This window comes from Cryptomeria japonica, chromosome 9 (genome assembly GCF_030272615.1).
Source record: "Cryptomeria japonica chromosome 9, Sugi_1.0, whole genome shotgun sequence".
Lineage (NCBI taxonomy): Eukaryota > Viridiplantae > Streptophyta > Pinopsida > Cupressales > Cupressaceae > Cryptomeria > Cryptomeria japonica.
This window is the reverse complement of record NC_081413.1, coordinates 157,483,604-157,627,782: the sequence shown is the minus strand read 5'-3', so window position 1 is coordinate 157,627,782 and position 144,179 is coordinate 157,483,604. Positions and strand designations below refer to the sequence as shown.

The 144,179-nt window shown below is 34.5% G+C and overlaps 2 protein-coding genes and 1 pseudogene across 2 annotated transcripts; 2 read left to right on the top strand and 1 right to left on the bottom strand.

Moving 5' to 3' along the window:
• Nucleotides 1-48,208: 48,208 nt before the first annotated feature.
• On the top strand, nt 48,209-48,595 carry LOC131858316 (uncharacterized). The gene has a single exon (XM_059211515.1). The coding sequence runs from the start codon at nt 48,209-48,211 to the stop codon at nt 48,593-48,595; it is 387 nt and encodes a 128-aa protein (XP_059067498.1).
• Nucleotides 48,596-85,068: 36,473 nt separating this feature from the next.
• LOC131059643 (taxane 10-beta-hydroxylase-like) lies at nt 85,069-92,580 on the top strand (annotated as a pseudogene).
• A 23,256-nt stretch (nt 92,581-115,836) lies between these two features.
• Nucleotides 115,837-122,353, bottom strand: LOC131059644 (taxane 10-beta-hydroxylase-like). The gene is made up of 6 exons (XM_057992660.2): nt 122,128-122,353; nt 117,386-117,636; nt 117,227-117,285; nt 116,556-116,953; nt 116,272-116,459; nt 115,837-116,145 (listed from the first exon to the last, which is right to left on the bottom strand). Exons 1-6 carry the CDS (start codon nt 122,351-122,353, stop codon nt 115,837-115,839), a joined length of 1,431 nt encoding a protein of 476 aa, XP_057848643.2.
• Nucleotides 122,354-144,179: the final 21,826 nt, after the last annotated feature.

Genomic DNA, 144,179 nt, shown 5'->3' with positions numbered 1-144,179 from the left:
AGGATAAGGTCTAATTCTAGAGAGATTAAAAATAAACTTGGTCCTAAGTTGGAAAATCTTATTTCTTAGAGAATAGAAATATCAAAGGCATTACTTCAAGGAGAATGATCACCGGAAGATCACATGCATCATCTCACCAACACAAGCCAACAGACCGAGGCAACTTTGAAGGACAACAAAAGGTTTATGTAGAGTTTGAATTTGGTTTTGGCAGATATCTTTTAGATAGTAACCAACTGGTTACAGACTTTGAGGTGAAATTTTTGCACTCATTTGACTATTTTTGACAACCTTTGTCATTTATGTCAAAGGGGGAGTAGTGGAGAGAAAAATAATTCTTCAGAGATCACTTTCTCAGGGGGAGATTTTGGAATAGTTTTTGGATTTTTCTCATGAGTGTTGCCATCAATGCCAAAGGGGGAGATTGTTGTCATTCTACACTCTTATGAGAATAGTTGATGTTGTCATTGATGGCAACCAACTAGAAACCAACCAAAAAATATCTATCAACCCATTGATAGTTACCGACACCGGCAATAGACTTCTACATACATCGGTTGACACTTCATCGGCAATGGCAATAATGCATACTAACACTCAAGCTGACATGGAATAAACTTTGTTTATTGTTTTATATTGTAAAAATATTTTGTACAAGCCGACATGGCATATTGTAAAAGACTCATATATATGTATGAGATCTTATAGGTCATTTTGTAGAGATAGGAGGAGATGATAAAAGGATAGATGATATTGTGATATAGTTGATAGAAAAGGTTTTGGTAATACACTAAGCTTAAACCAATACTATACTTGGCATAGTTGATGTTGATCTAAAGAAGTACATTGTATTGGATTTTGATAATCCATTTTGTAATTCAGCGAGACATTTTTTTTTATGATTGAGCAGTGAGGTCTAGGATGCTAGCCTTCCTGCATGTGCAAGCCCCTCATTGTAAGTAATATTTATTCATTGGCTAGTGAGTGAATATTGTGGGTCACAAATCCCACCAAGGTTTTTCCCACACTAGGTTTCCTTGTTAAATATCTTGTGTTATGATGTGTTCTCTATGTTGTCTCTGCTATTCTTATTTATTGCATTGATTCTTATTTACCGGTACACTATTTTGAGATACAAAGTTCTTAAAAGGTTTAAATATTCTATTAACTGGTTAGAGACTGATTCACCCCCCCTCTTAGTGTCTTTGGGACTGTTATCGATTCTAACAAAATGTCCAATAGGACATAGCCTTCTTCAGATCTTACAGTCCTTCTTGGGGAGTCATAAGAAACAACTAGCTCTCTTATTAACATTGGATCAATAAAAAATTTGGCACTACTAGCTTCCCCAATTTCAGCATCCAAGGATTTGACACTCAGATAGGTTTGTCTCTATTTCCATAAAAGGAATAAAAATGCATCTCACCCTCTCCCCATTGTAAATGAATCCCTGCATCCTGCTTCTTTATCATTGTAAGGAAATTATAATGTTATCATTTATGGATCAAGGACCCTTCAAACAATTCTAATAGGTCTTGATGAAGGCTTCTTGTTTTTCTGGTTGGCCTCTTTACAACCTCCTCTAATCTTTGTTCAATTTCATGATGCAATTCCTTTATAGTCTTTGTAGGAGAAAGAGGGGTGGTTGGCACTATTGCTGGTTGCTTTGTTTGAGTTGGTGATTCTCCCTTAGAGGTTTTTATAGGCTGCTTGGGAGCTTTTGGAGTTGGCTTTTTTGCAAGAGCAGTTTCCTTGACTTGTTCAACAAGCCTTTTTCTCTACGAGATTTCTCCTTGAGGGATTGGGGCTTCCTCAGTGGGTGAGTTTTATGTAGTAGGGGCACTTTTTGAATGAGAAGGGGTTTTAGTGGTAGGTGTTTCAATCAAGACCTATTGGGAAACCCTTCTCTTCTTTTGAGTTGGTATTTTTATGTTTAGGAGGGGGGTAGGATCATCCGAAGACTCACTATTAGAGACAACAATGACAGTATTCCTAATTGTCCTTTTCTTTCTCTTTGGGGCCTTTTCCTTAGGAGGGAAGCTTGCTTTGGCCTCTTCTAACATCTGTGGGGTAGTTTGAGGGCTTGGATCAACAATGGTGGAACTTTTAATCACTGGTACATGCATAATTACATCAAGGGGGATGACATGGGTAATCTTTGGCATTGCACAACTAGTGCCATCTTCAGGGATATTCTCAGTAGTAGGAGTAATAGAATCCTTAACAGGGAAATCCATTTTAATTCATAAAAACAAAGGAGATCTTGTAAAATTTAATGCATAGGTGAACGCTATAGACTCTAGGGCACAAACAAAGAGCTCTACGTATTCACAACTAGAATAGCCTAGCAAATGCACAAGGATGGTGGAATAATTAACTTACCAGTTTTCTTTGCTGGGCTAAATTTGTTGGAGGGTACGTTTATTTGCCAAAAATTGCTCTTCTTCTCACTCAAAGATGCTCTGAATTCTTCTTTGGATGCAAGGTATGGGAGAAAATCAATGATTTTCTCTTGTATGGTGATGCCATTAATTCATCCATTTCAGATAGAGCTAGTCATTGGTGCCAAATTTGAATTGCATCCATTGATCCGGAAATGAATGGCTAATATTGCCTTTGACAACCCTCGAATGATGAAATGATATTTTTAAGACTCCCCTGGCCACCTTAGACTTTTCAAAATTTATGTTATTCAAATTTCTTTTATCATTATATGACCTTCACCATCTTTGCAGGATAATCTTTCATTGGATTTCTTCTTACTTCCTTATCCTACATCATCTTTTGCTATATTGACTATCCCCATGGTATAAGGCTCCTATGTATTTACCTCACTCCTTATATCCCATGACTCTTAGAGGCATCCCTTTCACCTCCGCAGGATAAGGTCTTGCCACCTTTTCCCGCAATACATTTACCAACATTGTTTCTTCTCGCAGGATAAGGCTCTTTGTATGTCCTCTGAGTATCCTCTTATCTCGTGTTGCTCATAATTCCCTATGTCTCCCACTTGAAGGTGCTTTTCCTTGTATGTTTTCTTTTCACAGGATAAGCCTCTTAAGCTTATCCTCTCTTATCACATGCCCCATCTCTTATCCCCACAGGAACGCACATGATAAGAGATCCTCTCGATCTCGGCTTGTAACCCTTATCCTGCACCATCTTTTAGTCAACCTAGGAAAATTGTGAGATAACATTCCTTTTTGAATTTCTATCATTTCTTATCCCATGAGAGCATCTTGGTGCCACAAAGTATCCACGAGATAAGACTTTCTCTCTTCTTCTTATCTTTTGTTATCCCAAGTGGTCACAATGCATACTAAGAATGGTTGCCACTCTTGTGAACATTTCTTATCCTGTGCAAGCCTTTTGCTACTATGAAATGACTATGGGATAAAAGATCCTTTTATTACCTCTATCTCCTTCTTATCTGATGGGGCTTAATCATGACTTTGAATGTGTCATGGGATAAGTTTTATTATTTGAGCTTTCTAAATTCCTTATCCCACATGGTCGAGACCTCTCACTCAAAATCCTATGGGATAACATTTCTTAGTTTTTTTTTTGGCATGCTTGTCCTGTGCAATTATGGTACTCAAGCAAGCACTTGAGTGGATCATTTTAGCATGTGGAAACTTGTTAAGGGTAATATGATCGTGTGAGGAGGCCATCCTAGGAAATTTTTAAAAGGCCAAATCATGGTATTTTGCAACATTGAGGAATATAATAAAATTAAAGCAATGGATTCTAGAAATGATTCCTAGCACACAGGGTCGGTGAAAGAATGATAAAGGACCCTTATGATGATGACTTAAAATCAGGTCACTAGTGATCATAAGTCAACTGTGGAACATAACATTTCCTTGAAAAACAAAGGAAAACCTTGACAGGCATAAAACCCTTTTTCAAAAACCCTAAACCCTAAGTTCCAATACACAGACAGGGCACAAAATAAAACCAATTTTAAATACTTCCAATAGGTGGGGGAGGATTAATTGGAACTCCTTGCAATTTGACTTTTGACCGGTGAGTAATAACTGCACACTCCCGATTCCCTGGGCTAACAGTGATGGTAGTCACTATCTCATCTCCTGCACTGATTGCATTGATTGTGTAATCATAGACTACTTTGGTGTAGTTTGCACTATTATCTCGTGTCCCTAAATTGGAAGCCTTTCCTTTGTCATGTTTGATAAAATGATCATTAAAGATAGTATGATCTATATTGGTCGATCCTTTATTAGCATCCACAGTAATGTCACCTTTATCTATGAGATCTTGAATCAAGTTTTTGAGTTTATAACAACTTGATGTTTTGTGGCCTTTGGTGCGATGGTATTCATGAAAATCATTTTCATTCCACCAGGTTGGTTTGAAAGGACTTGGTTCATATGGCTTGATCTTTGGTAGAGTTATTACATTTGTTTATATCAACTTTTTAAGGGCTAAGTCAATTGGTTTTCCAAGTGGTGTATAATTTCTCCTTGGTTTATTGTTCCTTAGAGGTCTGGGGTCACTAGATTCTAGTGTATTTGTATTAATTGATGTTGTAATGTTATCTTGGGACTGGTTGCTATTATTGGCACAAAGGAATTAACTGGTCCCTATAGTGACACCAGTGGTTGAGCTTTGTTGACAACACTGGCATCTATGACTCCATCATTTGTCACATTCTTGTTTTTGGAATAGTATTTTGATTTCTCATTTCTTATGTTATTGGTTGAACCACTTTCCTTATTATTCTTTAAAATTCCTTTCTCTACAAGAACTTTTTCACACTTTAAACTATTTTCTATAGTTTCCTTGAATGTGCTGAGACATTGCATTTATAGTGAATACTTAATTTGACGAATGAGATTTTCAACAAAGATATCCACTTATTCCACCTCTAGGATGTGACTAAGGCATCTGCAGTGAAGAGATCACCATCATTTAAAAAATGAAGTGAATGTCTCGCCTTCCCTTTGTTTGTAGCACATAAATCTATTAGGGTCACTGGATTGTCTATAGTATGTGACAAGTTTGTTATAAACTTCTCAACGAGCTCTCCTGATGATGTAATTTTTGGTGGCAAGTGTGAGAATCATTCTAAAGCTATTCCTCTAAGACTCTTAGGGAATACAAGCATCGAATGTGTGTCTTTGTGCACTACCTTTGTTGGCAAATGCACACTCCAATGAGAAATTGTAGGTGATTGAAGGTATTGTCATTGATAACAACCTTACAATCCTATGGCACAGGCACCAAAAGCGGCAACGACAAAGATGTTTACCGGCACCCCAGCCGACAGGATTTTGTTTATTATATTTTGTATTTAATTGTAAAATCTTCTTGTAAAGCTGACAAGGTGAATTGTAATAGGACTCATATAAGTATGAGATCTTGTAAATCATTTGAAAAAGAAAGGAAGGAATGGAATAGGTAGATGTGAATATTAAGGCAAATTTTGGAATAAGGTTTATAGAAGTTGTATGAGCTTAAACCGGTACTGAACCTAGCATAGCAGATGTTGAACCAAAGTAGTACATAATACTGGATTTGTATAATCCATTTTTGCAAGTCAGTGAGACTTCCCTTTTTGTATTTAAGTTGTGAGCTTTAGGCAGTTGGCCTTCCTGCATGTGTAGGCCCCTATTGTAAGTAATATTCATTTATTGGCCAGTGAGTGAATATTGTGGGTCACAAATCCCATCGAGATTTTTCCCACACCAGGTTTCCTCATTAAAAATATTGTGTTATGGTGTTCTTTCTATGTTGTGTTTATTGATCTTATTTATTGTATTATTTTTGGTTTACCGGTACACTGTTTTGGAATGCAATTTGTTTAATAAGTTAAGAAAATCTGTTAACCGGCAAGATACTGATTCATCCCCCCCTCTTAGTATCTTTGGGAATCCTAACAACCTCAATCCATGTAGTGAATAATTCCCTAAAATTGTCCCTGGGGTCACCTTTCCCTCCGTATTTATCAAACTCGGGAGTCTCAAAATGTTGTGGGAATGGCAACATGTATAATGTCCTATCAAAGTGATAAGAGCGTATATATTTCATGGTATAGTTTTTCTTCTCATATCCAGATTGCATACTTTTCATCTTCTTCTAAAGGTTTTGGACTTGTTGAGCCAAGATCTCTATTTGGATCAAAGGTGTGCTTGCCACATATGTATTCCCTACAAATGGATTGGTGCTTGTGTATATTGGAGATTGTTGAAAGTGTTGGAATTATTGTCATTGATGTCAACAAGAGTTGCAGGGTGAAAAAGAGATTAGAATAATGTCTTAAGGATGCAGAGAAACAACAAGTGTTGTAGGTTGCAGAGTTATAATGCAGACACATCAGGATAGCAATACCGATCAAGTGTTGATTAAGTTATCATATCAGAATAGTAATACTGATCAAGTGTTGATCAAGTTATCTTATCATGATAGCAATATCGATCACAATGTAAGAGCCACTTATCAGGTCAACTGATAAAGGCAACATAATGATTTTGTGTTATACCGATAGTTTTAACTACTCTGACATCATTGTGTCGGAATAGCTATGCCAACCATGGAGACTAAGGATACCTATCAGAGTTTCTATTGAAGGCGGAATAAAGAATTTATACTATGCTGATAGACCAAGCCATGTCGATAAAAGAGTATGAAGCGAAGTCTTCTTGGTAAGTTCATCAGAATAATATATGTTGATATGGAGGAGGTCTTTGGAGCTCTATTTTGGAGTAGCAATGTCGAAGAAAGTTCAAGTTGAGTCATTGGAACAAGTTTGTATAGATGGTATAACATCCAAAAGCTAATCCAATTATGTTAGCTATTCTGATGGGTAAGTGCTTCAGGATAACTATGTTGATAAAGTGTAAGATGACTATGTTCCATCGAAATGACTTGTTTGGTCGTCCTAACCAATTTTTCCTATGATGATAGTAATAGTCATTCCAATAAGTGTTGTTTTGGCATGATTTTTTTCATTTCGAAATAGCTATGCCGATGAAGGTTGTCACCATAGAGTTTGATCATTGGAATAACATATGTCGATAATGAGAGATCGACTTTATGACATTGATATATCTTGTTCTATCAATATAACATGTTTTCCCTATACTGATAGTGATGACTATTTTGAGATGGTCATTTTTGCATAATGGTTTGCAATCAGGGTAACCTGTGGTGATTATGTGTGTCATCGTGGAGAGTGTATTTGGGATAGATTATGATGATAAGTAAAATCATAGGTGAGGTTTCTCATCAGAGTAACTCATGCCGACAAAAGGAACCAAAGATATCACAAGGAGATCAGGATAGGCTGTGAAGGTGGAGTAAGTGCTAGAAGTCTTCCCGATAGTGATTGTTATGCCAATGAAGGGATAGGGTGTTACATTGGGGTAAGTCACACTGATAAGAATGGAAAGTTAAGGTGAATGATTGGGGTAACTGATAAATATTGGGATAACACTTCAAGGTCTGATTGATAGTTAAAACTATGCCAATGGAGATTTGAGCAATGCAACTTTGGGATAATTATGCCGATGAACATGTGGAAAGAGAAATCTAAAAGACATAATGGATTGGCATAAGAATTTATAGTCAACCTAATAGTGCGATATGTCTGCAAAGCATGAAGGTTAACCACAACATGAAGTTCACCTGACCTATGTAGCCCGATTGTCCACATGGATCTTGACTGACCGTGACCATCTAACTTGGAGAAAGAATGTAAAGGCATGTGGTTCCTTGGTGGATAGAACAAATTAGATTTACAGAGTTAGTGCATCTGATGGAGGTAGTTGTCAATCATGTCTAAGTAAGTCAACAAAGGATGAAGAAGACATTAATGGAAAACCAAGTGGAGATTTTTGGAGGGCTTGAGGTGATAAAAAATGGCAGAATCAAATCTATGAGGTAGATTTGGATTGTTAAAAATAACAATCTAGTATAGAGAATGTTTAGGAAACTAGAGAAGAGTCATTTAATGCATATGGTCAATTCAAGAGAGAAAATCCAATCTGCTCCTGACCAAATCTTAGAGAGATAGGAAATTATTTTTAATACAAATTTGGAGGGAGAAACATTCTTTGAGCAGAGCAGTAAATACAATGAGATAGAGGTAGTTGTTTTTGAAGAGACAACGATAGACTTGAAGCACTAGAGAGAGGAAATTGATAAGTGAGTTTCCACTAAGAAGTGTGAGTGGAGTGACCACCAAGAAAAGTAGAGATTGAGAACTGTTGAGTGTTGGAGAGAGGGAGAGAATAGAGAGTGTGAGATGATTTTTTTTATAGAATCAGAGATAGAGAGTAGAAGAGATTAGAAAATAGAGTGCATAAGAAAAATACTAGAAGAGGCAACAAGAAGTTGAGTAGAGGAAGAAAGAGCAGCAAAAGGAGAGCAGAGTAGAGAAAAGTACAGAAATCAAAGAGAAGAAAGACAAAAGAGTAACCAGTAAGGTGCCACAAAAATTCATTTGTAGCAAGGTGTCTAACTTGTGTTTGTATCTATATTCATTGTAATCTCTGAGTGGGTGCTTAGAGAAGGGGTAGGTGCTCCTTTGAGTTGCATCTCATAAAACTAGGGGTTGGTTCTCCTTGAGTTGGCATCGTAAAGCATATTGTAATCAGTGATTTCTTGTGAGGCTGGATTGGCGTAGTAGACTCTAGCAACTATTCTCATCAATTTTTTTCCCACATTGGGTTTTTCTCGTATATCTGGTGTTATGTGATGTTCTCCTATGTATGTGTATCTATGTTTGCATTACATTTCTAAAATCTGCACACTGAACTTAAAGTTTTAAAATACACTGATTCACCCACCCTCTCAATGTCCATTTGTGTTCATTGGTATCAAAGCCTAAGTTTACTCTGTAGTAAAATATTTCTCCATCTCGGGTAGACTCTGGTTAGTGAACACTATGGCTAGGAATGAATCATCATCCTCTAAAGCACCTATCTTTTATGGCACCAACTATGCCTTCTAGTGTAGAAGAATGGAAACCTTCTTGTCTTCCCTAGGCTTTGATGTTTGGATGTCAGTGAAAAATGGTTATACTGTTCCTCAAGTAACCCCTACTGACCCTGATGCTAAAAGAGAATATGAAAATAATTCTAAAAAAAATAATGTCAATCTTAGTGGCTTATTTGATATAGAGTTTGTCAAAGTGATACACTGCACATCTGCAAAAGAAACATGTGATAAGTTGTAAAGAATTTATAAAGTGAATGTCAAGGTAAAGGAGGCCTAACTACAAAATCTTAGAGGACAATTTAAAGGACTTAAAATGAAGGAAGGAGAGAAAATAGTTGAATAAATTCAGAGAGTGGATGAAATTGTAAACACCATAAGTGGACTCAAAGAAGAAGTCAAAGAGGAAGTAATTGTCAAGAAGGTCCTGAGATCATTGACCTCAAAATATGACACAAAGGTTTCTAAAATAGAAGAAGCTAAAGATCTTAAAACGTTCTCCATGGATAAACTATTTGGCTCTCTTTCAACTTATGAAATGAGGACTGTAGGTGGTGAAATGTCAAAGAGAGAGGTTCCCTTTAATACTACCAAAAAGGGTAAGGAAGATGCTATTCTTAAAGAAGTTGAAGAAGAATCAAATGTTGCTATAGATAACTTTGTGAGAAAAATAAAAAATGGATCAAGTAAGTACGAAGGTAAGCTACCTTTCAAGTGCTTTAACTGTGGTAAAATATGAAATATTGCTTCTAAATGTCCATATGGTGAGAAAGATGGAGATGAGAAGAAAAATAGTAAACCTTTTGGTAAAGAAAAGATGAAGAAATGCTACAAACCAAGGAGAAAAAGTTTTAGGAAAAAGATGGTCTCTACACCTTTGAAGATGATGCCATAGATGAAGAGAGTGTCTCTGATGATAATTGTAGTGAATAAGAAAGAGAGATTATTCTCTTTATAGCATAAGGAGTACTAAATGATGTTCAAGCTGGTAGTGATGAAGAGAAATAAGTTGAAGCTGTAGTTGACCTAGAAGGTGAGCTTATAAGTGCTCTTGAAGAACTGAGAAAAGTAAGAAAAGATTTCAAAAAGTTCAAGTATGATGCTACCGAAGAACAAGAGCTATTAAAAAAATCTCTTGAGAGTCAAAGAAAATGATTTCTAATTTGAGAAACTAGTTGGAAGAATTAAAAAGAATGTGTGAAGTAACAAAATCAGATTTAGAAGCCAAGGAGAAAGAGCATCAAAAGTTGGAGGAAGAGATTGTGAGTCTTAGAAAATAACTTGAAAGGTGAAAAGTGTACTCAAAGTGAGAATCAAATATGAGGGAAATACTGATATACTAGACAAAATGTTGAGCAAGCAAAAAACACTCAAGGATAAAAAAGGCATTGGATTTGATGCTAGTCAATGCTCTTTGAGTAAAGTTTCATCAAATAAAGAAATATAGTTTGTCTCTTCAAGTAAGAATGGAAGTGAATAGACCTTCACTGTCAACAAGCTCAGTGAAAAGATAACATATGTTGTTGCTACAAGAAATCAGTTGAGGAACTTGCATGTTAATCCTAAAGGAAAAGATAAGATTGATGATGGAGGATTCACCAAGGTCAAGGACATAAGAAGAAAGAACTCAAGAAGACCGAACTATGTTGCCCCAAGGAGACAAATGAAAAACAACTTCAATAATGAGTGGTATGTACCTAGATTCCATGGCTACTATTACAAATGTAATACATCTGGTCATAAAATTGTTGATTGTAGATTAATGCATAGGTCTCCTATTTTTCAAAGTAAAAATCCATTTGCAACACTTCGGAATATGAATATCACTTGTTATCATTGTAATGAGTATGGTCATAGGAGTTATGAATGTAGGAGGAACATATATCATCCCTACAATAGTTTTTCAAATTCATAATTCAATGTGAATGTAAAATTCTATCTATGTCAAAACATGGGCCATCTTGCAAAACATTGTAAGCTTAGAGATACCAAACAAAAGAAGAAATGGTCACCTTTGGAACCAAAGACAAAATCATATCAGAATTTGATAGTAAAGAAGAAGCAAGAATCAAATCAAATATTGATAGAAAAGGAAAAGGAAAAAGCTGAGTCAAGTTTGATTGTTCAAACTACCCTATATGCTTAAAGGAAAAACTTATGGGTAGTAGATAGTGGTTGCTCCAATCACATGACTGGAGATAAGAATAAATTCATTTTATTGGAAGATTTTAATGGAGGCTTAGTTAGATTTGGAGACAACTCATCAATCCAAATCAAAGGAAAAGGTACTCTTACCATAGATGGAAAATTAAAAGCTCATGATGTACTATGTGGAAGGCCTAAAGCATAATTTGCTGAGTGCGAGTCAAATTTGTGACAAGGGATATAGATTTACATTTGACTCCAAAGGATGTGAGATTATAAAGGAAAGCAATGGAAAAATTATGTTGAAGGCAAAAGGACAAATGACAATATATATAATCTTAAGGAATGATTTGAGTCTCAATGTATGATGGGACAAGTTGATAAAAGTTGGTTGTGGCATAGAAGACTAGGCCACATAAATTTTGATAACCTTCTCGGGGTATGCAAGACACATACCTCAAATCATTAAGCCAAGACACACCTTTTGTGATGAGTGTCAAAGAGGAAAACAAACCAAGGTCAACTCAAAACAAAAGAATATTCTACCACAAGGCCTTTAGAACTTGTGCATACTAATCTATGTGAACCTATAATGACAAGAGCTCTAAATGGAGAAAGACACTTCATGTTGCTTGTAGATGATTTCTCAAGGATGACATGGGTCACCTTCCTAGAAGACAAATCACAAGCTTTTGAAAGAAAGTGGATACAAGATAAAGTGTTTAAGATCAGACTGTGGAAGTGAATTCACATCAAATGAATTTGCAGACTACTATGAAAGGCATGGAATGAGAAGACAATATTAAGCTTCTAAGGCACCATAACAAAATGTTCTTGTGGAGAGGAAAAATAGAATATTCAAAGAGATGGCAAGGACAATGCCGAATGAAGAAAATATGCCTGATGTTTATTGGAAAGAGGCAGTACACACTATTGTATATACCCTAAATAGAGTGCAATTAAGGGTGAACAATAATATGACACCTTATGAACTATGGTATGATAGGAGAACCTCTATCAAGTATTTCAAGGTCTTTAGTAGCAAATGCTTCATTAAAAGAGATGAAGATGGATTAGGAAGCTTTGGTTCAAGAACTGATGAAGGTATCTTCTTGGGGTACTTAACTCATAGCAAGGCCTACAAATGTTTGAACAAGAGGCTAAAGAAGGTGATTGATAGGGTACATGTAAAAGTGGATGAAGATATACACAAAGGAAAACAAAGCATAATAAATCAAATTGAAGAATCACTTACTAATGATGAAGACAAATTTGAAAACGAACAAGAAGAAGTACCCAACAAGACTCCAAATAGATATGTGCAAAAGAATCACTTTGAAGAGCCGATCATAAGCAACAAAAATGAGGGAGTACAAACTAGAAGAAGACTTGAAAGAAACAATGAACAAGTAAACTTTCACCTTATGACTGATATGAAACTCAAAACATATGATGAGGCCAACAAAAGTGAGAAGTGGATAAAGGCTATGGAAGAAGAGCTACTGTGATAACTCAATGATGAATGGATAGTACCAAACTGGTACTAAGAGGGGGGGTGAATCAGTACAGACAAAAACACATTCCTAAAACCGGTTTGTTAGTAGACACTGCACTTTGGCAGACAAACAGTAACACCGGTCTCAAATAGAGTACAACTGGCAAAAACCCAGAATAACTGAGACAAGCATAAACTGTTTAACACTTATCTTTTCATACAATCTAATAATTCATTTCCATTTCACCCTAGTGCATGAACATGTAATCTATCTTCATAAATATATAAACAGCTAGATCAACATGATTTACCTTCAGACACAAATCACTTAAACCATCACATGAATAACACCACACATGACACACAAATTTTTCACGTGGAAACCCAACTGGGAAAAACCACAGTGGGGATGAATACCCACAAGCTATTTTTTAACTCTTTAGAAGTCTACTCTGTTAGGAGCCTTGTCCAGTTAAAGACTAATACAATAGGTTTTGTTAGGAACCGATCTTGTTAGGGATCACCCAGTTAAGGGATGGCTAGAATACCCAGTTAAGGGTTAAACCCTGTTAAAGGTTACCTTGCTAGAGGATTTCAAGAACTCAATGGTTTTGAGTCACCCTGTTAGAGGATTTATAGTAAGCTAGTTAAAGCTACACTATTAAGGGATTTCCCAACTGTTGAAGTGGTTAGAGATCAACAGGTATTACAATTATTTGGTAACAGCATTCAATGCCAATGTAGATTTGCTTTAGCTTCTCTTCACCTTCTGCACCTACACTTTGCAGTTATCACTTCTCTCCTCTGGTCTGGCAAGAATAACGTATCTCTTCACTTGGATACACACACACAACTTTTGCCAACAACCTCAGAAAGAAACACAACATTGACCTTATAGGAAACAGATAGGTCGGTAGCATAAACCCTAAACCCTAAACCTGTAAGGTTAAGTAATTCAAATGGTTCAATCTTGACCATTGAGCACATTGCATTAGATGCAATAGTCTTGAACCAATCTCAAGACATTCTCCATCGTTCATTTTCCACCGCTTTCATGGTAGCTGATAACCCATCATGCATTTTCACCATTTACAGACTTCACACATTCCCAAGGTAGATAGGAACAATCTCCTTCATGCAAGATCCTTTACGCACACAAGGGTGATGTGGCAACATGATCTATTCTTCGTTACAATGCCAACTCATCACACAAAGTCACCGGTTGAGTCACACATGCTTGAAGCACTTCAACTGGAAACCTTGAAGTTGAGACTACCAACTGGTAGTCATACAAAGCTTCCATGTACTGGTTCCCATAGCAACATGCCGGTTCACCTTGAACAAACATACCGCTTCACTTTGGCACATATATGGGTTCACAATATTATACCAGTTCTTGGTAACATACCGGTTCTCCCTTCTTCAGCATATTGACATCAATGACAACATACAGTGTCATCATGTCCTCATACCAGTTCACATAATGCCAACAATCTCCCCCTTTAGCATTGATGGCAATATACAAAGATATCTCTCCACTTCACATCTTCTCCCCCAATTTCTGTAGATATCTTCTCTGCTTCACTTCTTATCCCCCTTTGACAACAATGCCAAAGTGGAGGCACAAGCTTCTCTATTCCATTATGTTGCTCCCCCCGAGGAGTAGCATCCTTCATCACATCAATCCTAAAAAAAAAAAATTGACTTGGCAATACCTGACTGATGTGGATAATATACCTTTAGTTCACCTCCTAAAGGGGTAGCACCCCTAATTCACCTCTTAAGTACATAAATGTAGCCTTTGGGAGAGGCTTGGTGAATATGTCTGCTAACTGCTCCTTACTGGAAACATGTTCCAGTGCAATCTCTTTGTTTTGAACCTTTTCCCTCAAGAAATGATACTTAAGCTCAAAGTGCTTGGTTCTAGAATGTAAAACTGGATTCTTAGAGATGTTAATTGCACTAGTATTGTCACAAAATATACTTACTGGTTTAGATACAAGAACTTTGAAGCCATTTAATACATGCTTCATCCAAATTGTTTGAGTGCAATTCATGAAAGCTGCAACATACTTTGCTTCCACTATAGACTGAGAGATACAACTCTGCTTCTTACTCATGCATGAGACCAGTCTACCACTGAGAAAGAAAGCACCACCAGTTGTTCTCTTTCGGTCATCCACATTACCTGCCCAATCAGCATATGTGAATACTTTCAAGTTGAAATCCTTACTATATGGATACCACAATCCATAATCAATAGTTCCCTTCAGATACCTAAGAATCCGCTTGACTGCAACCAAGTGGGATTCTCTTGGACTTTTCTGGAACCTTGCAGTAATGCCAATTGCATGTGCAATATCTAGTCTACTATGCACTACATAATGCAACTTACCAATCATTGATTGGTATTCCTTCTCATTAACCAATGTTGAGTCATCCTCTTTGGATAGTTTACAACTAGTCACCATTGGTTTACCAATTGGTTTGCTATCTTCCATGCCAAAGGTCTTCAACACCTCTTTGACATACTTGGACTGAGTGATAAAGATTCCATCTTTCATCTGCTGAATCTGTAGTCCAATGAAGAACTTAATCTCCCCTATGAGTGACATCTCAAACTCTTTCTTCATCTCATCTACAAACTCATGACTCATCTTGTCATCTCCACCAAAGATAATGTCATTAAAAAATACCTCACAGATTAGGATCTGATCTCCTTCAAATTTCAAGTAGATATTGTTATCTTCCCTTGTTCTCTTGAATCCAATCTTCACAAGATGGGAGTGTAGGCATTCATACCATACTCTAGGTGCCTGCTTTAGACCATATAAGGCTTTATGTAGCCTACACACCATGTCACTATCTTCAGATAGGGTAAACCCATTTGGTTGCTCTATATACACCTCCTCCTCAAGTACACCATTTAGGAATACAGATTTTACATCCATTTAATATATTTTGAATCCTTTAAAAGCTGCATATGCAAGAAGCATACGAACTCCTTCTAATCTGGCTATAGGAGCAAAGGTTTCTCCATAGTCTTTTCCCTCTTCTTGGGCATATCCTTTACACACCAGTCTGGCTTTGTTTCTAACTGCTATGCCATCCTCATTCAGCTTATTTCTGAAAACCCATTTGGTACCGATGACATTTTTATACTCCAGTCTAGGTACCAAAGACCATGTACCATTTCTCTCTATCTGGTCAAGTTCCTCTTCCATTTCCTTGATCTAGTCTTCATCTTTATGTGCCTCTTTGAATGATTTAGGCTCAAATTCAGAGGTCATACATGAGTTTTCTCTGACCTTTCTTCTTGTAAGGATTCCTGCATCCTTATCTCCTATGATCTGCTTAGGATCATGATTCAGCTTGACATACCAAGGAATGGTCTTAAGAGATTCCTCTTTCTTTTCATCTTCATCCTCATCTCCATCAGTATCAACATCTACATATACTAGTACAGGAGCACTGTTACTAGTACTTGGTTGACTGGCAACCAGTTCCCCAAAGGTTACAACCGGTTCATTTACTGCTTGCTCACTGTCAGTTTCCTCAGTTTTTTCAGAGGTTTCATCAACTCTCACATTGATGCTTTCCATAATTCTTTGAGTCCTATTATTGAAACACTTGAGAGATTTTCTCTTGGTGGAGTACCCTAGAAATATTCCCTCATCACATTTTGCATCAAATTTTCTCTGGTGTTCACTCCTCTTGATGTAACATTTGCTACCAAACACTCTAAAGTAGCTAACCATAGGTGTCTTACTGATCCAATACTCATAAGGAGTTTTATCCTTACCTTTATTGATGAGTACCTAGTTCATTGTGTAGACTGAAGTGCTCACCGCTTCTCTCCAAAAGGTGTGAGCAACCTTTCCTTGAATCAGCATTGTTCTTGTTGCTTCAACCATAGTCTGGTTATTCCTCTCTTCTAGGCCATTTTGCTGTGGAGTCTAGGGGGCAGACAGTTGCCTCTTGATGCCATGTTCTTCATAGTAGTTGTTGAATTCACTAGAAGTGAATTCCCCTCCTTGATCAGTTCTAAGGCACTTGATCCTTTTACCACTTTCCTTCTCCACTAATGCTCTAAAAGCTTTGAACTTTCCAAAAGCTTCAGACTTATCTTTCAAGAATGTGACCCACATCATTATTGAGTAGTCATCAGTGAGAATCATGAAGTACCTATCACCCTGCACACTCCTAGTTTTTATAGGACCACACAAATCAGTATGCACAAGATCAAGTAAATTGTCAGCAGTGAAAGGTTTACCTTTAAAGGTTGAGGAAGACATTTTCCCCACTTGACACTCTCTGCACAAGGTATTTTCTAGTTTTCTCAACACCGGTAACCCTCTGACTGCCTTGATCTCACTGGCCTTCATAATGTTATCAAATTTTACATGGTAGAGTCTCCTATGCGGCCATATCTAGCTATCATCAAACTTGGCCATAAGACATGTATTGATATTTGCATTCAACTAAAATAGGTTACCTTTGGTCTGCATGCCGATGGCCACCAATTCACCATTTTTTCCTTTGATTTTGTGCACTCCATTCTTGAATTCCAGAGTGAGACCACTATCATTTAGCTGGGCAATACTCAGAAGGTTGTGTCTGAGACCATCAACCCAATACACATTGTCAGCACTACTCTTTCCATTCAGAGAGATGGACCCTCTGCCTTTGACCATACATGGTGCATCATTACCAAAGCGAACCACACCACCATCATACTCTTCCAAGGATAAAAACTTTCTCTGGTCACCAGTCATATGGTGAGAATAGCCACTCTCAATAATCCACTCATTGGAATTATCAAAGCAGAAGACAAGAGCCTTCTTGTTTGACACATCTTCCTTGACAACAACAAACACAATATCTCCACTTTCTTCATCTTCTAATTCCTCATCTGTGACACCTTCATCAACTGCCACAAAATAGTTTCCCTGGTTTCCTCCTTTGAATTTATTGAACCTTTCTGGTTTGTCCTTGTTGTCACCATTAGGATAGTTTACAACAATATGTCCTATCTGGTTACAAGAAAAGCATTTCAAAGGGAGCTTACCTCTGTATTTACCGGTTCCTTTAGGAAGTTTCCTGGCAAGAAGAGCTTCAAATTCCATCAATATCTCCTCATCATCCATTTCTCTGCTCTATCTTGGTTCACCACTGGTGCTTGCTTCTTTTCCTTTTCTGGATGGTATAGTAGAAGCTTTAAAAGCTGATTCAGTCTTTGGAACACTGCCATCAAAACTATTTAGCTCATAGGTTGTCAACTTTGCAGTGATGGAGTCTAGGGATACCTTAGTCTTGTTTATTGATCTCAAATCCTGAATAGTAGCAACCCTTATTGCATAGACCAGTAATAAAGATCTCAGAACTTTGCTTACCATAGTGGAATCTTCCATTTTACCACCTGCACTCTTGATATCTCCAACAATAGTTTTGATTCTTATTCCATACTATTGAATGGTCTCACCTTCAACCATTTGCATGTCTTCAAACTTGCCTCTAAGGCTTTCTTCCTTAGCTTTTTTTACATGCTCATCACCGCCATAGATATTTTCAAGAGTATCCCATACTTCTTTGGGATTTACTTTATCTTGGAGATCAATAAACTCAATGTTAGATAAACTACTAATTAGGGCTTCCATGACTTGCCCATTTTCCCGCATCTCTCTTTTGGTCATTAGTGAGAGTACCAGTAGGGGCAACATAAGCATTCTCAACATAGCTCCAGTGCTGAGCACCCATTCTTCTGATGTATATCTTCATTCTATCTTTCCATATATCAAAATTATCTTTATTGAACTTTGGACCTTCCCTCTTCATCATTAGATTGGGATCTTTTCCTTAGGCAGATAAGCTAATAACATAGAGGACCTAGAGGACACTTTGATACCAATTGATAACTCAATGATGAACGGATAGTACCAAATCAGTACTGAGAGGGGGGGGGTGAATCAGTATAGACAAAAGAACATTCCTAAAACCGGTTTGTCAGCAGACACTGTGCTTTGGCAGACAAATAGTAACACCGGTCTTAAACAGAGTACAACCAGCAAAAACCTAGAATAACTAAGACAAGCATAAATCGGTTAACACTTATCTTTTCATACAATCTAATACTTCATTTCCATTTCACCCTAGTGCATGAATAGGTAATCTATCATCATAAATATATAAATAGCTAGATCAACATGATTCACCTTCAGACACAAATCATTTAAACCATCACATGAATAATACCACACATGACACACAGATTTTTCACGTGGAAACCCAACTAGGAAAAACCACGATGGGGATGAATACCCACAAGCTATTTTTGAACTCTTTAGAAGTCCGCTCTGTTAGGAGCCTTGCCCGGTTAAAGACTGATACAATAGGTTCTATTAGGAACCGATCTTGTTAGGGATCACCCAGTTAAGGGATGGCTAGAATACCCGGTTAAGGGTTAAGCCCTGTTAAAGGTTACCTTGCTAGAGGATTACAAGAACTCAATGGTTTTGAGTCACCCTATTAAAGGATTTACAGTAAGCTGGTTAAAGCTACCCTGTTAAGGGATTTCCTAACTATTGAAGTGGTTAGAGATCAATAGGTATTACAATGATCTGGTAACAGCACTCAATGCCAATGCAGATCTGCTTTAGCTCCTCTTCACCTTCTACACTTACACTTTGCAGGTATCACTTCTCTCCTCTGGTCTAGCAAGAATCATGTATCTCTTCACTTAGATACACACACACAACTTTTTCCAACAACCTCAAAAAGAAACACAACATCGACCTTATAGGAAACAGATAGGTCGGTAGCATAAACCCTAAACCCTAAACTTGTTAGGTTAAGAAATTCAAATGGTTCAATCCTAACCGTTGAGCATGTTGCATTAAATGCAACAGTCTTGAACCAATCTCAAGATGTTCTCCATCGTTCATTTTCCACCGCTTTCATGGTAACTGATAACCCATCATGCATTTTCTCCATTTACAGACTTTGCACATTCCCGAGGTAGATAGGAACAATCTCCTTCATGCAAGATCCTTCATGTGCACAAGGCTGACATGGCAACATGATCTATTCTTCGTTACAATGCTAACTCATTAGACAAAGTCACTGGCTGAGTCACACAGGCTTGAAGCACTTCAACCGAAAACTCTGAAGTTGAGACTACCAATCGGTAGTCATACAAAGCTTCCATGTACCGGTTCCCATAGCAACATGCCAGTTCACCTTGAACAAACATACCACTTCACTTTGGCATGTATACCGGTTCACAATGTTATACTAGTTCTCACATACACTGGTTCTTGGTAACATACCAGTTCTCTCTTCTTCAACATATTGACATCAATGACAACATACAGTGTGATCATGTCCTCATACCGGTTCACATAATGCCAACATACTATAGATTGAAAAGAACAAAACATGAGATTTGGTTCTTAGGTCAGTAGAAAAAAAATGTCATTGGGACTAAATGGGTCTACAGGAACAAGATGAATGAAGAAGGCAAGGTAATAAGAAATAAGGCAAGACTTGTATGCAAGCGGTATGCTTAGGTAGAGGGCATAGATTTTGAAGAAACATTTGCATCAGTTGCTAGACTTGAAGCAATCGGAATGTTCTTTGCATTCTCAGCCCATAAAGGATACAAAGTATATCAAATGGATGTCAAGTCTTCATTCTTGAATGGAAATCTTGAAAAAGAGGTCTATATTGAGCATCCTAAAGTATTTAGAACTTTGTCTACAGATTGAAGAAAGCTTTATATGATCCGAAACAGTTGCCTAGAGCATGGTATTCAAGATTGGATAAGTACCTCCATCAACAAGGTTTCAAAAAGGGAAATGTTGACAACAACCTATACATTAAGGTGGATGGATACCACATGATCATAGTTGTGGTGTATGTAGATGACATCATCTTTGGAGGCAACAAATACATCTTATACAAAGAGTTTGTTGACCAAATGCCATCCGAGTTTGAGATGTCAATGCTTGGAGAGTTGTCATATTTCCTTGGTTTGCAAATTTCTCAGTTAGATAAAGGAATTTTTATCTCACAAACCAAGTATGCAAAGGAAATGTTGAAAAAGTTTCAAAGGGAGGACAACAAACCAGTTAGTACTCCCATGGTTACATGATGCAAATTGAGAAAGGTTGATGAGTCACCTAGTGTAGATTAGACCTTGTATAGATCCATGATTGGTAGTCTATTGTATCTCACAACTTCAAGGCCTGATATTGTGCAAGCAATGTGCATGGTAGCTAGATTCCACATTTCTCCAAAGCAATCACATGTGAATTTAGTTAGAAGAATCTTCAAGTATTTGTAGGGAGCACTTACTTATGGCTTATGGTATCCAAAGAAGGGATATTTTACTTTACAAGCCTTTACTGATGCTAATATGGAAGGTTGCATCGATGATAGGAAGAGAACCAATGGTGGAGCTTTCTACCTTGGTGACAGTTTGGTTTCATGGCACACCAAGAAGAAATATTATATCTCTCTATCCATAGGTGAATCAAAGCATATAGCTACTGTCACATGTTGTTCACAAGTTCTCTGGATGAAGCAAATTGATGCAGAGCATCTTAGAAAACCAATCACAAATCTAGGATCATATTGATCCATCCATATTTTAATAATCATAACAATTCATTAGCGGCACATTTCATCATTCTTCAACAATCAATCAATCAAGAAAACATAAACTTAATCTAGGTATCAAACTTGTCAATTTGTTGTCCCTTTGGATAGACCTGTACATAGAGCTCTATAAATTTCTAACCATATTTAAACACCTCAATCCCTTTCGTCAACCCTGAATAACTAGATTAAAAACAACATATCAAAAAATTAGCCACATCCAACGTTTAGATTAAAAGTTATGGCCGCTTCATTGAGACCCATTTTTGTTGTCCCAAACAAATCATGTGCATGCCCAGTCCACATAAGGCATCAAATATCTTTCAAAAAACAAAACAAAATGATCCCAAAACAATTTCACATGAACCATTTATGGATTTAATTTTATAATATGCAATCCATTAAATTTTCTAATGGTTTAATCATTATATAAAGATAAACCATTGCCTGCAACTCCATTCAAGATGGTTAAAAACCAGTTTTCACCAAAATTTTCATAACTTCCACAAATATAAACAAAAATGACTCAGAACAAAGGGAAAAGAAAGAGTATTCACATATATTTCCAATAAATCTATTTATAGGTCTTAATAATTCCATATGAGTTCATACCATACGCTGCAACATGACTATTCTCAGGAAATATCAAATCTGCAATTAACAACTTTCACCAAAAATTCCATAACTTCTTCATTTATAAATATAATCACTCCAAACCAAAAGGAAAAGAAAGTTAATTCACATATCTAACTATCCATTATACATATACAAAGTTTTCCAAGCCATACATGGTCATACAAGGCCTGGAACCAACATAAAAACTGGAAAGCCAATCAAAATAGCCACAGTAGAATGCACCAAAATGTATCAAAATGTTCTTTCTTCCCTTTCTTCCTTTTTTATTTTTGGAATGAAAATACAATTCTTTTTTATAGACTCTTGTTCAATTTGGACCTTATAACTACCTCCAAGACCTTTCAACTTCCCATTTACAACTTTTAATGCAATTTTGCATTATTGCATTTTTGCCACTTTTCATCTTTTTGACAACTTTTTGTGACATTTTCACAAATAACCCCAAAACTTGACAAAAACCTTATAAACATATCAAATAACCCTTAAATGACATTTTACAAGCATTTATGCCCTTTCATGGCATGTTTACATCATTTTCACTCTTTGACCCCACTAGGTCCTAAATGGACAACTATGCAACTTTTACACAAATGGCTCAAGTAGCCTTACATTATGACTCCATTGGATAAAAATGAACTCAAATACATATATATATTCTTTACAAGTCATAAATGATCCAAATATAATTAGATAGTGACCTTGGACATCCTGATTGTGCTTCTACAATGAGGTGCTCCTACACCATACTACCGGCCTTCAAAAGTTTCCAAGTCTCTTGGAAATGAGGGATAGAACCTACAAGAAGAATTAGACCAAAAAAAATGTTCATCATTTTTTTTTAATTTCAATGTTGCCTCTTTGTTTCTCTTTGTCTCTTTGGATTCTCTTGATGTCTTTTTTTTTTTTGTCATCTACTTCAATCAAAACTCCCTCTTTCATGGTTTGGATGAACCCTTTTTCATTGAACCATTTATGGATTTAATTTCATAATATGCAATCCATTAAATTTTCCACTGGTTTAATCATTATATAAAGATAAACCATTGCCTGCAACTCCATTCAAGATGGTTTAAAACCAGTTTTCACCAAAATCTTCATAACTTCCACAAATATAAACAAAAATGACTCACACCAAAAGGAAAAGAAAGAGGATTCACATATCTTTCTAATAAATCTATTTAGAGGTCTTAATGATCACATATGATTTCATACCATATGCTGCAACATGACTGTTTTCAGGAAATATCAAATCTGCAATTAACAACTTTCACCAAAAATTCCATAACTTCTTCATTTCTAAATATAATCACTCCAAACCAAAAGGAAAAGAAAGGTAATTCACGTATCTAACTATCAATTATACATATACAAAGGTTTCTAGGTCATACATGGTCGTACAAGGCCTGGAACCAACATAAAAACTGGAAAGCCAATCAAAATAGCAACAGTAGAATGCACCAAAATGTATCAAAATGTTCTTTCTTCCTTTTCTTCCTTTTTTCTTTTCGAAATGACCATACAATTCCTTTTTATAGAATTTTTGTCAGTTTGGACGTTATAACTACCTCCAAGACCTTTCAACTTCCCATTTACAACTTTTAATGCAATTTTGCATTATTGCATTTTTGCCACTTTTCATCTTTTTGACAACTTTTTGTGACATTTTCACAAATAACCCCAAAACTTGACAAAAACCTTATAAACATATCAAATAACCCTTAAATGATATTTTACAAGTAGTTATGCCCTTTCATGGCATGTTTATATCATTTTGACTCTTTGACCCCACTAGGTCCTAAATGGACAACTTTTCAACTTTTACACAAATGGCTCAAGTAACCTTACATTATGACTCCATTGGATAAAAATGAACTCAAATACATACATATATTCTTTACAAGTCATAAATGATACAAATATAATCAGATAGTGACCTTGGACATCCTAATTGTGCTTCTACAATGGGGTGCTCTTGCACCACAAACACTCAAGGACATCCAGGTAGAGAATGCAAATCCAATCTCCATCAAATGTGATAATTCAAGTGCAATCAATGAAAGAAAACTTGCAGCGATCATTATGATAATTTCCACATAACCCAATTGAGATCTTATTCAAATCAACACATAGAAGCCAAATGCAAAGAAAATATACACATACCCATGAAAATGTGAAACAAGATATATCCTGGGAAAACCCTCATGAGGGAAAAACCCAGCCTTCAAAAGAATCATCCACCTTGTATTATCAATAATGAGTCCGTTATAATATGGAAATCTTTTGAAAACCAAGTCATAACAAGCCATCATCAAGCACTCCATATGACCCTTGACATGAATCCATACATCCCATGCCATGATTCCTTCACAAATACTAACCTAGCTAATTGACCGACCCAAACAACTACTCTTGTGGTTGTTTTTATAAACACAAGCTCCCACAAAACCACCAAGTGGTATTACATCAAAACCATGTGATAATAAATTATAATATTTTTCCTACCTACCCTTGACTCACATTTAATATTGGGTACTTCATCATAATTAAATTCCCCAATATTAAATAAATACAATATAATAATACCAATGTGTCAATACAACTCATCAAGTGATTACAAGAATATTACAAGGGAATCTCTACATGTTGCATGTCCATCTAGGTGCAACAATACAATATGATATTACAATATAATTCTATGCCCACCTTATACAATAATAAAATAATACAACAATAAAATATTACTATGCAAGATGTGCAACACCATTTCCCACCATTCTCCTACTTGTTGTATACATTGCATAAGGGCCAAAAAGTAATCTATCATAGGAACAAGAGATTGATCTCTCCACCCACATATACCATCATAGAATCCAAGTTCTCCATGTGCTCCATCAAGATACCTACAACAATAAATAAAGTGACCACCATCTCATACATGAATGCTCCCACCCTCCATCATGCCAATACCACTGGACATGAAAAGACCATCCAAAGCCACATAATATGTCGCAACAAACGATAAGTCCTGCACCAAGCAATATCTAAACATAGACACTAATCCAAAGGTATCCAATGCAAAATTAGTTGTTTACATAGCTGAAATAACACCCACAACAAGTGCTAACACATCAACTATACATCCCTCCAAGGCATACAAACCAAGTGAATAACATCTCATCAACATATGCAACCTATAACATGCAACCATAAGCCCCAAGTGCAATACCTACCATGTATATAGACCAAGGAACTCCCACTGCATAGGTAATGTCAATATAAAAAATGAATCCACTTAACAACATATCAAAGAAGTGTAACCATGTAGTATTAAGAACATCCACATCAATATGAACATCATGTAAACCAATAACCTACAAGTACCACTCTCACACCATGTCTCCAACATTCTCCCATGTTCTCCACACCAACAAAAGAAAGAGATAAAGTAACCACCATGTCATCTCCCATATGACATATCATGAATACAAACTAATCAGCATATAGCTCCAAACAACCTCAAATCCAATGTAATGTGGATACGAACATCTAGGAAGATAACCAAAACAAAGAGAGAGACACTGCGAATCAAAACCTATAGTATGCCCTTCTACACACACCTCTAAATGATAAACTATGTCAAGTATGATCTCCATAAAACCCCACTTGAAAAGAATATCAACACCCAAAAACTTGTTCAGTCCCTTGGACCAAACAAATACATATAACATGTAATCAACATGGATGTAAGCCTCTCATAACCAAGAAGATCAAACTAAATATCCATTCCCAATCCCAAGGGAATGTGCCCAATAAACCATCCCCCAAACTAATTTTAATTACTACCACCATCATAATAATAAATAAAATGCACAACTAGATGCCCAATGCCATACATCTATCGATAGCTCAAGATCTATATCTATGAAAGGTAAGCATAAACATAATGCACGTGAAAGGAAAAAATGCGAAATACCTATCAAGTAGTAAATTATTGAGTAGACCAAGAGTGATTATGAGAATTCTCATCAAGCTATCCAAGTAATCATGACTCATACTAAGAACAATCTCCTCTCAATCCATAAACCAGGTGAATGCTCCTCAGACTTCCACCTAAAACAACAACTCACCTCAACACATGCCTCTAATCACAAGAGACTACTAGCATCACCAACATCCTAAAAGTATCCATGAGTACCTATAACCAATCAATCCATGCCAAACTCCAAATGCAACCCAACAATATCATGAAGTATCAATAAAAAGATCACGTACCCATTACAAAGAAAAGAATCCAAGATCAATGTCAAAGCTCCAATTGCAAATTAGTAACATGAACATAACAACATGATCCAACCATCTCAACCAAAGAGATAACATACTCCATATGAACATATCAAATAATCATATAAAGCCAAAACTCTAAATGCACATCAAGAGTGTACCATGACATAATATAATCTATCCAAACAATAAGGATAACATGTCAAATGAAAGCATAAAACCACATCTATACCAAGAACTCTGTGAGTCCTCAAGGTGTAAACATCCTCAAATAACATGAAGATAACCATATCCTAACAATGCTCCCACAAATGCAATAGAACCCTTCTGCAACAACAAGATCTAAGGCATTCTCCAAAATCTGCACACAAAGAAGATCATCCACCAACCAACATGGTGAATACACATCACTGCTACAAGCTCCCACTGAACCATGATACCAAGCTCTCCATAACATCATTGTAACCATCTCCTAGATGAAGAACATCCAGGTCTACACACATCAATTGAAATGTCAATAATAATAAGTAAACCATAAACTCCATATCAAGAAGATACAACCACCACACATCAGGAATAAATCCTACACCGCCAACTCATCACTGTCAAAATCTCCCATTGAAAGTGTAATCAAATAAATAACAAAGCTATCATGACATCATGATCAAATACATTCTACAAGTCCCATACCAACTATCCAAGTACTATAACATCATCCATCCTCTCATCTCAAAACAACCATACCAATGCATAGATGACCACAAACAAGGTCAACTAGGGAGTATGCACCACAATGAATCAAACCTGGTGGATATAGATAGTCCACATCCGAGCCATCCTACTACAAGTGAATAGGTGAGCTCAAACCTACCAATCACATAACTCGTAGATCCAATCACTGAACATACAAACTCATCATCACATTAGTAAACTGTAAACTGAGATATGAAATAGAATAATCCATGTAGACAACCATGACCCAAACACCAAATCACCATCCAATCTGATTTGCCAAACATGTCCACAAACTAGTATCGTAGTTAAAGGAACTAAATAATAATCAAGGAGATAAGAACAACCTCCTATTATCAAACTAGATCGCCACAATCATGACAATATCGTGTCAATGCAAAACATGTACCTACATACCCATGACACCATAATCATCATCTACATCCAAACTGTCACCCACATAAAACTCCTAGTCTCAAACCAAGTTGAAACATGTCCTCAAATAAATAACAATATGTAAACCTCTCCATAATAATCAAATTGATACAATAGCAACACCAAACTAAAGTACACTAAAAACCCTCTCCAACGCCTATTCGAAATCAAAAAGCTGATTCTGTGCGCAAAAGATATGCCCAAAACTACATCATGGTGAATATCAGGCTTCTAGGCTCCCAAAACATATCAAAACAACAGACTCACTAAACCAAACCTCTACCAAATGGTATTTCTCAGAATAACCTCTACAACGAGTATAAGAAGTCGAAAAACAGACTCCCTAAGTGAAAGTTATGCCAATTGGAAGAAAACATCCAATTTTGCTATATGATGAATACATGGACTTAAAAATTAATCATTTTCCCAAAGTCCAAAAACATTGTCCAATTGGACAAATCAAATCTCCAAAATTTTACTAAAATTATATTCTAGGCGGGACTCTCTTGTCAGGCCCCACACACATCTTCCAACATAGAAATGTGGCAATTAGTTATTTATTTTTCACCACATTAAAAATATTTAATAATTCTCATTTTATAAAACTGTGGATTTTAATTTAATTGGGTGGAATTTTTTTAATTTTTTTTAAAACATGGCAGTTTATTTAGGCCCCAAAGAGTGGGCGGTGATAATGCCCCCCCCCGGTCCCCCCAACTGGGGTGCCGGCACCAACAGGCAAGGCCCTGCCGACCCGACATTCCCCGACGGGGCTATACTATTGTCATAGTACTAGCGACACTAGTGTTAGGATTCCTGAAGATACTGAGAGGTGGGGTGAGTCAGTATCTAACGGGTATATAAATTTACTTAATTTAAAACATGAAAAGCATATCAAAACTGTGTACCTGTAAACCAAAAATAATGCAATAACTAAGAACAATAACAACATGAGAAGCACACCATAACACAATATTTTAATGAGGAAACCCAATGTGGGAAAAACCTCGATGGGATTTGTGACCCACAATATTTTCTTACTGGCCAATAAGAGAATATTACTTTTACAATAGGGGCCTGCACATGCAGGAAGGCCAAGTGCCTAGAGCTCATTGCTCAATTACAAAAGAAGTCACACTGACTTACAAAAATGGATTATATTAATCCAATGTCTTGTATTGCTTCAGATTAGCATCTGCTATGCCAAGTTCAATACCGGTTTAAGCTCTGCTACATACATAAACCCTTAACCAATAATTCGCATATTAGATCTACATAATTTTGCCTATCTCCTTATTACACAATGATCTACAATGATCTCATATATATGAGACAAATTACAACTTGCCATGTCGGCTTACAATGATTTTACAATTAATTACAAAATACATTTTAAACAAAATTGAAGTCGGCCAAGTTGTCGGTATCCTTCCTTTCACTACCGGTGTTCTGTATGTTGGTGTAGAGTCTGTCGGTGCCAGTGCCGGTATCTTTGTCTTGCCGGTGTCATATGATTGTAAGGTTGCCATCAATGACCAAATCTTCAATCACCTACAATTTCTCGTTGGACTGTGCATTTGCCAACAAGCAATACTACTGACTACACAAGGGGGCCAGTGGGGGTGCGGGTTTTTATCTCCCCCATGGGTCAAACAAAATATATTTATTTTTTTAATAAAACTTTTGCAACATGCCCCCCAACAATTTTTTTTTTAATTTATTTTGCAAGATAATAATATATTTCGACAGGATTATTAAATTTTTTTAATTTTCTGAGACCAAATTGCAGGCAATACAACCGTACTGTCTAATAATTTTTCAAACTTGGGCCTCTGACATCGAATTAGGGCAAATTATATATCATTTTTTGTTTCCCTACCAACCTGAATCCATCCATGAGTTCATTTTTTCCTATGGGGCCATTTATGAAATCTCACCCCCAAAACCCTCATTCAAAGCATTTTTCAATAATGCCTTAGATTGACCAAAATTCTTCCAACCCCAAATCTTCAAACAATCCATCATAACAGAAAACCCAAATAACATAGATCTGTAATAACAACCTGTAAAACCATATATCTTGCCTTGCCTTGTCTTTTCATTCTTTCATGGATTTCAACTAGGGTTATAACACCATAAAACCATATAGCTCTGATACCACTTGAAAGGAAACTTGTAGTCATCATTATGACAATTTCCACATAACCCAGTTGAGATCTTAATCAAATCAACACATAGAAGACATATGCAAAGAATAGATAACATACCCATCAAAATGTGACACAAGATATATCCTGAGAAAACCCTCACAAGGGAAAAACCTAGCCTCCAAAAACATCATTGACCATGTATTATCAATAATGTGTCCACTACAATACAACTATGGAAAGATTTTGAAAACCTAGCTATAAAAAGCCATCATCAAGCACTCCATGTGACCAAGAATGAATCCACACATCCCATGCCATGCTTCCTTCACAAATACTAGCCTAGCTAATTGACTGACCCGAACAACTACCCTTTGTTAGGATAATCGATGGACAACTGAGAGGGGGGGCTGAATCAGTTGTCAATAGATTATGAAACTTTAAGCACACAAAATCATTTACCAAAATACATAAACCAGATACTAAAATAGTAGATATATCAATTAAGCATAAACATAAATCATAAAAAAAATACCATGCATCCACAACACATAACACCAAGATTTGTACATGGAAAATATGGTAAAGGTGGGAAGCCTACCCATAGTTAGATTATACTTCTGTACTAAGTATGTGATTACAATAAAGAGGCCTGCACATGCAGGAAGGCCAACAACCTAGAGCACACTTCTCATCATAAAGGAGCAATATCCAGACTACAATCCAGAAATTAGAATGAACTGCAAGAATAGCATCTCCTATGCCTGAGTATAGTTCTAGTTAAGCTCAATGCCATAGGTCTTAAACCTCTTACACAAACCCAATTTGATCACCTATGATCGACCAAAACCTTTGCATATGATTATAACTTTATTCACACACAAATAATCCCATAACCCATGACCCATGATCTACAAAGAGATCTTATATCATATATATATGAACCTAGGACCTAAACAATTAGTTCAACTACTCAAAAGATAATACAATAAATCCATTACATAAACCCGAAAACCAATGGTAATCCAAGTTGTCCTAAAACCAAAAAAACATAAACCAATCAATAAATCCAATCGGTAACGCATTAGGAGCATCCATTAACACGTTACATAAATCAATCCATAACCTAATAGTCTAAGACAAGACCTAAAATAGTTCACCATAAGCCAAATGAAACACCACCAATCAACTAGAACACGAACAAGATAACCATCAACATCCTGATAACCTTCTAGAAGCCACACCAGCACCACTTATTGAATCCACCAAAAGATCTTCAATAAAGTTCTGCCAGTAAAACCCTTACTGGTAACCAAAAGACTTATTAGAACAAATGATAGCTTCCAGATCACCAAATCCTGATCCAACTGAATGTGACACACATCAAAACCACATGAATGGCTGATCCAAACCATTACCAACAATCAGAACATTGGAGAATACTAGAGATAATCCACAGATCAACATCACAAACCACCCACTCTACCTGAACCCACTAGACAACCAAGAAGCTAGTGTTGACATCAATGACAAACATCAATGCAACACATAATTATTTCCTCCAAAATGCCAACAATCTACCCCTTTGGCATTGATGGGAATACTAGATGTGAAAAACATCCAAGTGCTAAGAAATGCTAAACAGGTCTCCCTTAATGGAAGACATCCAATCAAATGATATAACAATGAAGCTTTGAACCAATCAACCAAACTCCCCCTGTGAAAGATATCTTTGTTAAGATCTATTTTTTATATACATATCTCTTCCCCTTTGACATCAATACTAGAAATATGACATAAACATCAAAGAAAAATCATAGAACCTCTTTACCAAACATCTAACTACCCCCCCTAAGTAGTAGGACCAACACATCAATCTGAAATGAATAATAGCTTTGATAAATACATAGCGGACTGATCCCAATCAACATAACTCAGATCTCTATCAGAGAGGCAGAGACCCTCAATCTATCTCTAAAGTACTCAAATGATTCCTTTGGAAAAGGTTTAGTGAAGATATCTACAATCTTCTCTTTAGTGTTCACATAAACCAATATGACTTCATTTTATTTCACCTTTTCTTTCAAAACATTATACTTGATTGATATGTGCTTAGTCTTAGAATGAAATACTAGATTCTTTGATATGTCAATAGCAACAAAGTTATCACAATGAATAACTACTAGCTCATTACAATCTACCCTTATATCCTTCAACATTTTCTTGATCCAAAGAACTTGTGTACAGTTAGTAGTAGCAGCAACATACTTAGCTTCAGTAGTCGATAAAGAAGTACATGACTATTTCTTGCAGATCCATGGAACAAGTTTCTTTCCAAGAAAGAAAGCTCCACCAAATGTGATCTTCTGGTCATCAACATCTCCAACCCAATCTACATTTGTATATGCACATAGTGTAAAGTCATCATCTTTAGGATATCATAAACCATACTTAGTTGTTCCTTGCAAATACTTGAAAAATCCTTTTCACCGAACTCTCATGATTCTCTCTAGGATCACTCTGATATCTTGATACAATACAAACTACATTCATTATATCCGGTCTAGTCTAAGTGAAATATAACAAACCTCAAATTATATATTTATACCTTGAAGGATTTACCGAAGTTGATACATCTTTCTTTGTCAATTTCTCACTTGTAACCATATGAGTACCAATCGGTTTAGAATTTTCCATACCAAATTTCTTCAACAACTCTTTGGTATACTTAGTTTCATAGATGAAAATACCTTTATCAGCCTGAGTAATCTACAAACCTAATAAAAATCTCATTTCTCCAATCATAGACATCTCAAATTCATTTTTCATATTATTAGAGAATTCCATACATAACTTATCCTCACCTCCAAAATGATATCATCAATAAAGACTCTGACAATCAATATGTCATCATCAGTGATCTTATAATACAAGTTACTATCAACATTACCTTTAGTGATACCAAGCTTCAAAAGATATTTGTCCAATATAGCATACCAAGCTTTAGGGGCTTGTTTCAATCCATATAAAGCTTTCATAAATCTGCAAACCATGATTTTGTCATATGAAAGTGAAAATCCATCAAGTTGCTTAATGTAAACTTCCTCTTCAAGATCTCCATTCAAAAATGCACACTTGACATCCATTTGATAAACCTTGTATTTCTTATGGGCAACATAAGAAAGAAATAATCTCAGAACTTCAATCCTAGCTACCAGAGAAAAAGCTTCATCATAATCAATTCCTTCCTTCTGAGAATATCCTTTACAAACAAATCTAGCCTTGTTCCTCACAACTTGTCCTTCTTCATTTAATTTATTCCTAAAAAGCCATTTAGTTCCAATAACATTCTTATTTTTAGGCTGAGAAACTAAAGTCCATGTGTTGTTCTTTTCTATCTGATCTAATTCCTTTTCCATATCTTTCATCCAACATTCATCCTTACATGCTTCCAGTATTGATGCCAGTTCAATTTGATAAATTAAACATACCTCTTTAGCTGTCAACCTTCTCCTTGTCATCACTCCTTTTCTCTTGTCTCCAATGATCTGATCTTATGAATGATTCAACCTTACATACCTATGATTTTTCCAACTTTCTATTTTCTTGCTCTAATCTTCAGTTACTATTGAATTTTGTGACACTGTTCGGGTAATTGGTTCAACATTCTATTCCAGTACAGGTGCTACTGGTTCAATTATGATCATTTCCACTTCCAGTTCTCTCTCATAAGTTTTGATTTGACCTTTGTATTTCTCATCCACCTTGACATTAGCACTCATCACAATTCTCTACAATCTTTTGTTATAACATCTATATGCTTTTCTTTCATTTGAATAACCAAGAAATATTCCTTCATCACATCTAGGATCAAATTTTCAATGGAATCATCTCTTTTGATATAGTATTTACTACCAGAGTTTCTAAAATACTTAACTGTAGGTGTATGACCAAACCATAACTCATAAAATGTATTACCGGTGTCTCCTTTGATATGAACTCTATAGAATGTCTATACCACCATGCTCATAGATTTTCTCCAATAGATATAAGGTAAATTAGCTTCCATCATCATAGTTCTAGTTGCATCCAAGATTGTTCTATTCTTTCTTTCCACAACTCCAATTTGTTGAGGTGTCCAGGGTGCAGATAACTATCTCCGTATCCCATTTTTCTCACAATAAATGTTAAATTCACTGGATGTGAATTCACCACCCTGATTGGATCTTAAGCATTTAACCTTAAACCCTATCTCTATCTCAACCATCTATTTAAAGATTTTTAACTTTTCAAGGGCTTCATATTTCTCCCTTAGAAAAGTAACCCACATCATTCTAGAATAGTCATCAATGATTAGCATGAAATATCTATCACCCTAAAATATTCTTATTCTAGCAGGACCACACAATTCATTATGAAGAAGATCAAGAATATCATTAGATTTATCTTTTATACTTTTAAAAGAAGTTCTAACTTTCTTACCCATTTGACATTCCTTACATACTGGATTATAGGGCTTCACAATCTTAGGTATATCTCTAACTGGCTTAGTTGAACTGATCTTTACAATGCAATCAAAGTTTACATGACACAACCTCTTATGTCATATCCAACAATATGTGCAATCAAACATGTCTTCTCACTAGAGTTCAAATGAAATATGTTACCTTTAGTTTGAGTACCAATTGCAATCTCCAATCTAGATCTATTGATGATTTTGCATTTTCCATCCTTGAACTATAATTGAAATCCCTTATCCACCGATTGTCCTACACTCAAAACATTATGCCTCAAACCTTCAACATAATAGAAATTATCAGTGTTATGGTTACCATCCAATGATATAGTTCCTCTTCCTTTGATAATGCATGGTTTGTCATCTCCAACTATAACCAGACCACCATCAAATTCTTGTAAAGATAGAAACTTCCTTCTATCTCCAGTCATATGATGTGAACATATGTTGTCTATCACCCATTCATCCTTATCTTCAACCTTATTAGCAAGGGCCTTCTCTTCATTATGAATGACAAGTTCCAAAGCATCTTCCTTGATATCTAAAAATACCCATTCCTTTCCATTGCTAGATCTGCTAGGTTAATGTTTTGTTGGTTCATCATCAGAATCATCAATCACACCTTCCTCATCTGCATAGTAGCATGTTTTGTCATTGTTACTCCTATACTTATGCTTGTTTTGATATTCATGATTAGGCCTAAAAGATCTTCTATCTTTTTACTCAAATCTTGAATTCCTCTCAAGGCATCTAGATGCAAAATGACCTATCTTATTACATGCAAAACATTTGAAAGGTGAATTTCCTTCATACTTACTTCCCGTCAGACCTTTAGGTAGTCTTCTAGCAAATAGGGCTTCAATTTGCTCAAGCTCTTCATCTTCTTTCTTCATATCCTCTATTTCCTTCACATATAGTGCTTTCCAATCACTCTTGCTAAATGATGATGTAGATGCATGAAAAGAAGATTCTATCTTTGCAGCTCCTTGAGGACCAAATTCTTCAAGCTCAAAAGCAGATAACTTCCCAACCAAAGTATTCCTATTAACAAAAGTGTTAGACATTGTTCCCATCTCATTAATTATAGTAGCCTTCATCTTGTAAGTTGGTGGAAAATCTCTCAATACTTTAGAAACAATCTCATCTTCTCTTAGAGATCCACCACAACATTGAATTCCCATGAAAATTTAATTGACTCTTTCCATAAAAGTAGTAATTCTTTCATCTTCCTCCATTTTTCAGGTTCTCATATCTCACCCGGTAACCATCAAGTTTAGCAATATTAATAGTAGGGTCACATTCATTTAGAGTCTCCAACTTATCCCATATAGCTTTTGTAGATTATTTGTTCGTTAATCCCATTAATTGCTGATCAGAAAGGGCGCTCAAAAGGGCTTCTCTAGCCCTACAATCATTTTCAATGTTCTTATCCAAGTTTGTCGGAGAAAGATTGCTAGATGCCAGATCATAAGGAGTATAGCCTTTCTCAGTAATCTCCCAAATCTCCTTGCTAAGACATCTCAGATGAGTCTCCATCCGAACCTTTCATACTCTATAATTTGTTCCTTCAAGCCTAGGACTATCCTTCTGGTAAGCAATTGAAGTTCAATGATTATTCGCCTTAGGATCTTCCTCAAGGGGTTAAGTTTCTATAGAGAGGACCAAGCTCTAATACCAATTGTTAGGATTACTAGTTGAAAACTAAGAGGGAAGGGGGGGGTGAATTAGTTGTCAGTAGATTATGAAGCTTTAAGCACACAAAACCTTTTATCGAAATGCATAAAGCAGATACCGAAATAGTAGATATAACAATTAAGCATAAACATAAATCATAAACCAAATACCATGCATCCACAACACATAACACCAAAATTTGTACATGGAAAACCCAGTAAAGGGAAAAACCATGGTGGGAAGCCTACCCATAGTCAGATGATACTTTTGTTGGAATACAAGGAATCCAAGAACATTTAGAGGGGGGGGGGGGTGAATCAGTGTTCTATAGGTAATGTAAGATTTTACCTTATTATAACATACACATATAAACCGGTAAATGAAGAAACATAAAACATGAAGTAAATAAACCAGCCACAAGGAATGAACACTATAACACACTGAATTTAATGTGTGGAAAACCTCAAAAAGGAAAAACCATAGTGGGATTTGTGACCCACAATGTCAATTCACTGGCCATAGGAAAGATATTACATAGCATGGGGGTTCTGCACATGTAGGAAGACACACTGCTCAAACACAAAAGAGTCTCACTAACTACAAGCTTCTCCTGAGATAAAATAGTAATGGTGAACTCATAAAATGCATATACAATGCCAAAAAGAGTTCCAGTTATAGCTCTGTTCTATTCCAGTTCATAAACCCTAAACCCTTTTATTGGTATCTCCTTTACTCCAAGAATGTTTTACAGACCATCTACTGATCATTGCATGATATAAATTTCACATACAAATAACCTACATACATATCCTTTGCATCACACAGTTTTACTTCCTTGTCATATTTCAAAATGACCTAATAAATTGACTTATATACCCTTTACAAATGATATGCCTTATGTCATCTTACAACACATTACAAAAGATATTCAATGTCGGCTCTATACAATAATTACAAAATGATTTTACAAATAAAACCTTTTGGATCCCAAATTGATGTCGGCTTCACTGAAGTGTTGGATGCCAGTGTGGGTGCCGGTGCCGGTGATGACCTTGATTACTCCAATGTCGGTGTATGCCTCCAATGTTGGTATCTACCGGTATATACCTTCTATAGAATCTTGTTTCCATCAATTACAACATATGAATCTAATGAGTGTCAATTTCCAACAATCTCCCCCTTTGGCATTGATGGCAACACTCATGTGAAAAATGGATTCCATGCCGGTTCAACTGAAACTAAAACATGAACTGAAACATGCTCCCCCTGAGCTGATTGACTATGTTCGTAATATACTCTCTAGCTGATATCCTCCCCTAAGATTATATACATATTTTTCAAATACATATACTCCCCCTTTGGCATCAATGCCAAAGACCAATGAAAGAATTATTAGGAATCTGTGCAAAAGAATGAATGATTATACATTACTTACTGGAGCTTGACCAATTTCAAGATTTGTGGATAAGATTTCTCTAGTAACTGTATATAGGTATCCCAACCAGTTTTGAATGTTTCAAATATGGATACAAGTCCACTCAGTAAATGTGTAAGTGTTTCTTTCTCAGTGACTTCTGTCGGTGTGGGCTTTGCAAGCATATCCACGCATTCCCTCTTATGTACACCAAGTGAATCCAATCTTGGACTAACCAAACCTCTGAGACTTCTTTCTCTCTGAATAATCTTGTCTCTTTCCTTTTCAAAAGAAAAATTTTGGTTCTCCAAAGTCAAAATTTGTCCATCAATAGATGTTGTAAGTGAAGTTAGTCCATCAAAAGAATTTGCAATATTAGCAATCTTATCTTGTAACTCCTTTATCCTCTTATCTACATTTGCTATAAGAATTTCTATATTACAACAGACCCTATAGATATTATTACCCTGTTTCAAAGAATTTTCAATAAGTATAAGTTTCTCTCTAATCTTCCTCTTTTCTTCTCAATAATCTGGTCAAAAGTGGCTTTCTTAGCCAAAGTAAATCTTTCAAGTGCTTGCCGGTCGGAAATCTATTGTAATGATTGAAAGCTTTTAAAGATGTGTTCTGTCAATGCCTTAAGCTTTCTGGAAGGGCTTGCTTCATTTTTAATCATACATTTAGGAATCAATCTATGCAAAACTGTTATTGACTGATCTATTATTTCTTTGTGTGCAGATCCCTCCTTCATTAGCTATGTGGGACTCATCTCTTTGATTGATTTCTTCTCAACTTGAGAAGTGTCGATTGCCAAAAGTTTTGATGAGGAATCAACTGCCAATTTAGTACTGGATGTTTTATCAGTCTCCTTTTCCTTTTCTTTCTTCTCCTTATCCTCTCTCGGTGTATCCCTTATCTCAGCCTCTTTTGCACTAGTGGCTTCACGACTTGGTGCGGTATCTGTCATTGTCAGTGGATCATTATCCACAATATTATCAGTATCCTATACATTATGTATTTTACCTTGCTCAGATTGTACAAATTGTGTCTCTATTTGTTTATCCTGTACACTCTCATCAATTTTAGGTTTATCTATTGGTTCACTCAAAATTTGATTTGAACTTCCCAAAATTCCTTTTCCTTTAGATTTGTCCATAATGGTGGGAGTTGTTGCCTTAGTAAAATCTTCTTGAGAAGTAAGGAAATCAGGATTCTTTTGGAAGAATTTAGCCCAACCATCTCTGGTCTCATTTATTATTTCATTGACACTACACATCATTAAGCTTATTTGTTGGGGTTTGCTACTAAAGATTGTTTTGTAACTTCTATACATCTTTTCATTTCCTCATTATTTATAGTACCACAAATGCCTAAAAGTTCAACTTCTTTAATCTCTCTGTCCCTCTTGATTGCATCTAATCTCCTTGCATCTAACTTATTATACAATGATAAAGGAATTTCCTTCAAAATCTCTACCAAAACCTTCTTATATATGTTTAAATGTAACAAAATTGCTTCTTCTATTTCATTTTGTTCATTGTCATCTAAATGCTCATATGAATTTGACACATTCTTCAAAATTCCATCTTTAGTTATGTCATCTATTAATTTTGCACAAGTCATATTACCGGATTTAGTTGCTTCATCACTCTTACTCTTCTTCTTGCTGGGGGTTGCAGGAGCGGATGAAGCAGGCTTCCTCTTTTGAGTAGGTTTCCTTTCTGGAGGTGTGGATGTTGTTGTTATGTTTCTTACTAGCTTCCTCCTTGGTTCCACCTTCTTCTCTTCTACCAAAGGCTTGTTATCATTCTTCCTTTGTACCCTTCTAAATGCAAGAGGTTGATTATCCTTTGCATCAGAGTCAGAAGTGATAGGAGATATGAAAGTTGTTGGCCTCTTGTTATCTCATCATTTATCATCCATAGCAAGAGTAAGTCACCCTACAAAATTTTATTTGTAGTCCTTATCTTTCTAGAATTTCCTTGGTTCAATCCTTAATCCATTTGTAAGTTGTCTTTTAATCTGTAACACCAAGTTTAAATGGTCTGTTTGAACCCCATGAACTCATTGAACCATTTTGAAGCTACACCAAGAGAGCAAAAGTCTAGGGTAGATTCATTGGCCGTTTCAGCTTCTCTCTTGTTACCACACCCAGACGTTAAGGATGATTCTTATAGGATTGAAATGATTTATAGGCCTAATGTCCCTAACAACATGAATCATTGGCAAGTATTTGTTACAAATGCTCGGATTAAAGACTTTCTAGAGTGCACCCATTCATTTGTCCAATCATATTTTGAAGGTTTTGAAGATAGTTGCAAGGAATTTTGTCCAAACTTGGGTATTAATTCTGATAAGAATTTCATTCAGCTGAAAGGGAACAAAATTCCGAAAGGATTAGTGAATCTAGAGAGGTTTTTGACTCATCATGATGGTTCACTGGCAAGAAATCCCCTGATGATGATGGAAAAGGAGGCTATGAAAAGATTAATCTTGGTAATGAATCTAATCCTAAAATGGTGACAATTGGCAAATGTTGTTCTTCTGAGGAAAAACAGATACTTAATGGGTTACTAAAAGAATACATCAATGTGTTCACTTGGTCTTATGATGATTTGAAGGAATTTAGGAATGGACAATTTCAACATCAAATTTCGTTGAAGCCTGCTGTTTCTCCTTTCAAACAAAAACTGAGAAATTTCAATCCCATTATGGCAGATGTAATTTTCAAGGAGGTAGATAAAATGCTTAAAGCCAAAATTATATATCCAATTCATCACTCTACTTGGGTAGCCAATATAGTGCCTGTGAGGAAGAAGAATGGGGAAATTTAGATTTGTGTAGATTTGCACAATTTGAACCAGACAAGTCTTAAAGATAACTATGCTCTACCCAATATGGATCATATTTTGCAGACAGTAGCTGGGTCGGAAATGATGTCTATGTTAGACAATTTTTCTAGTTACAATCAAGTTAGTGTCCCAAAGAATGAACAACACCATTCAACACTCCATGGGGAACGTTTGCATATAATCACATGCCATTTGGTTTGATTAATTCCAGAGCCACTTTTCAAAGGGCCATGGATTCTTCTTTTAGGGATTTTCATGACAGAATTATTATTGTTTACCTTGATGACTTGACAATGTTTTCTAAAGAGAGGAAGAACCATCTCAAAGATCTGAGGGCAATTCTACAACGTTGCCAAGAACATGGTATCTCCCTGAATCCAAAGAAGTCAGTTTTCTGTGTAACTGAGGGTAAATTATTGGGGCATATCATTTCGAAAGAAGGTGTCAAGATTGATCTTGATAGAGTCAATGCAATTCAACATCTCAGCCTACCTTCAAATCAAACTGGAGTAAGGTTATTTTTTGGCTAGGTGAACTTCCTAAGAAGGTTTGTACCCAAATTCGTATAGACTACCAAACATATCATTAGCTTATTGAGTGAGAGGTATCCTTTTAAATGGACTGATGAAGCCAACGAAGCTTTTGAAAGGATCAAGAGTTCAGTTGCCAATGTGCCAACTCTCATTAACCCAGATTTTAAAAAGGATTTTGTCATATACTATTATGCCTCAGAACATACAATGTCAGGAATATTATTACAGGTGGATGAATCTTGGATTGAAGCACCTATAGCATTCATGAGTGTTCCTCTCAAGAAGCATGAGCTTAAGTATTCTCTCTCAGAGCAACAAGCATTCACCGTGGTTAACGCTATAAAACAATTCTGATATTATATTTTGCATTCTCATTCTGTGGTTTTTGTTCCAGATTCTGCAGTGAAAAGTATTTTGACTTAGCAAGAAGTTGGGCTCAATAAAAGGGAAACATGGGTAACCAAAATTCAGGAATATGATTTAGATATTCATCCTACAAAGATAGTTAAAGCACAAGGCTTATGCAAATTAATAATAGAAAATGAGATGGAGATAGAAAAAGAGCCACCATTGACTGTGTTCATTGTTAGGATTCCCATAGATACTGAGAGGGGGGGGTGAATCAGTATCTAATCGGTTGATTGATTTTCTGGACTTAAAACATGTAAAGCATATTAATACTATATACCGGTAAACAAGAAATAATGCAGTAAACAAAGATAACAACAACCACATGAGAAACACACAACATAGTAGTTTTAACGAGGAAACCTGGTGTGGGAAAAACCTCGGTGGGATTTGTGACCCACAATATTCTCTTACTGGCTAATAAGAGATTATTACTGCTACAAGAGGGGCCTGCACATGTAGGAAGGCCAAGTGCCTAGAGCTCATTGCTCAATTACAAAATAGGAAGTCTCACTAACTTACAAAATGGATTATATAAATCCATTGTCTTGTACTACTTCAAAATAGCATCTACTATGCCAGATCCAGTATCGGTTTATAGCTCTGCTTCATACATAAACCCTTAACCTATAATTCGCATAATAGGTCTTCCTTATTTCGCCTAATTACATTCCTTCATACTTACTTATTTGTTCTACAATGATCTCTTATATATGAGTCATTTTACAATTTGCCAAGTCGGCTTACAATGATTTTACAATAATAAACAAAATAAATTACAAACAAAATTCCTATCAGCTTCTATGCCGGTATGCTTCCTTTCACTACCGGTGCCGGTGGTCTGTGTGCCGGTGTAGAATCTAACTTTTCTGGTGCCGATGGATTGCTTTTCTGGTGTCATAGGATTGTAAGGTTTCCATCAATGAAAAAACCTTCAATCACCTACAATGTCTCATTGGAGTGTACATTTGCCAACAATCTCCCCCTTTGGCATTGATGGCAACATTCATGAGAAAAATTCAGAAGTGTATCCAAAAATTTAAGTCCAAAAATTGTTACCAAAAATGTGTCCTCCCCCTGAGTAGATGATCCTTAAGTTATTTGATTTTTCTCATACCACTACTCCCCCTTTGGCATCAATCACAAAGGTTGTCAAAGTGTCAATTGAGTGTGGTTTCCAGCTTCATCCTTGTAACCGATTGGTTACAGTCTGAAAAAGGTCTGCCAAAACTAGATTCAAGCTCTCAATGAACTTTTTACTGTCTTTTATTGCGGCCTCTATCCTCTAAACTATACCAGTGAGGTGTTGCATTTGCTCTACTGGTGTTTTCTGTCCTTGAATCAGGGCATTAGATGTTTCTTTCCTTAAGGTGGCGAGGTAGTCTAGTTGTGGACTTATTCTCCATTTAAGATCTTTAGCCTTACTTTTTATTCTTTCCTTTTCTCTTTCCAGCTTTAATAGTTCTTCATCAAGACCTGTTATCTTCTGCTCAAAAACTGATAATGAATCAGATGAGTTAATGAAATTGTCAGCTAGTTGATTTATTTCCTCTTGTATCTTGCTGATCTTCTTGTCTATATCAACTGTCAAAAAGTTAGTCTTACAAGTATCTCTGTACAAAGTTTTGAATTCCTTTAATGTGCTACATAATTTCGGTAGAAGTGTGTCAAACTGCCTTGTACACTTCTTTATTTATTCCTCAAAGAATTTGTGTTTTTCCTTCTCTAATCTCTCCTTGAATGCTTCCTCTTTTATTTGTTCAACTATCACAGTGTTTTCAGTAATATACTTAGACAAAGTGTCAAGTTGACTCAAAGAATCTTTATTATCTACATTACATTTTGGAGCTATCATCTTCAGAATTGGAATTGTATCATCTATAGCCTTGTATGCTTGTGAGCTACAATCTGTTATTTTCTTTAAGGAGTCCAAAAGAACTTTTGTTACATTAGTTGATTTGAATCCTGCAGTTGAAGTGCCAACACTCTGTATCCTGTCGGTGGGAGCAATATCCTTTCTTGTGGTGACCTCTGGTAGGTCAGTTTGTGTTTCCATTTCCTTAAGCAAAGGTTTGTCTTGCTCAGTTGATGTCGGTGGTACTGACTCTATGTGAACCTATCCCTATGATGAAGCCTTTTGCTTTGCTTGTTGTTCTATGTTACCATCTGCCGGTTTACCTTTTGTGTTATTTGTTATCGGTGACTCACTAGCGATATCTATCTTTTTAGTTGTGTCCTTATCTACCACAATGTTAACTTTCTAAGTATCAATGTCAACTGTGTATAACACCTCAGAGTTTGGATTAGTGTCCCCTTGTGGTATCTCCATACTCTCATTAGCTGGTTGACTTTCAGTTGTAACTACCAGTGGAGTATTCAGAGGTGGTAGGGATAAGTTATCTTTTATTTTTATGCTCGGAGGTCCACCAACCTTGCCTTTACCCTTATCCTTATCTTTCTGATATACTTTGATAGATTTAGGATTTCTATACTCTTCCTGCTTTTCTTTCTCAACAAGGAATATGTCCCATGCATTAGTAGTTTCTTCTACAACCTCATTTACTCTACCAACCATAAGTGCTACATGCCGGTGCATAGTTGAGAATACTGTCCAGTTAACCTCTGAGATCATATCATCTATCTCCTTTGGTGAGTTAACAGGATAAACAACAAGTAGTTTCTCAATTTTTATTTTCTTGTCAAGCTCTATAACAGCTTGCCTTCTAGCTTCAAGTCTCTTAAATAGTTCTACTGGTACTTCATCTACAACTTGCATCAAAAATTTCTTATAGATATCCAAGTGTAGAATTACATTGTTTTCAACTTTCTCCTTGTCATCTACTGATAATGTATCATATAGTTTGTTGATGTTTTTCAGCTATCCATCCTCTATTATTTCATCTAGTAGTTTGTCAATTGGAGCAATATTTTGTTGAGTCTTTTTCTTTGGTGTTAACTTTTTCTTCTTTGGAGTTATCTTCTTAGCCGGGGGCCTTACTGCATGTTGTTTTTGTTTGGTTCTTCTAGGTGAAGGTGTGGATATCGGTGAAGGTTGTCTTTTCCTCACAACTCTTTTAAATGCATCTCGCATGTCACTTTCTGAAGAAGTTTCTACCGATGAAAGGTGAGTTTCTGGTTGTTGTGCTTGTAACTCTTCTTCAGTGATACCGATTTGTTTAAGTACATCTTCTTTGATAGCCTTTGCTTGCCTAGATCCTCTTCTTACTATTGCTTCTACCTTATTTACTCTTTTCTTTGATTGAATTTGATTCTCAATAGTCTCAGCACTGGCAAATATCTCTTCCTTTGGTTCCTTAGGTGCTTCCAGAAGCACTTTTGCATATGTTTCAATTATGTTGTCATCAGTTTCATAACCCATTTCAGTAACCCAAATGGTTCTTGGGACAACTGCCTCCATCCAAAACTCATCCTTCTTAATAACAAAGGATATGTCATCGTTATACTTATCTACAATTGCTTGTGAAAGTCTAACTCTAGTATTCATCCGGGCCTTTAATGCTTGAAAGTACTCATTTATATTCTTTTCTTTGTTTTCACCCATGTAGTGCAGTAAATCAGATAGTTGCTTACCTACCGATATGTTAAAACCTAGATTTTTGTTCCCAATACTAGGAACTTGTTTTGTTATGTGCAACATTAAACAGACAAGTAGGTTACCAAATCTAAATGTCCCCTTTTTGTCTATCTTGATCTTTCCAAGCTTGTCAATTAGTTCATCCTTCAACCATTCACACACATCAATTTTTGCTTATCATTGATCATGTCATAAGAACTCTTTATGCATAAACTAGAAATTGAGTTTAACCTATTTGCATGTGTTTTTTTATACCCTAAAATCATGCTAATGAATCTAACATTGATGTCGGTTACATCATTCACTCTTAAAGATCTTTTGTCAGATGTTGCTCATGTTAGGTTAGTCACTAGGTCATTTGAGACCTTCTTTGTCTTATTAGGTCTATTACCGGTGGAGGGTAAACCTGTCACAACCTTTACTACCTCTTTAGTTATTTTGTGAACTAAATCTAGCCAGAAAAATTCACCATGAACCCTGCTTAAAACTATCCTTATAACATCCTTAGGGAATTCTGGAATACTGAGGATTTCAATGAATCCTAGGGTTTCGACTATTTTGTGTTCAGGTTTCACATTACCAGAATCATCACAAATTACAATCTTATACATGTTCATAATTTCCTCATTACCTATTTCTTCTATGTGACAATGAATGTACATTCTAGGGTCTTCTGCAAAAACTACACCTTTGGGAATTTGAGAAAATGCACCAACATTATCATCCTTTTTAGCTATTTCAGGAACTAACTAAAATATGGGCCTAGGGCGTTTGATTACTTTGACTATTGTAGGGTTTGCTATGAATTTAGGTACAGAAGAAGATGCCATGATTGTAAATACCTTTCTCTACCTTAGGAATGATTGTTTGCTGAATTGCTTTGCTACTTTGCTCGAAATGTCTTTGCTCGGATTTTTCATGCTCTTCGAATCTTTGAATGCTCAGTGAAGTAGAATGGAGCCAAAAACACTAATTTATAATGTTAATTTTGTCAACCACCACATTTAATGTTTGTCAGTTAAGTAATCACTTAACTTATCTACCGGTATAGAAGTAACTTCAACTTCTCACCATCAACCGAGGGAATAATAGCATGTTTCATATTTGATTGCTTAACCCTCAAAGAAGTTTTCTTCAGTTGGATGAAGACTCTCCTAATGATGGAGTGTTACTTTCTTCTACCGGTGGAGTGTTACTCTGTTCTGCCGATGGAGGAGTACTCCAATCAACATTTAGTTCTGATTTCCTGATCCATTATTTTGAGAATTTCTACTTTACTTCTTCAACCTTTTCTTTACCTTTCAAACTAGCACCATTGTTGTTTACCAGTGAGGACTTGCTTCTACAAAATTTAGCAATATGTCCAATTTTGTTATAGGCATAACAAGTCACATTATTTTTTTGAATTGCTTTCCCATAACCTATGTTGGTTTGTGTTCTGCATTGATTAGATAAATGTCCAAATCTTCCACAAACATAACATCTCACATTCATTTTGCAATTTTTAGAATTATGACCAACTTTGTTGCATTTTGAACATTGATCGGTGGGTGTATTGGTATTCTAATAATTTCTAGATCTACATTGATTTTCTCTATGACCATACTTGTTACAGTTAAAGCATTTTCCATTGAATTTATAAGCAGTAGTTTGTCTTACCGGTTTGCCATGATCCTATGTGTTTGCAGTACTGGAGCTTTCACCAATTTCAAAGCCAAGTCCACAAGTGTCACCATTAGGTTTCTGATTCTTCAACAAGTCACCAAGTTCTTCTGAGCTTTTCTTGAATTTTTCTTCATGTTGATTTACAGTAACCAGTTCTCCTTCCAAGATACCTTTTTGTCTCATGAATTCATTTGAGTCATTTTGTGCATGCATCAAATCTATCTTCAACATATCATTTTCATAACTAAGTCTTGTGTTTTCATTTGCAGCATCATTCAGTCTTCTAGTCAAGTCTTCTTCATTCTTCTTTCTATCTTCAATTTCTTTACAAAATCTCATAGTCATATCCTGCATCTCATTCTTTGTTGTCATGTTTTCTTGTTTCAGGTTATTCATCAGATCACTAAGAGTTTCCTTTTCATCATTCTCATTTTGCATCTTTTCACAAAGTTCTCTTCTCTTATTTCTTGAAATAGTAATATTTTCTTGAAGATCTTGAATGATATCCTGTGCAGCTTTTAGATCATCTTCAAGTTTGATATTTTTCAATTTTTCTGTATCATGGTTTGAGAGAGTTGCTTCTAATTGCTTCATCAGGTTTTCCATCTCTACCGGTGTCAAGATCTTCCTCAAGCTATTAGGCTTCTGAAAATAGAGGACCAAGCTCTGATACCAATTGTTAGGATTCCCACAGATACTGAGAGGGGGTGTGAATCAGTATCTAACCAGTTGATTGATTTTCTGGACTGAAAACATGTAAAGCATATTAATATTGTATACCGGTAAACAAGAAATAATGTAGTAAACAAAGATAACAACAACCACATAAGAAACACACCATAACATAGTAGTTTTAACGAGGAAACCTAGTGTGGGAAAAACCTCAGTGGGATTTGTGACCCACAATATTCACTTACTGGCCAATAAGAGAATATTACTACTACAAGAGGGGCCAAGTGCCTAGAGCTCACTGCTCAATTACAAAATGGGAAGTCTCACTGACTTACAAAATGGATTATATAAATCCAGTGTCTTGTACTACTTCAAAATAGCATCTACTATGCTAGATCCAATACCGGTTTATAGCTCTGCTTCATACATAAACCCTTAACCTATAATTCGCATAATAGGTCTGCCTTATTTTGCCTAATCACATTCCTTCATACTTACTTATTTGTTCTAAAATGATCTCTTATATATATGAGTCATTTTACAATTTTTCGAGTCGGCTTACAATGATTTTACAATAATAAACAAAATTCTTGTCGGCTTCTGTGTCGGTATGCTTCCTTTCACTATCGGTGCTGGTGGTCTGTGTGCCAGTGGATTGCCTTGCCGGTGTCATAGGATTGTAAGGTTGCCATCAATAACAAAACCTTCAATCACCTACAATGTCTCATTGGAGTGTGCATTTGCCAACATTCATTGGGTTGCAAGATACATGGTTTTTTGATGTAGCCTATTATTTGACCTATGACAGTTGTTCGAGTCATTTGTCAACTAAAGAACAAATGAATCTCAAGTTAAAAGCAGCAAAGTATGTTATCTGGCAAGATGTTCTATACAAAAGAGGCTTGGATGGTACCTATTTGTGGTGTGTAGATAAGCCTCAGTAGCGAAAGCTTCTGGAAGTTTATCATGGTGAAGCCTGTGGTGGACATTTCTTATCCTCTGTAACCACTTTTAAGATTTTGAAGAAATTGCTTTTATTGGCCCAGTATGTTTCATGATGCATATACTTATGTGAAGGGATGCGAAAAATGTAAACTCTTTTATGGGAAACCACATTTAGCTGCTTTACCTTTAAGGCCCGTGGTAGTAGAGGAACCCTTCAAACAATGGGGTATTGATTTCATTGGTACAAAAAATCCTCATTCCAGTGCTGGTCATATGTATATTTTGATAGCAATAGATTATTTTACTAAGTGGGTGGAGGTTGTTCCCACTAAGAAGGCGAACTCAGAGGTTGTATGTAATTTTCTCAAAGATTGCATCCTTGTCTGTTTTGGGGTCCCTTAGAAGATTGTTGCAGATAATGCATCGTGTTTCTCCTCTGAATAATTGACTATGTTCTGCTATGAACATCAAATCGCTCTTTCACACTCTTCTGATTACTTTTTGCAAGGTAATGGGTTGGCAGAATCAAGCAACAAGAACCTGGTAGCCATCATGAAGAAATTAGTTGACGATAATGCTCGGAACTTGCATAAAAAGGTATATGAAGCCTTATGGGCAGATAGAATTACCCCCAAAAGAGCCATTGGAATGGCACCATTTGAGAAGGTGTATGGGATTGGTGCAAAAGTTTCTTTACCCTTGGAATTATCGGCAGCCAAGCTTCAAACTGTAATTGAGGATTCCTTTTTCCAAAATGCTCTGGAGAAGAGAGTTATGTATTTGATGAGGCTGGAAGAGGAAAGAGAGATGTTAGTGGATAGGATTACTGAGCATTAGAGCAGGGTGAAGATGATCTTTGATATGAGAGCTCGGCCAAGAGGTTTCCTTAAAGGAGATGAAGTACTATTATGGGACAAAAGGAAAGAACCAAAGGGTGCCCATGGAAAATTTGATTCATTGTGGAAAGGTCCATTCAAGATCCATCAAGTAGTGGGACCAAATGCGTTCAGACTGAATTATTCTAATGGAATGGTTATGCCCTTTACCTATAATGGGCAGGACCTCAAGCTCTACAAACTTTGAAATCTGTGGTTAAGGGTTCCTGTACATAGTAGATTGGTTGTTTGTTTTGTGTATGTTTGGTGTGTGTCCTCTTTGCCCCCTTTCTATTTTTGTTGTGCAAAACCAGAGATTTAGAGTTCTTTGCATTTTTCACAAAATACAATCCTCAATCAAAGCCAATGTTATCTCGTCATTTATCCTCCATAGCAAGAGTAAGTCACCCTACAAAATTTTATTTGTAGTCCTTATCTTTCTAGAATTTCCTTGGTTCAATCCTTAATCCATTTGTAAGTTGTCTTTTAATCCATAATGCCAAGTTTAAATGGTCTATTTGAACCCCATGAACTCATTGAACCATTTTGAAGTGAGTTCATAATATTCATTTAGGTTCCGTAGGTACTAAGGTGTCTAAAAGGTTTTCATGCTAACATTCATTCAAAGTGTTTTGCAACAGTTCTTTTTCATGGTCGCATATGGTGTGTTATATCCTCTTTCTCTAGGATGTGAACCCTTTGAATCAGGTTCAAATAGTTCAGTGGTGTTCAACATGTTCAATGTGGTTCAAAAGACCATTGGCACTTAATAGAGCTAATCTTTTCAAAGAGAATTTTCTTAGCATAGTGTACACTTTGAACAACTTGAACTCTCATGAAGTCAGTTTAGATTGTTCATGTGTCTTAAAATCAGGTGAGTCCCATGGGCTAAAAGACATGATGGTGCATTTATTGCAAAATATGATGAAGAATGAACCATATCTCGGGTGACGTCAACTGGTTGAGTTTTCAAGGCAAGTAATCATGTTTGGAAATTGGCGGTTACTCCAAAAATACTGCCATGCATTAAATGCCCATGTGTGATGTCTAATCCCAATGGTCAGCACATTTGAGTTGACAATTGGAATTAATGAATTAAATAAGTTCGTATCACTTCTTTTTCTATAAGGTATGAAGTGATTAATTTTTGAAAACTTGTTCTTCATTGCTGCAGAGTTTTTGGATAGAAGTTTTGTTTGCTGGTAGTTGTCTGATTTGTCTCAACTGTGAAGGTGAGTTTGTTTCCTGTCCTCTCCAATGATTTTTACATGCTTTTCCTCTCTCGTAATAAGATTCGTTGGGGAAAATAAGGGTTGTTATTTATGAATTATGAAGTCCACATTACACCTTTTCGGGAATATCTTTAGTCTTGCATGCACAGAGTCCATAGTCAATGATACAGACTTGAAAGGATAAAATCTAGAAGTTTTAAAGGAAAGGGTGTTCAAAGGAATTGATGGTTCATTTGGTGTAGAAATTCTGAGTAGTGGTCTCATAGAAGGGACAACTTTTCCTTTGGCTATCCCTTGCCCATAACTAGTTAGGGAGTGTATTGCGAGGTATGATCCTATTTTTGAAACCATTAAAAGAGATAATGGTGAAACCCTCCTTGCAATTAACTGGGAAGTTATTTCCTCTCTTTTCAAATTACCTGATTATCAGTTCTCAAACTTTTCTCTCACCCAATCAATTACTGAGTTCAATGCAGATAAAACTAGACACCAAAATAATGTAGCAAAGTATTGGTTGAAGGTTCCTTAGAGGGGTGGCTCTAGATTACCCAAGTATCCCAACAAGAACCATATGCTTCCCCACATTCATGATGTCATGTTACTACTACACCGAGTTAGAGGTTCGGTCGAGGCCTACAGTTTCGATGATTGGATTTACTGCTATGTACAACTAGTACTAGAAGGAAAGCAGTACCTTGATTGGGCAGAGCTGATTGCCAATTCCATGAGGGAGAAACTGAGCATGGCCAAATAGTTCAAGTAGAATTTCTTCATGTCCTCGTATCTGATATATTTCTTGGCATGTGTTAAAGAGATAGTAGGTATACCTAAGCAGCTTGCTAAGAGAGAGGTTTCTATGTATGATTTTTACCCTATGTTACAGAAGGATAATGCTTTGCAAGATTTTAGGAGAGTACATAATGCCTTCTTAGAAGGTTTATGTTATGAGTTAAAGAACATGAAAACCATGAGGATGTCTGAGGATGCATAGGCATTAGTGAAGAAGTATGGTAGTTTCTTTGTTTAGTTTCCTCACTTTTGTTACATAAGAGTAGGCGATTTCGAGGAAGAGCCTTTCACACTTCCTCATTTTTGCTTGGATTGTTTTGTTCTGGCTGAGATCTGTAGGCAGTTGGCTACCGTGATTAAGAAAGCTCAATCCAGGGATAAATGGGAGGATCATTTTCCTATTCAATTGGGCATTTTATCTTGTAGTTCAATGTCAGATGCTTTAAGCATTGAAGCCAACTTGGAAAACTTCAATTTTCCACTATATCATGAAAGAAAGGGCTTTGACAATAAGGGCTTCTCACGAAGTCTTCGTTTGATGATGCACCTTCCAATCTCACACCTAGAGGACTTCTGGGAAGATTTCAATGATGAGCTTGAGGTGTTCAAAAGGGAAAACATGAGAATGATTTTGGAACAAGTAGTTTCACTATAGGTGAAACTTGACATAAGTGGGCTTGAAGAGGATTATCTGGAGATTTTTGAACCTGGATACTTAGACCAAGTGGGACCCATAACGTCCTACATTAATTGGGATGTAGAAGAAGAGGATGACATACAACTTAAAACAAAGAGGGTCTTGGAAAGAACTGCAGAATGGGTTAACAAGAGAAGAACAATGAAACTAGGCAATAAGATTGGTCCTAAGAGGTAGTGAGACTGCTCTACGTTCCCCAAAACATTTTTCTAACCCCACTTCTATGCCTGTTCATGCAGGTAAAGATAAGATGCCATCTTACACCAAACACAAGCCCAATCTGACTTTGGACTTTATTGCTCCTTGATATAGCAGGTCATGGAGTGTTGCGCAGAAGAGAATGGACCAGATCAAAGATAGAGAGGCAAAGGACAAAATTCTTGATGCTTAGATTTTCGAAGTTGAGGATCTTGACAACGACATTGTCAACACCATGGATTCTCATGTGGTCACCGTATCCATGACGCCGCCCCCTAAGGTGATCGAAGGAACAACTAGTTCAAGTGCAACTCCTAAGTGGCTAACCACTTCAGTAAGCAAAAAATGGAGTTTCATTCTTGTGACCATCCCAATTTAGGACATGGTGGTTAAATACATGGAGAAGGGTCCCAAACAAAATAAGTTCAAGACAACTTCCAAATTGGATAATGATGAAGGGACTAGAAAGTGGGTTACCAAGAATTCTTCTTACAAGCCTAAATATGAGAATAAGGAGGTAAATGTAGAGGACTTTGAGATCACCAAAGTGGAGCTTGGGAACATGAGTAGGGATTCGGATAATCACTTCTTCCAAGTATCAGCTAAGAAGATGCTCACCAGGTTAGAAAAAGATGGGTAGGAGAAAAGGGAGCTAAAGCGACATATCAAGATTCTTGCTCAATTCATTAATAGCATTGGCTGCTTTAGAGCACTTCCCATATCCCATGCTTCAAAAAGCTTTGACCCTACTTCACCAGAGAACAAAAAGCTAATGAGTCAGGTTCAACGAGCCAAAAGAATCATGGGTGTTGTGGAGAAGTGGATTGAAGGAGTGATTAAAGATGGTGAAAAGTATATCACAAGCTCTAGGAAGTTATGCGATGAGATGTAGAGCCTCATTGCAGAGATTCAGAACCAGATTTTGCCTTGGGAAAAAGAAGAACATAAATGGGAAGATGTCTTGCCCATGCTCACTAAGATGCAAGAGTACGGAGCCATCAAATTTTTGACAGAACATTCAATCAAGTTGGTAATTGATGAGTGCCAACTCTTCGTATTGAAGAAGACTATAATGTGGCGAGTACTCACATTCAAGTCTATAATTTCTGATGCCACGACTTCTATTTATGAGCTTTAGGACCTTCAGTGCAGCTTGGTTAATGACAACAAAGTGGTTAATTCAAACCACGATTGGCAACTCGGGATTTGTGGACTGAACACGCAGGGCGCGATAAAGGCTTTTAGGCTATACATGGAGAAAGTTAAGGCCAAAGGCAATTTCACTCCTAAAGATATAACACAAGTTGCTTGGATCGAGTCCATGACATTTATCGGTAATGATCAGTTACCTAAGCATGCCAATAAAATGGTGAGGCACAGATGGGACAAAGAAGCTGCAAAAGAGAAGATCAACACCATAAAAAATCCAAGCTAGTCTATAATTCGGGAGCTCACAACTGCCCACGATGCCCAGAAAAGTGGAGAGGAAGATGATGATGGAGAAGAAGCGTAGCATGATTATAGTGCTCTATTTTTATTTTATGTGTTTTTCATAATCTTGCAAATGACTTCGGGACATCTGTCCCAAAAATACTCTGTTGGTTTTTATAACTGATTCGGAGGAGGTCAAGTTTTAAGGGAGACCTCCTCTGTTCTAAAAAGGCTACTATAAATTAGATTAAGATAGATAGAAAAAGGGTTAGAATAGTTTACTTAGATTTTGGGTTTTTAGAAGTTCTATTTTTGTTGGAAGGAAGTCATCAGTTTTCCAAAATCTGAAATTGGAAAGAACATATACATGTATTGTTGTATCTTTGTTTCATGAAATATATATATATATATATATATATATATAAAGATCATATGTGTTTTGGAGAAGAAAAACCTTTGAGTTTTGAATATGTGGGATGGTATTTCTTTGCAAATATTAATATAATTAATTGACTATGATCACCTTTCCAATGGAAAATGTTGTTATTATTCCGGACTCCTTTTTGTGTGTTTTTAAAAGATTTGTGTTTTGAAAGGAGATTTTATTTCTCTTACTTGTTTTTAATGAAGTGTTGAGTCGGTGTTTCTGAACTTTGTTTTGATCACTTACTGATTTTCATGTAGAAATGTTTTGAAGAATAGTGTCCACTGAAATATTTGTAAAACCTTAGCCTCTCATCCAAGAATGAAGTAGGCAGCCTTATGTGCTTTCAGGTTAAAAGCATATTTGTTTAATTTAATTAGATTATTCCCTGAATAACTAATGGAGGGAGCTGTACCTATCAAAAATTCAGAGGGAAGTGGTGTATGTCACACTTGCCCAATTGTTTAGTTGAAATTTTGTCTTTCAAAGAAGGCGATAGAGTTTGAAATAATTTAATTTGAAGAAAGGCAAAAATTTTCTCACTAACACCTCTGTACCTTAAGATCACTTTTCACTATAGTTGTTGCAAATGCCATTGTCAGTTGATCTACTAGTTTAGATCTAGAACCTAGTTCAGAATCTATCCCATGAATTACATTTTGAACGAAAGCAAACATTTTGTCTATTTTCTTTTCCCTCATTTTCTTGTTGAAACCAATTTTAACTTCAAGAGTCTTCTCCTCAGCAATACCAAAGTGTTCAACCTTATCATCCAAAGGAGCATCAATCAGGATTGTAGAATATATTTCCAAGATGTTGTCATCAACTTCATAACCCAATTCAATGACCCATATTGTTCTAGGTTCCATCACTTCCATGAGAGTCTCATATGTTTTTACCATGAAGAAGATTTCAGTGAAGTATTTCTCCATAATGTGTTTGGAGATTCTCTCCCTCAGTCTCATGTTTTCTTGAAAAGATTTAAAGAAGTTCCATAACTTATCATCCCTATTGCTGCCAAGACCGGTGATTGCATCTTTAATCTACATACCTATCAGTATGTCATGAGCCCATCATTTCTTTCCCAAACCCGGGAGCTCGTTCATGAAATACAACATTAAGAAGACAATAAGATCACCAAACTAGAATGTTCCTTTCTTAACACCATTGATTTTTCCAAGATTTATCATTAATTCACTTCTTAACCATTCACACAAATCATACTTTCCATCATTCTTTATCATTTGATATGCAACATGGATATAGGAACTGGCAATAGAGTTCAATCAACTTGATTGTGTTACCTTGTAGCCGATGATCATGCTGGCAAATTTTACATCTGTATCTTTAATGGTGCTGACCCTCATTGACCTTCCATCATGGGTTGCGTCAGTGAGATTTTCAACCTCAATGTTGGAAATCTTCTTCTCTGGTTCCTACCTGACTTTGGGTAAGCCGGTGACCACCTAAATTGCTTCTTTTGTGATCATGTGAGGCTGGTCTACCCAGATGAATTCATTATGGAACTTTCTCAGAACATATCTAATCATTTCATCCTTGAATTCCGGTATATATAGGATTCGGTTAACCCTAGGTCTTAATGATTTGATATTCTAACTTGATTGTTCTGGAGCTACCTAGTATCATAGATTGATACATTCCCTTGATTTCCTCAGTGCCTAAATCCTCCAATATGCAGTGAATATAAGCCCTGACATCTTCCATATAAACTATGCCATTGGGAACCCTCGAGAATGCGCCAGTAGAGTCTTCATTCATTGCGATTTGAGGAACTTCCTTGAAAACAGGTCTAAGCCTATCCTTAACCTCAATAATAGTGGGATTCATAATGAAAGTAGGAGAAAATGATGATTTGGATTCCATTTTAAAGAAATACCTGGATAATAATCGTTAGTTTGAAAGATCTTGATCACTTCTCAGATAACTATTGGAAATATTTTAGAATGCCTTTTCTTGCTTTTGATCGCTTGTGATTCACTTTTGCTTCGCTCTAGTTTGCTCAAGTGCTGGGTGAGTGAAAATGATTCCATTTTCCCTTTTTATCAACGAGTAAACCCTAATCCTTCACTATCATAAATACTTAGTGGTGTGCCCTACTGGACGTCAGTTTCACATTTTTATTCTGAAAAACATCCATCAATGATCAATACCACTCTCTATATCTCTTTCCAGATCTCTTCTGGGGAATATGCAAGATTTTCATTGAATTTTCCAACCCCTAAGGCATATGCCTCAGTTACCAGTTGAATTTATTGTCAATGCAAGAATGCTCTATTCTACCGGTGTATTTGTATCTCCACTTGGTTCTTCATACTTTCTAACCCATCTCTTGTTGTGATATTGTTGTAATTCATATACCTTCTTCTTTCCTTTCTCATGTGTCATTGCTAACCGGTTTAGTCTTTCTTCTGCGGTACTTAGCAATATGACCTATTTTGTTGCATGCATAACATGTAACATTGTTCTTTTGAATTGCTTTGCCATATCTGATGTCATTCTTTGATCTGCATTGGTTAGCCAAATGTCCAAACTTTCCACATGCATGACACTTAACATTGATTCTGCAGTCTTCTGACTTATGACCATATTTCTTGCAATTTATGCATTGATCGAGAACTGAATTATAGTTTTGATTTGGTCTATTTCTACATTGTTTAGCCATATGCCCAAATTTATTACAAACAAAGCACCTACCATTGAATTTGTAAGCATTAGATTTCCTTACTGGTTTCCTCTGGTCTAACAAGTTCTGCATACTGGTTGTCTAATCTTTATTTATAGTATCGGAGCTTTCACCTTGTTCAAATCCAAGTCCTCTAGAATCTTCACTCTGCCTTTGTCTTTTCAATAAATCATCCAACTGTGCAACACTAATCCTGAATTTTTCTTTATACTTACAGTATTCAGATCATTTCTCAGAGTTATTATTTGTCTCTCCAGCTCTTGTTCATTATTCCGGGATTGTACCAAATCAGTTCTCAACATATCATTCTCATGAGCCAATCTTCCACATTCTTCAAATTTTTTCTTCAGAGATACAACAAGATTTTATTTCTTCTTCTTTATGTCCTCAATATATTTTGACATCCTCATAGTTAGGTCTTGCATTTCATTCTTCATGAGCATGTTTGCTTGACTTAGTTTCTGATATTGTTCCTTAAGTGTATTTTTCTTTTCATCATCCTAGTTTTGCAAAAGTTCCTTCCTCCTAGCTTGAGTTGATGATAACCTTTCTTGCAGAACAAGAATGAATGAATTAGCAGAATTCAATTCATCTTATAGCTTTAAGTTCTTCAACCTTTCATCATCATAATCCTCAAGTGCCATCTAAAGTTGCTTCTCCATAGCCATATTCAATGATTCCAGTTTCAGGATCTTCCTCAAGCTAATAAACTTCCTTTGAGGCACCAAGATCTGATACCAATTGTTGGAATACAAGGAATACAAGAACACTGAGAGGGGGGTGAATCAATGTTCTGCTAGTAATGTAAGATTTTACCTTATTATAACATACACATATAAACCGGTAAATGAAGAAACATATAACATAAAGTAAATAAACCAGCCACATGAATGAACAACATAACACACTAAATTTTATATGTGGAAAACCTCAGAGGAAAAACCACAATGGGATTTGTGACCCACAATATCAATTCACTGGCCATATGAAAGATATTACATAGCATGGGGGCCTGCACATGTAGGAAGGCACATTGCCTAGAGCACATTTATCAACACAAAAGAGTCTCACTGACTACAAGCTTTTGTTGAGATAAAACAGTAAAGGTGAACTCACAAAATGCATCTATAATGCCAAAAAGAGTTCTAGTTATAGCTTTGTTATGTGCCGGTTCATAAACCCTAAACCCTTTTACCAGTATCTCCTTTCCTCCAAGAATGTTTTACAAACCATCTACTGATTATTGCATGATATAACTTTCACATACAAATAACCTACATACATATCCTTCGCATCACATAGTTCTACTTCCTTGTCATATTTTAAAATGACCTAATAAACTGACTTATACACCCTTTACAAACAATATGCCTTATGTCATCTTACAACACATTACAAAATATATTCAATGTTGGTTCTATACAATAATTACAAAATAATTTTACAAATAAAACCTTTTGGATCCCAAACTGATATCGGCTTCACTAAAGTGTTGGATGGTGGATGCTGGTGCTAGTGCCAGTGATGACCATGATTACTCCAATGCCGATATCTTCCGGTGTATGCCTCCAATGCTAGTATCTGCCCATATATGCTTTCTATAGAATCTTTTTGCCATCAATGATAGCATATGAATCCAATGAGTGTCAATTGCCAACAACTTTTGCAGTAAGTATTTTATTATAATAAAGGGGCCTGCACATGCAGGAAGGCCAATAGCCTAGAACACACTACTCATCACAAAGGAGCCTCATTGACTACAAAATATATCTAGACTACAATCCAGAAATAAGAATGAGCTGCAAGAATAGCATCTCCTATGCCTGAGTATAGTTCTAGTTAAGCTCAACACCAGAGGTCTTAAGCCTCTTACACAAACCCAATTTGATCACCTATGATCGACCAAAACATCTACATATGATTACAACTTTATTCACACATAGATAGTCCAGTAACCCATGACCCATGATCTACAAAGAGATCTTGCATCATATATATATGAACCCAAGACCTAAATAATTAGGTCGGCTACCCAAAAGATAATACAATAAATCCATTACATAAACCTGAAAACTAATGATAATCCAAGTTAGCCTGAGACCAAAACAACATAAACCAATCAATAAATCCAATCAATGATGCGTCAGGAGCATCCACCAACATGTTACATAAACCAATCCATAACCTAATAGAATAAGACTAGACCTAAAATAGGTCACCATAAGCCAAATGAAATACCACCAATCAACTAGAACATGAACAAGATAACCATCAACATCCTGATAACCTTCTAGAAGCCGCACCAACACCACTTATCAAATCCACCAAAAGATCTTCAATAAATCTCTGCCAATAAAACCCTTACCGGTAACCAAAAGACTTATTAGAACAAATAATAACTTCCGGATCACCAAATCCTGATCTAACTAAATGTGACACACATAAGAACCACATGAATGACTGATCCAAACCATTACCAACAATCGGAACATACCGAAGAATACCAGAGATAATCCCCAGATCAACATCACAAACCAACCACTCTACCAAAACTCAGTAGACAAACAAGAAACTAGTGTTGACATCAATGAAAAACATCAATGCAACACATAATCAATTCCTCCTAAAAGCCAACACCCTTGTGGTTGCTTTTATAAACATAATCTCCCACAAAACCACTAAGTGGTATTACATCAAAACCATGTGCCCAAAACCTTGTGACAATAAAATATAATATTTTTCCTACCTAACCTTGACCCACATTTAATATTGGGTACTTCATCAAAATTACATTCGCCAATATTAGATAAATACTATATAATAATACCAATGTGTCAATACAACTCATCAAGTGATTACAAAAATATTCCAAGGGAATATCTACATGTTGCACATCCATCTAGGCGCAACAATACAATATGATATTACAATATAATTCCATGTCCATCTAACACAATAATAAAATAAAAAAATAATAACATTATTATGCAAGGTGTACAACATCATTTTCCCAACAATCAACATATCCAAGAACCCTGTTATGCACTCAAGGACAAAACAAATAGCAATTCAGTATCATTTTCTCAAGCAGAAGGTTGCAGAGAAGGAGGTAAAGGTTGAATATGTTCCCACAAGTAAGTAGGTTGTAGACATTTTTACAAAGCCTCTTCCAAAGGATACATTTGAGTATCTAAGATATAAGTTGGGTGTTGTCCCACCTTCCTTCAACACTTAAATGTATTTTTGGGGTCCGTGGTTTAGGGGGAGCATACTTTGTAACTATTTTTAGTCCTTGAACCTCATGTCTATCTCATGGGGAGTTCTAAATTTTTTGTGAGAAGAATCAAAGCTGCCCTTTATATTGTAATAATGGCTTGTCTAGTGTAATCTGCTGAAAATATCAACTGACAGGCATTTTCTAGGCTGAATATCTATAGGATAAACATTTATAGGGGGAGAAGGACTATACAGGTTTTATGACAAGTGGTATACAAGTCCCTTTTCTATTTTTGTCAAAGGGGGAGAATGTGCCAGCTATGTGTGTTGACATCAATGCCAAAGGGGGATATTGTTGGCATTATTGTCATTGATGTCAACAAGAGTTATAGGGTGCAGAAGAGATCTGAATAATGTCTTGAGGATGTAGAGAAATGACAAGTGTTGCAAGTTGTAGAGTTATCATGCAGACATATCAAGATAGTAATACTGATCAAGTGTTGAGAAAGTTATCATATCGAAATAGCAATACCAATCAAGTGTAGAGCAAGTTATCTTATTGCGATAGCAATATCGATCACAATGTAAGAGCCACTTATCAGGTTAGCTGACAAAGGTGGCATAAAGATTTTGTGTTATACCAATAGTGTTAACTACTTTGACACCTTTTTGTTGGAATAGCTATGCCAACCATGGAGACTGAGGATACCTATCGAATTTTCTATTGAAGGAAGAATAGCGAATTTCTACTATGCCGACAGACCAAGCTATGTTGATAGAGGAGTATGAAGTGAAGTCTTCTTGGTAAGTTCATCGGAATAATATATGCTGATATGGAGGAGATCTTTGGAGTTCTATGTCAGAGTAGCAATGCCGATGTAGGTTCAAGTTGAGTTATCGAAACAATTTTGTATAGACAGTATGTTGGTAGTTGACTAAATCAGTAAAGATTGTTGTTGTTATGCAACTAGTAGATGATTGATTGAAGAGTTTAGGACTTTATGTTTGATGACTAAGTTATGTGTTGTCACTAATGGCAACAATGTTTTGTAGTCATCTACGTCTTTGAATCCAACCGGCAAGGTATAACCGGTACATAAGACAACTTGACAGAGAACTAGCAATTAGGACTTCAATCGGTAAACATAGGACAATGTTACATTAAAGCAACCAGTATAGGCGATTCTTGATGAGTTGGGTGATGTGGTTTCAAAGTAGTGTTGGAGACAGGTATTTGGAGCTATGTTCACAACTGCATTGGTAGATTCAACCGGATGAGTGAGATTTCATGTAAAAAGTAGATAAAGTGGAAGAACACTTAATCAGTAGTAATATAACTCATTTAGATCGGTAAAACAACACAATTTTTTATTTCTTATGTCAGTGGCTGACATAATTAAAGTGTGCAATGCAATATTTTCTACATTCAATGAACCTAGGAAATTGTTCCAAGGTTGTAGCCGGCTAAATTCAAATGTTTATAAAAAGAGTGATGAGGTATCAAGTAGGTATATAAAAAAAGAGAAATCATTTACAGAATATTGTGAATGTGATTGTGCGGTGATTAGGGAAGCTTTGTAATGAAGTGTTGTTTAAGTTTTGAGGATCTGAAGTGGATCTTATCAGACACAGAATGTGCTATATGAAGATCTTTTCATTGTTGTTTTCCTAACAATTTGCAATAACAAAATACCCTAACCAGATAGGTCCTAACAGGCCTTAAATCTATAAATCCCCTAATAGGGTAGCTCTATATCAGATTTCTAAATCCTCTTGCGAGGTTGATCCTAATAGGTCAAAGCTTCTAACTGGGCTTATCATTTAAAATCCTTAACTGGGCGACTCTTAACCAGGTCTGCTCTTAACAGGGCATAGTTGTAAGAACTTAATCGATCAAGATTTCTATTCTACAAATAATGAATCTTGTGGGTACCATCACCCACCATGGTTTTTCCCTTTTGGGTTTTCCATGTAAAAATATCTTGTGTCATGTAGAATTTTATTTATTGGGTGATTGCATATGTGGTGATATTTCTTATATGTTTGATAAGTTTTAAGTTGTAAAAGTTGGTGATCAAATTCTTACTGTTTTTGCTTGCACTGATTCACCCCGCCCTCTCAGTGCCTTATAAGTTTATCATGGTCTAACATCCAAAATTAATTTGATTATGTTAGTTATTTCGATGGGTATGCGCTTCAAGATAACTATGCCAATAAACTATAAGTTGATTATGTTTCATCAAAATGACTTGTTTGGTCATCCTTACCAATTTTTCCTATGCCGATAGTAATGGTCATTCTAATAAGTGTTATTTTGGCATGAAGTTCTTCAGCTCGGACTAGCTATGCTGATGAAGGTTGTCACCATGCAATTTGATCATCAGAATAAGATATGCTGATAATGAGAGATCGACCATATGACATCGATATAACTTGTTCTGTTGATCTAACATGTTTTCCCTATGCCAATAGTGATGTCTATTCCGATGATGGTCATTTTTGCATAATGGTTTGTGATCGGGGTAACCTATGCTGATAATGCATGTCATCATAGAGACTGTGCTTGGGATAGATTATGATGATAAGTAAAATTATAGGTGAGGTTTCTCATCAGAGTAACTCATGCCGATGAAAGGAACCAAAGACATCGCAAGGAGATCGAGATAGGTTGTGAAGGTGGAGTAAGTGCTAGAAGTCTTCCCGATAGTGATTGTTATGCTGATGAAGGGACAAGGTGTTACATCGGGGTAAGTCACACCGATAAGAATGGAAAGTTGAGGTGAATGATCAGAGTAAATGATAACTATTGGGATAACACTACATGGTACGATTGACAGTTAAAACTATGTCAATGGAGCTTTGATAAATGCTACTTCATGATAAATATGCCAATGAACACATGGAAAGAGGAATCCAAAAGACATAACAGATCAGAATAAGCATTTATAGCCAACCTAATAGGTGTGATATGTTTGCATAACATGAAGGTTAACCACAACATGAAGTTTGTCTGACCTGTCTAGCCTGATTTTCCACATGGATCTTGAGTGACCGTGACAATATGACTTGGACCAAGAAGGTGAAGAGATGTGGTTCCTTGGTGGATAGAACAAATCAAATTTGAAGGGTTAGTGCATTTGATAGAGGTAGTTGTCAATCTTGTCTGAGTAGGTCAACAAAGGATGAAGAAGACATTAATAGCAAACCGGGTGGAGATTTTCATAGGGCTCAAGGTGATTGAAAATGGAAGAATCAAATTTGTGAGGAAAATTTAGATTACTAAAAATAGCAACCTAGTATAGAGAACATCCAAGAAACTAGAGAAGAGTAATTTAATGTAGATGGTCGATTCAAGAGAGAATATCCAATCTTCTACTAACCATATCTTAGCCAGACATAGGGTATTATTTTTTATATAGATTTGGAGGGAAAAACATTCTCTGATGCAGAGCTGTAAATACGATGGGATAGAGGTAGTTGTTTATAAAGAGATAGAGATATATTTGAAGCACTAGAGAGAGGAAATTATTGAGTGAGTTGCTACTGAGAAGTGTGAGTGGAGTGACCACCAAGAAAAGTAGAGATTGAGAATTGTGGAGTATTGGCAAGAGAGAGAATAGAGAGTGTGAGCTGAGAGTTGTTGCAAAATCAGAGACAAAGAGTAGAAGAGATCAACAAATAGAGTGCAAAAGAAAAAGACTAGAAGAGGTAGCAATAAGTTGAGTAGAGGTAGAAAGAGTAGTACTAGAAGAAGAGAAGAGTAGAGAAAAGTTTAGAAAGAAAAGAGAAGAAAGACAAAAGAGTAACCAATAAGGTGTTACAAAACTTCATTTGTAGCAAGGTGTCTAACCTATATGTATATCTATATTCATTGTAATCTTCTGAGTGGGTTCTTAGAGTAGGGGTCGATGCTCCTTTGAGTTATAACTCATAAAACAAGGGGTTGGCGCTCCTTGAGTTGGTGCTCAAAATATCAAGGATTGGTGCTCCTTGGGTTGGTGCCCTAAAACATATTGTAATCAATGATTTCTTGTGAGGCTGGAATGGTGCAGTAGACTCTAGCAGCTATTCTCACTGAGGTTTTTCCCACATTGGGTTTTCCTTGTATATATGGTGTTATCTGATGTTATTTTGTGTATGTGTATCTATGTTTTCATTACATTTATAAAATATGCACATGGAACTTAAAGTTTTAAAATACACTGATTCACACCCCCTCTCAATGTCCATTTGTGTTCAATAGGAAGATTGACTGATTATGAAGCTATGTACTATGACTTCCACTGGGTGTTGTGAAGTAGGTGGATTGTGTCCTGAAATTTGGTTGACTTGATTCATATAGACCAGTGGATCCTTGATTCAAACCCTGACCATTGTAAGTAGATCCCATAGAGGATGATATCACTGGTTTAGAATTACTAGTGGGAAGTGAATTTTGAGTCACACTTGTTTGAGCTTGTGTTGATGTATTTGGGATATTTGATGTGGTTTGTGAAGTGACATTAGTAGTCATTTGAGATGTGATGTTTGCAGTTGAGGAGATGACACTCGATTAAGAATTTTGAGTTCAAGCCATAGTGGCTTGGGTTTCTGCCACTTGTATGTTTTGGGTTGTATCATGGGTTGAGCTTAAAGATGCAACATGTGTTTCTAAAGGGTTTGGTTTCTAATTCACATTTTGATTCAAATTACTCATGGTGGTAAGATTGTTGAAATGTCAAAGTTTGGGGGTAACTTGGTTCATTCCTGAATTAAAAGGGAAAGATACATATCCCTATCATGGTTAAGAAGACTATTAAGGACTGCTAAAACCTGTGGATCTTGGTGGGTGGCCTTGAGCTCTTTGTGCATCAAGTTTTGTTGGATTTATTCTATTGAAGGCATGTTGTTTATATTTGTTGGCACTATTGCAACTCTTTGGGGTTGTGTATGTTGGTAGGTTGATAAGTCCATGTTCCATATGGGATTAACCAACGGCTCACTATTCGGGTCTATCTTTTTGTTATCCTTTTATGATCTTGTTAAGGGCATGAATGAAACCTAAGATGATTTGAGAATGCAAGACTTATGACAAGATATGATGTACTTAGGACGTAAATGCTAGACTTGAGACTAAAGGAGTATGATGTATGAAATCTATTATTACACCCTATTTAGGATTGGGATGAGGAGGTTGTTTTTGAAGTCTAATTCTTTCAAGCCTTTGCTGAACAATTTCTCTTTCTACTGCTCTTTGAATTTAGTCTTCTTTTCGTATTTCTTCATCTATGACAAATTCAACTCCCATATACTAGGGAACACTTGTTCTTAACCTCCAAGAAATTTTTTTAGAGACCATCAATTATTTTTTCCTGATTTTCATTTGGACTAATATTAGGGTGCACAAATAGGAAGAAATCATCACCTAGTAAGCCCATCTTGACTCATGATATTGAGTATGCAACTAATGAGGATGACTACCTAAAATGATTGTGCAACATAAATGAAGATGGAACTTATTGACCAAGTAGTTGACATTTCTCAAAGATATTAAGAATTGTTCTTGACCAAAATTGGGGACTAGTAAAATGATTCCCTATACTAGACTGATGAGAAAGGGAACTTAGTTTGATAAGATGATTGATTGAAAATTTGATGGTCTTTTGAACTTAATGATCTTTTGAGGGAATTTTTGGACTTGATCTTGATAGGGACTATGCAAGGATTAGTTTAAAAGTACTAGATGACAAGCTTGGCCTTGATGTTAAATGCAAAGTGAGGACTAGGAATGGACTTTTTAGAATTGACTTTGAGACAATGCAAAAACTAGGAAATGATTATGCAATAACCATGTATGGACTATGAAAGGACTATGCAAAGACTTATGCAATATGAGGACTATGTAATGATCTATTTGGAAAGAATATGCAATATAAGGACTAAGGACTTTAGACAAACTTATGATCACAAAAGAGTTGAATGAGCTATCTTGTTTGGAATTTTTTAACCTTGTTTGACAATTTTATTTTTGAGAACTTTTTGAAAACACTGCATGTACAGATATCAAAGACACTATAGTCAATTGGATTTGTTTTAACAACTTTAAAAATTATAGTTACCCAAGAAAGAGGGCCTTTATTGGCCCAAAAAGAAATGACTCTTATTGGTTTAAAAAATCGAACAAATTAGAGACATGAGGAAAGCATTTAAAAACCTAAGCTGGAAAGTGGAAACCATCTGATGGGGCCCTTGCAACAAAATACCCAAGAAAGATGAATAGATAGAGAATCTAGTAGCACTATCCCCCCCTCCATGATAGTCACTTCTTGGGCATACCAAATTCTCTTACCCTGAAGATCCAGAGATCTTTTAACTGGGTGATTCCCATCTCATTCATAAAGGGTACATGAGGGGTATCTATGGGGTATGATCCGCACTCCCTGAACCATCAAATGTTGGATTTTGGTCAGGTAAAACAATGGGCTCATTCTATAGTTTTGAGGGATCACCAATCCAATGATGGATTCTCGAAGAAATCCACTTAAGGCTTTAACTAATCTTATCAATGTAGAGGGGGCCTCCACATAAGATGAATTCACTCAGCACTCCAGGCACCTGACCTACATATTTACATAGCATCTCAGAAAACCAACTTGAGATCACATTGGGAGAGTCGATATCCCCAACTTGTCCCAACTAGAGATACCTTTATGGGGTGATGAAATCCCAAGTCAAAGATATCCCTCACTACTAAAATAAAAATTGGGTGTAATTATCACTTTTCCCTATCTCCCAAGACCCCAAAGGTGGGTGGAAAGGTACTTCATGCAGCTATGGGTCCACCCTAGAAAAGAGATCAAGCACTCTAAACACAACAAAAAAGAGTTTATTAACCTTAAATCATTGCAATGTGTGAACTATTCTAAACATAAAATAGATGCATGTCCATTTTTAAGCCTAAACCAAAATGTGAATTGCATACACATGTTTATTTTTAAAGCACCAAACTAAAGTGTGAATAAAAAATGAAATTAAGAAAGGAAAACCCTGCAATCCACAAGTTATTAGTTTCAATAAGATACATGGACTAATTGGGTCTTCTTTATTTCCTCCCCACACACTACAGATAGAATCCCAGAAGCACAAAAAAATGAACACATAAATGAAAAACCCGACACAAAATGACACAAATTTTTACCAAACTCATGCAAAAAAGTAAAAGAACTTATGTGATATGAAAATATAATGAATGAGAAATTATATTCATATGAATGAGAATTTATGATAAGGTGTATGCAAAATAAAAACCTAACTAATGGGTAAGTGCACAAAGATGGTGGTCAGAAAAGTGGACACACCAAAAAAAAACATGAAAAATACCAAAATGCGAACGAGGTATTTCAAATTTAAAGAACCCCGTACGTGTTTAGGCTCGTTTTGCCGAGCCTAACCAAAGCTAAACTGCGTGCATGGTTTGAAACATACTAACCGCGTATGGGGTTTAAAGAATAGTAACCGCATATGCGGTTTAAATAATACTAACCTCGTATGAAGTTTAAAAACTAAAATCACGTATGTGGTTCTGTCTGTCAATAAAATGCAATTCACTTACATTCCATTAGGTTTTTCAGTATAAGTAATATTTCTCTTACTTATACTTTAAGTTATATTTTATGTATATATTGTTAGGATGTTTGAGAGTGGTTCCAGATCTCTAAGAGTTATAATGCAGATTCTAGTTTTTTGAGTATTCTTATAAATTTCAGACTTAGTCAAATTTCAGTAATTAGCATGCTCATATCGGCATTATGTCTCTCATCTCTTCCCTACATTCCCCCTCTCTCTTCCTTAACCCCTACCTTTTTGTCTCTTAGGCATCTCCCTCTCTACTTTCTTCCCTCTCTCGGATATCTCTCCATCTCTTTCTCATCTCCCTCACCCTCTTTCTCTCTTTCATATATCCCTCTCTTTCTCTCCCTCTCTCAAATATCTCTATCTCTCACTCTCTCCCCCTCTCTTAAGTATCTCTCTCTAATTTTCTCCCTCTCCCTCCCCCTCCCTTTCTCTTCCTTTGTCAAGTATTTCTTTCCCTCTAACTCTCTTTCTCTCTCCCCCTCTCACTCCATTTCTCTTTCTCTCATCTCTCTCCTTCTCTCTATCACATCTCTAGCTATCAATCTGTATCTCTCTCTCTCTCTCTTAAGTCTCTCTCCCTATCTACCTCTATCTCTCTATCTCACTCTTCTCCTCTATCAACTGTATCTCTTTCCCACTCTCTCCCTACCTACCCACCTCCCTTTCTATTTTTCACTTATCTCTCTCTCTCTCTCTCTCTCTCTCTCCCATTCATTATCTCTAAATTCTCTCCCTCTCATCCTCATTCTCTCTATCTCACTCTCTCCTTCTCTTAGGTGTCTCTCTCTCCTTCTCTTAGGTGTCTCTCTCATTCTCTCCCTCTCCCCTCTCCCTCCCTCTCTCTCTTTCTCATTACCTATCTTTATCACTCTCTCCCTCTCTTTGCACCTCTCTCTCTCTAGTCTCTTGTAATATCCTTCCCTCCCTTCCTCCCTCTCACTTAGACTCTCTCTATCTCTCACCCTCTCTTTCTCTCTCTCTCACCTTTCCTCCCTTCACCTCTTAGGTTTCTCTTTCTCTCCCAATCCCTCTCTCTCTCTCTCTCTCTCTCTCTCTCACACACACACACACACACACACACACACACACACACACACACACACACACACATTTAACTCTTGTCTCTCCCTCTCAACCTCTATCTCACTCTCCTCCTCTCTTAGGTGTATCTCTCTCATATTCCCTCCCTCTCCTCCCCCTCTCTCCCTCTCTAGGGTCAAAAGGTATTCTCAAGGGTCATATGGTATCCTAGGGATCCATGCATGTGTCCTAAGGGGTCATAGGACACCATATGACCCATAACAACACATAAGAGGTCATATGGAGTCCTAAGGGGTCATAAGACACCATATGACCCCTTAGGACACCATACGACCCATGATGACACCAATTGGTATCCTAAGGGGTCATAAAACACTATATGACCTCTTAAGACACCATACGACTAATAACAACACCATATGGAGTCCTAAGGGGTCAATTAGTGTCCTAAGGGGTTGTAGGATACCATATGACCCCTACTAACACCATATGTTGTCCTAAGTGGCCATATGGTGTCCTAGGGGTCATACAACACCATAAGACACATAACGATACCATATGGTGTCCAATATGTCATTGGACACCATATGACCCTTATAACACAATACAACCCCTAACAACATCTAAGGGGTCATAGGACACTATATGATCTCTTAGAATACCATAGGACCTATAATGATGCCAAATAGTGTCATAAAGGGGTCATAGAACACCATATGACCCTTTTGGGCATGATATGGTGGTGTTATGGGTCATATGGTATCTTGAGAGGTCATATGGCATCCTCTGACCCCTTAGGACACTATATGATGTCGTTATGGGTCGTATGGTGTCTTAAGGGGTCATACGGTGTCTTGAGGGGTCATAGGACACCATATGACCTCTTAGAAAACAATATGACCTCTAATGACACCTAATGGATCATATGGTGTCCTAAGAGGTCATAGAATACCATATGACCCTTTAGGACACCATACGACCCATAATGACACCATATGGAGTCCTAAGGGATCATAGAACACCATATGACCCATAACGACACGTAAGAGGTCATATGGAGTCCTAAGGGGTCATAAGACACCATATGACCTCTTAGGACACCATATAACCCATAATTACACCAAATGGTGTCCTAAGGGGTCATAAAACACTATATGACCTCTTAGGACACCATACAATCCATAATGACACCATATGGAGTCCTAAGGGGTCAAATAGTGTCTTAAGGAGTCGTAGGAGACCATATGACCCCTAATGACACCATATGGTGTCCTAAGTGGTCATAAGGTATCCTAGGGGTCATACAACAACATAAGATACATAACGATACCATATGGTGTCCTAATGGGTCATAGGACACCATATGACCCTTAGAACACAATACGACCCCTAACAACATCTAAGGGGTCATAGGACACTATATTATCCCTTAGCACACCATAGGACCTATAATGATGCCAAATAGCATCCTAAGGGGTCATAAAACACCAAATGACCCTTTAGGATACCATATGGTGTTGTTATGGGTTTTATGGTGTCCTGAGGGGTCATATGGCATCCTATGACCCCTTAGGACACCATATGGTGTCGTTATGGGTCATGTGGTGTGTTAAGGGGTCATATGGTGTCCTAAGGGGTCATAGGACACCATATGACCCCTTAGGAAACAATATGACCTCTAATGACATGTAAGGGATCATATGGTATCCTAAGGGGTCATAGAATACCATATGACCCATAACGACATCATATGGAGTCCTAAGGGGTCATATGGTGTCCTAAGGGATCATAGAACACCATATGACCCATAATGACACCTAAGGAGTCATAATACACCATATGACCCCTTAGTACACCATATGACCCATAAATATTATCCAATTGATACATCCACACGATCCAAATAAACCAATACGTTCATTTTATTCAAACGTTCTACTTTATATCCTATCTTCTTTAAAAAGAAAAAGAAAACCAACCACCTTGTCAATCTTCTTATCACCTTATATATATGCAAAAAAAAGAAGATATATTAGAGGGAGAGGAAGAGAGAGAGAGAGAGAGAGAGAGAGAGAGAGAGAGAGAGAGAGAGAGAGAGAGAGAGAGAGAGAGAGAGAGAGAGATGGGGTATGGAGGAAGGGAGAGAGAGAGAGAGAGAGAGAGAGAGAGAGAGAGAGAGAGAGAGAGAGAGAGAGAGAGAGAGAGAGAGAGAGGCACCTTGTACGCGCTTGAGAGGGGGAGAGAGGGAGACAATACACATACATACACACATATGTGTGTATATATATTTAATATATTATATATTATTATATACATATATATAAATATTATATATATATATTTTTTATATTATATATAAATTATATATTATATGTATATACACATATTATATATATATATATACAATAGCATATTATATACACTCCCAAAATTAAAAAAAACTTAGCCCATACATGCTATTTATAGTAAAAATAGCCCATACGTGCTTTTTATAGTACAAATAGTGCATACACACTTTTTATAGTAAAAATAGTGTGCACGCGCTTTTTATAGTAAAAATAGCGTGTACGCGCTTTTTATAGTAAAAATAGCGTGTACGCACTTTTTATAGTAAAAATAGCTTGTACGCGCTTTTTATAGTAAAAATAGCGTGTACGCGCTTTTTATAGTAAAAATAGCGTGTACGCGCTTTTTATAGTTAAGATGGAACATATGCACTTCTTACACTATAAGTACCTCGTATGCACTTTTTATACCATAGGTACCCCATACACGCTTTTGTCTATTTAGGCTTGGAAATAGGCCTGGATGACAAAGCTACGGTTTGGAAGTTTGATTTCCCTCCATTTCCCTCCTTTTTGGCATTTTTATTTTATCAACTTGGTTTCTTGACTTTGTCATCATCAGGTTTACACATCATCAAGTGGGTATTTCTTAAATTTCCACCATATTTTCACCCATCTTCTGAGCTTTCTAACCATATAATTTTTTAAAAATTTGAACAACAATAACATATTATTATTCAATTTCTTTTACCAGTGTCTCCATAGTTGTCATAGATATATGTGCACCATTTTTTTAATAACTTTTGATATAATTATCCAAATTTTAAAAAACTTATATATTATTGTAGTGAACTTGATTCTTTACAATTTAAAAAAAAAAATTGCATTTCCAATTTTTTTAGTGCAACTTATGCTTCGCGCAACGAACATGTACCTAATTTATCAAAAAAAAATACTCAACAAAAATTACAAAAAAATACACATCTTCTAGTTCTCACTCTTAACTATCTTTCTGCCAAAGGATTTGTCAAAATACTAAATCTAAATATGACTTTTTTGATGCGCATGTCAGACACTATGTTATGTTTTTCTGAAAAAATCAGGGTCTATTTTTCGTGCGTGAAGGATTTGACCCCCTTAATCTTATCCAATTTTGAAAAATTTAAGTATTTTGGAAACTAGATTCAGAGTAATACAATATTTCTTCTTTGATTATATTCATATCTTGAGTGGATGACTTTCAAATTTTTCCTCTAAGTTCAAGTTCACCTAATTTCAGAAAAAAAGTGTCCACTTATACCCCTCTTTTTGACCACCATCTTTGTGCACTTACCCTAATGTGAAACAAATATTGACAAACTTGTGAAAATTGAGAACCTGCAAAAAAGAGGGTTAATTTTTATAAAAATTTTAATCAAAGCCCTAATATGGTTCCCTTGATGATATGATGAATCAATAAGGATCCGGTCAACTACTGAGAGGGGGGGTGAATCATTAGATAGAAAATTGACTAAAATTTCACCAAACAAAAAATAAATGGGAACAACCACGGTGGGGATGAATACCCACAAGTATTCTGAACTCTTCTGAAGTTCACCCTATTAGGAGCCAAGCCTGTTAAAGCTTTACAATAAGTCTTGTTAAGAACAAATCCTGTTAAGGACCACCCAGTTAAGGGATTGACTCTAATGCCCCATTAGAAGCAATACCCTATTAGGAGTAACCCCGGTAGAGGATTTGAAATCTAAGCTAATGGATCACCTAGTTAGATGATTTAGATAACACTAAGCTTGTTAGAGCTTACCCGGTTAAGGGATTTGACTATTGTAATTGTTAGAGAACAATAGGGGTTTGATGATTTGGTGAATAACACTACTCTACTTGATTATATCCTTTTCATGATCCTATCTTCCTTTACACATACTATAGATACATCTCCTGGTTCGACAACGAAGCACTCTTACATTCAACCAAAATTGCCAACACTACAACAAAACAACTCATCGACCTTATAGGCAAAACAATAGGCTAGTAACACATCACAAACCTAAGATCTCATAGAGAATACAAAAAAACCAATTCAAGTATGACCGTTGGATTACATAGAAATCATTGCACATGATTCAAGATAACCTCGACCACTCCTTAATCACCACTTCATTGATCTTTGTAGCTCATCATGCGGTTTCCATTACATACAATGAACTTGCTCATTCCCAAGACAAAATCATTATCTCTACGTGCCAAAAACCATTTGAAACTAAGTTATCTCATACAACATGCATACGTGGCATAATCATTACCGTTCATCATTTGATCATAAACCAATACAACTGATTCACCAAGCTCCATTGGTTAGGGTTTGGCACATCAACTGGTAGGGTTTACCAGTTGATCTCACTCCTTCTCTAGTAATACCGGTTTCCTTCACAAGCTCACTTATCAATTGCAAAACAACATTATTAAAATATCATTACCAGTTATAATTGACATCAATGACAACATAATAGTTCATCAATGCAATCTTCATGCAAATGCCAATAATCTTCATGCATTGATGGTAATACAAGTATCAATGCCCTTGATTGCTATGAGTGTGAATAGGAATCCTGGTTTACATGTTACCATGCACTCTCCTTCAACTGAGTTTCCATGTCTTCAGCTGGTAACTAGCTATTGATCTTTTCTCTGTCAAATCATACAATTCTTCTCCCCATAATCATATAGTTCTTCTCCCCCTTTGACAAAAATGCCGAAGTGAAAGTAAAACATGTAGTGTCATACTTCACTTTTTTGCCTCGACAAACTGTAACTTGATGCTCCCCCTATGGAATAACTCCACTCTACAACAATCCTGCTTCAAGATTCTTCAATTAGCTTCAGGACTGATGTATTTCACATCTGCTCAATTGACCTCATGTAGGTGTACAACACCTAGCTGACCTCTAAGATACTCAAAAGTAGTCTTGGACATAGGTTTAGTAAAGATATCTGCTAGCTGCTCCTTGGTAGGTACATTTTCCAATAACACATCTTTACTCCACACTTTCTCTCTCAAGAAATGATATTTCAGCTCAATATGCTTGGTTCCAGTATGCAACACCAGGTTCTTTGAAATATTTATTGCACTAGTGTTGTCACATAAAATCTTTACTAGATCAGTAATCTTCAACTTGAATCCTTTGATAATGTGTTTCATCTAGATTGCCTGGGTACAATTCATATATGCTGCAACATACTCGGCTTCAATAGTGGACTGTGATATACATCTCTGCTTCTTGCTGCTCCAAGATACAAGTCTTCCTCCAAGAAAGAATGCACCACCGGTTGTGCTCTTCCTATCATCGATATTACTTGCCCAGCCTGCATCCGTATAAACCTTCAAATCAAAGTTACCTGCATATGGATACATAATCCATAGTCAATAGTACCTTTCAAATATCTGAATATCCTCTTGGTTGTTATCAAGTGTGTCTCCTTTGGATTCTTCTAGAATCTAGCAACTAAACCAACTGCATGAGCAATATCCGGTCTGTTGTGAACAATATGATGTAGTTTACCTATCATTGACATGTACTCCTTTTCATCAATAGATGCGGCATCATCCTCCTTAGATAGTTTACAACCTATAACCATTGGTGTCCCAACTAGTTTATAGTCACTCATTCCAAATGTCTTCAATACCTCTTTCACATACTTAGACTGTATGATAAAGATACCACTCTTCATTTGCTGAATTTGCAAACCTGTGAAGAATTTTATCTCTCCTACTAGAGACATTTCAAATTCACTTTTTGTCTCATTTGCAAAGTCATCACTCATGTCGTCATTGCCTCCAAATATGATATCATCCACAAACACTTCACTAACCAGTATCTTATCTCCTTCATATTTGAGATATATATTATTGTCTTCACTGGTTCTCTGAAAACCTATCTTCATCAGGTGTGAATGTAGCCTTTCATACCATGCTCTTGATGCTTGCTTCAAACCATATAGTTCCTTGTGTAGTTTACACACCATATCTTTTTAATTAGTCAAAGCATAACCATCTGGATGCTCAATGTATACTTCTTCCAATATTCCATTTAGAAATGTTGACTTTACATCTATATAATATACTTTGAATCCCTTATATGCTACAAATGTAAGTAGAGTCCTAACACCTTCCAATCTAGCAACTGGTGCAAATGTCTCACCATAGTCTTCTCCTTCTTACTATGCATAACCTTTGCATACCAATCTATATTTGTTTCTAACTACTACTCCATCTTCATTCAGTTTGTTCCTGAATACCCATTTAGTACCTATCACATTTTTATTCACTGGTCTAGGTACTAGGGTCCATGTATTGTTCTTCTCAATTTGGTCAAGCTCCTCCTCCATAGCTTTAATTTAGTGATCATCTCCAAATACTTCCTTAGCAGTTCTAGGCTCAATAGTGGAGATCATGCAATGATTCTCTCTAATTCTTCTTCTAGTTAACACTCCAACATCTTTATCTCCAATAATATGGTCAAGATTATGATTGAGTCTCACATACCTTGGAATGACATGATCATTATCTTCAAGTTCTTCTTCCTCACTTTCATCATCATCTTGTAAATATACCTATTTGATTGAACTGTTACTCCAACATTCACTTCATCAGCGTCTGGCTTCACCGATTTTGGTTCCAAAATTAAAATGTAGGGTTCATCTTCCTTCCTTTCCTTCCTGGTTTCTTCTGAAACTTCAAGACACTCATCCACTTAGATATCGACACTTTCAATGTTTCTCTATGTCTGGTTGTTGTAACATTTGTAGGACTTACTCTTGCTAGAGTAACCAAGGAATATGCCTTCATCACTTTTAGCCTCAAACTTACTAACATAGTCACCTATCTTGATAAAACATTTACTGCCAAAAGTCTTAAAATAACTGACATTAGGTGATCTACCATACCAATATTCATAAGGAGTTTTATCCTTACCTCTCTTTACCAATATCTGGTTCATAGTGTAGACAAGTGTGCTAACATCTTCTCTTTGGAAAGTTTTCGCTACTCCTCCTTGTATAAGCATCATTCTAGCATCGTCAACAACTGACTAGTTGTTCCTCTTGCAATTCCATTCTATTGTGGCATCCTCCGTGCAAAAGTCTGCCTCTTAATTCCATTATTTTCACATCTAGTGAATTCCCCTGAAGTAAATTCACCTCCTTGGTTAGTCCTCAGACACTTTATCTTCTTACCACTTTCCTTTTTAGCTAAGGCCCTAAATGCCTTGAACTTACTAAAAGCTTATGTTTTATCCTTAAAGAATGTGACCCACATCATTCTTGAGCAATCATCAGTGAAGATCATAAAATATCTATCACCTTGAATACTTTTAGTCCTTATTGGTCCACAGAGGTCTGTATGAACCAAATCTAACAAATGTTCTGCTACAAAAGATCTGCTCTTAAAAGTTGACAATGTCATCTTTCCTAACTGACATTCCTTACACAAAGCATTCATCGGTTTGTCCAACTAAGGAAACCCTCTTACCGACTTGGACTTACTGACCTTAATAATGTTATCAAAATTTATATGACAAAATCTTTGATGCCAAAGACAACTATCATCTACTTTAGCAATTAAACAGTTGTTGACTTTAGGATTCGGGTGAAACATGTTACCTTTTGTCCGCTTTTCGGTTGCACTTAGTTCACCTTTTCTCCCATAGATTTTGCATATTCCATTCTTGAATTCCAATGGATAGCCTCTATCATTGAGTTGAGCTACACTCAAAAGATTGTGTTTTAATCCTTCAACCCAGTAGACATCATCTACATTGCTCTTTCCATTAAGAGAAATGGTTCCCTTTCCTCTTACCATGTAGGGTGAGTCATTTCCAAATCTCACAACTCCTCCATCAAATTCCTTCAATGTAATAAATTTACTCCGATCACTGGTCATGTGGTGTGAACAACCACTATATATGATCCAATCATCAGAACTATCCATGCGAGATACTAATGCCTTATGATCAGATGTCTCCTCTTTAATGGAAACAAATACAATGTCTTCATTAGCATCTTCTTCAAATTCCTCATCAGTGATATCACTATCAAATGCAATGAGACAATCTCTTTTGCCTTTTCCTTTGTACTTCTTGTACTTCTCACACTTATGCTCATTGTCACCATTAGGATAGTTAGCTGCAATGTGTCCAATCTTGTTACATGCAAAACATTTTAAAAGTAATTTATCTATGTACTTACCGGTACCTTTGGATAATCATTTGGCCAACAATACTTCAAGCTCAATCAAATGTCTTCATCATCAACTTCTCTATTGGATCTAGATTCATAACTGTGACTAACATCTCTTTTTTTTCCTCATAGGAGGGTTAGAAACTGAAGCTCTAAATGCAGATTCAGATTTCTGAACACTACCATCATAACCATTTAATTCAAATGCAATAAGCTTACCAATGATGGAGTCAAGGGTTACCTTAGTTTTATCAATAGACTTTAACTCCTAAATGGCTACAACTCGGATAGCATAGACTGGTAGAAGGGTTCTCAACACCTTACTAACCACTATGGCATCTTCCACTTTACCATCAACACTCTTGATCTCACCAACTATCTTTTTGATCCTCTGACCATACTGTTGTATATTTTCTCCTTCAGCTATCTGCATGTCATCAAATTTACCTCTTAGACTCTCTTCTTTGAAAATCTTCACAAGCTCATCACCGCTATAGATTTCCTCAAATTTCTTCCACACCTCATAAGCAATCTCTAGACCATGGACATCAACATACTCTGAATCAGACAAAGAACTGGTAATGGCCTCAAATTCTTGATGGTTTTCTTGTTGCTCTTTCTTTTGATCATTAGACATAGTCCCACTAGGTGCAACATATTGAGTACCAACATGTTCCTAGTATTGACTTCCTAGACTCTTGATATAGATTTTCATTCTATCACTCCATATTTTGTACTTTTCCCTATTAAACTTTGGACCTTCTTTCTTCATGATGTTCTTCAAGATCTTTACCTCAAGTTGTTAGGCTTAGACCTTAGAGGACCTAAAATGCTTTGATACTAATTGATGGTATGATAAATTAATAAGGATCCAATCAACTATTGAGAGGGGGGGGGGTGTGAATCAATAGATAGAAAACTAACTAAACTTTCACCAAACAAAAAAAACCTCTCAAGACAAACTCTCAATTGACTGGTTCAAACATCGAACTACAAACTGCAATATCACTATCAAGTAAACCGGTTGACTATCATAACAGATTAAAACAGTAACACAACTCGGAAACTCACAAAATTTTTAACCAAACATCCAAATACTTTATTGACAAAAGTAAAAGCACATTTCAGATTACTGTCACTCATCATATCATATCTAAGTGGATTTAGCAGTTAAGCAAATTAACCATAGAAAAAATAACCACAAAAATATTCACCACTTGACACAATGATTTTGACGTGAAAACTCAAATGGGAAAAACCATGGTGGGGATGAATACCCACAATTATTTTGAACTCTTCTGAAGTTTACCCTGTTAGGAGCCAAGCCTGTTAAATCTTTACAATAAGTCTTGTTAAGAATGGATCCTGTTAGGGACCACTTGGTAAAGGGATTGACTCTAATGCCCCATTAGAAGCAATACCCTATTAGGAGTGACCTCAGTAGAGGATTTGAAATCCAAGCTAATGGATCACCTGGTTAGAGAATTTAGATAACACTAAGCTTGTTAGAGCTTACCCGGTTAAGGGATTTGACTGTTGTAATTGTTAGAAAACAATAGGGGTTTGTTGATCTATTGAATAACACTACTCTTCTTGATCAAATCCTTTTCATGCTCCTATCTGCCATTACACATACTACAAATACATTTCCTGGGTCAGTAACCAATCACTCTTACATTCAACCAAAATTTCCAATGCTACAAAAAAACAACTCATCGACCTTATAAGCAAAACAATAGGTTGGTAACATATCACAAACCTAAGATCTCATAGAGATTACAAACAAATTGGTTCAAGTATGATCATTGGATTACATAGAAATCATTGCACATGATTCAAGACAACCTAGACCGCTCCTTGATCACCGCTTCATCGATCCCTTTAACTCATCACGTGGTTTCCATTACATGCAATGAACTTGCTCATTCCCAAGAAAAAACCATTATCTCTACATTCCAAAAACCATTTGAAACTTCATCTCATACAACATGTATACGTGGCACAATCATTACTGCTCATCATTTGATCATAAACCAATACAACTGATTCACCAAGCTCCATCGATTAGGGTTTCGCACATCAGCTGGTAGGGTTTACCAGTTGATCTCACTTCTTCTCTAGTAATACCAGTTTCCTTCACAAGCTCACTTACCGATTGCAAAACAACATTATTACAACATCATTGCGGGTTATAATTGACATCAATGACAACATAATAGTTCAACAATGCAATCTTCATGCAAATGCCAACATCCCTCTATCATGTCGTACTTCATGATATACGCCTACACACATCTTTGGTATTTAAAATATGCAATTTCTAATTTAGGCTCGTTATTTTTTTTCTTCTAATTGGAGGATTCTTTGGAAATACCTTTGTTGCCTTCTTCGCTTAGATTGCCTTCTAGATCCTTAAATTTTAAACTTTACCTTGCATGCCATGGGTTAGATGCATTTTAAGGAAAAAATTGTAAATAAACATGCAAATTCCCAAAATAGCGAATTTTAGTTTGATTCCGAAAGGCATCAAGAAAAAGCATAAAAAGTCTCATCTTGATTTTACCTTCAATGTATGCGAAACAATCGATAGAGCTATGTGAAATGTCCAAAAAATGAATGCAACATGATTAAAGGATGAATGTGAAAGTCTACTAAAGCAGATGCGATATCCTGCATAGGATTATGTGACACATTCTGTATTCTTGTGTGATTCCGAAAACAAAAAACACAAAAACACACAAATAGGTTAGTTGATGTGCTTCACGTCGGGTTCACCATTATTTTCACGTCAAAAATAATTAGAAATTAAGCTAATTAGACTAAGGGAAATCACAAAACCACAAATAATTAATGAAATTTAAAGTAAATCAATAAAAGTCTTGTGAATAAGGAAATTGAAATAAATAAGAAAAACCCTCTTTTATGGCTGATTTGCTTCCATTGTCCTTCTCTTCTCTATGTAATGTCATCTCTGAGTGTTTCTATGATTGACTTGAAAAATGACACAAAGGTTTGAAGTTCATGATTAAGAAAATTGGGGAGAATTGAGCTAAATTTATAGATTCTAGAGGATGAGAAGGGACAGTTGGTATTCATTTTGGAACATAATCAATCAACATTGGAGATTGGCTGAGAGACAATTGATTCAAAGTTTAATTCATTTGATTGATGAATCAATTGGATTGATTGATCAATGAATTGATTAGATTGATCAGTGAACTAAGTCGATTGTCTTGCCAACTAAATTGATTACTCTATTCCAAAAAGGTGATTTGGAGTTGAAAAAGATGGTTGATGAGTTAACTGAGTTAATTGGGGAGGTGACTAAATAGATTACTCAGTTGACTGAATTGATTTCCCAGTCAGATTGAAAGTCAATGAGAGTTAGAATTTCAACATGTGCTATAGGAATTTGAGATGAAATTCACATTTCATTTTTATTTTAATTTAAATTTGGACTTTCAAAAAGTGAAATGCACATGAAATTAATTGAAATTTGATGAAATTAGAATTTGGGGATTTGAATTTTGAATTTTGAATTTGAAGAATAATTAAATAATAAATATTTTATAAATTATAAAGAAAGGCTTAAATGATTAGCTGATTAAGAAGATAGAAATAGAATAATTAGTATTGTTGGAATGCAATGATAAATTAATTTAAAAGAATTTAATTAGTTTAATTAAATAATTAAGAAATTTATTTAATTAAAAAGGAATAATTAGTGCAATATCAATGAGACATTTTTAGGTGTCTACAGTATCCACATATTATTTTGTCCTCACCTAGACCATACCTTGGTGCTTTGTCTTTCAATGACTAATGCTTGCCTTGAATATACTCACACCCTTCACAAATATGCATTTTTAACCTTCTCCCCTGTCTTTTCCTCAAAGCTGAGTCCTAATTCTCAGGACCAAAGCACTAGGGCACCTTTCTCATGGCGCCATGGTCCTTTCTACCAGGAGCCAAATTTGTCCCTCACTAAGATCAACAAGATCATACTCTTTACCAATATTTTGTGATAAGCGAGGTGCTAGTGGAAGTATTTGTTGAGAAGAAGGAATAAAAAAAGGAGGATTGGGTTTTCTATTGTTCCTCATTTTAAATGTGTGGGCAATTGAATTCTAACTCTCTCAGGTTATTTGTTTGGCATACTCATTAGGACTTTTGGTGGCATAACCTCCTTGCACAATAATAACTAGTTTGTTAGGAGTGTAAACTTTATCATTACTATAACCACCTTGAACTACAAAAACAAGTTTATTAGGTGTATGAAAATTATGTTCATAGCCATTCACATTTATCATTTTTATCAAACTCTTAGATATAAATGTTTAAATACTATTTGGGGAGGTTTTAGTAGAAATGAAATCATGAAGAACACTATCTAGCATAACATACTCATCACTACTAAATGGTCAATTATTAGATTGAATGGGAGGTTAATCATCATAAAGAGGATTATCATATATCACCATGTTACTAGATTTAGAGGATGGTTTGATAGAGATGACTTCATGAGAAGAGTCATCCAACTTATCTGTATCATCACTATGAAATGACATAGTAACCATGTTGATGAGTCTTTGCCAAAATGTTTATTTAGAAGGCTTAGGATAAAATAATTCATCAAGAGCCTCATCAAGTTCTTCCTTACTAACAGTGTAATAATCATAAGAAAAAGGATTATCTTATGTATGAAAATATTGCAAATAAAGATCCAACATTGTTGAAAACAAACTTTTGAAATACATAGTTCATATAAATCTAAACACACATAATGCATAAAGTAATTTTTTTGAAACGTTTTATGTTTTTGACATGAAAGAAACATGCAATGATAAGATCCAAATAGAAAATGCAATGTAAGAGAGTTGGGTTCACGAAAATGTTTTGGATAAAAATGGAATCAATTAGAATTGGGACCTAAAACTACTTTCACACAAACATTAGAATATAGAACATTGTAAATTGCACCCTGTGCAATTCCACATCACATACACATCTTCACTGCAAGCCTATTGGGAACATTTTTTGTCATATTTAAACTTTTGTCCACATACATTTCTTTGTTAGCTCAAAAATTGGCTTCTAGTGACCATGTTGACCAATTGAGCATGGGACTCTAGCATGCTGTGGATATATCCATGCACCACACATTTGTCCTATGATCTATCAACCCATAGGTGATCATTTGAGTGTTACGCTTGCACCTGAAAGAGTTTATAACACCTCTATATGGGGCAATCGGCATTAGGATTATTTCTAGTGTCTATATCACTTTCATTTTGACATTCTCTAAGGACTTCTAGATCATTTAACAAGTTTCCAATCTCTTGGCATCTGTTTTTCTTGATTTCAAACAGGTTTTTCTAATATTTAAAGACCACCATTATTGCATGTTCTTGAAGAACCCATTGTACCATTTTCACAAGTGATAGAGGGGAGTTTACTATATTCTCTTAATTCATTTGCATATCTACAATCTCTCACTTTAATTTTTCTATTATCTTAATCATTCATTTTACTATCTCTATCATTTTTATTCTCCATCATTGCTATCATTTGGGTTGTCCATGGAGGTGGAAACACCAAAATGGAGGTTTGATTGACATGGGCCTCTAAACACAACCCCCAACATTTTCCTTTCTCATTTGTGCATAGGTTTATAGCCAAAGGAAAGCAATCATCTTGCAGGAGGCTTCAATCATAGTCTGGTTGTTAGCTCCTCTTGCCAATACTAAAACTTAAAAGGTGTGTGTGCTCTTGAATCTTATGTGTATGGAAGATTGCTTTGAGCTAAATGTAAACTAGATTTCTTCCCAAGTGTATTAGCGCAAAGCCTAAATGATTGGAATGACAACTAGGATGAAAATCTAAAGCAATAATATAAGTTTGAAAACTAAAGTGATGTAGATATAAAGCTCAATATAGAGGTATAACAAAAACATGAAATCATACCAAATCCTTAGGAAAAGGTACAAGCCAATCATCAAAATGATTTCCTTATTATCCTCCAATTTCTCTTAAAGCTTTCATGGTTGATGAATTTTTCATAATGGATGAATTTGAAGGTCTAAAACTTCACCTAAAAGTAGTAATTTTTCTCCATAAGGATCTCCTCTTTAATTGCTAGATAGAATCCTTAAATGGGGAAAAGACTTTCCTTAAATATGAAACCCTAGGTTTGAATTTGATTAAAAAAATGACCTAGAGTTGATATAATTTGACATGAAGTTAGATTTTAATTATAAAAGATTTCCAAATTATCCACCTAAAATTCAAGGAAGAAAGTTTGGGACCGAGTAGTAGATATTTGTTTTGATCCTATCAACTTTTTCTCGAATTTCTTATGCCAAATCTAGCTCGGTGGCTCAAACCATAATGTGTAGATATAAAGAATGTGTTTTGAAGATTGAAATTAGGTTAAGATTAGAATTAAATCAAGATTAAATAAAAAGGGGCACACCTAGGATCAAGGGTCCAATTTTATGATATGTGTCTTGATGAGAGAGGACTTAGGTTTAATTAAATTCCTAAGGAAGTCCTATAATGCAAAATGCAATGAGATACACTAAGGTGAGTACTAACTAAGCATGGAATTTGACAACCTCATTAAGGGTGTACAATTTGTGATGCTAAACAATTAAAATTTAAACTTACATACATACATTAAATTCACTGATAAAAGACTATTATACATTAGGAGAAAGGTGGATCAAGATCCTAGGAAAATCACTAATGGGACACTCTTAATAGGTAGGTAAGTGACAAGATCGCTTAGGGAAATTATTTTTTCCAATAAATTCATGTGCAAATTTTTGCAATATTTCATTCCTTCAATCATTGGTAATCTCTCTACTTCACTCTTCTTCCCTTCTAATTGAAGTGGTTGTTTTTAACTTTGCAAGATTAGTTCAAACTTTGTCCGATATTTTTGAGGTGGATTCTTTGCATGTCATTCCTTATATTACCATCTCTATTATTTTGGGGATTCTTCTCTTTCTCTAAACTATTCAAAGTGGTAATCTTCAATTAAAATTTTCCCAAGAAAGTTAGGCTTCCCTGTCACTAGGGAATCAATACAATTCTTTGGGGCACTTGGGTTAGACATGCCTCAATAGGGGCATAGGTCGCACATTCACAACCCTACAAAATTTGATTATGAGGCCTCCTTTACAAACCTATAATAATAATAATATATTATTATGATAGATCATTCTTAATTGAACTTATTTTTATTGTAATGTATTTTCTACAACAGGAAATCACTTTACTTTGGTTGATGAATGACACTTTGCATCCCACATTTATTTTGAGTATTATAACTTATTTACAATTGTACATCTACCTTTAACTTTTAAACATTGGTTCTAGCATTGTTAGGTAGTTTCTGATGTCTATTATAGAATACTATTACATTCTAATCATAATTTTTTTGAGATGGAGGTTGGGAGATGTACTTATCACCAAGAGCATATGCATGTCCTTTATCTATGTCCCTTTTATATGAGATTATTATTTATTCTCATATGTACTACTTGTTTACATTGGCATGCATGATTCATAGAAGTTCACATGCAAATCAAAGTTGAGTTAAAATGTAAAGGTGAATAATGCATGCCCAATGCATTTTCGAATTCATTTTGAACTCATATCAACTAATTGTTTCTAATGTAATAATTAGAGTACAAATTGTGCATTTTTATGTTAGTGTGAACATCCAACCTATATATTATCTAATTCTAAGTCCTTGTTCCTCAATGGTCTAAAACCAAGCCCCATATTTATAATTTCATAGCATGGTTTAAAATTGAAGTTGCAAATTCTTCAAAGGAAACTAAGCATAGGTGCAAATTAATATATGTGAATAATTTTTAGTAGAAAAATGACAACAAACATAAAATATGCCTTGCAAATATCTATTGAATAGAGAATATTAGAATTATTTTAAAAATAAAACAATTAAAAAAGAAAAAGCATACATAAAATGTCTGACATATTTGAGCATATGTTTTTATTCTATTTAGAAACATTTTAAATACTATTTCCTTCCCAATTATTGTAAAATAATAGCACCCATGGGATGAATGCAAGGACGGTCTAAAACAATGTTGTAGGGCACCATGACATGCAACATGCAGTGTGACTAGCCTCAATGTGATAGGGGAAGTGATAAAACTAAGAGTTTATTCCATTATTTAAATCGAAGGACTCACAGTCAGGTGGTAATAACATCAAGAGGGATCGTCAATGCACGGGATCTAGACTTACTGAAGAAAAAGATGAATTAATTTGTGAACAATGTAGTTTTCCGTGAATCAGACGAATATATGTTTAATATTTTTAAATATTGAAATAGAAAATTGTATTTTTAATCGTGAATCAGATGAATATACGCTCGAATCTGTAATCGATTATGACCAGTAGACAATAGCTTTCAATCCTCTATAAAAGGACTATTTTAGATTCATACAAGACACAATTCATGTGGTAATTTCTAGCATCTTTCATTCCTTCAATCAGGTGTAATCTTTCTGCTACACTCTTGTTCTCTTCTAATTGAAATGGGTGTTTTTAATTTCGTAAGATGCACAGTTCAGATTGTGTGGGATATTTTTGAGGTGGAGACTTTGCCAGTCATTCTTTCAATTATTGTCTCTATAATTTGGGGGATTCTTGTTTTCTCTCTCAACTGTTGGAAGCGCCAATCCTCGCGTAAAATTCTCCTAGGAAAGTTAGGCTTTACCGTCATCGGGGAATCAATACAATTCCTGCTGGCGCTTAGATTAGGCACTCCCCAACAGTTTTTTGATGAGAGAGTAAAGAAATTCGGTGATGTTTCCAACACATCACTAATCAGACATCCAACGATAGTAGTGTATGGCTCCGCTGGAAACTACTTAATGTATCCAACGAGGATAAAGTTGTGAAGCCGTCATGGCCAGGAATTTCATGAAACTCCTCGGGGAGGAATCCATTTTGAACCAAAGGGGAGACAAGAACCGCATCTTCCATGCTGCACTAGCCTGATTTCTTGGTCCTCGAGCATTGCAAGGCTATATGTCTAAAATGAGCTCCGATATCCAACTTCATATCACCCAAAAATGGAAGGGAAAATCTCAAGTGATGATGTTTCCCTTGGTGAGGGAGCTTATCTTTTCAATAGGAAGCAGTTTATTTTTCGATATGAACGATGGTTCTGAAAGAAGGCGACTCCATCAACTCATGGAAACTACAATTGTTGGATCCATTTCTATTCCGCTGGACTTTCCAGGAACTGCTTTTGTCAAAGCGCTTGAAGCACACTCCATCATCGAGCAAATTCTGTCTTCTTTGATGAAAAAGAGAAGAATTGAATAAGTTCAGGCAGAACATCTAGCAATCAAGATTTGCTCTCTATGTTGATCACCTTCAAAGATGAAAGATGGAATTTGTGGAGAGATAAAAAATCTCTCAAGCTGGGCGGACCCAAACAATGCACACAGAGACTGCTGTCTCAATTCCCAAGCATCTGGGAATACACCCACATGAGTAAGTTCAAAACACAGAAGCAGAAATGCATGCTTTCTTGCTTTCTATTAAACTGGGTTGGAGATTAGAAAATACAAATTACAATCTATAAACTAACTATAGATTACAAACTACCGGGTAGCGATCACGAGCTGCTCTATTTTACACAAAATGGAGCTTCTCTAAGCTCACTATAATGCTCACTTGGAGTTGCACACAGTCAGTAGAAATCACTCCTCAACATCTTGCTCAACTAACAAAACACTCACACATAGGCTGCTGCTGTAAAATTCTTTTGCACTCGCTGTGGAGCTGCACTTCTCTCTCTTCTCTCTGTTCTACTGAACTCTCTTAACTCTACTAACTGACTAATTGGAGAATGTTCTCCCCTTTTGTCACTTTGCTATATTCACAAAATTCCCCCCAAAATTCAAATTTCAAACATTCATCTACCTCATTTAATTCCTCTGTAGTCTTTTGATGTTCACGTTAGGAGCATTGGGTGAAAATCCCAACCAAATCTCCTCTAGTGCTATTTTGCTTCAGCTGCTCTCCTGATAGGTAGGTGGGGAGACATCCATTGGGGGTTGTCCAATGGCTAGGACAATAAATACCAACACTCCCCCTTTGTCCTGAGCCAACAAAATGAATAAAAAATTCAAATTGATTATGCCCAGATTTATCCTTAGGTGCTCAAAGTTGTCTTTGCCCAATGGCTTGGTGAAAATGTCTACTAGCAGCTACTTAGACCTGCAAAATTCTAATTTTATTTGCCCATTATCAACCACTTTGAATGAAGTGATACCTGAATTCAATGTGCTTGCTTCTTCCATGAAACACAAGAATTTTTTTCAATGTAATTGATGAAACATTGTCAGAAAAGATAAGTGTTCCATCCTATTGTTCTTCTTTCAAATTTGCTAATATTCTTCTTAGCCAAATAGCTTTACATGATACTACATTCGCTACTATATACTCAACCTCAACTATTGATAGGGCAATAATGGGTTGCTTCTTAGAAGCCCATGAGATTACCCCTTAACCCATATGAAACACATACCCGGATGTGCTCTTCCTATCATCTAAACTTCCTACCCAATCACTATTTGTGTAACCAATCAATCTAAAATCACCCACAAAATTATACAAAATGACATATTCTCCACAAATCTAGAAATCAAACTCATTGCATGCATTATATCAAGCCTAGTTGTTGTTAAATACATCAAACTTCCAACCAAACTCTTATACCTGGTCAGCTCAACGTTGCTGCTGCAATCTTCCTTGCTCAACTTAAGACATGTGGTTGTTGGTGTTGGTGCAAGCTTGTACCATACATTCTAAATCTCTTCAAGATATCATTAGCATATCTTTCTTGAGAGATAAAAATACCATCATGCATTTGTTTTACTTCTATGCCTAGAAAATACCTCAAGAGACCTAAATCAGCCATTTCAAACTCTCTTTTCATGGCCTCTTTAAAATCAGCAATGAGGAAATCATCATCCCCAGTGAAAAATAAATCGTCAACATACAAGACAACAATGAGAATCTTACCATTAGTTGCCTTGATGTAAAGAGTGGTCTCACCATCACTTTTTCCAAAGCCATTACTCATCAAATATGAGTCAATCTTGTTGTACCATGCACATGGAGCTTGCTTCAGCCCATAAAGAGCCTTCTTTAGCCTATATACCTTGCCTCCATGACCCGAAACTTCATAACTAGGTGGCTGCTCCACATAAACCTCCTCTCTCAACACTCCATTAAGGAAGCCGAACTTCACATCCATTTAAAATACCTTCAATTTGTGTTAGGCTACAATGGCTATGACCACCCGCATGGTCTCCATTCTTGCAATGGGGACATACGTCTCATCATAATCTCTACCAAACTGTTGTTTGTACCCCTTGACCACTAATCTTGCCTTGCGACATTCTATTCTACCTTTGGCGTTGCTCTAGGTCTTGTAGACCCATTTAACCCCAATGACTTGTTTGTTGGGAGGCAAACCAGTTAACTCCCAAGTGTCATTCCTCTCTATTGCTTCTATTTCCTCATCCATGGCCTCACAGCATTTCTCCTCCTTAATAGCATCCTCAAAATAAATCGGATCACTATGAGAAATTAACGCAAAGTTCATAATTTCATCAAACACATCATCATACCTTTCATCTTGGTAGATCTCCCTTAAACTCTTGGTCTTCTTTGGCATTAGGGAGGTGAGAGTGGGGTCTGAACTCTCACCACTATTGTTGCTTTGCTATGTAGACTTTGATTTGTACCATCAGAAATAGTCAGGAGAAGATTCTCTATCTACCTCTGGCTCCTTGCCTTTCTGCCTGTTTTTGTCAAGAGCTATTCGGAGTTGTCGAGAGCTCTCAAGTGCTGTCCGGAACTATCTAGCACATTGAATTCTAAGAATTCTATGATAGTCTGCTTGAGTACCTGTCTGCATTAGGAACTTTCATGATCTATCAGGATATGTCAAGAGCTTCTTCCCGATCATCATACTCATCATCATGATCATTGATGGGCACACTTTATGAGGTGGATGAAGAGGTATTCATCGAGCCATCCCATGACTCATTCTCCAAGAACTCAACATCTCTATTAATGATGATCTTCTTGGTGACGGGGTTGTATAGTCTATATGCCTTGGACTCAACACTATAGCTCGTGAAAATTTATTTCTCACCCTTGTCATCCAAGTTTTACCTCTTCTCCTTTGGCACATGAGCATATGCCATACACCCAAACACTCTAAGGTTCTCAACCATCCACTTTCTCTTAGACCATGCCTCTTGTGGAATCTTGTCTCGAACCGCCTTGGTTGGACTTCTATTTATCAAATACATTGTTGTTACACCCTCACCCCAATATTCATTTGGTAATCCTTTTTCTTTGAGCATGCTCTTTGCCATCTCAACAATGGTCCTATTCTTTCTTTCAACCATGCCATTTTGTTGTAGAGTATATGTGGCTGTTAGCTCCTTCTTTATGCCATTTTATTTGCAAAAATTCACAAAAGCATTGGAGGTATACTCTCCTCCATGATCTGACCTTAGGAATTTTATGCAATGTCCACTCTCCTTTTCAACTTGGACTTTAAACAACAAAAACTTATCAAAAGCTTCAAATTTATGCTTCAAAAAATAAACCCATGTCCTACGGCTAAAATTATCAATGAAGGTCATAAAATAGTGGCTATTACCAATAGAAATGGTCTGCATATGGCCAACCAAATCATTATGCACCAGCTCAAATGGTGCTCTTACCCTTCTTGAATTTCCTTTTTGAAAGGGAAGCCTATGTTTCTTACCCAAAATGCAAGCCTCACACTTGCTACTAGGCTCTTCTATAAATGACAAACCATCTACCATTCTTTTCTTGGACAATAAACTCAAACCAGCATACCCCAAGTGTCCATACTTGAGATGTCATAGCTTTGAAAGGTCTTCAATGCTACTCTTGAGGGCCTTTAATTGTTGCACTTTTGTACACGCTTGCTTGGGAGGTGTAGCACTGAATTGAAAAGGGAAACACATCTCTATTCTCAAATGAAACATTTGATTCTTTGTCATTTGAACTGGTGCAACTATCTTCTAACTCCCATCTTTATCAAAAATGACACACTCACCCTTCACCATCAGCAACTTGTATCCATTTTGGATCAGCTGACCAACACTCATGAGATTATGTTTAATGCCTGGGGCAAAATGAACATTCTCAATCTCCTTCTTCTCACCTTGCTTGGTGTAGATCATAATAGATCCTCTGCCCACAATTAGAACTATTTCATTGTTCCCCATTTTGATCTCAGATTTGACAATCTTGTCAATAAATAAGAACAAACTCTCATTACCACTCATGTGGTCACTACAACTGTTGTCCAAATACCACACTTTAGGGTGCCTTCTTCACCAATGTTGCACATGATGAAGGTCGTGGATAGATTACTTCCACCCAAATTCACATCAGCCACAATCGCAATCTTCTTTGATTGATTTCCTTTCTTTTTCCAGCAATCTCTTGTATGACGCCCAAACTTGTGGCAGGTAAAGCACTCTACATTGCTCTTGTCATACCTCTGATTCAAGTTATTGTTCTTCTTGCCTTGTTTGGAGTTATTTTGAGATATGCTTTCTCCCTCTTGGTTGTTTTCTCTTCCTGAGCTTTCTTCATTGCCATGGCCTCAACCTCTTGAACTCCTACCATTTCTTCCTCTTCCCCCGCCTCTTGCATTGGCTTGATCTTTGAAAGCTCGCTCTTGGGAAGAAGTAGAAGACCTATTTAGGCATTGCTCTTGGGTTTAAAGAGAACCCATCAACTCATCAACTGTAAAAACTAACAGTTCCTTTGCCTCTTCAATGACAATCACTATTACATCAAACTTTGATGGCAAATTTTGGAGGATTTTCTCAACAATCCTTTGCTCCTCCATGGTTTCTCCATTCGTCCTTAACTAGTTCAACAAACTAGAGACTCTTGTATGAAATTCTGAAATGGACTCACTTTCCTTCATTTGAAGAGTCTCAAAATCTCTTCTTAGTATCTAGAGCTTCACCAATCTGACTTTATTAGTCCCCTTATAACTGGTTTGGAGGATTTCCCACACTTCCTTAGCATAGTTAGTTGTTGCTATTCTGGTAAATATTGCCTCTGTCAAGGTTGCTTCAATCAAACGCAATGCCTTAGAATCTTTTCTTCTTGTTTCCCTCAACTGGTTCTTCTGATTATTTGTGAGGGTAGCATACTGAGTTGGATCAGTCGTATCCACAAACCTAGTTGCACAAAGTCCCCAGAAATCGTTTGCAACATGATGATCTTCATCTTCATGGCCCAAACATCATAATTTTATCCATTAAAGGATGGAGGTTGCTGTCAACTCTTTCCTTCATCTCCAACCATGTCTCCTAGACAAAAAACTCAAACACCCAGAAAATACAAATGCCCAAACACTTTAGGGACTTTAGCTCTATAGCTCTGATACCATGTGGAGAGATAAAAAATCTCTCAAGATGGGCGGATCCAAACAATGCAAACATAGACTACTATCTCAATTCCCAAGTAGCTAGGAATACACCCATAGGACTAAGTTCAAAATATAGACTTCAGGAGACATGCATGATTTCTTGCTTTCTATTAAACTGGATTGGAGATTACAAAAAACAAATTATAAACTATAAACTAACTACAGATTACAAACTACTGAGCAATGATCAGGAGCTTCTCTGTTCTACACAAAATGGAGCTTCTCTGAGCTCACTACAATGCTCACTTGGAGCTGGACATAGTCAGGAGCAATCACTTCTCAACTGACACACCATACAGTCAGGAGCTATCTTGCTCAATTGACAAAACACTCACACACAGGCTGCTGTTGTAAGTGTCTTTTGCACTCACTCTAGAGCTACACTTCTCTCTGTTCTCTCTATTCTATTGAACTCTCTTAACTCTACTAACTGACTAACTATAGAATATTCTCTCCTTTTGTCACTTTACTGTCTTCACAAAATTCACCTCCAAATTCAAATTTCAAACAGTCATCTACCTCATTTAATTCCTCTACACTCTTTTGTTGTTCATGTCAAGAGCAATTGGGTGAAAATCCCAACCAAATCTCATCTAGGATGTTCTGCTTCAGCTGTTCTCTTGACAGATAGGTGGGGAGATATCCGTTGGGGTTGTCTAGTGCCCAGGACAATAAATTCCAACAGAATCCACTCACGGACAAGGAGATCCTCAACAATTTTACTCTTTTGTTTCACGCATCATTCGAGAGAACAGTTTCAACACTCACTAATCTATTTAAATTTCTTTCTTCCAATGGTAACTGCTATGAACAAGTCGTTCAAGGTAGGCAAAACACCCTACTCTGCTCTTTTGTTTATTTTAATTTTATCATTAGGGTTTCTCATTAATACCCGACAAGTGTATATATAAGAATAAATGAGAATTATATCCAGCGTAAAAGATGGAGAAAAAATCAGCTAGAAGGATGTCAAAGATATGAAATATACATGGCAAGTTGTTCAAGAATATTGCGCATGAATCCACCAGGTTTTGGATCATTTCGTGAGGCCATCGTTGATATTGATTACAAAGGCTATATAATCTCCAAAGGATGGAAAGTGAGTCTATATTGATTTCAAATATTTTTATCAACTCAAATCATAGCAAAAAAACTTTCCTTTCTTTCTCTTTTGAAATCAGAAAACTTAAATCTAGCATAATAATGATCTTTTTGGATGTACGTATGTAATGAACAGATCTTTTGTACAGTGCATAGCACACATATGAAAGAAGAGTATTTTGCTAAGCCAAATAAATTCAGTCCTTCACGATTTCAAGAGGAAGGCATGCATGTGACTCCTTATACCTTCTTAGCAATCGATGCAGGGCAGCGAGTTTGTCCAGGATGGGAGTTTGGAAAGATGGAAATACTACTATTCCTACATCATTTTGTTAAAAATTTCAGAGACTACATTGCCTTTAACCCAGATGAAAAAGTATCGATAGATCAAGCTGATGGTTTTCCTATTAAACTTTTCCCTAGATCCTAAGTATCAAAAAAGTGGGTGAGGGTCTTCCTAACAATTATGAAAACGGACGTAAAAATAGAATAATTATTTTACTCTGAAACAGTATTAGGTCTTAAATTTGAATCCTATCCTAGAGTGGTTATAGTATTTTCCTGTCAAAATGTTTCCTGTGCGAGACTATAAATCAGATTTTGTTTGTGACATTTTCTATTTTGATCAATCATACGATATTTTTGTTGATGAGCATTGCAATCTGTCTACCTCATAAATATCGTTATGCTAGAATAATTTCCATATATCAAATCTAGCATGTGATGTTTCCATATATCTTGACAATGGCTCGTTAAGGAGAAAAGACTTTGTTATTATTTTTATGCTAGAATAATGAAGTTCTCATATATCTTGCCAATGATTTTTTAAGGGGAAGAGACTTTGTTATTATTTTTATGCTAGAATAATTTAGCATATGATGTTTCCATATATCTTGACAATGGTTCGTTAAGGGGAAGATAATTTATTATTATTTTTACTTTATGATGATATGATCTCTTTTTATATATTAATTAGATTTAGTTTTTTTCATATGAAGAAAAATTAGATAGATGGGTACAATTTCTAGAATGATATGCTAATCATGTTTCATGTTGATACAAATAATTGAAATTTAGTTTATCAAATTATTAAATTTATTTTAAATATTAAAATATATACACATAAAAATATTGAGATATTTCTACTTATCTATTTTTTTAAGTAGAAGAACACTTTGTTAGAATAAAAATATTAATATCTCCCCTACTAAAAAATAGTAATTTTTTGTTGTGTAGGTTTTAAAAGTCGGAAATGTGTTTACTATTTGTTAGTGAGTTTTCTAATGTGACAAGTTGGTTAAGGTTCTAGAAAATTCACTATACTCTCAAGACTTCTATATATTAAAACAATTGTAATGCTTATTCATCATGTGATAAATTGAATACAAGTTGAAGAGTTCCCTATTTATGCTATAGTATTTTATGTTTGTTTTCCTCTATTCATCATTAGAGTAGAATTAAAGGAAGGTCAAAGTGATCATGAGAAGAAAGGATCATTGGTTAAAGAGATATATGTTGTATTTACAAAAAGGATGATTTTTTTGTCTAGTAGGAACCCACAAGCTAAATATAAGATTCACAAAAAATTGGAAAGTTGTGATTGCTTGGTTAAATCATGGAATTTTAAGCCATAGTCAAAGACTAAATCACTACCAAATCCAAATAGTGATCATATTTTTTATATTATTTTCTCAAACCTATTATAAATCTACTAGAGTAGTCAAAATTATTGTCATCCAAGCTATTGAAGGAAATCATATGTCAAATATTAATCACAAGAAAAGGTTACTACTTAAGAATGTCACTTTGTTGCCAAGTCTGAATCAAAATTAAATTACTGCAATTCTAAGTGGCCATCAAAGGAAATAAAGCACTGCTGTCATAAAATTCTTACCAAATTTTAGCAAGATAAATTTGTTCTTTGATCTACAAACAAGAACAACATCATACTTCTCTACATATAAAATTGAATCCAAAAATTGCCACATCAAAATTAAAGCAATACACATATTTGAATATCATCAATTTGTTGTCTCAATTACAAAAACTAGAATTCAAATTTCTATGAACACTTGAGAAGGCTATGAAGAAAATGATCCTTAGGTACAATCTGAAAGATATAGAAATGAGATTCTAGTCTATAGATGAAAACTTAAGATATCAATGGTCTACACAGTTTATTAGGGAATACTAAATAATGTTAAACTTGTGTCCTAATAGAAGAGTTGAACACTTTAAAAACAATACTACTTGCATTAGATTATAGTACCATCTCAAAGAAGGGAAAAATATGATCAGCTAAAATTATCCTTTGGCTAATTCTACTAATATATGCATTTGTTATAATTATCTTTATTATTATTTTAATTTTTTTGATAGATTAAGTAGGGAAGGGCCCTGATCCCAAGTTATAATGAAAACACATAATTAAAAATAGTGAACAAAATAGGCTTCACATTCAGTCATAAAACCAAAGTACCAAAACCTGGACTAAAACAACAAAGTACAAGCAAAACAAGAGAACTATCTAAAAATGTTTAGAGGCATGCAAACTAACCTTAATGCAACTAATAACAAAATTGAACAAACAAAAGAACATAAGAAAAGAATAACTTCACCCAAGAGTAGAATCATTTAATGAGGTTCTAGTTGGCCATACGAGAATCTAAATAATCCTCCTAATCTTTTCTATTATTTTTTGTATGATCCTCATTCTTTCTTCACTAGCTTTCTTGCCTTGTTTCTTAAGTTATTTGTTTATCTTTTAAATTTTTGGAACAACTCCCATAATAAATTTGTTCATTGTACCATTAGTGATGTCTATAATAACATTAAGACCTTGTTCAAATTTGTTATATTTTTTATTGTTACTTTTCTCTAGTCCCTCCTCGAGCTCTATCACATCCTTCTGTAGCTATGCAACTAGATTTTTAGTAAAAGAATCTCTATATTCTCTCTTTTATCACTCTTTCCTTTTCAATAGTGTCTAGTATCTTGATTTTTTTTCACATCTCTATTATCATACACATCTTTATTTACTTCTCCCTCTTCTCTTCCTTATCAATATTCTCTTTTCCACTATTGTTCTCTTCCTCTTCCTCATAATCATTATCTCTCTCTTCCATTTTCTCCCTATCTTGATCATATTCACTATCTTTAACTGCCACTCCATCAAAGTGAGGAGGATAGTTATCATCATGGAGATCCTCTTCATCTTCTAAGGATGGACCTTTTATTTTTTCTATTTGTTTTATTTTTCTTTTGCATCATGAGTTGCCTTTGCAATTCTTGTCGATCTACAACGACTAGAATTACCAACAATATTTATTTTATCATTACTCCCTATTTAATCTCATCTAGATATTCTTTCTCCTCCTCTCTTATATCCTCAATAATCTGAGGGTCCAAGTTTTCTTTCTTAATTTTATTTTTCTTGGCAAGGGTAGGGATGTTAGGCATTTGGGATTTCCTCTTATCCAAGGTAACCTTTAGAAGTTCAACATAGGAGGAAATATTAGTCACAATTTTTTAAATCACTCCCTTACTAGGGTTAGACTTTAATAGGATTTAGAAGTTGGAAATGTGTTTAATATTTGTTAGTGAGTTATTCTAATGTGACAAGATGGCTAAGGATCTAGAAAATTAACTATACTCTCAAGACTTCTATATATTTAAAACAATTGTAATTCTTTGTTCATCATGTAATCAATTGAATATGAGTTGAAGAGTTTCCTATTTATGCTATACTATTTTATGTCTATTTGTCACTATTCATCATTAGAGTAGAATTAAAGAAAGGTCAAAGAGATCATGAGAAGAAAGGACCATTGGTTAAAGTGATATAGAATCTATTTACAAAAGGATGAATTTTTTGTCTAGTAGGAACCTACAAGCTAAGTATAAGATTCACAAAAAAATGGAAAGTTGTGATTTTTCAATTAGATCATGGATTTTAAGCTATATCCAAAGACTAAATCACTACCAATTCCAAATAGTGATCACTATTTTTATATTATTTGTTCAACTATTATAAAGCTAGTAAAGTTGTCAAAATTATTGTCATCCAAGCAATTGAACAAAATCATATGTCAAATATTAATCACAAGAAATTTTTTCTACTTAAGGATATAATTCTATTGCCAAGTCTTAATCAAAAGTAGATTACTACAATTCTAAGTTGTCATCAATAAAAATAAAGCACTATTGTCATGAAATTATTGCCAAACTTTGGCAAGATGACTTAGTTCTTTGATATACAAACAATAATAACAACATACTTCTCTACATAGAAAATTGAATCCAAAAATTACCACATCAATAATTAAAGCAATACACATATTTGAAAAACATCAATTTGTTTTCTCAATTCCAAAAGCTAGAATTCAAATTTCTATATACACTTGAGAAGGCTATGAATAAAATGATGCTTAGGTACTATCTAAAAGATATAGAAATGAAATTCTAGTAAATAGATGCAAAATACGATCTCAATGATCTACACAATTCAAAAGGGAGTAATAAATAATGTTAAAGTTGTGTCATAATAGAAGATTTGAACACTTTAGATTACCATTCCCTTTTGATTGGTAAATGGAATTAAAATTATGAAGTGAATGTTCCAGAACTATGTTTAATGAAAACAAAATGCTAAGTTTCAATAATAAAAATGAAAAACAAAATACTAGCATAGTAGCTCAAATATACGAAAGAAAACATAGAGATGAACCTATAGGTGCGAGCTAAGCCTAAAAATGTTTGACTGATCAGCTAGGTTCTATAGTCTAAGGGATTTTGTACAAATAAAATAAAGAAAATTTGCACTCAAGAGGTAGTATAGGCCCGCCTCTCCAAAATATAGCCAAAAAGTGTCAAATACATATGTGGGACACCCCGGTCCAATGAAATTTACCTATTAAAAATGTGAGAATATCTATCGTTACCATCTTTGCATAAATACAATGCTATCTACTACCAAATTTGAACCTACACACATGAAAAAATGGGAAAGAAATGTTATTTTGTATAGGATCTTACCTAAGTGAATCCCCATGTTGGTGTTCTCACATCAACTACAAAAAAATGACAGAGGCTTAGAAAAAAATAATGGAAATTCTTGAAATAACAAATGTTACCATACATATAAAACCCTTAGATTGAAGTTTGAAATAAGCATTGATGTTTCTATAATGATGTTAATGCATGCCTCTAAATGTTTTGTACTTCTAAATTTCTTCTAAAAGAGTTTTACTTTGTTTTATGAATTTTATTTAGGCAAAAAAATGGACTCAAAAAAAGAGTCTTATTAGTTTGGATGGTGCGTGTAGGCCACAAAAAGTGGAGGTTTTGGTGTTTGGCTCTTTGACCTAAATAGTTTAGGATTGGCTACTAACATTGCAGGAGTCAATTGAAGTCATTGAACAATTCTTGGGACAGATTTCTAAACTATAACTATTTAAGATATTATTGTTGGTGAGATTTGGAGAATGGATTTAATTGGGAAAGGCTTTACAATTTGGAATACTCTCAAAAAAAGATCATTAATTATTAAGTAGGGACTCTTCAAGATTATTAATATTGTTAACAAGTTTATTGTTTGGTTGTATTCATCGAGGCCTTGTATCCCTTGACTCTTACTACATCTTCAATCTTTCCTCTTTGAGTAGAGTCTTATACATTAAATCCTTCTCATTTTATTGTGGAATCTATTTAATCATGGAAAAAATTTAGTTGTTGGACTTTAGCAAAAGATATAGAATCTTGGATGACCCTATCTTCCCTTATGACAAAGTGACCATGTTTTTCTGAGGATGAGGATGCTATTTTTTGTTGGGGATATGATTCCTAAAAATATTATTTACCTTATTAAGGGTATTAGATCTTAGACCATGAAAGAAATTAATAGACTATTGGCAACAACAATTAGGGAAAACTGAGGGGGGGGTGTTGAATAAGTTTTTACCGGATCTAACAATTTAAGAACAAATTCATATCTGATCAATTGCAATAAGAACACATATAAGAACAATAACAACAACACACATATCACCAATATTTTATTGTGGAAAACCCAGTTAAGGGAAAAACCATGATGGGAACCTACTCACAATAAGATGATACTCTGTAGTAGTATGTGAAAATATTACAATGGGGAATGCACATGCATTTAGGCACAATGCCTAGAACTCACTGCTCAAATAAGAAACCCTAGAAAGGCTACAACCTTTAAGGAAGGCTCATTGTCTTACAAAGATTTAGACAATAATCCATATTAGATGAACTAAAAGAATAGCATCTCCAAATGCCTGATGATAGTTTCGGTTAAGCACATTTATCTATCTTGCAGCGCTCTCTTCTCTATACTTCTCACCAAAAGATGAGTTTTCTTATTCGCACATACACCACTCTCTTATGATGCAGACATAATGCCAATCACAAAATTACATGAATATGACACCTATTTATATAGATCATCAACCTTGACTACAAGGTCAACTCAACCGTTAGGATCTAATTACAAAATTACATCACATGATACATAAATCAACTACTGTACCAATACAATACCATTATGACATAGCATGGACCCAAATCAAATCCACGAACATGCAACAACACCATAAATCTTGCCAAGATTATTCGTAACATGCTACACCACCAAAAATATCACATAACACGAAGAAAATCACCGAACCCATAATATCCTCAATAATGCACACAATGATCAATGCAAACCAGAAAAACAAATAAGACATGATTAATGAACACCAACAAGTATGTTAGAACCATTCGCAATGACTAAACCAACACCACTTAATCAAATCTTCATCAATTGACACGCTGATACTCAAGAACACTTAACAACAGTAACTGGGACTAGAAATATAACTTGCGAAGCACCAAATAAAAAACCATCTGAATTGAAGATACACATGAACATCCCAAACATTCTCCCAAATCTGCAACTCAATATATAATCATTCCAGAGCACAACGGATCAAATACCAGAACTCTACAATACTCAACACTGAAAAACCAATCCTCATACCAAAATCCGTAAGTCAATAAAATTACCACATACCATCATGAAACCAACACTGAATCAAATAGAGATACTTCATTACTAAAATCACAAATCCTCTTGCAGACTTGCTGATGTGGATTAACTCACCAAACCAACTCTTTGCAATACCAAAACACAAGAATACAGGAATATGTTGACATCAATGACAATAACATATTCTATAGCAACAAAATCCAATAATCTCCCCCTTTGACATTGACAGTAACATATGAATGTGAAAAAAAATCAATTATGCAAAGAAAGAAATCAACACCATGAATCTCCCCCTAAGATCATGCAGACAAAACTTCCATGATTAGGCATTTTTTCACATGCTTCTCTCCCCCTTTGATAGAAATGCCAAAGACACATACAAATCATGCATCTCTCCCTCTAAGAAGAAAAATCTCTCCCCCTTAGGATAAAATAAAAAATCTAAACATTTTTACCACACACTAACTACTCCGGTTGAGCAGCAACACTTGCTCATCAATCTAGATAAGAAGATAAGACTATGAAGTGCACTGGATTGATGCATCTCAATGCATCTAGTTCTCATCAGGAGGGGTAGAGACCCCTAACTTATCTCTTAGATATACAAATATATCTATAGGCAAATGCTTAGTAAAGGTATCTGCAATCTAATCCTTTGTAGATATATACTCTAATTTGACTTCTTCCTCACTGAATTTCCCCCTCAAGAAATGATACTTGATTTATATATGCTTTGTTTTAGAATACAGTACAAAATTCTTGAAAATATTAATAGCACTTGAATTATCACAATATATAAAAGTAGGCTTATCATAAAAAATTCCAATGTCCTTCAACATCTACTTCATCCAAACTACCTAAGTACAGTTGCTACAAACAACAATTTATTCAGCTTTTGCATTATATAGAGAAATAACATCTTGCTTCTTACTCATCCAAGAAACCAACTTATTTCTCCAAAAAAATGCACCACCAAAGGTACTCTTTTGATCATCAACATCACCTTCCCAATCAACATCAGTATAAGCACATGACATCAAATCATCATTCTTCAGATACCATAAATTATAGTTAACTGTCGCCTTCAAGAATCTGAAAAATCCTCTTCACAACAATAACATTACTTTCTTTTGGATCAACTTGAATTATTGTACAAAGAAAAAATACATGTATAATATCTAGTTAAGTCTAAGTGAAGTATAGCAGTCCGCAATGTAATGCCCCGCCAGAAACCCTAAAGGAAAACAACACAACTAGGCAACTAAAGGGTGAAATAATTTTTTTCTTGTTAAAGACTAAGTGCACTAATTAAAACCATTGCATGTTTAACAACATAGTGGAAGTCTACCATATGTTTTCCTAAAGGTAACCAACGAAGATTAAATCCATAGATTATACTAATACCATAGTTAATCCATTTAATTAGATAAATTGAAAACTTAAGTTTAAAACTACACATACATCCAAATTTCATAATAAAGAAATAAAAGTATTCCAATGTATCCAATTTCCATAAACCATTTAAACATAAGATCAAAACAATAACATTCATTTCACTGACATAATAATATTACAATATCCATAAATACATGGCTTCCAATAATACCACTGGCTACAAAGATACAATATCAAGGTTACATAAAAGTCTGATACAATGACCACAAGGTCTCAACTGAACAATGATCTCAAATAAGAGCTGGCACATAAACCACGAACCAAGAAACACCAGCGAAGCCTTTCCTCACCTGAAGATACAATCCAGAACATCCGATGGGAAGTGGCACTACCACCCAACCATGTGATCCCGAAATGGAACCACCCCACCGTGCTAGGAGATAGTAGAAAACCCTCAAGCAAGCAAAGTAAGACAAGTACAAAAGGACTAAAAGACTCTACAAACATCCATGTGACTCAACTCACAAAACACAAGTGACTCTAAGAAGAGAGTGTCATCACATAGCTTGATGGTTACCATGGTATAGCCTCCATAGGTCTCGACCCCATCCTTGGGTTTCTCCTGGTAACCTCTCCCGAGCCTCCGGTTCCAACTAAGTCTCATGCGGACCCTACCAATCCTTTCATGAAGACAAGGTGGTAAGTTTGCCATTCCAGGCCTTCTCGTAATATTATGAGCCCTATACAAGCACTCACCTATGCATAGGGTACACTTATCTTAATTAATATTTATCTCACTCCCCCCCCAATATATTATTATGTTATCACTTTTTAACCAACTTTTGACGGGTTATCTTGTAATCCACTTTGGGCACGGCCCCCACTCAAAAGCCACTCTCTCTTCTAGGACACTAACAGGAAATGTTTCTCTCTACGAGAACTCTATGGCGAAATAGACAACCATAAACAATCCTGACAAGCACAAGTGAAGGATACACAAACACCAACCCAAGATTGACCATTTGGACAAAAACACACAATGGCTCATATCAAATAGGTTATACAACAACAACTGGTCTAGGAGAGATAATAACATAGGACACAATGACCATTCAACTAGAATACCCATGGAATTTAAGCTTGACTGAAAAACATCATTTACACAAGATCCTAATACAAGCAATCTTTTCTCAACACAACCAAAGCATGAATTACTTGCAAATAAAGATTTCCCAGAAAATAAGAAATACAACTATATTTAAATAAATCAATTTGGTCATTTGTCTATTAAAGTTAAATAAATTCACATATGAATTAATCTCCTAACGTGTTTACAAACATAAATATGTGATCTTAATTTATAAACTTTTTTCTGAAATTACTAAATTTGAATTAATTATATATAAACTAAAATCTTCAATTATAAATTTCTCACATTTATAATTTAGCAAAACCTTATTTAAAATCCCGAAACATAAAGAAACTATTTTAATTAAAAGTAATATAAAGTAAAGACAAATATATATATATATATATATATATATATATATATATATATATATATATATATATATATATATATTAAAACATATATATTATTATTTTATTTTATTAAATTTCTTTAAAAAGAAAATTTTAAAAAATAAAAATAAAAATAAAAAATAATATTCACTATTTGGCTACCCTGAGGTAGCGGTGCTACCATAGGCAGCCAACGCTACCCTTGGGTAGCGCTGTTGTCCTAAGGTAGCAGCCGCTACCTTTGGGTAGCGCTACATTCCTATGGCAACAACCACTACCAAAAGTAGTGCGGTGTGGGTTGAGGCATTGCCTCCCCACATTTTTTTATAATTAATTTTTTTAAAAACAATTTTTTATTAAATTTTTCTTTTAAAACATAAAATTACAGTTTTATTAAAAATCATTACAGCAGCATAAAAAGACTAAATACCCAATTAAATAAAATTCTTTTAGAATTTTATTCCATTTTTTTAAAAAAATTAGATACTCTCATAAATTTAATTCAAAATTAAATTTATTCCTAAAGTGATCAACAATTTTCACAGAGATACCTTTATTGAAAAAAAAAGAACTATTAGAACAAATCAAACAAGAGAGGATAATTTCTCAGGTAAATACCCTTTCTCATAAATCTTGCAATTTCCATGCATCCTAAAATCTTGACAAATTTTCTATAATAATTTCTCTTAATTTTCTCAAAATTACATACTTCCCATAAATTAGAAATACACATCAGGCATGGATTTTAAAACAAAACTCGAATTCACAAGAAGAGGGTTTGTATTTGACAATAACTTTACACACACACATCAATCAGAAAAAAAATAGAAATATTTACTAAAAACCCACAACTAAGAATTCATCCAACCTGGTATAGCTTTCCTGGAAGAAATCTGTAGAAGAGCCCTAATCCTTTCAATAAACTTCCAATAAATTCCTTCACCTAAAATTATTGACCTGTTCCTGTGTAACTAAAATAAAAACCTATTCCCCTATTTAAACTAAAATTCTAGGTTCAATAGTTTTTTCACAAAAAACCTAAATTTAGAATAATAGTAATTTTTATTTTATTTTCTAAATTTATCACAAAAGATAAGCTAACATGTAATAATTAAAAACCATTATTCTTTCTTTTCTTTTCTCATGCACATTAATTAATTTTCTAAATAAAGAATTAAAACAATATTTTAATTCTAGTTAATCCTTTTATTCATTTATTTAATTATAACTTTAGAAAATAATAAATACAATTAATCTAATTAAAATATATTTCTAATACCATGTAGCTTAATTTAATAATTTCTTTAATTAACTAAATTTATAATCTCAATGCATAAACAATACAATAATGAGATAATTTCATAAACTTAATTAATTAATTAATTAAATCCACTAAAACTCTCAAATTAAACAAATCTCAAGCAATTACCCATAAAAGATAAAATGAAAAAATATGAAGACCGAACTAACTGACAAGACGATCAACTGATGACACTCATACGAGTGTAACTGAGTAAAATAGGGTCAACTACTATCTCCTCCACTTCCATCAGAAAATATAAGGCACGCTCAGACCTGTGAAGCCAGGTGGAGACGATACCCCATACCTACCCGGTACTTGTACCTGCAATATCTTGCATCACCGAACCACACATGCATATATATACAATATAGAAAACATGAATGACATACACACTGATGAAGGAGAATTGTGACATTCCCTATCTCAATGAAATGAGTGAAGGAAAATCATCGCCTTGCATCCAATACACTCGCAAACACACAACATATAATTACACATTGCATAGATAAAGTAAAATGTCAGTACATAGCAATAATCCATAAAATGCCATAAATCACAAATACTGAAATGTTGCAAATAAATTATACATCTCATCTCCAGATAAAGCATAATGTCATAAAAATCTGAATAATATATGGTAATGTATCCACTGAAAACAACCAATAATAAAATGTGAGTCTAATGAGTTCAAATAAGTAGGGGTACTACACGCCAACCATAGATCTATACAAGGTCTGATTAACTTACAGAGATTCATCATTCTTAGACAACTTGCATCTAGACACCATAGGAGTCCCAACAGGTTTGGAGTTATCTAACCCAAACTTCTTCAACAATTCCTTCACATAGTTAGATTTATAAATGTAAATTCCTTTATTAGTCTTTGTAATTTGCAATCCTAAGAAGAATTTCATCTCACCTATCATAGACATCTCAAACTCTTTTTGCATGTCATCAACAAACCTCATACTCAAATCATAATCTCCTCCAAAAATAATCTCATCAACAAAAACTTCAACAATCAAAATGTTATCATTATCAACCTTAAAGTATAAATTACTATTATCGGTACCTTTACAAAATCCCAACTTCATCAAATACATGTTCAATATTAGCATGCCAAGCTCTAGGGGCTTTTTTAAGTCCATACAATTATTTCTTCAACTTGCATAGCATATCTCCTTCATCTGATAATGAAAACCTATCCGACTACTCATTGTAGACTTCTTCTTCCAAATCACCATTCAAAAAGGTTGACTTCACATCCATCTAATATACCTTGAAATTCTTATAATAAGTATATGCAAGAAATAATCTAACAAATTCAATTCTAGCTACTAGAGAAAAAGTCTCCTCATAATCAATTTCTTCCTTCTATGAGTATCCTTTATATATCAATATTGCTTTGTTTCTAACCACTTCACCAGTTTCATTCAATTTATTTCTGAATACCCATTTTGTACCCATCACATTCTTGTCTTTTGGTCTTGGAACAAGTTCCCATGTATTGTTTTTCTCAATCTGATTCAACTCTTATTCCATATATTTTATCCAATTCTCATCTTTAAAAGCTTCAACAACATCTTTGGGTTCAATATGGGAAATCAAACATATCTCTTTAGCAACAATCCTTCTCCTAGTCATCACACCTTTATTTTTATCACCAATAATTTGATTTTCTGAATGATTTAATCTCAAATACCTCGGGGTTTTTTGATTAGTTTGATTCTTAGGTTCTTGAACTTCTTCACCGACAGTAGCAATATCTGGATTAACTGTCTCTACGAGATCATTCTGCTTTAGGTTCTCAGTATGCACTTGCTTTGAAATAATATCCTAATCATCGATCTCATATCCGCATGCTCGGATCTGCTTTCCATGAAATTAATCAACCTTCACATTTGCACTTTCCACTATCTTTCTCAACCTTTCATTGTAACACCGGTAGGCCTTGCTCTTAGTAGAATAACCCAAGAAGATTCCTTCATCATATCTTGCATCAAACTTTCCTATATCCTCATCCTCTTTGATATAACATTTGCTACCAAAAATTCTGAAATATCTAACTATAGGAACATGATCAAACCATAACTCATAAGGAGTCTTACCGAAATCACCTTTTATATGGACCCAATTGAATGTGTATAAAACAGTGCTAACAAATTCCCTTGAAAAGGTCTTCAGAACATTTCCTTCAATCAACATATTCTTAGCAGCATCCAAAATAGTTTTGTTTTTCCTTTCAACAACTCCATTTTGTTGAGGGGTTATAGAAGTAGATAACTGTCTTCTAATTCTATTCCTTTCACAAAATGAATCAAACTCACCAGATGTGAATTATCCTCCTCTGTCAAATCTTAGATATTTTAGCTTTAGTCTTGTCTCTGTCTCCACCTTAGCTTTGAATATCTTGAATTTCTTCAGTGGTTCTGGAATTTCTCCCTTAGAAAAGTAACCCACATCATTCTAGAATAGTCATCAATCAACAACATAAAATATATATCACCCTGCACACTTATCACTCTTGTAGGACCACACAAATTAGTATGCACAAGGTCTAATAATCCATTAGCTGTATACTTCTTACTTTTAAATGAAATTCTTGTTTTCTTTCCTAATTGACATTCTTTACATATTATATTGGAAGGTTTCACAATCTTAGGAAAATCTCTAACATCTTGAGTAGAACTTATCTTAATCATGCAGTAAAAATTAACATGGCACATCCTTCTATGCCACAACTAGCTTTCATCTATTTGAGTAATCAAAAAAAATTTCTCACCACCATTCAAATGAAAGATATTACCTTTAGTCTTAGTTCCTGATGCAATCTCTATACTAGAGGCATTTAAAATATTGCATTTACCATTTTCTCACAAGCATTTATCAATGATCTATCCAACACTTAAAAGATTATGCTTCGAAACTTCAACATATAACACATCGCTAGTATTATGCTTACCATCAAGAGAAATATAACCTCTACCATGAATTACATAAGCTTTATCATCTCCAAATCTGACTATACCGCCATCATACTTCTCCATATTCATAAATTTACTTTTATCACCTGTCATATGATGTGAACAACCATTGCCAATCACCTATTCATGTTTCTTTTCAATCTTAGTAGCCAAAGCTTTCTCCTCAAAAATGCATCTTGTAGAAGTCACTAGTACCAGATTATCTTCCTTGATAGCAATAAATACAAAATCATCTTCTGAATACCCATTCTCAGATTTTTCATCTGTCACACCTTCATCAGCAACATAGTAACATTTCTTCTGATATTAGTACTTTTGTTTAGGCTTATAGGGCTTATCATACTTATCATGTGTCTGATAGCCATCATGCTTATCAAATCTATCATGTTTATCATACTTTGACATTCTTTCAGGACACCCACAAAAAAAATGTCCTATCTTATTACAAGAGAATAATTTCAAAGGTAACTTCCCATCATACTTACCGTCTCTCTTAGGAAATCTACGAGCAATAAGTGCTTCAATCTCTTCCAACTCTCTTTCATGTTGTTCCATCACTCTAATTTCTCTTTCATATCTAGAAACCCTAGATGAAATTTCTCTTGAATCATACTTCTGCTTCTTGAATATAGAGGCTTTAAATGCAGTCTCATATTTACCATGTGATTCTCTAAATTCACTCAACTCAAAAGTAATAAGTTTACCAACCAGCATGTCTCTTATAACAATGGTCACAGTCTGGATCTCATCAATAGCAGCAAATTTAGATTTGTAAGTAGGAGGCAAGGATATTAGAACTGTAGCAACAATCTCATCTTCTTCAAGAGTTCCATCGGCACATCTAATGTTCATGGAAAGTTTATTCACTTTAGCCATAAAGGATGGTAAAAGGATGGTATGTTCTCATCTCCTCCCATCTTCAACATCTCATACTTCCCTTTGAAACTCTATAGTTTAGAAAATTTTACATGTTTATCTCCTTCATACAAGGTCTCTAAATTTTCCCAGATCTCATGTGTAGTCTACAATCCCATCACACTAGTCATCTTTGAATTAGTCAAGGCACTCAGTAATTCTTCTTTAGCTCTTATGTTATGTTCACCATTCTTGATCTCATTTGCAATAACCAGACCATTCTGAGTAACATTGTAGGTATTATTTGTAATCTTCCAATAATCATCTCCAAGACACTTTAAATGACACTCCATCCGGTCCTTCCATATAGTGTAATTTCTTGCATGAAATCTAAAACTTTCTTTCTTGAAAACATAGGTTGCCATCTGAGATCTCCTCAATAGGTCAATCTTCTTCCATAGGATCTAACTTTGATACCAATTATTAGCAACAACAATGAGGGAAGAGTGAGGGGGGGGGGGGGTTGATTTAGTTTTCACCAACTCTAAAGAATTTTAAGTATAGCTTCATATTTGATCAATTGCAACAAGAACAAATATAAGCACAATAACAACAACACACATAACACCAAGATTTTGACATGGAAAACCCGGTTAATGGAAAAACCATGGTGGGAACCTACCCACAAAAATATGATACTCTGTAGTATTATGTGAAAATATTACAATGGGGAATGCACATGCATTTAGGCACATTACCTAGATCTCACTTCTCAAATAAGAAACCCTAGAAAGGCTACAAACTTTAGGGAAGACTCACTAGCTTACAATAATTTAGACAATAATCCGGATTAGATGAACTGAAAGAATATCATCTCTAAATGTGTGATGATAGTTCCATTTAAGAACATTTGTCTTCCCCGCAACACTCTTTTCTCTATACTTCTCACCAGAAGATGAATTCTCTTATTCACTCATACACCACTCTCTGATAATCTAGACACAATACCGATCAGAAAATTAAATGAATATGACACCTATTTATACAAATCATCAACCTTGACTACAAGGTCATCTCAACCCTTAAGACCTAATTACAAAATTACATCACATGATACAAAAATCAACCACTGGACCAATACAATGCCATAGAATTATGAAAACAATTTGGATAAATCACATCTTTTGTTGGATTAGAGGAACCACCAACATTCTCTTGAAATAAGCTATCCAAATTAGGCTACATATCCATAGTAATTAAACCTTGGGAAGCCTTAATTGTACAACTTATTCTCATGGGAATATTGTAGGTAGGACTAATAGTAGTAAAACTCATGCACAAAGGAAGAAAATTTGAATATGAAATTGAAAATTATGATTAAACAATGCAAAATTTTGTAAAAGTGATTGATTAACCACTTAATTAGGCAATTTTATTTGTGAATTTGAAAGACAAATACAGCTATGGAATAACATATCGAAAAGATCAAATTTAAAAAATTATGCAACCCACAAATAAATATTAGAATTATAAATTAGGGTTTTTTAATAAATTTAACCAATAAATTTATGTAATTCAATTGAAAATGAGATCTATTAGTGCGAATTTGAGTTTTAAATTGCATAAATAGTCAGATCTAAAATAATTAATCCAAACTAGACAACCCACAAGTTTAATTTTAGAATTTAAAAATTAGGGTTTTTATGAATGTAACCTCTAAACTTATGAAATTCAATTGAAAATTAAATTTGCAAATGTAAATTTAATTTTAAAAAAACATGAGCAATTATATTTGAGAACATAAATTGGAATTAAGGGTGTATGATGTTGAGTTCACCAAAATATAATGTGAAAAATATTAGGGTTTCACCCAATGATGTAGTAAAACTAATAACATTTTTCTTAGGGACCATGGAATTTGATAAATCTAAGTTAATAGGCCAAGATTCTAATCATATTATAGAGATTTTATATGTCACTCTTCTTTCCCTTTAAATTGAATTGGTTAGACTAATGATACTAAAATTAGGGTAAATCTATGCATAAATTAAAATAATTGTGCATAAACAGTGAGCTACAATCGTTAAATGGAGCCACAAACCTAGATCTGAGAAATATGTGAATGTATGGATTTGTTCCTAGAAGGTCACCTTGAATTGTCAGGAACAAAATGCTCGTCACTTTGGTACTTTGAAATTTTCACCGTCCAAAAGGGAATCTATTCATCTCTGAGAATAATGTCATTCCTAAGAATTGAAGCTCTATATTTTTTCATGCACACAATAAAGAAGGGAAAATGGTTGGGAATAGGGGTTTGCCTTAGGTCAAACTTGGGTTTTAGAAGTAGCAATGAAATAGAATTGAAATGTAAATGAAGTACTGTAATGGAAATGATTTCCATTTGAGAGAAACGCTGAAAATAGCTGAAACACTAATGATATACCTTTTATGAAGTTTTGTTTGTCTTCACAAGGAATTACTGTTTCATGTAGTCTTCATAAAACATAGAACATGAATGTAATCTCCAATGCTTGAATCTTGACTTTACTTTTGCTCCAATGCTTGAAATAAGATTGATTGCTTCCTTTGTTGAATTTGAATGCTTAATTTCTTGATCGAACTCATTAGGATTGAATGAATGTATATCAAAAAGAGAGGGGTAGACCTCTTTTTATGCATGCTTGGTTAAAAAAAATTAACTTTTTGACATGAGACGACATGTGATCTAGGTTCTTGCCCATTTCAAGTTATTATTTTGAGGCCCCAAAATAGGCCCTAATTAGGAGGACCAAGGCATAGGCACTCTATTCCCTAAGGACTAGGGCATGGGAACTCTAGTATTGACCAATCAGGGACTTCGAATTTTGGTGGAGAAAGTGGAGATATTGAAAATATTGAGTGTGGTGCATGGTGTGAGTAGAATCAGGGCTCCAATCAAGCCTCAAGAGATGAATGCTAAGGTGAGGGCCCAAATCAAGACAAAATTGTAAGGGAGTATAATTTAGGATTCTACAACGCTTATCATAGGAATGTTCCATTGGTGTTTTAAAATGAACCTAGCATTAGATGTGGATGTTTTCACTTTGTATAATGTTATCATTAGTGAATCATGGTTTTCATATTCTTAGATAGAGCATTGCATAGGTAGTGACATTAGGGAGCTCACAGAGGACTTAGTTTAGGTGAATGATTAGCTTATGCTTGTGTTATTGATTTATTAATGAGATATTAATATAATAAGAATTGTTAAATAAAAAATATTGCTATGTTTATTTAGTTAGCTTCTTGTTGCTATCTAGGGTTCCTTAGCGGGGTGTTACATAGATTGACCATGTAGGCAAGAATCAAAATACCTTTTTCAACCCTTATAATTCCTCCCCCTCCTACCTAACCTAGATTATTTTTATAAGAGCCACCAAAATTAAATTTTAGCTATCTATTGTTGGGGGATGGGGGGTGCAAAAATCTAGCATAAGTTAAGGAAAATTATTTAAAATATTTGAAATAAAATAAAAATATATATGTAAATATATCATATAGTACACCTTTTTTATTTTGACATCTTATGTTTCTTGTCACTATTATTTCGTAGTCTCATTTTTAAAATATGTCTACTCTATAAAGAACTATCAAATGCATGCTATAAACCACTAACAAAGCTAATTGGAATAAAGGAGATTGATTTTTTTATGTTAGTGAAAGAATCCTTTTATTTACACTCACTCAAATGGTAATGTATCAATGTGAGAGATTCTCTACTAAAAAATTCCAAGAACATCTCGTAACACAAGATCCACCTTCTCATAGTTCCTTTCTAGGTTTTTTAATCCAGTGTGTAAAGACAAAGAGTGCAAAATGACCCATTTACATCCTCTATGCTATCTTTACTTTTTTGTCTATTTAAATTTTCATTCAGTTTCTTCTTTACATGACCTCCCACATGCCCTTTTTTCCTTATCATGCATTTGAGGGGGCACCATCTTTGGTTACCACATATACACAATTTCTTCTAGCCAACTATGATACATTCTTCAAGGATTATGTGTGTGTGTGTGACACACACAAACACACATATATGTTCAAATAATGCTACTATAATAAGAATGCAATTCCATCTCAAAGAAATGAAAAATATACACACTTCAAACTATGCATTGATTAATTTTTCTTATACCTAAAATAGTTAAATTGTCATTCTAATGATAACTAAATAAGTTCTAATTTATAATTAAACTATTTAATATCCCTTCTAATATTGATTGAGTAAATCAATCAATCAAGACCTTTTATTTGAGTTAATTTTTCACCTTAAATAAATAACTCTTAATTTTATATATTCAAATTCATCAAGCACGTTATTAAAATTTTTTATAAATAACTATATTTATTTAATTCCTTACAATTTTCACTTTTTGAATTTCAATTAATTAACTTAATTAATAATTTACATAATTTCAAAATATTATTGATTAAATTAATGATTAGTCACATTTAAGCCCAACAATGGGTATAAATGGACAAAAGAGAATGAAACGCTTAACATAATCCTTAAGGGAGAAAAATGTTAGAAGATATTTAAGGACATAGAGAATGACAATTATAAGGATGGGAAAGTTTAGCTAGTAACATGATGTGAAATAAATAATTTAGCAGCAATAGAAGGAAAGACCCTAAGAAGAATAAATTAAAAATGATAAGAAATAACTAGAAACAACCACTAAAAGGGAACAAATATTAAAAGAAGAAAATAGATTTTGGAGTCAAAGGAAGAAGATGAAGGAGCATATCGATGTAAGAAATTACATCATCAAATATTTAGAAAATTAAGAGAATTAATATAAGAGGAGAATAGTAAAGAAAAAAGAGGCTACTTTATAGAAGGATTCAAGGAGCTAAAAGATATGGTAGTTTTGATTAGAAGACAAGAATTACTACATCAATTAAAGTAATTTTATCAATATTGGAATGAGTAGGATACTCATAAACTCCTCCAAATTTGATTTTTTTAATATACATTAAATCTTGTGAATTATATTTATAAACTAAACATTTCAATTATTGATGTCTACTAACATAGTAACAATTACAATTTTTTGGGGGTGGGCAAAGGAAATATTGGGCCGGGTTGCTGTGGGGGAGTGACGAGGAATCATTTGGGTTTGCTGGTCTCTACGATGATGCTCCCTTTGGGCACCCAGACTAACCATTTTAAGGAGGCCACCGCTTCCTACATAGGGCTACACATGGCGAGCAAGGAGGGGTTCAAACAGGTCTGGTTGGAGATTGATTCGCTTAACATTGTCAAATGCATTAAGGGATGTACGGTGCCTAGCTAAAATATTTCAAACTTAATCAAAGATTGTCTTGAAATGATAGGTGGCCTAGAGGATTTCAAGATTTTGTACATTTTTCGGGAAGGAAACAAACTGATAGATCAATTGGCTAACTTGGCAGTTAAATGGTGGAGAGGAGAGGAAACTTTCCTGAAAACCCTGTGTGACCTGGCAAGAAATGATGCCAAGATCTTTGGGTTTTCCAATTAAATTTATGATGATAGATTATGATGGGATGGGAGCCCTTGGGGTGGTATTTCAAATTATTACCACTTTGAGAAGTGTTAGATTGTTAATTTTTCCCTGTTTATGGTTTGATTTCCTCTTGGTTTTTTTGGAATCTTTGATTTTCTCAAGCTTCAGAATGGGAGGTGAGAAGAATAGGTTTGAACCCACAACCTATGATAAGTGCTAGAAGAACAAGGAGGTTTGGAAGGAAATTTCTGATGGTAGGATGGTTCCTTTTTTGGAGAGATTGCATGGTCATTCGGCCATTGTTATAGAAAGATTTGTTAATGGTTGGAATAAGGGTGTGATGACTACCTTTGGTGCAGAGTTTCAAGTTGATGAAAATTTGGTTGCAACTATTACTGGTCTGGATATGAAAGGCATAAAATTCTATAGAGATAGGAAGTCGAGTGAGGAGGCTATTGCTGCCTTTTATGATAAGGAGAAGGAAAGACTAAGGGTTACAAAAATGGCAGACAATGGATATAACAGGAAAGAGCTGATTTCCCTCTGGGCTAATATGGCAAAATTCATCATGAGGCACATCACCCTGGATGGTAGATATGCTAGTATTTTCTCTCATCATTTTACTATCTTAAACCATTTTAGGCATGGTAAATTGATTTCCATTCCCTTTTATCTAGTTTTATCCTTGGAGAATAGTTTAGTTAAACATATTGAAAACCAGGATAACCATGTGATTCATGAAGGTCTTATCTTGTTTATTATGGAATACGCCCAGGCTCATGAAGTGAAACCCTCCCTCAAGGATAAAACCCATATTTCTTCTTCTAACCCTGATGTGCAGTTGGTTTCTGATACAAAGATGGATGAGGATGACAGTGGTATGGCCATGGATTGGCGAGATATCAAGGATATGGAGGACCCTGAGTATAGACCAAAGAAAGAATGGTAGTTCATGGTGACCTCGGGAACTAACAGTAGAAAGAAAATCAATCCTCCAAGGTGGGTAGCTAGTAAGGTCAAATCTAACAGCAGGAAAATGCAAGACCTTGAGCCACCCACCAAAAAGAAATCAAAACTTACCAAATCTAGTGGGTCCAAAGTATTGGACCATGAGATTAGGTTGGACATCCCTATCAAGGTGGATGATGAGAAACATGGGCTTGAGATTAAGGAAAATAAAGGTAAGATAAAGGAGGAGACGGTGATGGGAAATCTTCTATTGGAGGTTACTAGAAGTCAGGAGAACTGTTGGAAGTGGGTGGAGAAGGAAATTTGATCCCTAAAAGATGGGATTAAAGGAATTGTTGACACTTTCGCGGAATCCCCTGGGCCCAATAAATATAAGAAGGTCATGAGTATGATCTAGAAAATTTCTCAGGATGTGGAAACTATGAAGGTTAACCAAGAGCTCAGAATTGAGAAGCTGGAAGAGGATGTGAGTGAGATCAAGGAAAACCTAAAAAATCTAGTGAAAATCAATAGGCAGACAATGAACAATAGCATTGATGGTTTGGAAAAGATTAATTCCATGGTGACTGATTATAGAACCAAGACCATCGCTAGTGACCCCTCCCATGGGAGAAAAGCAGAAAAAGATTGCTTCAAAGGGTGGACAGAGTGCTGCTGGTGGGAAGATTGGGTCCGTGTACTAGAACTAGGAGCCAAAGCCAGGACTAGGGAACCTCTAGATTCTTCATGGAGGACTTGGAGGAAATTAATAGGAGTATTATTCAGAAAAATACTGAATTGATGCACTCTCTTAGCTGAGTGTGTGGTCCTGTTTTTTGGTTCAACTTTTTTTGTTTGTTTTTTTGTTGTCGATCTATGGGGGGTTTGTCCCCTATTCTACTTAGTTTTTCGGTCTGGTTGGTTGCTGGCCTTGGTCTGTAATACTTTGAGTTTCAGGTCCCTATAAAACTTGTTTATCTTTATCAAAAGTAATTACAATTTTTTCTTATTATCATGTTTCAAGAGGGGATGGATAGTATCTAATGGATTAATTTGAGAGAAATTAATTAGATTTTTACTCAACAATTTTTAAGGTTGCTATCCATAGAAACATCAATTTCAATGAAATCCTTATGTTTGATGGTCTAAACAAAAGAAATCAAAAAGTGTTATCCTAATTACTAAGAATAAAAACTTACTATAAATAGACATAAAAAAAGATGAATAAAAGACTAAGTTATATGATTAAAGAATAAGTGCCGAATGAATGAGAGTCTAAAATTAATATACCATAATACCAAAAATCTTATGACAATCACATGTAGAAATCAAAATTTTAATATTCTATTTTCTCTTTACTCTTGTGTTGCCTTCACCAATTAAAAATATAATTCTGACTTCAAATCAGGGTCATGTGAAAAATACTTTAACTTCAATGCTTAATGTCTTTTGTCTTATGTTTTCTCTATGTGCAATCTAGTAGACAACTATTTGATATTTTAATAGAAGAGTGACTTTGATATCATGTTGTACAACTATTTGATATACACATATTCATCATAATTTTAAAAAGTGGTGAGTTCAAATGTGTTGTTATTGATTACTCTTCTAGAATTGTTGCTTGGATGAGATATGTTGTTAAAAGAGCTTGACTTACATAAAACTACATCATTTGCTATTATATACATATATTAAGATTTTTTCTTCAAATAAATACAAAATAAAATGAAAAATAACTTACAGATACGAATTCCACCATGATAATTTTGTTTAAAAAATAACCACAACAAAAAATTACAAAGATTCAAAATATAATAATAATTCCATATAACTGGAATAGAAAGTTACAAACATTAAAAACAGTAACAGTGATTCTATATAACTATATAGATCATGGATGTTGTATTAGAATAAGAAGGAAAACTAAATCTGATTTGTCATCTTCATTTCATAACCTTGCATAGGAAATGTATTGACAAATAATTACTATAACTCCTCAAGGACAAAATCCAATATTTAACATCTAAATAATATAACTATTTCTATAGTTCTATTACCACATCTATTTTCATAGTTTTGAGGTAGACCTCCAACTAACTTAGGTTCTGGGGAAAAGTTTTATGGGAAAACCATTGGCAGGGAGAGCAATAATTGGATTTGTCATTATTTTTTCATATGGGTCAATGGCACTATAGAATTTGAAAGTTTTCACAAAATGATGCACAAACAGTAGTATTTCCATCTTTGCAAATTCCCATCCTGGACAAACTCGTCGCCCTGCAGCGAATGGTAAGAAAGTATAAGGAGCCAAATGCATGCCTTCCTCTTGGAATCGTGATGGCCAAAACTTTCGTAGCTCAGTAAAATAATCTTCATTCATATGCGTGCTATAAACTGTCCATAAGATCTGTTCATAATAGACAAACATTGAAAACGTCATTATGCTAGATTTAAGTTTGTGATTTAAAGAAGAAAAAAAAATTCGATTGAAATGAACTTATAAAACACCCTTTGAAATCAATCTACGGCTCACTTCCCATCCTTTTGGAATTGTATAGCCCTTGCAATCAATATCAACGATGGCCTCGCGAAATGTTCCAAAAATTGGTGGATTCATGCGCAATGTTTCCTGAACAGCTTGCCATGTGTATTTCATATCTTTGAGATCGTTCCAACTGATTTCTTCTCCATCTTTTATATTCAACATAATTCTCATTTGCTCTGATATATACACTTGTCAGACATTAATGATAAATATTAACCTTAAAAAAATAAAAAAGAAAGAGAGAAAAGAGCAGATGCTTGTGTTTCACATACCTTGAACGATTTGTTCATAGCAATCAGGATTGGAAGACAGGAGTTTAAAAAGCACAGTAATTTCTGAAACTGTGGTCTCGAATGATCCATGAAACAAAATAGTAAAATTGTCGAGAATCTCCTTGTCGGTGAGTGGATTACCTCTTTCATCTTTGAAGGTGATCAACACAGAGAGTAAATCATAATTCCTAGACGCTTTACCTGAGCTTAATTCGATTCTTCTCTTTTCTATTAAAGAAGAGATAATTTGATTGATGATGGAGCATGCCTCAAGCGCTCTGCGAAAACGAGTTCCCAGAAAATCGAGCGGAAGAGCCAAAGATCCAGCAAGTGCAGTTTCCATGAGCTGATGGAGTCGCATTCTTTGAGAATCTGTTAGGCTAGCAGAAAATAACAATCTGGAATCTTTGTTAGCAGCAGATAGAAAAAAGAATGGAAAGAATGGCAATCTGAATATAATTTGTATTCTAATAAAAAAACTGTACATTCAAAATAAAATAAACAAGCAGATATAAAGAGGAGGCAAAAACAGTTGTAAACTATTATACAAAACTGCCGGAATAAAAAAACCTAATAAATAAACTAATGAAAAATTAATCTAAATAAAACTAAACCCGTGAAGAGATATTAACATCCCCCCCTTAAATTGAAGGGGTTAAGCCGAGCATTACTCTGAACTTCTCAAACTTTTCTCTGCCCAAAGCCTTGGTAAGAATATCTGCCGGTTGATCTGTAGTGGGGCAATATTTAAGGTATATGGTGTCATCTTTCACATAATACCGAATCAAATAAAACTTTGTATTGATGTGCTTGGTGCGATCATGAAATACTGGATTTTTAGCAATTTTGATAGCAGATTGATTGTCATTGAAGAGTGGAGTTGATGAAATCTGTGGTGTCTGCAAGTCTTCAAGAATTCCTCGAAACCATAAGATTTCCCGAGTTGCTTCAAAGGCGGCCATATATTCAGCTTCGAAAGAAGAGGTAGCTGGAACAGATTGCTTTTTAGATCTCCAAGAGATGAGAGCAGATCCAAGATACATTAAATACCCGGATGTAGATTTTCCATCTGTAGAGTCACCTGCATAATCGGAATCGGAATAGCCAACCAAAGAAAATTTATTTGTCTTGGAGTATTTGAGCCCATAGTGCTGAGTACCTTGCAAATAGCAAAGAATGCGCTTGGCAACTAACCAATGAGTTTCTCTAGGTTGTTGCATAAACCTTGAAAGAACTCCAATAACAAAAGAAATATCCAGATGGGTAGTTTTAGCATAAATCAAACTACCAACAAGTTTCCTATAGATAGTTGCATCAACCAATACTGAAGGGTCATCTGAAGAGAGCTTAAGATTTTGCACCATAGGAGTACTAAGGGGTTTACAATCAGCCATGCCAAACTTATGCAAAAGTTTACCAATATATTTTTGTTGGGTGATAAAAATAAAATGAGGTGTTTGAATTACCTCAATACCCAAATAGTAATGAAGATGGCCCAAATCAGTCATATCAAAACCTTGCTTCAGTTGTTCTTTCACATTTTGAATATTATTCTCATCAGGACCAGTGATAAATAAATCATCCACATAAACAATAAGATAGACAATAATCTTATCAAGTTTTTTAACAAAAAGTGTGGCATCATCAAATTCAAAATGTTGAAAATTCAACTTTAAGAGATACTCAGTAAGTTTTTCATACTAGGCTCGAGGAGCTTGTTTCAAACTATATAATGATTTGACAAGCTTGCATACCTGATGTTCTTTTCTATTGACTACATACCCATCTGGTTGAGTCATATAAACTGATTCTTTGAGATCACCATTTAAGAATGTTGTTTTAACATCCATTTGGTGAATTTTCCACCCATATTGAGCTGCAAGGGCCAACAAAGCACGAATGGTGATCCATTTTGCTATAGGTGCAAAGGTTTCATCATAATCTATCCCCTCCTTTTGAGCATAACCTTTGGCAACAAGTCGGGCTTTGTGTTTGTCAAGTGTACCATCTGCTTTATATTTATTCCTAAAAATCCACTTGCAGCCAATAGGTTTACAACCAAGTGGAGAATCAACCCACTGCCATGTGCCATTTTTCAAAAGAGCATCATACTCATCTTGCATAGCTTTCTTCCATACTGTAATATTTTTGGCTTCATTATAGGATGATGGTTCAGAGTCAATTATGAGATTGAGTTCACCAATGGCCTCCAAGTTATCTGCACTATTGGTTTGAGCTTGGAGCCTTGCTTTGTAAGAGCTTCTTGTACTTGTTTTACCTATTTCATCAAGTCTTAAATCTTTCAATGTTTGTTGGACTTGTTTTGCCCACTTATGAGAAGACTTTGGTTGCACAAAAGATGTGACCATTTCATTACTAGATGTTGTATTAGTGGTTAATAGTTCAGAGAGTTCAAGCTCATCATGATGGGCTTCTTCTTGGTCATTTATTGATGGAGCAACGTGAATTAGATCACTTGGAGATATAGATTCTATATGTGGAATCTCACAAGAGTGTTCTATTAAAGGAGACAAATTTGTAATTGTATCAAGCTATTTGAATTTACATTCATCATTTTCAGCAATGCTGGAGGTTTCAACAAATACAACATCACATGTAATAAAGAAAGTTTTGTTGACTTCATCATACAACCGATATGCTTTGGAAGATTCTGAATAACCAAGGAAAATACACTTAATACTGTGATGCTATGACTTACTTCTTTTGTCCTTGTTAATTAAAGCATAGCAAGTGGAACCAAAAATGCGAAGATGTTGAATAGAAGGAGGATATCCAAACCACACTTCATATGGAATAGATTGGTGTAATGCAGATGATGGAGATCTATTACAAAAATAAACTGTAGTTCTTGCTGCTTTAGCGCAAAAATGTAATTTGATTCCTTTAAAATATAACATTGCACAAACCATATTCATGATAGTTCTATTCATTCATTCAACAACACCATTTTGTTGAGGAGTACCTGAAATAGTAAGATGATGTTGGATCCCATTTTGACATAGATAGTCCTCAAAAACTAGAGAAGTAAATTCTCCACCATTATCTGTTCGAAGAGTACCAATTTGAGATTGAGCTTGTTTTTCAATCATAACACGAAACCTTTTAAAAATTTCAAAAGCTTCTGATTTTTGCTGCAAGAAATAAATCCAAGTCATGCCACTGTAATCATCAATAAACAACATGAAATACTTAGATCCTCCCACAGAATTTACTGGTAAAGGCCCACATAAATTAGAATGAATAAGCTGCAATTTTCTTTGTGCTCTCCAAGTGGAGCGAGGAAAAGAATTTCTATGTTGCTTGGCAAGAATACATGCTTCACATTTTTCAATTATTTTAGGCAAAATAGGTAAGCCATCAACACCATGCTTTTGCAAGATATAAATGTTATCATAACCAATATGGCCAAGTCTTGCATGCCATAAAAGAACAAGAGATAGACTACCTTCTTCAGTAAGATATGCAAATTTTTTTAAAAAGAAGTGCCATTTAGTTTTAATAATCTCCCATCCTCACATCCAGTGAATACAATTTGATTATTTGATTGTTTTCTAACAACAACTTGCACATCTTTTAACAGAATAGAGTAGCCTTGTTGTCAAATCAATACTAGTGATAACAAATTACATTGCAATTGAGGAATAAACAATACATCATGAAGCACAAAATCTAGAAGATTAGGCAACTTAAATCGAACAGTTCCTTTTCCAATAGGTTTGAAACTTGATTTATCAGCTAAATAAATTGGACCACATGCACTTTCATGAAATTCCTCAAAGTAATCACACCGAAATGTCATATGTTGTATGGCTCCAGTATCTAAGATCCAAAAATCATACCATGAGGAGTTAGATGCAAAGTCAAAAATAGAAAGCACATATTGATCACCATCACTATCACAAGCAAATTGGGCTGCTCCTGGAATTTTATCATCTGAATGTTTATCATCATTATAAACTTTTGTTTTATCTTTTTGCTTAAAAGTATTTTCTTTAAAACTTTCTATCTTATCCCATGACAACTTGCATTCATGTGCTTCATGACTTTCTTTTTTACCACATCTTTTACAATATAAATGTTGCCTATCATTTTGATTATCATTTTTCCTCCATTGACCTCTACCTTTGCCTCTATCATTATAACCTCCTCTTGAAGAGCTCTTATCTAGAGGTTTTTCTTGGTGAACAAAACAAACATTTTCATTAGTATTATCTATTTTCCTTCCAAAAGTTTTTTCACGTTCAACCAACTTTTCAACCAATAAATCAAAAGTAATGGTTTTCAATTGGTTACTTGCTTGAAGGGACTCTAGATAAGTAGAATGTGTTGGAAGGAGTGCTTTAATAAAAGCAATGAGATAAATATCAACTTTCCCACCAGCAGCATAAACATCTTGTTTTATGGCTCTAATTTCAGAAGCCAAACTCATAACATCACCATTTTTCAATTCAAGATTGAACAATTTTAATTATAACTGAATAAATTCTAATTCTGAATGAGAATCAAATAATTTTTTTAAATTTTCAAGGGCTTCCCAAGCAAATTTGCATCCCTGTATATGACGATATACATCTCCATTAACTGAAGCTCTTATCAAAGCCAAGGCTTTTGAATTTTTATAATTCAAAATTTCTTTTTCTTTAACATCTGTTGGTTCTGTAGGTTGGGTATCTCCATCACATATTTTATACCATAAATCATTAAAAAATTAATGTATTTTCCACTTTTTTATGCCATTCCAACCAAGTATCTTTTCAAAATAAATGTATATAGAATTTGCAGAGTTTGCAAATTTATAGGATTGCTCAAAATCTCTTGCCAAACTTTACCAAATATAACAAGATATAAAATTCTTGTACAAATAAATAAATTGATTTCACCTTAACCAATTTTTGTTTCCGTATTTTGATTCTGTAGAAAAAGCTGCAATCTTCAAATGCTTCACATAAAAATATACTCCAAACTCCAAAGCTCTAATACCACTGTTAGGCTAGCAGAAAATAACAACCTGGAATCTTTGTTAGCAGCAAATAGAAAAAAGAATGGAAAGAATGGCAATCTGAATATAATTTGTATTCCAATAAAAAAATTGTACATTCAAAATAAAATAAACAAGCAGATATAAAAGGGAGGTAAAAACAGTTGTAAACTGTTATACAAAACTACCAGAACAAAAAAACCTAATAAATAAACTAATGAAAAATTAATCTAAATAAAACTAAACCCATGAAAACAACTAAACCCGTGAATAAACTCCCTCACCAAAAGAACCATCTTTACTAGATTTGCAATGCCCGAGGGCCCATAAATCGGGCTAGAGCGGCACGGAAGGCGAGATGCTTCTCTCCCCTTTGAATCAAAATGGATTCCTCTCCCATCAGTTTCATGAAGGACTTGGGCCATGACACCTTCACCAGCTTATCCTCGTTGGACAAAACTAAGCAGTTTCCAGCGGGGCTACACACTACTACCGTTGGATGCCCGATCAGTGATGTCTTGAAAACATCACCGAATTTCTTTACTCTCTCATCAAAAAACTGTTAGGGCTTGCCTGATCTAAGCGCCCGCAGGAATTGTATCGATTCCCCAAGCAGATGGAAGCCTAATGTTCCTGGGGGAATTTTAAGCGAGGTTTGACGCTTCAAGCGGTTCAGAGAGAGAAGAAGAATGCCCACAATAACAGAGACTGTAATAGAGAAAAATGCACGCAAAGACTCCACCGCACAAACATCCCACAAATTCAGAACTCTGAATTTTACAAAACTAAAAACATCCATTTCGATTATTAGCAGAGAGATTACCACTGATTGAAAGAATGAAAGACGGTAGAAATAACGGGCGTTATCAGGGATTGAAGGTTACTATTTGATGGTCATATTCAGTTCGAGATTCGCGTCTATCCTCCATTCAGATTAAAAATATATTCATGTGATTCATGAGAATGTAATCAATCTTTTATTCTTTTTCATCAACGCTATTATCAATAAAAGTCTAGATATTCATGTGATTGATGAGAAAGTAATTTTATTCTTTTTCTTCTAGGCTACCATAAAAAAAGTCTAGATCCCGTGCATTGATTAAACTATGTGATGTATTTTCCATCCGAATATGGATCGTTCGTTTTGATAATATAATCCCGAATTCTCTTAGTTTATTCGGGTCCCCTCTCACATTGAGACTCGTCGCCCTTGATTCATCGCTTTACTCCATTATTTTAGACCGTCCTTCGATTCATGGATGACTGCTGTAATTTTTATTATATTTATAAAGATAATAGAGTTAAATCAAGAGCCTAATATTATAAATTAAGAAAGAGAATTTAAAATGTTTGTGAATTGTTTGTGAGAGAGTGCGCATTTCATTGATTTTGATATTTTATGTTTTTTGTCATCATGTAGTTTCATTTGTGAAAAAAGTCTATTTTATAAGTGGTTGTAGTGTTAGTAGATTTATCTTTTTATTTTTACTCACTTGAATGATGATGTTTAAATGTGCACATATACTCTTCTTACTAAAAGAAAGTTCTAAAGATTTTTCGAAGTCCCTAAAGAGACATCAACATCTTCTATATATTTGATTAAAAAATAAAAAAATTGAAAAGAAAAATATTGTCACTCACAGTCCATCTTATCCTAGCTCCTTTGTGGACTTTGTGATTAAATCTTTAAAAGCTAGGAGTGCAAAGGAACTGTTTACATCCCCCTAGGCCATCATTATTTTTTCTCTATTTAATTTTTCACTCAATTTCTACGTTTCAAGATCTCCTACATGTCCCTTTTACCAAAGCAACCTCCCAAAGGGGCATATTCTTACTGCCTGGTTTTCATAGTCTCTTCCAACTAACTAGGACATGTTGCTCCAAGCACTATGTATATAAAGAATGTTGCTCACATTAGATTATATTGTCATATCAAAGAAGGGAAAAATATTCACAGATGAAAATATCCTTTGACAAATTCTAATAATACCTAAAATAATTAAAATGGTCTTAATTATCATCATAATGATAATTAAATAATTTTATTTATCTAATGAATATGTCAAATACTCCTAACAATGATTGAATAAATCAAAACCTTTTATTTAAGTAATTAATCTTTCTTCTAAGTTCCACCTTAAATAAATAAATCAAAAAATTGTTTATTTAAATTCACCATGTACATCATAAAAAAAAAAAAAAAAAATTTATCTATTTAATTTGCTGCTTTATTCACTTTCTAAATCTCAATCTATTAAGTTAATTATTTTATTTTAAAAATCAAAACATGAGTTATTAAATTAATCATTAGTCGCATCTAAACCAACTTACCCATAAAGTCATCATATGAAAACTAATTCCTCTATTTTATCCCAAAAATATTACACTATTCACACTCCCCATGTGATCTCTCACACGTGTGAGGACATATTTCATGTTTCCTCTTCTCCATGTCATCTTTCACATATGTTAGAGAACATATGTCATGTTTTATTTTCCCCATATAACCTCAAACACATGTGAGAAGACACTTGTCATAGTTCCTCTTCTCCATATATCCTCACACATGTGTGAGTATATTTTGATATTCCTCTTCCCCATATATATTATGAAACATGAGTGAGAAGGTGCAATAGTAGCTATTTGATCTAAATAATAAATTCCTAGTCATACAAATCATGCCAATCCATGTCCACTCAAAGTGCATTTATAATGAGGTGCAACTTGAAGACTTGTCTATGTACAAAAATCGTAATAAATCCCTAATTATTGATCTTGACGTTCAATATACACCTTTGATCCAATACCCTCAAAATCTATAAATAAGACCTCTTAGAGACCCTTTTCAATAAAATTCCACTAATGCCAAGGTTATACTATTAGTTTGAGAGCCATTAGATACAATCTCTATTACTCTCTCTATTATCTTGATGACATCTATAGAAGCAAGGTTACAACAAGAGTTGTTAGGTAACTCATTTTCTCATTTTCTCAAGAAAAGGTATAGGAGAAACAAGATATTACATTTCAATATTGTGTTTTATTCCATTTTTGTTAGTTTCCTTCTCTCAATCTCTTCTATACAAATATTTTTATAGAAATTTCCCAAAGAAATAATTAGATGCACTTTTCCATACATAAGGTCTCTACAATTAAATCAAATATAAAAGGTAAACCCCCCATTCATTTAGAAGTGCCTAAATCAAATGGTTGTTAGGACTAAGGATCTTTTGAATAGATGAAGCCATTGGTTTGACTATCAAATGAAAAAATAAAATGCATAGGAAATATTCTTAAGATGTATTTCATTAACTTAGCATGATAAAACTTACAATAAATGACTTATATTATAGTGCAATGATGGATGAGCACTACTAAAAATAAAATAGAAACTAGTATCCATGATGAGGTATCTAACTCTAAGAAACTAGAAGAATAACACATGAGAAAGCTTGGATAGAAGATAATCAATAGTAGAAATATTTGAACACTAACACCCTCCTTATGCATAACTTATGTGGGTAAAAGGGAAAAAATATCATGAAATGGGGAAAGGGAGATAACCAAATTAAAAAAAATCACTTAAAAGAGAAAAATTAAATTCAAAATACTCCTATGAAGAATTTTTTTAAAACTTTGATCCAATGCTTAGGTATTGTGCTAGTAGAAATAATCTCTAGAATCAGATGAATTTGTAACACTAGAAGATCATCTAGTCAGATAATTATAATAGAAGAAGCACAAAAAAGTAAAATACTTGTTACAAAGAAGAGGTGCACACTCTTAGAGAAGTGACTTACAAATCTAATTAAACTATAGGATAAAGGAAACTCCACCAAAATTTAGATAAAAAACAAATTGTACAAGGAAAAAATAGCTAAAGAAATGTGAAAACACTTAGTTTCAATTATGCACACACTAATGATATTGGTGAACATAACCAATGCAATCTCTTAAAGAAGCATCTTAATATTTTGAAGAAACAACAAATGAATAACTCCCCATACTATATGGAGGAGAAAAAACCACTAAGTTAAAATCATCAAGTATAGAATTGGATAATGTGTAGACTTTATAGACTCTCAAACTTCTATTAAGATCTAAAACAAAAATAGTTTCCTTGGTGAGAGATTCTTTGATGAGGAATGAAGTCTTTGTAAACCCCACTATTGTTCTTCATTGTGTAAGCCAATAAATGAATAAAATATTTTAAATTAAGTCAAGAATTTAGAAGACATTTTCAAAATAACTAGTAGAAATTTTAAATATCCCTTGTCCAAAAATACTCAAGTAGCAATCATCAACTAGGATTTTAGTGATGTTGGATGGATAGACTGAGTAGAAAACATTTATGAATGAAGTTACATATTTGGTGATACCATAGTGTTGGACCCATTCATTCTTTTATTAAGATGATAAAGATGCCATGAAGGAATTAAAAAGTGTTACAAAATAACAGAAGAATAAACTCCCCTAGATTGACACTTTATTATAGTGCATGAAATACTAGTAAGGCCCTCTAGATGTTTTGACACTCTATAATTTTAATTTTTGATTTAAATTTAATTTTCTAAAAATACCTTATTGATAGGGTTAAGTTACATACAAACAAAAATAATATTTTCATGTAAAACAAAAATAAAAAAGCATTCTCAATAATGAAAACTACAAAATCTACTCATACATGCAAAATTGACAAATAAATCAACCAATGCCAAGAATAATACACATTTCATTGTCCTTGGGATATTGGATTGGCCTGCAATGTATGTGCAAAAAAACTAGAAAAAATAAAGTAGTTTTGTTAATTTTGAATATTATTTCCTTCTCAAATCAATCTACCTTTGTCTAGGGCTCCTTTGTCAACTTCTTATGCCAATTTTTTGTAATTGTTTTGCTTATTTCAAGGCTATTTTCTATTTTTATTTGTTTTAGTTTATGTTGTAGGCCCTTTGCCAGGACAACTATAGGTGAAGAGGGTAAAAATCATAATCAAATTTGGCCAATACGAGTCTTCTTATTATCAAATAGGTCTAAAGAAATTGTCCACACTAGATAGAGGTAAAATTTTCATAAAAATAGATACATTGATGCAAATTTTAGTCCCTTTTAGCTAATGGGATAAAATCCCAAAAACACCCAAAATGCAACATGTAGTGTTGCTTCTTTATTTCCCAAATAAATGAAAATACAATAAAAATACAAAACACTAGAAGAGATGGAGATAATTTTCTATTTTCTATTAATCATAAAATAACATTTACAAATTAGTTTACTACTCATATTACAATATTTAATACAAATAATTTATGTATGGTGATTTGGAGTTTCTTAGAACTCTGTGTTCCTCTATTCATCTTTAGCTTACATGCTAACTTCTATCTTTATCTAGAGCTACTTATTACTATATTTCTCTCCCTTCACCAAATATTGTTGTTGCTACATAAACATTCCTCTATTATTTTCTTATAACTATTTTTCAAACTCTTCAAAATAATTGTTATTCCATCTATTTCTCTCATTCTTTCCTCTACCAAAAATCCCTTTAATTAAAATTTCAAACTTACCAATTAACATTAACTTCAGTAGTGAAACATAACTAGTGTTGTTTCTTATCAAGGAAAATTAGAGATGAAGATCCTAAGAAGATTTTCAATATGTGGCTCTTGATTGGTAAGTGGCTAACATAAGTACTCAAGGAAATAAATTTCAAACACTCCCCCTTTTTGTTAAGTCATGAACAACTAAATCAATAATTCTCAAACTACTTCTTGGGTGTTCAAAACTTTTTGTTCTTAATGACTCTATGAAAATGTCTGCAAGCTACTACTTAGACATACAATACTTAGCCTTGACTTCATCATGCTCAACCAAATCCCTTATGGAATGATCCCCAATTTCTATGTCATTGTTACTTTCATGAAAGGTTACATTTTTTGTCAAATATATTGATGAAACTATTGGCATTATGCAGGAATTGATCATGTGTTGTCATTTATGTCAACATTAGTTCAGTTGGTTTCTGACCTGTTCTGGTTTGACTTGGTTTTGGTTGAGTTTATTAGAGATTCTGATCTAGTATGATCAGAATGTTGGATTTGGTTTTGAATGCTTATTCAGGATAATTATGTGCTTGTCATATTAAATTGGTTCATGATTTGGTGCTCCGGAAGCTATCGTTTATATTCTAGTTTGCTGGTTGATATTCTTGGTACCTGTTGGCGATACTAGTTGGTGATATTTGATGAAATGGCTAAGTGGTTTTGGTCCAGCTTCTATAAATGGTTCATAACATTCTAAAGGTGTTCTTGATCATGTCCTAATTGTTTGATGGCTTCGCATTGGATGGCATACTGATTTGGTGATCCTTTTTGGGTCTGGTTGGATATTCTGTGTTATTGACACTGAGGGTTTCTACTGGTTGGTGAAACGTGTTGCATTTGGTCTTGGCGGAATTTATGGTGGTTATAATTTTTTGATAATTTAAATTAAGTCCATGATATGTAATATAAATCATAATATTGGTCCAGTGGTATCGTGTAATGTAATTTTTGTATATGGTTATGGGTTTAGGGTTTAACCGACCTTGTTTATCAAGGTTGATGATCTATATATATAGGTGATATATTCATATATTTTTTATGGATGGTTATGTCTATATTATCAGAGAGTGGTTTATGTGCGAACAAGGTTATATCATTTAGAAAAGGTTGGAGGAGAGTTTGGTATTGCAGGGAAAACATATGTGCTTAACCAGAACTATATCAATCATTAGGAGATGTTATTTCCATAGTTCATTTCCTTCGGATTGTAGTCCGATGTTTATGTAAGTCAATGAGACTTCCCTTTTGTGTTGAGCAGTGCGCTCTAGATGGTTGGCCTGATTGCAACTGCAATCCCCATTCTAATATTTCACATACTAATGCAGAAGTATTATTTGACTATGGGTAGGGTTTCCCACCATGGTTTTTCCCTTAACCGGGTTTTACACGTCAAAATTATTTTGTGTTATGTGTTGTGTGCTTTCATGTTTTATCTTTCTCTATGTTGTTATATTGATCCAGTAGAAGGCTTATAATTTATAATAATTGTTTAACTTGTGGAAAACTGATTCACCCCCCCCCCCCCCCCCTTCATTTTCCTCCGGTTCATTCTAATAATTGGAATCAGAACTTGTTAATAAAAACATTGTCACAAAATATTGTTGTTTGATCCTCTTTTTTTTTTCCTTCAAATAAGCTAGGATTCTTCTTAGCCAAATAACTTGACATGCTGCTACATTTGCTACTATCTACTTAGCATGAACTACAAAAATAGTAACTATAGGCTATTTCTTGAAAGACCATGAGATAGATCCATATTTCAAATGAAACACACATCCTAATGTGGTCTTCCTATCATCTATATATCCTACCCAATCATTGTTAGTGTATATTTAGCCTAGGCTTATTTTTTGTAGTGTACAAAATCCCATATCCTTTGGTGCCACTCACATACCTCAAGATTCTCTTATTGCTTGCTAATGTGGCCCCTTTGGAGTCTCCATGAATTTAAAAATTAGACTTATTGCATGCACTATATTAGGCTTTGTTCTTCTCAAATACACCAAACTTCCAACCAAACTTTTGTACATATTTGGGTGTACATTGTTGCTAAAATCTTCCTTAATCAGCTTTAGACCTATTGCTATTAGTGTTGATGTAGGTTTCCTATTTTCCATTCTAAACCTCTTCAAAATCTATTTTGCACACATTTCTTGAGGTATAAAAATACCATGATGTATTTCTTATACTTATATGCCTAGAGGGCGAAATCACAAACCCATGTCACACATGGGGCTAACTGGCTGCATTCTAGCCGAACTTAGTTCAGCCAAACTGAGTTCGGTCGAACTAACTCTAGCTAGACTATTCCCTTTCCATGTGGCATGGTTGTGGCACCAAGAGTTCGGCCGAACTATTGGTTACATTATCCTAATTTTTGTGAGTGCCTAAACTTACAATAGTACAAAATAGTTCAAAATAGTTCAACCCAACTCAGTCTCATTGACTGAGTCTAACTGGACTGAGTTCAGCCAAACTCACCTATGTGGCAGGTGATGTGGCAGCCAAATCACCTATTTTGTCTGTATTTCTAAAAAAATTCACTTTTTCTCAAATTTTCTTTAGGAAGAATATTTTTTTAACACAAATAAAAAAATACCCTTTTGTAGAGCTTGAAGTCAAAAATTTGGACATATAATTTTTTTAGTTATTTGATTAATTTTAATATTTTTTATTAATTAAACATTGCGAGTATATTTTTTAATTTAAAAAGAAGCATATTAGAAATTAAGAAAATAATATTAAATGATATTAAAAAATTAAAATATATATATATTTTTCACTAGATCTGAGAATCTCCAAAATGATATAATTTTTTTTTATGATGATAAATTTAGTAGACAAAAGGTAACACCAAATTAAAACTACCAAATTCAACTATGTTGGACTTTAAAATATTATTACAAGAAAAATATACATCAAAAATTTTATTTTTATTTTTTAACACTCCATATATATGTCCTCTATTTAGAAAATGAAAATTAGAAAAAAATAAGTTTGTTTTCATTTTATTTGGTGACGCCGACTAGAACCCCTGATTTTGAGTATTTTTCAGCAATAAAAAATTTGTGTTTGAATATATAAAAAATGTCAATTTTTTTAAATTTTTTTTAAATAACAGACATAAATTTTATTAATATTTCTATATTTGATCAATTTACATCATTTTGAAATGTCACTTTCATGCAATCGAAGCTAAACAGTTTTAGTTGTGCTGGCCACTTCCTTTATAAAAGTGACACAACATTATGCTTTTACCCTAGAAAATACATCAAGAGACCTAAATATATCACCTCAAACTCTCTTTTCATGGCCTCTTTAATTATAGAATGAGACAGTCACCATTCCTCATGAAAATTAAATCATCTACATAAAATATAACAATGGAAATATTATCATCAATTGCCTTGATGTAAAGAGTAGACTCACCATTGTTGTTACTAAAGCCGTTTCTCAACAAATATGAGTCAATCATGTTATATTATGTTTGTGTTTCTTGCTTCATCCCATAGAGGGATTTATTCAAACTATACACTTTTTTTTCTTGACATGGAAATTTATAACCCGGTGGTAGCTCCACATATACTTCCTCTTTCAATAAACCATGCTAGAAGGTGGAGTTCACATCCATTTGAAATAACTAACACTTGTGTTGGGATAATATTTTTATGACTGCTTGCATGTTTTCCATTTGTAGTGTCATTAATTTTCACTAGTCCAATTTATACCTCATGTTTGTTCCCCTACTTTAGAGCGTCTCCCCTTCATCTCCTATCCAAGTCCGTTCAATGCCTTAATTCTAGTTTTTATGCCATATGCACCTAGAAAATTACTCTCTAAAGGGATGTCCTCCTCTTTGGGTATAAATTTTGGTCCCTAATTGATGAGGACTAGGGTGATAGCTCCTTGGCCCTATGACCAGAGCACCCAATGCCCTGGTCCCCTTCAATGGGGCTCATTTTTCAAGTGGGGGATGCGACCTATCTCTCTAATGGGAAATGAAACTAGTAGCTCTATATGACCATTGGAGGTTTATCTAATCGATAAATTGGGTTAGGATCCCCCATATAAAGACATTTGATCAACCTAATTTTATCCAAGCATCATAAGTATTCATCTACATTCGACCTAAAGTATGTGTGAAGTGTTCATCAAGCATTTTCAGAAATCTTCAAGGCTCCATATTCTTCATTCAACCATTGTGGAGAAAATTTCATCATTCATATGCAAGCATTTGTATTTGATTAGGGTTTTGTCATGTTCATGTCATTTTATACATATGTTATTACATTCAAGAAACAAAGCATCATTATTAGTCATTGTAGAAACAAAGCATCATTATTAGTCATTTTATACATATGTTATTCCATTATTTATTTTAATATTTTCAATATTTCATTCAAGGTTAGTTCCTAAATTGAGGTTTGACTTAGGAAAACCTTTATTCCCAACATATTTCCCTTCTCTAGTGTGTGCAGGAATAGCTATGGAGTTGCAATCTTCAAAATTGGCTTTATTTATAATGATGAACCAATCCACCATTGGAGTACGAAAAGTTCAAAGGAACATAGTGACCACCATCCTGATCCTAAAAAATTAGGAGCTCCTAATGGGAATAGATCTTAATACTCTTATATTGCTCAGATATAGGTTTGTGGCTCAATTCGACAATTGTAGCTTACTATTTGTGCAATTTTACTTTAATTGCAACACATTTTCCCTAATTTAAGAATCTTCAACAATTCAATTCAACTTAATGGAAAGAAGAGGCACATTCAAGATCCCTAGAATCTGGTCAATGCCTAGATCTATTAGGTTTAGATCTATCAAATTCCTATATTTCCCTAATGTAATGGTTGCTAAGTAAAATTAGCGGTTTTCATCCTTCTTATGGTGGAAACCCTAATTTTTCCACCATTACATTTTGGTGAACCTGACTCCTTACAACTTAATTCTGATTTAAGTTATTAGATTGAAATTTTTATGCAATTTAAAATTCGAATTTACATTTACAATTTAAATATCCAATTGAATTTTTAAAATTTAGAGGTTAAAACAACAAAAATCCAAATTTTTTAATTCGAAAATTGATCTTGTGAGTTGCCTAATTTTGATTAATTGTTTCAGATCTGATTTAGAAATATTTTATATTTTAAATTTACATTCATAGATCTCATTTTAATCAAATTACATTAATTTATAGGTTTAATTCATAAAAACCCTAATTTATTTTGGTTAATTGGATTTGTGGGTTGTATGATACATCACTTTAATTTTTAGATCTAATTTTAAGAAGTAATAATGCCACTTAATAGATCTGATTTATTTTCTATTTCACATATGATTACTTTTCTTTTCACTTATATTTATCATAATCATGTGTTGGATAATGGCTTCTTTCATTTTACATTGCTTATTTTCATTCATAACACTTTGACATATTTCATTTTTAGAATTTCCAAATTCCTTCTTCTTAATAAATTAGATCTCAAAGCTTTCATTTATAGTATGTGTTGTTTTATTGTGATATTTTTAGGAAAATGCATTGCATATATAGATCACATTAAAGCTTTTGTAGATCCCAATCATAGAGATGTTAATGGAAAACCTAATATTTGTACCCCTCATAGGGTATCTAATGTGAACGAAGAAAAAGATAACACTCCTATCAATTATCTCTCTTATGGAGAGAAATAATTGAAGAGAAACATGGCATCATCTTCTTCTCATACACATACCATAGCGCAAGGCGGCAAGATCAAAATATTGGTGTTTCAATCTCTCTAGATCCTCCTTATTCTCCTATAGCCTATCTTGGTCATCAAAACATATGTAGAGATGTTATGAATTTTATTCATGATCTATCTCCCAACCTAACATTAAGAAAAGATGAGGCCTTAGATGATAAGGATCTTCCCTCTCAATCCACCAAAGATGTTATGCATGATGATAGAAAGGAAAATCCTCCTCCACAAGATATTCCTTCTTTATCTATGTGTCCCTTTGTTCCTTATAAACACACTTACACTAAAAATTTAACTAAAATTCATTATAATGTTCCTCCTCCTTTTCAATTAATAAATACTTATAGGAGTGGCTATAATATAATATCAAAACAATATTTTAGAGGACACAAACTTGGAAAATTTGAACATGGAATTAGAGTCCCTATAAACCTTCCTACACAAGCTAGCACAAAAGGCCTAGGATATTATCATGATTATCCTATGGATGATATCCTTAGGATTCAATACTTCAAAGATCATCTTGCATGACAAAAAATAGGTATCGTTCATCTTAAAGTGCTTCTTGTTCAAACACTCCTTTCTGCTCATATCACCAAACTAATGATCGCACTATAAATGAATATCCTAATTTTCAAAATAATTCAAGGACTCATTGATAGAGGCATAGTTTAAATTATAGATTATTATCCTTCTTCTAAAAATTCTTGTCCTACATCACAAGAGACAAGACCTATCCTATTGATGATCATGACATATTAGCCACTAGAATCTTTTAGAAATTAAAATATGATATGAATGTTATTTTCCCTTTCATAAAGTTTACCATAAAGTATAAAGAAGGTAGATAACATTGTCTTTTTCATTATGGTGGTTCTCATTCTCTTAAAAAATGTAAAGCATTTAAGGAGTTTTTTCAAGAATAATTTGATAGTGCTCATTGATGATTAGGACAAATTATCCACTAAAATCTTTTAGAAATTAAAGTATGATAAGAATATTGTTTTTCCTTTCATAAAATTTACCAAAAATCATAAAGAAGGTAGCGAACATTGTCTTTTTCATCATGGCGGTTCTCATTCTCTTGGAAAATGTAAAGCATTGGAGGAATTTGTTCAAGAAAAATTTGATACGGCTCACATAGATCTTTCAACTGATCTTGCTCTCTTTCTTAGTGAGAAAATGGTCCCTTAGCACTCTACTCACCCTTCATGTTTCTCCTCACCCGATGAAACAAGTAGTTAACTTAATTGGGAGCTCTTTGTCATTAGAGGTGATTTTTTTCTCAATATCAAACATCTTGGGGCATCAACATGGTTCATTCTTGCCTCTATACTTAGTGGGAAAGAATCTTATCATTTTTTTTTCTCTAAAATGTCAATATTCCATTTAGGGGTTTTATTTTTCATGTTTTTGATGTCCTTATTTGCATAGAATTGTATATATTTTTTGATTAATCTCTCTTTAAGTGGAATATGTGATCTTTCATCCTATTTTTCTCTTTTCTCTTTGAATATTACCTCTTCTTTAGAGTTGCATTTGACATATATAAATATCTTTTCTTGGATTGGATATTTATTCATGTGAGTACACTGTGCATTTTCTTATGTTTAATCTCTCCTTAGAGGTTGTGTAATTCTTCTCATTGTCCTTACATTTGGGGGGGCATTTATCTCTCTCTCTTATCCTTTCAAAGGATCCATTTTTCCCTTGTTGAGTGGTGTTTTCTTATAATTTAATGTCACTCCTTGTGTGAAGTTGGTGTTTACTGAAAGATTCTCTCTTATGAAACAGGTGTATTTCCTTGCTACTATATCAACTTCACATGGAAATATATATCTATTATAAACTTACCCTTCACTTTGGGCTAAAAGTGTGTCATCCTTCATCAAGAATCTCTTTCACCTAGCAATAGGGAGAAGGTATGCATTCTTGTTCTCCGTCCGTTATTTTGTAGAAGATGCTATGTTTGTTCAAGAAATTATACTCCTTTTGAGCAAAGATATCTTCTTCTCCAAGGATCCTTTTTACACTTGTTTCAAGTAATCTCTTTGTCAACTATAGTATCCTTTCCTGTAAGAGTATTCTCTCTTTAGGTTGGATTTGTGGCATTGTCTCCTAAATAATATCTCCTCGGTGTTGAAGGTGGGTATCCTTGTTTCTAGCTTCCTTATGACACCAATATAGGGGTATGTTGATATCTTAAGGGGGGCATACATATCGCCCTCTTTGTACCATATTGTACCATGTCTTTGTATGTCTTAAATAGAGTGTTAAGAATTGGAAACAAAGAAAAAATACTCTTACACGAGATCCTTCACACTTGAAACTAGATGCAATATTTGATATATGTCTTAGACATGGTGCACATCATTGAAACCAGAAAAAAAACTCTTACCTAGGATGTCCTTGAAACTAGGAATGTAACCTACCTTAGCTAGGGTTACACATTCTTGAAACCAAAGCAAACAAACTCTTATATGAGATGTTCCCGAAACTAGAAATTTTCCCTTTGGCATCTGCATTATATGTCTTAAATAGGTTGATGCATTCTTGAAACCAAAGGAAATAAAGTATTATATGGGATTCTATATACTTCAAACCAAACATCACTTGCACACATGCATGATGATGAGTGGAACTATCAAAACACAACTAGACTATTCCTACTCTCGTCCCTAACATGGATCACCTAGAAAAACACATCTAGAGTGTGTATACATTTCCTTTCTCATCATTCTTCACATGAATCATGTATAAAAACACATCTATATATTATATCCATGCTCTTTTTCTCTTTCTTCTCATGAGCTCATAGCTTTGCTATCAGTAGTTCATGAATGATGCACTTTTTTATTTTTTATGTGATCACTTGTGCTATTGAGATTGCGTTTTTCAAGAATGATATTCCTTGTTTAGACATTTGATATCGAGGTCTCTTCAGCTAGTTAACTTGAGGTCTTATTTTTGGTCTTTAGCTTTTGCATTGTGTGTCTTTTTCTTTTTGTCTTTATTTTTCTTTTTACCATTGTTGTGCCTTTTTGTTGTTTGTCTTATTTTATGTGCCCTTGCATGCATTTCAGTGAGTTAAGGTCCTAAGATTTGGGGCATGGTTCCTTGAAATTAGTGATGTCTTATATTCCTTGTGTTTGTGCTCGTCATCTCTCCTCTCTTTCATCTCTTTCGTCTAATTTACCATGAGTATTTGTGTAGGCTCATACTCCCTTTAAAATGGGGGATAAATGTAGCATCATAAATTGTCATTGGGCCAATTTATACCTCATGTTTTTTCCCTTACTTTAGTGTGTCTCCCCCTCATCTCCTATCTAGGTCCATTAGTGCCTTAACTCTAGTTTTTATGCCATATGCACCTACCAAATGAATCTATGGAGGGGTGTCCTCCTCTTTGGGCCTAAATTTTGGTATACCCTAGTCCCCCTCAATGAGGCCCACTTTTCAAGTGGAGGATGGGACCTATCTCTCTAGTGGTAAATGAAACTACTGGCTCTATATGACCATTGGAAGTCAGCCTATTTGGTAAATTGACCCAAGATCTCCTATATAAACACATTTGATCAATCAAATTTCACCAAATTATCATAAGGATTCATCTACATTAAACCTAAAGCATTTGTGAAGTGTTCATCAAGAATTTTTAGAGATATTCAATGTTGCAAATTCTTCATTCAACCATTGTGGAGCAAATTATATCATTCATATGCAATAATTTGTGTGTGGTTATGGTTTTGTTATGTTCATGCCATTTCAGACAACATATCTGATTGCATTTAAGAAGCAAAGCATCAATATCAATCATTTTTTATCTAAGGTATATCTTTCCATTGTTTATTTCAGTATTTGCAATATTTCATTAAAGGCTAATTACTAAACTTAGGTTTATCTTAAGAAAACTCTTATTCCCAACCTATTTCCCTTCTCTAGTGTGCGTAGGAACATGTATGGAGATACGATCTTCAAAATTGGATTTATTTACAATGACAAACTAATCCCCCATTATAGTGCAAAAAGTGCGGAGGACTAGAGAAACCAACATCTTGGTCTCGAAAAATCAAGACCTCCTTCTAGGAATAGGTCTGAATACTCTTATATTCCTCATATCCCAGTTCATGGATCAATCCAGTGACTATAGCATACTGTTTGTGCATTTTTACCTTGATTCTAGCTCATTTACCTTAATTTCAACATCTTCAACAATTCAATTCAACTTAACGGATAGAAGAGACACATTCAAGATCCCTGTAATCTAATCAACAGCTAGACCTATTAGGTTTAGATCTATCAAATTCCTATCTTTCTCTAATTTAATGGTCCCTAAGTAAAATTATCTGTTTTCATCCTTCTTATGGTGGAAACCCTAATTTTTCCACTATTACACCATTCTTACAATTGAAGCATATCTCTCAACATGATCTCTTTGAAACTTTTGTTTCCATCCCTTTACAACCAATATTGTCTTATTCCTTGCTATCCTTTGTTTGGTATTTCTCTTGGTCTCATAAGCCAACTTGATACCAATAAATTTCTTATCGGGAGGTAATACAATTAACTTCCATGTTCCATTCTTCTCCATTGCACCTATTTTATCATCTATGGTCTCAAACCATTTCTCCTCTTTCATGAAATCCTCAAAATACATTATATGACTATGAGAAAATAATGTGAAATACATATTTTCATAAAATTCATTATCACACCTTTCAATTTAGTAAACCCTTAAACTCTTGGTATTTCTTTAAATTAGGAAGGTGAGAATAAGGTCTAAACTCTTGCTACCAGTACTACTTTGGTGTGTAAAATCTCTAGAGTTATATGTTCATTATATTCATTTTCTTTGTAGTTAATGGAACTCTCGGGAGCTTTGTGTAGCTAAACTATGCAGATGTTAGTTTGCTTGCCTATCTGCATTTAGAGCTCTCTAGAGTCATCTATCTAGCTACCTATTTGAATTTGAAGACCTTTAGATCTAAGTTTTGGGATCCATATCTACTATAGAGTCATCTTGTTTCTCTTCATAGACTTCTTCATCATCAATAGGCACTCTAATTGATATACTTGAATATGTTTCCATTGAGCCATCCCATGACTCATTCTTAATAAACTCAACATCTCTCCTAATCACTATTTTCTTAGTGATAGGGTTATTAAAACTATATACCTCAGACTCTTCACTACGACCCATGGAGATGTACTTCTCACCCTTGTCATTCAACTTTTATATCTTCTCTTTTGGCACAAATACATATGCCACACACCCAAAACCCTTAGGTGCTTAACAATCCAACTATATTTTGTCCATGCCTCTTGTGGGATCTTGTCATGAAGAACCTTTGTAGGACTTATAATTATCAAATATACTCTTATTATTATATCTTTTTTCCAATACTCACTTAAAAGACCATTGGTTGTCAACATACTCCTTACCATCTCCATGATGGTCATAAGCTTCCTCTTAGCCACTAAATTTTGTTGTGCACTATAGCTAGTTTTTTACTCTTTCTTGATGTCATGATGCTTGAATCAATTTATAAACTAATTTGAGGTATACTATCCCCCTCTATTTTCCCTTAGGACCTTGATGAATTTTGGTTAGAAGCCTCATCTACCTCATTAATACTAGACCAAATATTGTGCATGTTGTTAGCCTAGTCTATTGGTTCATGCATTATCCACATAAGACTCATTAGATAGCTAAAAAAGGAATCCTAAGGTTTGTGAAAAAATAAGTATAATATCCTCGTCTTAGTAAATATTTGTAAGGTATATTTTTTGTTTATTGATACTATTGTACTAAAATTATTTATATATGTATATATCTATGCTATTTCTCTCTAATGTAAATGTAGATATAAGCTTTTATTTATTTTAATAATTTTAATTTTAATTTTATCAAGGTTCAAAATATATTAGGTATTAGGCTTTGGTCTATACCATTGGGGACCTAGAACCCATAATTAGATAATGTATAGCTTGGATGCTAACACTTTCATAAAAATGTACTATTTTGTAGCTAATTAGTGCATTAGGAAAAGGCCTAAATTGAGTTTAAAATTACTTTTAAAATGCCTTAGGAATGTATTAGTTAACCTTACATCTTAACTATACTTTGACTTGCATTTGAATACTATGAGTTGTAGATGTCAAAGTAAACAAGAATAAGGCATAAAAATAAATAATAGGTTGATATAAAAAAGAATATATATATGACATATACACATGAATTGGCAATTAAAAGTCCATCTCCAAAATTTCATCATTCTCATGTAATAAAAATCTTAAGTAGCCAATACCAACTACTTAACAATTCTAGCAACACTATGTAAAAATAAAAGGATACATGTTGTGTTGAAATGAGTTATAATTTAATCAAAATAAATATGGGGATGCAAAGGATATATTAAATTAAAATACTACAGATAGTTAAGGATCCATAATATTCAAAATAAATGATCTATTCGTGCAAAGGAACCATCAACCAAATCAAAGTGATTAGGGTTTATAGAGGATACATCATAATAAAAATGATGCTAGGTTAAGAATGGTCCATCATGTAATAAATAGGTGATAGTGGGGTTGTGAAAGATTCATCAAAATTAAATTTTGTAGGGTTACGAACATGTGAGACTAGTTTTCCCAAAATAAAATATGTAGCAATATCTTGATAGATGTAAATAATTAATTTAAAGAAAACATATTTCATTAAATTTTGTTAAATAATATGAATATCAACATATAAAGAGGAAAAAACTCAATTGCATTAAATTCAAGTTGCATACTTTTACATGTAGATATTCAACTACACATATATGTATGTACATATTTACATTCATACATACATACATACAACATACATACATACATACATACATACATACATACATACATACATACATACATACGAACATACATACATAAATACAATAGCATCATAAAATGTTTACACTAACAATTTCACACTCATTTGGCACTATCTTCTGTCTACATTCCCCAAATTCATTTTAAAACTATTCATGCTTTATGATATCGTAAATAGTTTATTGAAAATCCAATTCTTAAATCTTTATATCAAATGCAAAATCTGAGACTAGGCCCTATATTAAGGGCCCCAATGCTCATTTCTCCCTTTTAGAAGCCCATATTTTGATGTAATAAGGTGCACAATGTCCTAGTCCTACTAAAATGAGTCAAAATTTGGGGTATTTTGAGTATTAGCATTTGCACTTTGTGATCTAATCTTGAGCTTTGAATTTGATTCTTATTTGTTAGCCTACACCTAAGATAATCTTTATGAACCCTATATCAAAATCATCTTTTACCCTTCATAAGGAAGGGAAGTAAAGAGAGAATTAATACAAAGAAATGAGATACCAAACTATAGATTAGGAAACTACAAACAAATTTCATCTACAATTCCATTACAACAAAGCTACACTCAAGTATTGATTCATGTTTTTTATTGATTTTTGTCACTGTTTGATTTTGCTAACACTTGCAAGACTTCCAAAAGAGCATTGCATCATCACCTTTATGTGGAGATCCTTAAGTGGGTTTCATACCTAAGGTAAAATTTTCAATTTAGTATCTATCAATTATTTTGTATTTGTCCTTATGAGGGAATGTATTCTATCTCATTATTATTGTTGTAAAGGTGGGAACAAAGACACAGGGTTTTACTTAGGTAGGCCCTATACAACACAACTATTTTTTCCTATTTTCCATTGTGTGGGTTTAGATATACTAAAAGACTTGTAAAAATGGATAAATTAGATAATAATAGATGTCATCAGTTTTCATAGATCACATAAAATAGTAGGACGAGGACACCCAATGCCATTATCAATAATTTTGATCAAAATATTGAAGAGATAGGTGTAATGCCTGCCAAAATACCCTAGAGATATGAACCAACTAACATGCAAATATAGAATTTGTCTTTTGAAATATCTAATAATGCAACATATACAACTAACCACTCATATGCATTTATCATCCATGTTTTATTAATGAATATAAACATAAAATTACTATACACAAGTGGAAATAAACACAACTCTATAATTAATCTTTCCCTAGGGTACCTCAACGTCATTACTTACAACCTCATCAAGATCATATCCATATAAGCATAACATCATATTTAATACCATGATCCATGCATTATAACTCAACTAACCTTTCTCTTTTCATGTATACATAAAATAACTTCACTATTCTAACTATCATAAATACATCCTTTAATAATACAAATCCCATTAGACCCCTTAGGTTCATTTTATGAGCACCAATTCTATATGTTCCTAATCCCAATAACTTATTCAATATCCTAGCATCACTATTCCATTTTCAATACTAATTACCACATTACTAATCTATTTTCTTAATCATCATAGACATTCACATAAGACTAGATGTAGTACCCCTACTCGTTTGAACTCATTAGACTCATATTTTATTATTGTTTGTTTTTAGTGGATACATTACCATGATGTGTTATTTAGATTTTTATGACATTATTTCATGCTTTATCCTGATATATGAGATGCATAATTTATTTGCAGTATTTCAATACTTGTGATTTATGGTATTTTATGATTATTGCTATGTACTGACATTTTACTTTATTTACGCAATGTGGAATTATATTTTGTGTGTCTGCGAGTGTATTGGATGCAAGGGGACGATTTTCCTTCACTCATTTCGGTAAGATAGGGAACGTCATGATTCTCCTTCATCAGTGTGTATGTCGTGTCTTCTATATTGTTTATATGCATGTGTGGTTCGGTGATGTAGGATATTGCAGGTACAAGTACCAGGTAGGTACGGGGTATCATCTCCACCTAGCTTCATAGGTTTGAGTGTGCCTTATATTTTCTGATGGAAGTGGAGGAGATAGTACTTGACCCTATTTTACTCAGTTACATTCATGTGAGTGTCGTCAGTTGGTCGTCCTGTCAGTTAGTTCGGCCTTCGTATTTTTGTCATTTGATCTTCTTATGAATCTTTGCTTTGATTTGCTCTATTGTTTGTTTACTGGTTTTAATTAATTAATTAAATTTATGGTATTATCTCATAGTTGAATTGTTTATGCATTGAGATTATAAATTTAGTTAATTAAAAGAAATTATTAAATTAAGTTGCAAGCTACATGATATTAGAAATATATTTTTATTAAAGTTTTTGTGGAAAAATAAACTAAATTAATTGTATTTATTATTTCCTAGAATTATAAACAAATAAAAGAATAAAAGAATAAATTAATAAAAGAATAAAAGAATAAATAAATAAATGAATAAAAGAATTAATTAGAATTAAAGTATTGCTTTAATTCTTTATTTAGAAAATTAATTAATTTGCATGAGAAAAGAAAAGAAAGAACAATGATTTTTAATTATTGCATGTTAGCTTATCTTTTGTTATAAAATTAGAAAAGAAAAGAAAATTACTTTTATTCTAAATTTAGGTTTTTGGGAAAAAGATATTCAACCTAGAATTTTAGTTTAAAAAGAGGAATAGGTCATTATTTTAGGATACACAGGAAACAAGTCAGAAATTTAGGCGAAGAAATTTATTGGAAGCTTATTGGAAAGATTAGGGCTCTTCTACAGATTTCTTCCAGGAAAGCTATACCAAGTTGGGTGGCTTCTTTTGATTGTTGTTTTAAGAAAATATTTTATTTCTTTCTTCTTTCTGAATGATGTGTGTATTAAGATGTTTGTCAAATCTAAAATTTTGTCTAATTATTTCTTGTTCTTGGCTAAAGCCTATTCTCGAAGTTAATTTCTAGTTTGTGGAAAGAAGTTATTACCTGGGTGTTTGTAGATTAAATTTTGAGAAAATTGGGAAAAGTTGTTTTGACAAATTTTGCCAAGATTTTTATTGTGCATGGAAATTGCAAGATTTGAGAGGAATGGGATTTACTAGAGAAATCATTCCCTCTTGTTTGATTTTTGTTTCAATATTTTGCTATGTCAGTCTTTTTTAATATTTGTGTATCTCTGTGATATTATTAGTTATTATAGAAATAAATTTAATTATTAATTAAATTTATTGTATTATTAAAAGTTAAGGGAAATTATTTTATTATATTATTTTGGAGATATTATGTATTAATTAATTTCCCTGTAAATAAATTTGATTGGAAATAAATTTTGGGTGAAAATAGAATTTACTTTTTTTAGATTATTGTATTAATATATATATATATATATATATACATTAATTAAAAAATAAAAAATAAAAATAAATAAATAAAAAATATTTTATATATATATATATATATGAAATGAAAGATGTTTCAAAATTAAATCTTCTTTTTATTATATATTTTAATGTGATAAAATTATATAATATTATATTCGTAGAATATATATATTTATGTAATTATATTATATTATTATATATAATTTTTAATTGGGAATTTAATTTAGATTATTGATATAATCTAATCGTGTCTATTTGTAAATTAATCATGAACATATAATTAGGGGGTTAATTTTTATGTGATTGATTTAACCTTATTGGATAAATGACAAAATTGATTTCTTTGTATTAATATAGTTGTATTTTCTTATTGTCTGAAAAATCTTTAATTGCAAGTTATTTGTGCTTTTGGCTATTTTAAGAAAAGATTGCATGTATTAGGATCTTGTGTAAATGGTGTTTGCAGTCAAGCTTAATTTCATTGCAATTCTAGTTGAGTTGTCATTGTGTCCTATGTTGTTATATTTCCTTGGTCAGGTGTTGTTGTATAACCTTATTGATGTGAGCCATTGTGTGTATTTGTCCAAATGGTCAATCTTGGGTTAGTGATTATGTATCCTTCACCTATGCTTTGTCAGGATTGTTTATGGTTGTCTGTTTCGCCATAGAGTTCTCGTAGAGAGACCTTTCATGTTTGTGTCCTATGAGAGAGAGTGGCTTTCAAGAAGGGGTCGTTCCCGAAGTGGATGACAGGATAACCCATTGAAAGTTAGTTACAAAGTGATAACCTAATAATATATTGGGGGGAGTGAGATAAATATTAATTAAGATAATGTACCTCGTGCATAGGTGTAGTGCTTGTACAGGGCTCATAATTCTACAAGAAGGCTTGGAATGGCAAACTTACCACCTTGTCTTCACGAAAGGATTGGTAGGGTCTGCATGAGACTTAGTTGGAGCTGGAGGCTCGGAAGAGGTTACCAGGAGAAACCCAGGATGGGGGCCGGGACCTATGGAGGCTATACCATGGTAACCATCAAGCTATGCGATGACACTCTCT

Coding starts and splice junctions, on each gene's coding strand:
- LOC131059644 (XM_057992660.2), bottom strand. CDS start 122,353: ATGGATGTTTTTAGTTTTGTAAAATTCAGAGTTCTGAATTTGTGGGAT. Junction 117,286..117,385: donor TCAAAATTGCTAAAAATCCA/GTATTTCATGAT, acceptor GCCCCACTACAG/ATCAACCGGCAGATATTCTT. Junction 116,460..116,555: donor CTATGAACAAATCGTTCAAG/GTATGTGAAACA, acceptor TGTATATATCAG/AGCAAATGAGAATTATGTTG.
- LOC131858316 (XM_059211515.1), top strand. CDS start 48,209: ATGTTCTGCTATGAACATCAAATCGCTCTTTCACACTCTTCTGATTAC.